Source organism: Lactuca serriola, chromosome 2 (genome assembly GCF_051521515.1).
Source record: "Lactuca serriola cultivar US96UC23 chromosome 2, Lser_US96UC23_V15, whole genome shotgun sequence".
NCBI lineage: Eukaryota > Viridiplantae > Streptophyta > Magnoliopsida > Asterales > Asteraceae > Lactuca > Lactuca serriola.
In genome coordinates this window covers 214120946-214265124 of record NC_136409.1, presented here as the reverse complement: position 1 = coordinate 214265124, position 144179 = coordinate 214120946, and the positions used below count along the sequence as shown (strand labels likewise).

Sequence of the window (144179 nt, the reverse complement as noted above, 5' to 3'; positions counted from 1 at the left end):
AGACTTAAACGAGAGCTGTGCAATAGGGTCAAATCCATCACTCTGAGATTATTCAACCTTTGTCACATGCAACTTAACATGTTCACTTAATAGCTAACTCACATCATTTAAGAGTTCCAAAAAGATCAAAGCAAGAAACATTCGTGCATTTGCACTCCAATCCATAGAATAACCAAAGAGCATTCAAACTCACATACTACAACTCATGCTAGCAATTTCCACTATCTTGGCCGGTTGACTTTTGCAAGAAAATTGTGCATAGTACAAGATCAAATAGACCATCGAATAAAAGTGTAACACCCTGTTTGAAAGTACTCAGTTGGGGTCTTGGAAGCCAAAAGGTAGGGGCGATTTGGTCTTTAATGGGTCCCGGGTTTTATCAGGAAAGTTTTTGGCTTGGAGGTGTCGATAGGAGCGTAGGGCTTCCTGCCACCTTTTCGTGGATATAAAGTTTGTTGGAAACAAACTTAGAATGAAGAAGTTATGATACTTTGAAATTATTGTCAACACTAGCCCTTAATGGAAATTAGTGACAAGAAGATCCCATTCATGCAAGGTTGCCAACACAAGAGTACGCCCATCGTAGATGGAGTAAATGGTCGCGAGTGATTGGATATGTACGCCCAACGTATGAGGAGTACGCCCAACGTACGCTCAGAGTTACTAAACCCTAATTTTTAGGGTGTAACACTATATAAAGAACATTACACCCTCTAGGGCCAGCCTCCTTCTCATCCTTTAACCCCTCTTCGAAACCCTAACCCTGATTATGAGAGTGTGAGCTTGCAAAGCCACCTTGGAGTGCATCTTAGTGTTCTTGAAGATGAGTGATCATCTTGGAGTCTCACTAATCAGGGAAGAGCTTTTGGATCTAGGTTCTCCAGCTCATTTCCAAGTCTCAGAAGGTATAAATTTGCTACCTTGTTAACTTTTAGCTTGAGATCTTGGTTAGGGCTTGTTTGGTGTTTTTTATGAGATTATGGACTATCTCTTGGGAGTTAAACAACTCCAGAGATTATAAAGAGTAGATTTGAGGTCCTTTGGTCCATCTACTTCATAAAAATGCAATCTTGATGAGTATTCTAACCTCATGCATGGTTCAAGACCCTTGGAAAGGTCTTAATGGGTTGTTGGGAGCATATGAAGCATGCAAAGGCATAAAGTTGCCAACTTTATGCCTTAAGATGTCTTAATGGACTTAGATCTGAAGTTTGATGTTGAAATCCCGAGTATTAAGCACTTAATGGAAAAGTATCTTAACAGAGGAGTACGTTGGGCGTACTTGCAGGTACGCGCAACATACACCACCTTCAGTCAGTACGCTTATAGTACATAGAAGTACGCCCCGCATACTCATCAATTTTGGGCTTGTAGTGTTTTGGGCCTTGGGTTGGGCCAAGCAGTGGACTTTGGGTCTTCGGGCCTTAGTGGGCTGTCAGGAGTCAGATGTTCTGGGCCAGGGGTAGAATAGTCATTTTACCCCCATGCATGGATTAAGGATCATGGTATGGGACCCAATTGCTCTGGAGGACTCACTGAGCTTGTGGTTACGGTTTACAGTTTTGGTTTCAGGTATCATTGATTTGGAAACGAAGAGCTCGGATTGATTGCAGTGCACACACCTATGATTTCCGCAATGAATGATTTTGGGATGAACTCTGATAAATGTTTTACTTAATGATGATTTTAAATGTTTAAAAATAAATGGTATCAATGTTTTAGTTACATTAAAGATGAAATTTTTACCGTTGATTTTTGGGTCGTTACAAAAAGACTCTACCCTAGGACCACAACCAAAAGATGAATAGGAAATAAGGCCAAATCAATCATTCTAGGGTTGTATGATCCTAACCATATACAATTTTTAAAGCATACACTTAACAATTACTGATACCAATACATATTCCCAATCTGGCATCGCATCCAATGCTTCCTAGGCTACAAGGCATCATATATCAGGCCAATCTATCATGCAATTCCTGAAAGTATCCCTAGCCTTATCCTAGCATGCGATTATCATAACATATAATCACAAAACACATGTTTGGGTATTATGGGAATCACTTACTTGAGCTCGGCTGATTGCATGCATCACACCCCCATTTGCCTTTATAAAATCCTTTTTGTAATTTATTCCTTTTTCAAAATCTTTTTAGAAACTCATTTTCTTTCAAAAGATAATCAATCCCTCAGTTTGAGTTCAGACATACACAAGAGTGTGCCTAAATCCCTCAAACCAAGGCTCTGATACCAACTTGTAACGTCCTGAAAATTATGAGGTAAAAATTTCATTTTTAATTCAACCAAACATTAATTATGTTTAGGTCAACATTCATTATCCTTTTCTAAATATTCAAAAGTACTTTATAAGAAAACAACTACCAGAGTCCAATCCCAAAATCATCATAATTTGGAAACATAGGTGGATGCACTGCGATCAAGCTGGGCCCTTCCCTTTCGAACCGTAAGTACCTGAAATCATAACCATAAAAACTGTAAGCACAAAGCTAAGTGATTTCCCCCAAAATACCACATACCATACATAATAATCACATATTGTGCCCCCGCTCCTCGTCGGGCCTCGCCCGACATTGGGTCCCTCCCGGCATCGGGCCCCGCCCGACATAAAGATCTGTCAGTTATCAGGCCCTGCCAGGCATCGAACCCCGCCCGATAGACATATAAACATATCAACATATAATTGTATAAACACATGCGATAATCACAAAGACTATTGTTATCAAGCCCCACCCGACATCAAGCCTTGCCCGATAAGCATTCCATCACAAAACACATGCAAGATTCACACAAACCTGTAGAATCATAACATACTAAACCATGGGCTGGAATTGGTTCCTTTGACCCGCTAAACACAATGAGGAAACTCACCTCAATCCGCTGATAATCAAATGACTGCTCAGGTCGCTGAATCGGATAACTTCATGCTAACTAATAATAAATACAAATCTTAATCTATAATTATTCCGAAACCCAAAATATGAGGCCCACACCATAAACAAATTTCCTAAAGGGTAAAAGACCATTTTACCCTCTTCTAACTTGGCTCATAACTAAGGCCCAACCTAATTGCAAAAAGCCCAAAATGGCAACCCAAAGCCCAATATGGCCCAACTTCCTAATTGGGCCTAAAAACTCTCGTGGGACCAATACCAAGAAAGTCCACAACCTAACCATGGCCCAAAATCAAAAGCCCAATGGCCCAACAAGGCCCATAATAGCTGAACTGAGGAGTACACCCTGTGTACTCGAGACGTGCGCACGCGTACTCAGCCTTGAAGCACGATGTATAACTGGTTGATGCATAACTCCAGCATTACGCTGAGTGTACCCCCATGAACGCCCAACATACTCATCAGAAGTCCAAAAACCAACATTAAGCTCTCAATGGGTTAAGCCAAGAATTCGAAAATGTAGATCTGATCCCTAGGCAAGGTCTCAACCAATAAAGTTGCCAACTTTACTCTCCTACATGCCTTAATGGGACTCAACACTTAAAATGGAGCTTAATAAGGGACTTAATTCTTCCATGAACCAAAATCTTCCATAAAGTTTCCATTTTCATGAACAAGGGACTTTATTGTAGCTTAGATCTAACATTCACTACTTCTGGAGTAGATCAAAAGCTCACATGCACATCAAAGGACTCAAAAATTCCAAAAGAACAAAATAAAATAGATCCAGCCTAAATGATCATCAAGGTATAAGCTTTTTACCTTATAAATCTTGCAAATGAGAAGATACTCCCTGATCTACAAGCTCAAGCCATTCCTCCATGTTTTCCTCTTCTTCTTCACCACAAATACCCACAAATCACCTTTCAAGCTTAAACAATCACCAAATGCACTTAGGGTTCGAATCTAGGGTTTAAAAGGGACGGAGACTCAAGATATTAGGGTTTGTTGATGAGATAAGGAGCTTAAATAGGTTCCAAGACCCTAAATTAGGGTTTTCATGAAACTGGAGTACGCCTTGGGTACTCCCATTAGGCTTAGTGTACTCCTCCAAGTGTCGCGATCCTTCTCCTTAGTACACCTCGCGTACTAGGGTTAGCCTTAAACCATACCATCTTCTGAAGGACATAAATCCTTCGATATAAGTCTATTGCCAACGATCCCTATATCCATTGAAATGTGACAAGAAGTTCTATGCTTCTTCTAGCTCATACTTGCCTTAAAACTTCCCAAATTAAAACCCAGTTTCCATAAAATCCTGTACTAACACTTTATTAATATACCCCTTTACTCCAAAACACAACCCGAACTCCCGAATAATCTAAATTACATTGCCCACACCCAAATGGGTCTAAATCTCTCTTTCCCTACAGTCCCTATGCCTAATGATACTCGATCTTTGGGTCACCGCCCCACATTAGGAAAGGATTCAGAACAGGGTGTTACATAAATGATGCTACTAAAGTACCTATGAACTATACAATCAAAATGGGTGGTAAGATCTGTTGGAAATATTAACCAAGGTTATTAACTATTGGTAATATTTCTAATAATAACATGGTCGTTTTGGGTTGCCCTCAAGAACCAAATTGAGTAGAATAAATAAAAGAAAAATTGGTTTACTAATTATTATGGTTAATAATTAATTAGAAACCATTTGGAAATATATTTTGGGAATTAATTAATAAATTAATCAATTAAAGGGTTGAATATTCATTAATTGATAGTTAGTTAAGCAGGAATGTTCCAGAACCCTTATGGAATTAGAGTTGGATGAAAATCACTCCATCCCACATGGGAAAATGAGTGAATTTTGTGGTTAGTCTCCTATCCCACACGGGAAGGATTACAAAACCTAGGAAGGCATCCAATGCTATAAATAGGGCGTTAGGGATTTCATTCTTCTTTGCACCTTGGCTTGAAGTTTTGCCAACTCTTTTTCCTCCTCCCCTAGCGACGATTTCTAACCTTCTCAGGGTTTCTGAAATTGTCCCTTCTCATAGTTATTTTTATTCCACTCTTTGGTGTCATTGGGTGTGATACCATTAGAGGGATTCTGGTTTGGGTCCTTTCATCCAAGCAACTTCGTGGAGGACGAGATCTCAAGCATGGAGATCAAGGGCTACATAAGAGGTAAGTTTTTTCTTCTTTCTATTTTCGTTTTCATAGGGTAAATGTAATTAGTATGAAACCATAGATCCTTGAGTGCATGTACACTTAGATATATTGTAGTTTTGATTTTTTTTTCTACCTAGTTTAGTGTGTATTTAATGCGTAAAAAACCCAACAGTGGTATCACAACCATTGGTTCATAATTACATTCACCACATATCCATATTTTTTGTAAATGCTTGTTTGAAGTTGAATGAAAGCAGAATGATTGAAAATTTTGTAACTGAAAAAACCATTTGTCGCAGCTCACGGCGTGAGGGCTTTATGCTCACGACGTGAACAACCCGAATTAGGGTTTTCCCATTTTTTTCAAACTTGAAGATTTATGATATGGATAATTACCAAATTTAAAATGCTTTTTAAATCTGGAAAATAATAAATATTATTTAATAGAGATATGAATTTGAATATTTATTTATTATTTAATTAGTGAATTTAAATATGTAATATTATTTATAATAGAGATTTATAAATTTAAATGTTAACCCCTCATAATTTATTAATTGTTACATTACGTCCTCACAATTAATTAGAATTAATAATAGACAACTAAATTTAAAGATTTTTAAATTACCCCTTGTGTGTGTGTGTGTGTGTATATATATATATATATATATATATATATATATATATATATTGGAATTGTATGTATTATATATATAAGAAAGTTACAACATGTGTCCTCGCATGACTAGGCTCACCCTTAACGATGTAGGAATTTAAGGAGGTCTCTATGATTCCTAATGAGATCGGTTTTTTAATATGCTTCGCTCTTACCACCCTCACCGCCCTAGTTCATTTTGAGAATGGAGTTATCGAAAGGGTTTAATAATGATAATGGTCAACCTAAAAGTATTCTAAATACAAGTATAAAATAATCCCATTTTATTAATAGAATGTGAGTATCATATTATCCATGAAAATTGCACATTCTCTTTATATTCTGTTGATGGAGCTCGTGTGGTTAACCGACATATCAATCTATAGTATAGTTGAGAATGGTATCGAACTCATGAATCTTAATTGTAACTTTAGTCGGGGATCATGCGATTTTGCATGGTTAATTCAAAATCTATTTAAAGTGAATCTTATGTTATCCATAAAAGTTGCACATTCTGTTTATAACTTCTTGATAGAGCTCGCGTGGTTAACCGACACATCAAATTGAGAGTATAAGTAGAGAATGATGTGGAACTCGCGAATCTCAAGCGTAACTTAAGTCAAGGACCACACAATTTTTTATGGATGATTAATCATTTGTTCATTGACTTGTGGCGACCCCATCATTGAATTTGAGATGAACATAATCCAAGACTAACATGCCATTGATAGTCAATGAGTCTTAAAGATCTAGGAATTTTGTGGTGATCGAAATTGGAAAAGGGCTTTGCCTACCTAAATAACTTTATGGCGTGTTTATGAAATCCATTTACACGTCATGGAGCCAAATATGGATCCTAGCCTTCTAAAATAATTCTATTTAGGGTGATTATTTTCTAAGGATTAATGAAACAATCTATAATGGAAATTGATATTAAATGATGTTTGTAACCTTATCAACTAAAGTCTACTGCTTTAAAACCTTTGAAAGGATTAGATACTAGGATGATCAATCTTTTCCAAATTCATAGTTTGGGAATAGTTCTCATAAATGAAAGGAAAGATCATGCCTTTAAAAAAGCTCTTCCTGAGGTTCATCCAGTCACTGCATTCTAATCTATCAGAAATAGTTATCAAGTGTATGTTGTAAACTGGCATATTGAAGTAAAATGTAATTTCCTTGAGTTAAAACTTGACTAGGGTTAGTCAACTACCTGACATGTAAATATAATCAGTTCATTCTAATTTTTGATATGAAAAACTTGGAATGCCCATGAAGGAGCTGTGTAGCATGTTGAGGTTTCTTTTTGAAACTAACATGGACAATCATTGAAACTCAAACTTCGAAATACTCCCACAAATATGTTATTATGAATAGAAGTGTCAAGAACAAGAAAGCCAGTTGCCCATGGGTTAAAAGGCGATTAGCGTTGGTAAACCTAATCGAGGCCCAAACGCCAATGACAAAAGGAAGGCCTATTCTAAGATATGTTCTAATAACTATTCATTTCCATAACAAGAAAGGACTAAGAAAGCCTTCTTGAACAAAATATATATTTGAGGTGAAAGGACCGAAACATGAATAAGTTAAGTTAAACTTGATCATGGATCATGAGCCCTTGCTACTTTTCATAGGATCATAAGATAACTAGTTCTCCCATGTTTGGTGTTCAATCAAATATATAGATTCATAATACCATTGGAGCATCACTTCCAATACTTGAGTGTTTTACTAAGGATTGTGTACTGAAATTTGCAGGAATGTGTAGTGACTAAAATGAAGTAAGAATACTAAACCATGGAGAAGATAATTTGATTGTGAATATCGAGCCTTGATACTATTCATAGGATCAAAAAACAACTATTTTCCTATATGTTTAGTGTATGGTCTTATTATTGAAATTGTTTATATCATGATTCATGAGATAGTTCTGACTTATTTAAATATAGAACATTATAACATTTTAAAAAAAAGTCATCAAATCTACGAAGAAAGTATAGTAACAATAGTTCAGAATTGATTTAAATATTTGAATAAAATGTATTATTATGTGAATATCTATTGAAATTAGTTTAACTAATGGATCTTTCAAATTGACCATAATAAGTACTTATTCAAATACATCCAAAGGTTTAGAGGAAGTGTAATTGTGGAATCATGATCTTGGATACATAAATAAGAAACACATTACCAAGTATCCAGTTAGATCAGATTTTGGATATCATTTAATCTTAATTCTCATGATACATGCAAATCTTGTTTATCAAGATATATGATGAATACATCACTAGGTGATGTGAATATCTGTCGGAATTAATTTTCACTAATGGACCATTTAGATTAACCATGATACATGGTAAGACCAACTTCATATGAGCATGAATCTGGAACCTTTCAAGTGTTCTGAGCTTTGATAAAGTGAAGTTAAGAGTCAAATGGGCAATAGGATGAGACACTCAGAGTGAGAATCTCAGTCCAAACTTTATCGATCATCTAAGGAAATGTGAAAGAGTCTCACAAGCTATCTTCACCCAAAACACAACCACAAAGAGTGTTAGTTGGATAGAGAAAAAAATCATTCATTGATCTTGTACTTGATAAGTCACACTATGTTTGCTAACAAATCATGGATTGTCCCATGAATAGAGTTACAAGAAGTCCTTTGGTATGGTATCTGCTAGTAAGGTTCATAAAACACTTTATGATATGTGAAGTGGGATTCGGCCCTAACTACCACATATGGAAGTCTACAATTATGAGGCTTACAGTCGTCATGAAGCGCTCAACAATCTAGCACTTAAAATAGAGATGTGTTATCTCGTTGGAGAACCCACCAAGCATTTTGGATATTTGTTTAACAAACCTTCTGAGAACAAAGTGTGTGTTGCTCGAAGGGCGATCTTCCAAGAGATGGAGCTAATTTCCAAAAGGGCTAGTGGGAGCCACATTGATCTTGATAAGATTCGAGAGTAAACCAATGAAGAACCTAAATTTGGACCTAGCATTTAATTCGAGAATGAAAGAGCTATATAGGAAACTAACACATTTCCATCTCTTCCTTATATATATCATAGAGGATGTCATACACTTAGTTATATAATAGTTTTATATTAATGAGGTAAATGAGTCACATGTATGGAGCAATCAGAGTATACCAACAATCGGAAGCTATGGTAGGACCTAAAGTCTACAACATGGAAGGAGGACATGGAAAGCGAGATTCAGTCCATGTATGTTGAAGTGGATCTTCAATAAGAGATAAGAATGGATAGGAACAAACACGTAATCAAAACAAGATAGGTTGTAAAAGATGTGTAAGCTTGATAAGTTCATTTATGGACCGAAATAAGCATCTCGCAAGTTGGATCATTATTTTATTGAGAAAGTTCAAGAAGTTTGAATTTCGAGAAATAAAGATGAGACATACATGTGTTAAAGCTAGTAGAAGTAATTGGAATCTTTGTTTCAGTGAGAAAGGTAGAGGAGTTTGAATTTAGAGAAACATAGATGACCCATATATATATATATATATATATATATATATATATATGTGTGTGTGTGTGTGTGTGTGTGTGTATATATATATATATATATATGTCAGTGGGAGCACTGTAGTCACCATTGTGTTGTAAATTGTCACTGTACGATTTATAGAAAACTATGTTCTAACTTAGCAAGTGTAAAAGCTTAGCTTTGTATGGGAATCGTTTTGCTATGATGTACATAGGAGATACAAAACACGTATATAATATAAGGATCTATGGAGATAGATCAAAGTGATCCATTGGATTAAGCCAAAGTACATGAAATCTTGAGGAAATTCGACATACAGAACTCAGGAAGGACTTCATGCTTAATAAGATATGGCATGAAACTGAGTAATGCTAATGTATTAGTTCTACTATTAAGCTAAAGGAAATGAGTCATGTCCCACATGCTTATGCTATGGGATTGATCATATATTCCATTACACGTACCATATTTGATGACTCATATGACTTGAGCATGACAAGTTGGATCATATCAATTTAGCAAGAATCAAAGAATCAATATAAAGAACATTCTAAAGTATCCTAGGAGGATAAAGGAAATGACAGTATGGAAGAGATCATTGTAAAAGTTACATTGATTCTAAGTTCCACACTAATAAACACGATTTTGTTCGCATTCAGAATTTGTGTTTTTACTGAATGGTGATGTATTAGAATGGAAGAGTACCAAATAATACACCATAGTGGATTTAACAAACCTAGAGTATATTGCAGTTGGTTAAATTACAAAGAAGACAACGTGAATATAAGAGATTCATTAGTGACATCTTTGTTGAAATTAAATCATTGATGGTCCTTTTGGAGGCTCTTGTGACTTTAAGGGTGAGCTTACCTCGAGTATGGATCCTAATTCATACAACCTAACATGATACATACTCAGTAAGTACCATTACATTTGATAGTTGTTTGAATGTAAAGACATCAAATTAATTTTGTCGATCCATTCCATAAGCCAATGTCACTGATCAAGTATGACAGTCAGACAAAGTCGAGAGGCTTTAGATATGCAAATAAATTGGCTTGAAGTTTCTCCAACTCTTATTCCTCCTCCTATAAAGACGATTTCAAACCCTCTTAGGGTTTGTGAAATTGACCCTTCTCCTAATTATTTTTATTCCACTCTTTGGTTTCATTGGGTGTGATACTATTAGAGGGATTCTAGTTTGGGTCCTCTCATCTAAGAAACTTCATGGAGGACAAGATCTCAATCATGGAGATCAAGGGCTAAAAAATAGGTATGTTTTTCTTCTTTGTATTTTTGTTTTCATAGGGTAGATTCAGTTAGTATGAAACCATAGATCCTAGGGTGCATGTACACTTAGGTACATCGTAGTTTCGATTATTCCTCTACCTAGTTTATTGTGTATTTGATGCATACAAAACCTAACAAAATCTTTGTGAGGGTGCTTACTACAGTTTGGATTTCTTGTTTCCTCTTTTAGAATACTTTTTAGCTTGAAATGCCTCAAGAAACAAACATATACCTTGACATAAAGCATTATGTACTCTTTAATATTAAAGAATATGTTCATTATTTGTCGATGGAATGTTTTTTTCCATACAATGAAACACTATATAAAATTGATGAGAAATTGTTTGAAATAGAATGGAATGAGGAATATGACATTATCGTCATGTTTTTGTTAAGAATTTCTTTGAGTTTCGACTCCTTTGTGTGTCTATTATTTATTATTATGTGTAAGTTTTAGAGTTTGAATATAGATGATGAAAATAGAGGTGGGTAAGAACCTAAACACCTAAAGTGTAATTAAACAACAAAATATAAAAATAGTATATATTGCATAAGAGTCATTTCACATGGCCAGAAACACTCAAACATTAGTAGGGGAAAACTAATGTATGAAACACTTGATCTAATTCCTCATTACAATATCATTAAACCTACAAAAATAAATACCAAAATAAGTACTTTCATAACATCAATTTCCTTTAGAACCACCATTGTAAGTTTATCGCATTGGAAACTTAATTCTTCTTCTTTCCACATTCAAATCGAGGAACAGATCCTTTTCAGAAGATGAAATCAGATCAGGGAAGAAACATATATTCGTATTGGTAAGAAACATGTTACATAAAATGAGTTTGTAGGAGCATTTGAAATCGAATTTTGAATTTATTTGTAACAACTGCGACTTTTGGCATCGAACGATATTTACGCAAAGTGACCAACGTCAAATATAAAAGACTTAATGCGTTATCTAAAGTGAAAAAAAGAGTTTCGTAGTACTCCTAGAAATATAAACTTTAGGAAAAAGTTTGTTGAAAATGGGATCCATATGAGTAAGTTATAATTTTTATAAAATCATTAATTCTTACCCCCTTTGGGCTCGAAAATTAAACTCAAAACCAGCCAAAACAACCAAAAGGAAAGTTTTAGTATCCGTTGAGATCGTCACATAGATATTGAGAGGGTAATTAGAGATTGGTTGAGTTTTGACTAAAAGTGCAAAAAGGAGTTTGTAGTACTCCTCAAAATATAAACTTTAGGAAAAAGTTTGTCGAAAATGGGATCCATATAAGTTATAATTTTTATAAAATTATTAATTCTTACCCCTGTTGGGCTCGAAAATGAAAGTCAAAACCAGCTAAAACAATCAAAAGGAAAGTTTTAGTATCCGTTGAGATCATCACATAGATATAGAGAGGTTCTAGATTGGAGCACACACGAGGAAGTTATGATTTTTGAAAAATCATTACTTGCTCGTCAAGTGCGGACCTCCGCGCGCCCCGCACCTGACACTGGATTCGGACAGCTTGTCAGTGACGTGGCTAAGTAGAGAGGTGATACATGGCAACTTCATGTACAACTATGGTGTTTGAGTGCACGTCGCGCATAGGAAATGCACAACGCGTACCCCCAAACTTGACTACATCAACGGTTTCAAACTCTAGAGTGAGTTCACGACCCTTATTTTACTATTTTAAATGTTTTAAGGGGGGGAAACATGTTTATCAAATGGTTTTATAAAAATATTTATGTTATAAATGTCAAATCATTTTATAATAAGCTAGATGCCTTAGGATAGTATAATTGTAGATATTATGCCTAGTTTTAAGCTACGATCTTAGGTCTAAAGGTTATAATGCCCAATGATTAGGAGTAGGTGTTAACTAGATGTTAAAATGTCCAAATCTCTAAGAAATCTTAGTACCTAGGAGTTATGCTAGACAAGATTTATGATACACACAATGCTTAGTAGTTATTCTGCCTAAATATTCTGTTAAAATAATCATAATTAGGGTATATATATATATATATATATATATATATATATATATATATATATATATATGACGATTTAGACATATAAGATAATTATGAGATCATAAATATAATTATCAAATACATACATACATACATACATACATACATACATACATACATATATATATATATACAAAATCATTTGATTATATAGACCCGAGAGAGGTATATACCAAGATAGTGTGAAAAGTGTGTGTGTGTGTGTGTGTGTGTGTATATATATATATAGAGAGAGAGAGAGAGAGAGTGGAGGGTTCAATTGAGAAAAAAAGGTTGAGAATGAAGGAATCATTCTCAGCCACACATTTATTTTGCCACATAACACTTAGGCGTACCTGCGGAAATGGATAACGAATACACATGTATTTTCCAACAAAACATATTTCCTTAAACTATGCTAATCATTAGCTTAATATACCCAAAAACATATTTTTTTTTTGTTTTTTTTAGAAAGCTATTTTTATCGAAAAATTATTTTAAATATATCAAAATTCAAAATTTTTTATTCTCTATAAATAGACATCCATATTGATATAGTTTTAAGATAAAATAAATTTTGTTTTAGAGTTTCAGCTCTCAATATTCATATGTGAATAAAAATCAACATGATTTTTATTACAGTACATTCAATATTCACTTATTAATAAAATGTATGCTTAATTTTTTTTATAGTTTAAGTATCGTTCATATATGAATATAACACGTAATAAAGTTTTGTTATTTAAAATATATATTTTTATATTATCTTTCGTCATATATTATATTTATATATAAATAAAACATATTAGTTGTTGTCATATTTTATATTCATATATGAATAAAAAAAATTATCAGATTTTTGTTACAGTTAATTTGATATTCATATATGAATAAGTAGTATAAAAGATACTTAAACTGTAAAAAAAACAATTAAAGATATTTTTTTATTCATAAGTGAATAACGAATGTAATAAACTAAAAATCTGATGCATTTCTATTCATTTATGAATAACGATAGCTGAAACTATAAAAAAAAATAAAAATTTTAATTTATCTTAAAATTATATCAATATGGATATCTATTTGTAAAGAATAAAAAATTATGAATTTTGATATATTTAAAATCATTTTTCGATAAAAATAGCTCCTTAAAAATTAAAAAAAAAACGAAAAAAAAACTATATTTTTGTATATATATTAAGGTAATGATTATCATAGTTTAAGGAAACATGTTTTGTTGGAAAACACATGTGTATTTCTTTCCCATTTTCGCCGGTACGATTCAAATTTTTTTTATTTTCTCAATTGAACTTACCTCTCTCTCTCTCTCTCTCTCTATATATATATATATATATATATATATATATATATATATATATATATCATTCGATGATATATAGCTAGAAGAGTTACTTGATGTTATTAAACGTATTGTTGTGAATGATTTGATGATTAAATAATGCAAGCATATAAGTCAAAGTTTATCTGTTCTTTTTACCCTTAATGGGAAAAACGATATCTTGGGCCCCTCGATGATTTGGTGTTGACTTATAGTGTTGGGCCCGACCAAGACTAAATTGATGTGTTCGATTAGTAGTTCTTTTTCATTACAAATCGGAAATCAGGAAACAAAGTTTTGTACAATCATAATGATTCTGCTTCATGTCATTTGTCCACACGATATCTTGCAGAACGGAGGATTATATGATCACTTATCTTAGGACACGTAACTAACTAGGTCAGAGTTCAACAACAACTTTGAGAGTTATAATTTGCTAATAAATTATTGAAGGATATACTGGAAACTATAGTTATTAGACTTATCAAAGTGGGAGACTGTTGGATTAGGTTTCTAAGCCCATTAGTATAATTGGTATATACTTGAATTGATAGTAGCACATTCCTTTTGGGTTGCCCTCAAGATTAGCAACTGGAGACGATGATTTTGGAGAAAGAAGGTTAATTTATTTGATTAATAAATTAAAATAAATATATTTTTAATATATTATGAGAATAATAAATTAATTTGAAATAGTAATATTTCATTAGAAATTAATTGGAATTAATTTTGGGATTAAAAGAATTAATTAAAAGTGCAGGGACTAATTGTAGTTGTTCAAAAGTTGAGCAAGAGGCAATCTAGAACCCTCCATAGACTATGGACGGTTTTTCTAGTGCCTTAGGGTTTCTAGAATAGTCTCTAATGGGTAATTAGGAAAGCGGATAGTTACCCAATTTAAGATCATCTTGGATTTGGGCTTATCTAGGGTTTCTTGACTGCACTATAAATAGGGATGATACCCTATGATTTTCGGCCACTTGTTCTTGAAGAGTACCAACCGAAATTTGTAACCTTCCTCCTTCTTATCCTTAATCGTTCTTCATAAGCTAGTATTAGATGTGAGCCATTAGAGGTGTGACAATTGTGACGCTTGCCTTTAAGCTTCTATAAGGCTTGGATTAAGATTGTTATTACTACATAACAATCAAAGGTATGTTTTATAACCCTAATTGTGTATTTTTGATTGTGTACTATAGATCTAGGGTTCATACATTATTGTTCATATTGTATGTTAAATTAGAGAAAACGTAGATCAAATATTAGGGTTGCATGCACACATAGGATTGTTTGTTATGCTCAAAACCCATCATAAGCTTCGTAAAAATCTAACTTCGATTGGAGGAGATTCCATCAACTCACCAATTATATAGCAGCTCTCTCCACTCTCTGGTCGAAGCCACACCATCCCAAGGCAATCTCCAAAGTCCCAAGCCCCGAATCTATTCTACATCAAAGTATCAAGCTTCTAGGGTGAGTTTCATGGCCCCGTTTTTACTGTTTTCAAATGTTTTATTGGGGGGGGGGGGGGAATGCATGATATATGACTATTTTAATGATTTAGATTATTACTTGTAATGTATCAATAGTTTTGAAACAGCATACAAACTTTATTATAATATTATGTCCGGTAGTTACCCTGCCTAAGCTTTAAGAATCATAATATACATAGTCGTTATAATGCCTAAGATTATACTAAAAGATAATATCTTGTTGTTATATTGGCCTATTTCCTAGAATAATCTAGTTTCTAGACAAGACGTTGGAAATTTTTTAGGATAAGCATTGTACTTACTTGTTACTCTACCCTAACATCGTAAGAATATCAAGAACCAAATAATTATTTTATAGATATGGTATGATATATATACGTATCAGAATAATTATGGAATAAACTATATCAAAAAGAAATGTAAGGATAGCCAATGTAGTTGACTACACCATAACCTATCAAAGACATGAAAACAAAGATAGATATATATATATATATATATATATATATATATATATATATATATATATATATAGGGTTAAGTAAGGAGAAGTATATTAAAGGAAAAATTAATGAAAGAAGAACATAGAAAGATAATCATACTTAAAAGGTTAAACAAAGTAAGTGTTGTATGAGATGTATTATTCATCCACGATTGATTGATATTCAGCTACCCTGGACCTAGAATCGTTAATATTAGGTGATCGTTAAAGGTATGTGTAGATCTATACAGGATTGACGCTACCACATGTTGTTGCTAGCTACAACCCCATACCTATAATCGTAGTTGACAATCTAAATGCTTGAAGATTTATGGATCCGTAGACTAGTTCGATTAGTTGAGAATCTTGGATTGAAGGAATAGGCTAAGACCTACTGCTCGAGGATTCCACATCTAGTTTGAGTTTCCCTTTCGAGGCTGGATGGATTGATGGTCTAGAGTTATGTATTCGACATACCTATATGGAGAGAGTCAAAGTGACCCGATACTATCTATTATATACTATAATCAAATATTATATTTATTCCTATGCTTCCTTTCATAAACATCTAACCCATTTAATGTCTTATGCAGGTTTGCGTAAGATAGATGGCCAAGATGGGTATATGGATGGTACTTCCCTTAACGGAAGAAGATCTGGTATTACATTGCACACTAGATCCAACTGACCATTATGATCCATAGATGCCAATTCCACCTTCATCTATATTTCCAAAGGAGTCATTTGAGGTGGAGGAGCCCGAGGAGGAGGAGCCATTCGATGAGGAGGAACCCCTTTGAAGAGGAGGAGTCACCCGAGGGAGTGAATGATGAGGGGGCAACTGATAGTTCCCAATATCCAAATTCATCATCCAGTGATGAAACTGCAGATCATGTTGAGATGAAGGTTTAGGTTGAGGATGCACCACCATATAGAGTGACTCATAGACCTTACAACCAGTAGAGGTTCTATCATCCCCACCATCACCTTCTCACCAGCCAGTCAAACTTCGTATCATTCATTCGCGCCAAAGGAATACCCCTAGGAGATCCACTACCATATCCTCCCAGGAGAGAGCAGCTTCACCTCCATTATCACCTAAAGCCTAAAAAAGGCCATGCCCCACCCATAGATGGACTCCCCCGATGGATGAGTGCATTGAGGAGAATAGCATCGAAACCTGTGAGGTAGGTGAATCATCTTAGGCACCCTTATGAGATCCTATTCCAGAGTCCCTACCGATACAGCTATAGCAATATTAGTTCCACGAGTAGCCTGTCACATAGAAAGGATACATCGTACGCAGGAGGATCTTTGGTTATTAAGGAAGGATGTTATATTGATGACAGATAGAGTTCGTGAGCTTGAGAGAGAGAGAGAGAGAGAGAGAGAGATTGATGAGGTGATAGTTCTCCATACCAACGATCATATTGAGGAGGCTCATGATCAGATTTTGTTGCAGCAACTTGAGATAGGGGTGTCAAAGCAGCATGTGGAGGAGTTGGAGCAGAAAACGATAGTATCTTAGATCAGGATGGTTACCTCGAAGGTGATGATCGATTAATAACCAAACTAATAACTGAACGAACAAGGGATTCTAATATTTAAAAACTATCTAAACGTTAATATAGAATCATGCCTCGTACAAGAAGAGCTAACCGAAACCAACTAGGTTCCCAGAACAAGCCCGAACCTATACCCATGGATCTAGAATCTATTGAGGCGCTAATATCCCAAAGAATCGTTGTTGTTGTTGCTAATTTTAAAGACAAATGGAATATGGGATCATGAGCTGGAACTGGAGGAGAGAGATCCCAAGGAGACAATTGAGGTCCACCTAGGGCCTCTTTTTATAAAGATTTTATGAATTGCAAGTCGAAATCCTTCTACAAAAATAAATGTGTAGTAGGTTTAACCCATTGGATAGAGAAGATGGAGTCTGTTTTTCATATTAGCTTTTGAGATGAGAACTGCAAGGTGAAGTTTTCTATATGCACCTTGGTAGATGCAGTGTAACACTTGTTTTCCAAGATGAAATGATTTAGGGTTTTCAAGATTCAAAATCCTAATTTTTTTTTGGAGAAAATCGAGTGTCACGACGTGAGATATAAGGTCTCATGACCTGAAAAGTGAAATACGTGAAACACATCTAGGACCAATCACATGATGTGGAAACATAAGGTCTCACGATGTGAGAGTTACTTCTGCCCAAGCCCATAATCTTTTAGGGTTTCCTTCGTATTTAAGCCTCTCTAAATCATTTTTAGGGTTCATCACCAGCCTTCAACACCCTTTTACCTTATAAAAACCCTAGCCCTAATTCCTTGGTTGATTCTTTTCCTTTTGGAGCATTTCTTAGCTTGAAGAAGAAGACAAGAAGGAGAAGAAGGTGTTCTTTTAGTGGAGCTTTCAAGGAAACATCACCATCATCATCATGTTATTTTGTTTCTGTAACTTTATAAATGGAAAAGACTTAAACTTTATTGCGTAAGGTAGTTAGATCTAAGTTGTTGTCCTATTTCTTTCATGTCCAAGAAAATTTTGAGTGGAAGGAATACATAAAGTTGGAAACTTTATGCGTTCCAAGGGTTCTTGGAGTATAAATATTGTCCAGATCTAGAAGTTGTTTGATTATTGAACCCATGCTTGAGGATTTTGTCTTAATCTCTTAATTTTGATCTAGAAAGGATGGAGGACATGCATGAGGCATGTATGTCCACCAAGTAATCATTTTTATAGACCTTTAGAGTCTCCTTTGGGTTTTGATAAAGTTAGAGTGAAAGCCTTAATGGATTAAGGACTCAACTCCTTGGATTTTGGCTTTGGACTATAGTGACGACGTGAGACATAAGGTCTCACAACGTGAGAATGAATGATCTCGTTTTCTGTTGAGCCTTTTGGTGCACACGACATGAAGGAGTGATACTCATGATGTAAGGTTAGCTCAGTGTGTTATCCATGATTGAGTTGACTATGTTAGGTCAAGACGAGTTGGAATCAGACCTAGTGGGCTCTCACGACATGACCAAGGGTTAGTCAGGACATGAGGCTTGATGATTGACATTTTGGGATGTTGACTTTGACTTTGACCATTGACATTTGGAATGGTTTGACGTTTGGTAAAACTTCTAGTTTTAGAAGGAGGACTTAGTGTTTACCTTGTGTAGATTGTTAGGAGGTGTTTAACATCCGTCATTTGGCGGTAGGAGTTGTTAATTGTGGTCAGGTGAGTCTCCTCACTATACTTGTGGGTCGAAGCCACCAATGTCGGCCTACTGGATTATGTTGTGTGGGAAGACTAGGTGGTGGCCCCTAGCAATTATATGAAAGACTTGGATATGGATCCTGGAAAATCTTATGCAAAACTAGGGTCTGGACCTTAGCAGTTATATGTAGAATGCTAGTTGTATTTGTGATACTTGTATGGAAGACTAGGAGGTAGCTCATGGCTCTTGTTTGTAAGACTTAGTTTTTGGCCCCTAACATGGCAAGGAAAGCCATGGTACATCTCATGGCATGATAGTAACTGTGGGACTACCAATGACACATAACATTCTCTATTCTATGTATAGTATGTGGTATTTTGGAGAACTCATTAAGCTTTGTGCTTACGGTTTTATGTTTATGGTTCAGGTACTTCTGCTTCCAAAAGGAAGGGCTCGATGTGACTATACATCATCCCCCTGGATTTTCCGAATTGGCTATTTATGTTTTCCTCTTATGTTTAAATGATATAAACACTTTGACTTGTTTTAGAACAACTCATTTGTATAGTTTATTGTTTTAAAAATGAAAATTTTATTACGAATTTTTGGAACGTTACAAGTTGGTATTAGAGCCTTGGTTTAAGTAATTCAGGTACACTCTCATGTGTGTTTGAACTCAAAGTGAGGAATTGGTAATATTTTCGAAAGAAATCGAATTTCCTAAAAAGATTTTATAAAGAAAAGGGGGTGCGATGCATGCAATCAAACGAGCTCAAGTAAGTGATTCCCAAAATACCCACACATAGTGATATATTATATGTTATGAGAATTGCATGCAAGAGTAGGGCTAAGGATCTACTCCGGATAGCATGTTAGAACGTTAGGAGGAATGCCTTATATGCTTGTTGGTTGAGATTTTATAACTGCATGTTAGTATGGATATCAGATATCGGATAGAATGGCCTGATTAGGGATGTGTTAGTTTAGATTTCTCTATGCCTAAATTCTTCTTGCTTTTGTGCTTTGTGGGACTCATATTGATGTGAGTTAATTGTTTCATGAACATGTTAAGTTACATGCTGCAAAGGTTAAATAATCTCAAAGTGATTGATTTGGCCCTATTGCATAACTCTTGTCTGAGTCTAACCATTGTAGGGTTGAGTCTTTTAGTTGAAGGATTATCTAAGCTTTGTTGCATGCATTTGTATTCATGAAATAGTTGGCTGGAATTAGTAGGGGTTCTTCAACAGCTGATGGAAAGATGGGGTGAGGAACCTAGGAGAGCCGCGGAAGTGTCCTAGTGGGTTTGGATGCGCTATTTAGCGGGTAATTGGAGTACGAGTTTGAGAAGGTGACTTAGAGGATTCGGGATAAGTCTTGAAGAAAGTATAGATAGGTGTGGAAGGTAGTAATGGGCCCGTACTACTGAAAGCATATGACCCATACTCGAATCAAGGAGAGTCACGAGGATACTAAGAAGCCCGTAGGATGAGGAATTCTTTAGATATGTTTTGATCATTTGTATGGTTACTTTTTAGTATGGTGATGAGCACACATGGAGGTGGTTCTAGTTCTGGTTCAGGCTCAGGTGCTGGTGTTGAGCCGATTGATGAGCCTAAGGAGGGGATCATGGAGATTTTGGATGAGCGTTGAGCATATTCCACACTGAGATTATGGCTATTTTGGGATCTCGCAATCTTTCTTTCCATGAGTTCTATACTTGTGGGGTTCTCGAGTTCTTTGGGGAGAAGGACCCCATTTCCAGTAAGAGATGGTTAACGGACATGGTGAATGCTTTCCGAACGAGCTTCTGCCTCAAGGGGTCGGACATTCGATTTGCATCCTGTCTTCTAAAAGACAGAGCTCATGACTGGTAGGAGGAGGTAGAGAGCGTTTCAGGACCTGCGCCAAACGACTAAGATTGTGGCGGAGATCACCGCCAAGTTTAAGGAGAGAAATTTATTAGTTCCACAGTATGCCGCATACGAGGAGATGAAGAAAACTCAGTACCATGACATTTTGAGAACATATATCAAGGAGTTTGTTAGCTTTTCAGCTTCTCGAACATTGGAGGACATGATATCCAGAGCCCCAGATCCGTGCTTAAAGGATATTCAGGTGAGCTAGTTTTAGGACTTCGATAGGGGAGTCATTGAATAATGACTGAAAGAGCCTTAACTGGAGGAAGACTAAGTGTTTTCTCTTGGAAGACCAGCATCTAGTTTCATTTTTGGTGGTTTCAGCAAGTAGTCCAAGGAAGATGAAACGTGAGCGTGTCGACTTTAAATATAGGATTCGTAAGGATCTTTTGTATTTGCGAGACAATGTATGATTGGTCTAATCTCAGGTATAAGATTAGTAGTTATCAAATTCATAACTTCAAGGTGATTAATTGCATAATTCTCATGGGCATTGCTCCAAGGCAAGTAGGTCGTTGGATTGGCTATCTACCCATTTCGATAGTGGAGTTATTTGTTCTTCATTATCCGTTAAAGTCACCTGAGGACTTTGAAGTGGAATCAATGGAAGGTTGATGTGCATAATTATACCTATCAACTTTTAAATTTATAAACCAAACTAACTTAACTGATTTATACACCTATAGGTAGTATACCTAGTTGGATTATAGAATAGCTTAGGTAAATCGGGTATCGAACACAAGGAATATAATTTAATTAATAAGAAAATTACTAAAAGTTAACTATGAAATGAACTTTAAAGGGGGGGGGGGGGTGTGGGGTTATTGATTTAGCAAGATGAGAAGAACTTAAATCAAACAACTACTTGGTATCACTATTAAGCTAAGCAAAGCAAGCAAATTGAATTCAATATTAAAGAGTACTTTCGTTAGATCTGAATCCCCCTTTTTCCATATGGTTGATTTCTTATTAAATTACTATTACTGGTTACCAAATTTTTAAGCAACTAGTTATTATGATCAAATCCTAGTTATTATCAGTTTATGACTTACTATGTTATGATTCCAAGTCAAGCAACCAAACATAAATTATGGATCAATCATGCTCTCTAACACACCTAAAGTTACTAGCTTTAATTATTTAATTTAATTGTAACATCCCAAAATCGAGACCCAAAATTTTATGTTTAATTACATTACTTATGAAAATAGTTTACGGAAAACATCGTTGCTATCATTTCAAAACATCAAGTCACAAATCACAAGTCTCGAAAACCATAACATCAAATAGTAAAATGTCAGAGTACAATCCCAGGGTTCTCAAAGCGGAAATCATATGTGTGTGTTGCGCTGCTACCCTGCCGACTCCTTCCCCTTAGCTGAAGAGGTACCTGAAACCAAAACTAAAAACGGTAAGCATGAAGCTTAATGAGTTCCCCCATCATATCGCATACCATACAACCATACATACTGCCAGATAGTTCTTGGGTGCCCGACCTACCCGTGTCAAGCCATTTTGGGGTGCTGACCTACGCATGTCAAGCCATTTTGGGGTGCTGACCTACCCGTGTCAGGCCATTCTGGGGTGCCTGCCTACCCTACGGTGTATCTCACCCGGTCACGGGGACTATTTCACCCCCTACTACTATCACATAATAATATATATCATAATCATGCTATCAGACATATCTGGGGTGTCCGACCTACCCTTCGGTCCTAACGACCAAATCGGGGACTATTCCCCTTCCTACTACCACTAAAACATAGAACATATCATACTGGCCCATTGAACACATCGAATAATAGTAAATAGACAATTATCACATAGACAATCATCTCTACTGTAATCAACTACTAGTGGGTTCGCCTTGGTGCCTTAGACCCACTTCTACTAGAAGGTAACTCACCTCAATGTCATGTAGTGTCTACACTGTCCTTGGTACGGAAATCAAATCTTATCGATTCCTTGATCCCTATACATCATCCTTTCTAAGTTACCATTTCTTACTCATAACCCCTACCAGAGTCAACTCAAGTCCAAGACAAAGTCAAGGTCAAAACCCTGGTCAAAGTCAACATCTAGTCAAAGTCAACACCTAGTTGACCAGACTTTCCGAGTTGGTCCACCAACTCGTCGAGTCCCCATATCCACAAAATTCCATAATCCCGTCCATACTCGTCGAGTCTAGCAAGAGCTTGAAGAGTTCGCCTTCAACAACACATCAGACTATCTTCAACAGACTCGCCGAGTTCGTCGTTGAATCCGCCGAGTTCATCTCCATCCATATAAAGGTGTTCAGTCTATGACTCGTGGAGTTCATCCTTAAAGCCTTGAACTCACCGAGTTCCTCCTTGAACTCGTCGAGTCCTTTGGTCTTCAAGTCCATATCAAACCCCTAACAGGATGAGTGTTCCTTCCACTCAACCAAAGACCATTTCCAGAAGACATTTAGGAGGAAATGCGACCTGACTCGCCGAGTCCCTCTTTGTCCAAAACTATTCAGTCGATTATAATGCGTCTTAATGCATCAAAACCATAGATCTGGCCTCCTAAGGTCCATTTTATACGTAAAGTTCCAATCTTGACGTCCATGCATGGGGTTTTTGGCTCAAAAAGCCATAAAAAGAGGTATATAAGAAGCATGGGTCTCCCATGACCATAAAGTTGGCACCTTTATGCCATAGGAACCCTCAATGGTTCCATATCTGAAGTGCAACTCCAAATATACACACAAATCTGAGTATAGCCTCTCTAAAGCTTAGAAAAGGTAGAAAATTTCCCCAAATGAGATCTAAGTAATGAATAGCCAAGTTATCAACTTTATACCTCAAATGAGCAGGAAATGTGACAAGACTTCTGGATCTACTTGCTCTCTCTTGATCTCCCAAACTTCCTTCTCCTCTTTTAACTTCAAATACACACAAAAAGGAACCAAAAATCTCAAGAACACTCAAATAAGGCTTAGGGTTTCGAGTTAGGGTTTCTCTAGGTTGGGAGGAACAATGGAGGCTGTGTTGAGGCATTATAAGTTGTTTAAATAGGGTGCAAACCCTAAATATTAGGGTTTCATCCAGACAGTCCTACTCGTCGCGTCGGTCTCCCGACTCGTCGAGTAGGTCACTTATCTCGCCGATCCAAAGTCAAGTCTACTCGACGAGTTGGGCCTCCAACTCGCTGAGTCCTAGAGCAAAACATGAGTTTACTTTAATTAAAATACGTACCAAGAACTAGATGTTACAAATTTCCCCCACTTATTTTAGACTTCGTCCTCGAAGTCTGCTGCTGAATCCAGAAAAAGCTCGGGGTAGTGTTCCCTTATCTCGTCCTCCGGCTCCCAAGTCCATTCCGAGCCCTTGCGGTGCTGCCATTGCACCTTCTCCAGCTCCACCCTCTTGTTCCTTAGATCCTTCGACTTCCTGTCGAGGATCGCCACTGGCTGTTCGATGTAGTTCAGGATGTTATCCACCTGAATATCCTCCAAAGGCACCACTACCGAGTCGTCCACCAGACACTTCCGCAACTGGGAGACGTGAAAAGTACTGTGAATCTGACTAAGTTCGGCTGGCAGGTCCAACCTATATACCACCTTGCCCACCCGGGCTAAAACCCTGAAAGGTCTAATGTACCTAGGGCCCAATTTTCCCTTCTTCCTAAACCAAATCATACATTTCCAAGGTGACACCTTCAGAAGCACCATATCCCTAACCAGGAACTCCAGGTCCGAACGACGCCTGTCGGCATAACTTTTCTGCCGACTCTGAGCAGTCTGAAGCTTGCTCCGCACTAGCTAGATCCTCTCTGTAGTCTTGAGTACCATTTCGGTACTCCCCATGACCCTCTGGCCAACCTCACCCCAACATATCGGGGTCTTGCACTTCTTCCCGTACAATATCTCGAAGGGGGGACGGTCGATACTCGCGTGATAGCTGTTATTATTGGAAAACTCTACCAAAGGAAGGTAAGTATCCCACCTACCTCCAAAGTCTAGAACACACACCCGCAACATATCCTCCTGAGTCTGGATGGTTTGCTCACTCTGACCATCCATCTGCGGGTGAAGAGCAGCGCTAAAGTGCAGACAAGTACCCAGCTCATCGTGAAACTTCTTCTAGAATTTGGAAGTGAACCCCCACATCTCTGTCTGAAATCACCGAAACTGGCACCCCATTTCGAGCCACTACATCTCTGATATAGATGTCGGCCAACTTCTCGGCCGAAATGCTCTCCTAAATCGGAATGAAATGGGCACTCCTGTTCAGCCGATCCACGATGACCCAAATCGAATCCACTCCCCGCGCATCGTGATGAAATCCATAGTGATATCTTCCCATTTCCACAACGGAATATCCAATGGTTGGGTCTTACTGTGAGGCCTTTGGTGCTCGGCCTTGACCGTCCTGTAGGTCAGGCATCTCTTAACAAACCAAGCTACATTCGTCTTCATGCATGGCCACCAATAATCAAGATGAAGATCCTTGTACATCTTCGTCACCCCGGGATGGATAGAAAACCTAGATTTGTGCGCCTCCTCCATCAATACCTGGTGCACACCTCCATGATATGGGACCCACACTCTATGGTCTAAAGTCAACAATCCACGGCTGTCATAATCGAAGGAGGAAACCTGACCCATAATACACTCACTCTTGCGATGCTCCTCCTTCATAGCCTCCTGTTGGGCCTCTTGAATTCGCTCCAACAGCGGGGTCAGCACCATCATCCTCACACAAATATCTATGATCGGTTCTGCCTTGCGGCTAAGCGCATTGGCCACGGCATTGGCCTTCCATGGGTGGTAGAGGATCTCACAATCGTAATATTTCACCACATCTAGCCATCGACGCTATCTCATGTTCAGATTCGACTGATCCATATGGTACTTCAAAATCTTATGGTCCGTGTAAATAGTACAATGGACCCCATATAGTTAATGATGCCAAATCTTGAGGGAAAAAACAACTGCCCCCAACTCCAAGTCATGCGTCGGATAGTTCGCCTCATGAGGCTTCAGCTGCCTCGAAGCGTAGGTGATAACATGCCCCCTCTGCATCAATACCGCACCCAAACCCGAGATGAACGCACCGCAATACACCACAAAATCATCCATGCCCTCCGGTAGGGCTAAGATTGGGGCCTCGCACAATCTCTGTTTCAGCGTCTCGAATGCGGCCTGCTGCTCTGGCCCCCAACGAAAGACAACGACTTTCCTTTTCAACCGAGTCAAAGGCACGACTATCTTGGAGAAGTCATGAATGAATCTCCGATAGTAACCTGCCAATCCCAAGAAGCTCTGAATCTCAGATGGAGACCTCGGAACCTCCCACCTTATCACTGCCTCCACTTTGTTCAGGTCGACTGAAATCTCGTTCTGGTTGACAAGGTGCCCAAGAAAATGCATCTCGCGCAACCAGAACTCATACTTGGAGAACTTGGCATACAAGCTCTCCCTCCTAAGAGTATCCAATACCTTACGCAAGTGCTCCTCGTGTTGTTCTCGTGTCTTGGAATAGACCAAGATTTCATCAAAGAAAACTATCATAGACCGATCTAACATCGGTCTGCACACGCGGTTCATGAGATCCATGAATGCGGCAGGAGCATTAGTGAGCCCGAAAGGCATCACCACGTACTAATAGTGACCATATCGCGTCCGAAAGGCAGTCTTCTGCACATCGTCCTCTCTGACCCCCATCTGATGATAACCTGAATGTAGATCGATCTTGGAGAACCAAGATGCTCGTTGAAGCTGGTCAAAGAGATCATCAATCCTCAGGAGTGGGTAACGGTTCTTCACTGTTACCTTCTTCAGCTCCCGGTAATCTATACACATCCAATGAGACCCGTCCTTTTTTTTCACAAATAGAATCGGGGCTCCCCAGGGTGAACTACTCGATCTAATGAATCCCTTGTCTAACAGCTCCTGTAGCTGTGTAGAAAACTCCTGCATCTCAGGAGGAGCCAGCTGATACGGTGCCTTGGCTATCTGAGCCACACCAGGGACTAGGTCGATCCTGAACTCTACCTGCCTCTCCGGAGGTATTCCAGGCAGCTCCTCTGGAAAAACATCTGCGTACTCTCGTACCATCGGCACGCCACTCACCGTCGCCTCGCTCGTCTCCCGAGTATCCAAGATATAGGCGACATACCTTGCGCACCTTTACTAGAGGTAGCGTCTAGCCCTCGCTGCTGAACATAAAGTTGGTCCATGCTGTGGCCTCTCGTCCTGAATCACTAGCTCTCCCTCACTTGGGCTCCTGACCCGGACCAACCGATGGGCGCAATTGATCACTTCCCCATTGGGGCTCAACCAATCCATGCCTATAATAACCTTGTTCCCCTGCAATGGAATGGGAATCAAGTCGACCAAGTAGCGCTCCTCGAACAGCCTCAAAACACAATCTCTGAAAACCTCTGATGCTCGCACTGATCGGTCATCCACAGTCTCAACCTCTAGAGGGAAATCTAACATGCCCGAAGACTCAGGGAACCTCTTGCTAAAAGCAAGAGAGATAAATGATCGGGTAGCACCCGAATAAAACAACACCTGAACTGGGATACCGTTCACATGGAACAATCCCAAACAAAACATATAACATAATACATCCATATCACAAGCGACATATAATAAAAGTTAAAGAGAAGAAACCATACATGTCACCACATTGGGTGCGGCGCGTGCCTCCTCGACTATTAACTGGAGATCTCGGCTCCTCACCACTGGAGCCTCTGACTTGACCTTCAGGCCATCAGTAACCCGTGTAGTCGCTGGAGTGGGGGCCACCACTGGCGCTGCTGCTGCTGCTGTCAACCTGGGGTAGTTGGCCTTTTTATGGACCCTCTTATAGCAATGAAAGTAAGTCAGGTCTGACATCTTAATAGTGGGGGCAAGAGCAGTACAATCCCTGCCAAAGTTTCCCGTCTTGCGTCACTTGTAGCATCCTGATGATCCCGCTCTACAAGCTCCCTTATGCGGCCTGCCACATTTCCTGCAGCGGCTCTGGCCCGACTGGCCCTTCAAGCTAGTGTCAGATCCCTCAGGTTTCTTCCCCGAAACACCAGTAACCTGCTCTGCCTCTGCCTTCCTCTTCCTGAGGTGCTCCAAATAAATCTCCCTCTCCCTTTGGTTTTGTTCTACTTGTAGTTACGGATCTCGACGGTTAGGTATACTTGTATACTTTTGAAAATACTTATATTTTGAAGTATACTTTTAGTTCAGAGCACTTAGGCCCCTTAGTGTTTATAGTCTTATACCATGTAAGGTTTGGTATACTTAGTTCACTATAAACATGGGCTCTAATACCAATCTGTCACACCCCGAAACCCAGGGCGGAAACGTTCCGAGGCGGAGGTGACTTCATGTTGAATATCATAACCAATGTACATAGTAAGCAAAGTAAACAACCATTACATTACATATAAAAGTTTACATTTTGTTTGAAAGTAAAGTTGTACAAGTGTGATACATAGTATATATGAACAAAAGTAAGACGTGTCTTCAACGCACTCCGTCTTCGTCAAAAGGATTGTCGGGTACCTGTCTAATGCGGACCTGAGAATACAAGCAGTTTGAAAATCAGCATAAAGCTGGTGAGTTCATAAGCGGTTTTGTTTTCTGAAAATGTACAAGTTCCTTTCTGTTTTTCTGGAAAAGTTACGCACCAAGAAAATCCCATATTTTCTTAAAAGTTGGTTATCGAATCCAAAATCTAATGTAAAAGATGTACACTAAAAACATGGTTGCCCTTGTGAATTGTAGAGTTTAGTTATCTGATTTGTTACACGATTATGGTTACGTATAAATGTTATCCCTAGAAAATCCCATATTTTCCTAAAAGTTGTTTACCAATCCGAATTGTAATGTAAAAGATGTATACCGAAAACTTGGTTATCCTTGTGAAATGTATTAGTTTTAACACGTATATAAAACTAATATGTACAAAGTAAATTAGTTACTTTATTCATTATTACTATCAAGTAAATCTCTGTTATCCAAATTGCAAGTTCCATAACCATACGATAGACTAGATATGGCAATAAGTAGTCCAAATCACTTTATGACTTTCGTCACCCTTAAACCTTTCGGTTCAGCTGTAGCTAGCAGCCGGGTGCGGAATAGTCAGCCCCATATAGATCTATACACTCAAGTCACGCTCCCTATCTAAGAGATTCTGGTTACGGGTGCAGTCCTCCACTCACGTATCTCTGTGGAGTGTTCACCGAGGACGTGTCTCCAATTTATAGGAATAACAAATTTACTAGTAATAATACAGAAAGATCCTGTTACAACAATAATCCTCCACTCGTGTATCTCTGTGGAGTGTTACCGAGGACAAAACAGTGTACTAAGTTTCATGTTTAAAAGTTTAAATGTTATGCTTTTAACTGATGTAATGTGGAAAACCATTTGTGAAATATAATACATAACAGTTTATAACGTATTTCACAAATAATATGAATATGTGTTCTGCAAGTTCAAACGGTAATCTGTTATGTTTGTCAACGTTAAAAGCATATGAAATATGAAACACAACACATGTAAAACAAGTTTTTATGTACAAGTATTCCTTGTACTTTGCTTGTATTCCCCCTGAAAACAGTCAAAAACATTGAAAAATGGTAGGGGTATGAACTCACCAGACGAGAAAAGACGACGGTTTAGATGCTAAGTGTCGGTTCGGGGCTTGATAACGCGCGAGGTTCCTATGTAATATGAAATGGTATACAAATCTATCTAATTAGACTTTAAATCACTAATTAAAAATGATTATACACTCCAAGACACGAAAACACTTCAAATCAAGTGTTTGGAGTGACCCGGGTGACATCTACGGACGTATAGGGCTCGGATAATGGGTTTGCTCTTTAAGAGTAAACTCCTCATGGAGTTTTCGGACCTAAGACCAACTCCACATGAGTTCACGGCCGTGAACTCATGTGGAGTTGGTCTTAGGTCCGAAAACTCCATGAGGAGTTTTCAACTCCACATGAGTTCACGGCCGTGAACTCATGGATGAGGGATTCTATGATGCTAAATGGTCAAATAACTCTTGGGGAAGGTTGATATGATTTAATCTAAAGCATAGGAATGTGTTTAACCACCAAAGGTATTACCAAATGGAATTTACGGCTGTAAACTAGGAGTTTACGGCCGTAAGCTCCTATGTGATCATTCCTTTCATGATTTTGTGGCCCTAGCTCTATCACATGTGATTCAAACCAATTTTACAAGCCTTAGAATGAATTTAGGGCATCATTTGACTTGTGTTTGTGAGTTTACGGCCCAGGAACCCATTCTTGGGGGTTTGTGGCAGTGAACTCCAAAAGGGAACGTTTTCATCATGTTTATGGCCCCTAAATCGATTGTGGTTGGTTCTAGAATTTAATCCAAGGCTATTGGTGTGTTTAAGTGGCATTTAAACACTTGAATTTGAGTTTACTCCCCATGAATATGATTTTACGGCCCAAGCATGTTCTTGGGCAGTAAACTCAAGTTTACTCCCCAAAAGTTGGACTCAAGGTGTTCTAAGTCCGTTTCATTAAGTCATTAAGTCATATCTAAGCCCCAAAGGTGATTTGAAAGGGTTTTAAGGCTCAAAAACCCCTTTTATGTGTGTTTACGGACCAAGCATGTTCCAGGGCCTTAAACACATGAAAATGGTCCTTTTTCAAAGATTAAGCATGAATTTGAAGGCTAAGGATGCTAATCTATGAGTTAGGGAAGTTACCTTGATGAATTTGAGCCTTAATTTGATGTTTTTGGACCTTAAGATTGGATTGAGGAGAGAGGTTAGAGAGAGAGTAGTGAGAGAGAGAAAAAGCTTCAAAATGAAGTCTTTTAGGCTTTAAAAATGTTCTAATTTCGGGACACGGTGGAATTCTACCCGATACCGACGTTAGACGTGGGTTTTGGGCGCACCCGATCAAGTTGCCGTAACCCGATATGGTCGATTCTAAAAATTTTCCGATTACTAAAATAGGGTGTTATTATGAGTTCTAATCGCGTTGGAACACCCATTAAGTCATAATAATAATCCAAAATTAATGACTTAATTTAATAGCGTAAATGGAAACGAAATTGAAAACGACGAATATATTAATGGAAAGAGTTACAAATGATGGAACGAACTTCGGGTTGTCACATTATCCCCCCCGTTAGAGGGAATTTTGTCCTGAAATTCAGAATTAAGATACAAATCATGGATCTGGGAAGAGATGTGGATACTTCTATTTCATCGAGTCTTCACGCTCCCAAGTGAATTCCGGTCCCCGCTTGGCATTCCAGCGAACCTTCACTATCGGGATGTGGCTTTGTTTCGTACGTTTGATCTCTCGATCCATGATTTAGATCGGTTCCTCCACGAAGTTCAAGTTTTCATTGACCTCGATATCGTCTAAGGGAATCATGAGGGTTTCATTGGATAAGCACTTCTTGAGATTAGAGACATGGAAGACGGGATGGATATTGCTAAGCACATGAGGTAATCGGAGTTTATAGGCTACATGACCGATCCTAGCGAGGATCTCGAAGGGTCCAATGTATCTCGGATTAAGTTTCCCACGCTTTCCGAAGCGTACCATGCCTTTCCAGGGCGAGACCTTCAACAGGACACGGTCTCTAACCTGGAACTCTAGAGGTTTCCGTCGGTTATCAGCGTAACTCTTTTGGCGATCTCGTGAAGCTTTCAATCGCTCCCGAATTTGGATGATCTTCTCGGTGGTTTCGCGAATGATTTCAGGACCAGTGAGAGCACTGTCAGGGACTTGACTTTTAGCTAGCTGCGTGTCCCCTACCTCGGCCCAACACAGAGGGGATCTGCACTTGCGACCGTAGAGGGCTTCAAATGGAGCAGCCTTGATGTTGGCGTGGTAACTGTTGTTGTACGAGAACTTGATCAAAGGCAAATGTGTGTCCCACGACTTTCCGAAATCAATAACACATGCTCTAAGCATGTTCTCCAGGGTTTGGATAGTTCTCTCACTCTGTCCATCGGTCTGAGGATGATAAGCCGTACTCATGTCTAGTTTGGTTCCAAGAGCCTTCTGGAGAGACTACCAAAATCTGGAGGTAAACCTGCTATCTCGATCAGAGATAATGGACGCAGGTACACCGTGCAGTCAGACTACTTCCTGGATGTAGACTCGCGTGAGTCTTTCCATCTTGAATGATTCTTTGATTGGAATGAAGTGAGCGGATTTTGTCAAACGATCGACAATTACCCAAATGGTGTCGTACCCACTCGGACACTTGGGTAACTTGGTGATGAAATCCATGGTAATCATCTCCCATTTCCATTCGGGTATCTCGGGCTGCTGGAGCAGACCTGAGGGTTTTTGGTACTCGACTTTCACCTTGGCGCAAGTCAGGCACTTGCCCACGAATGTAGCGATCTCAGCTTTCATGTTTGGCCACCAGTATTGTTTCTTGAGATCCAGGTACATCTTATCCGAACCTGGGTGAACAGAGTATCTGGTCTTGTGTGCTTCCTCCATGACACTCTCCCTGAATCCTCCAAACTTTGGAATCCAGATTCGGTCCATGAAACAGTAGACTCCGTCACCTCTGATCTCAAGTTTCTTATCCATTCCCCTCAAGGCTTCGATCGACAAGTTCTCGGGTTTGAGGGCTTTTAACTGGGCTTCTCGGATTTGCATGGATAAATGGGAATGGATTGTCATCATCAGGGTCTTCACTTTTCGGCTTGAACTATCCTTTCGGCTAAGGCCATCTGCCACCATATTGGCCTTGCCGGGATGGTAGTGGATCTCGCACTCATAGTCACTGAGTAGTTCTACCCATCGCCGTTACCTCATGTTTAAGTCTTTCTGATCAAAAATGTGCTGCAGACTCTTATGGTCAGTGAAGATCATACACTTGGTCCCGTAGAGATAATGTCTCCAAATCTTCAGTGCAAAGACTACGGCACCTAACTCCTGGTCGTGCGTGGTATAGTTGACCTAGTGTGCCTTCAGTTGTCTCGAGGCATAAGCGATAACTTTTCCTCTTTGCATAAGCACACAGCCTAAGCCTTGATTAGACGCATCACAATAGACAACGAAGTCCTTTGTCCCTTCGAGTAGGGACAGAACAGGCGCGCTACACAAGGCTTGATTTAATGTCTGGAACGCAGCTTCTTGCTTTTCACTCCAACAAAAGGGTACACTTTTCTGTGTTAGAGTGGTTAGAGGTTTGGCGATTCTGGAAAATTTTTAGATGAATCTTCGATAATAGCCGGCGAGACCCAAGAATTGACGGATATCTGTGGGTGTCTTCGGTGCCGACCAATTCTCTATCGCTTTGATCTTGGATGGATCCATGTGAATACCCTCCTCGCTTACTAGATGACCGAGGAAACTTACCTTCCGAATCCAGAATTCACACTTGGAAAATTTCACGTACAGCTTCTCGGATCTAAGGGTTTCCAACACTAACCTCAAGTGTTGTTTGCGATCTTCTTCATTTCTGGAGTAGACAAGTATGTCATCAATGAACACAATGACGAACTTGTCCAGAAAAGGGCGACACACCCGGTTCATCAGGTCCATGAACACTGCCGGTGCGTTGGTTAGACCGAAGGGCATTACTACAAACTCGTAGTGTCCATACCGAGTCCTGAAAGCTGTTTTGGAAACATCATTCTCATGAACTCGTAGCTGATGGTACCCTGACCGAAGGTCTATCTTTGAGAAGTAGCTGGCTCCCTGGAGTTTATCGAAGAGGTCATTTATTCGCGGAAGAGGATATCGGTTTTTGACGGTCAACTTGTTCAGCTCACGGTAGTCGATACACATTCGGAAGGATCCATCTTTCTTCTTAACAACAATACCGGAGCTCCCTAGGGTGAGGAACTCGGTTTGATGAATCCTTTACTGAGCAACTCATTGAGCTGACTGGATAACTCCTGCATTTCTGCAGGAGCTAAGCGATACGGGGATTTGGCTACGAGGGTAGCTCCAGGAATTAGGTCAATGCGAAATTCGACCTGACGTTCGGAGGAATTCCTGGGAGCTCTTCAGGAAAGACATCAGGAAAGTTACAGACTTAGGGGATGCTCGCGAGGTCTTTAACTTCCTGTTTCTCGTTGATTACATGGGCTAGGAATGCTTGGCATTCCTTTCGCAAGAGTTTATGAGCTTTGATGCAGGAAATGATGCGAAGATTGGAGCTGAGTTTATCGCTATAGATCATGAGAGTCTAACCCGCAGGAAGGTTGAGACGGATGGCTTTTTTGAAACAAAGGATATTAGCATGATTGGGACTCAACCAATCCATGCCAACGATGACATCAAAGCTCTTTATGGAAACCGGCATAAGATTGATGGGAAATGAATGATCGTTCAGGGTAAGGGTACAACCTATGAACACATTGCTAGCGCTTTCTTTCTCAGCGTTAGCCATCTCGACGGTAAACATTTCGGTTAATGGTTGGGGATTAGGTTTAAGATTATGTTTAAATGTATAACTAACAAAGCTTCTTTCAGCACCCGAATCGAAAAGGATACTAGCATAAGAGTTGTCGAGAAGGAACGTACTCGGGATAACAGTGGGATCGGCGACTGCCTCCTCCCGTCCCATGGCTAGGACTCTCCCGGTATTATCAGTTGTCGCCTTCTTGGGGCAGTTTCTTTTGAAATGTCCAACTTCTCCACAATTGTAGCAGGCTTGACCAACACCTACTCCAGAAGATTGATTTGCGGATTGGGCTGGTGCTTTGTAGAATCGGACTGTATGCCCCTTTTTACCACAGTTGGTGCATGACAGATCACGACAGGGGCCGGGGTTGTGGTGGTATTTACACTTTTCACACTGGCGAAGGTTACCAGCATACATGCTAGTAGGTGTTTTGAGCTGTGGATCCCACAACAGAAGCAGCAACAACAGGGGTAGTAGCAGCATGGACTGCTACAGTCTGCTGTTTCTTTGAAGACCCTTGAGAAGATTGACCCTTCTTCTTCTTCCAAAATTTCCTTTTCTCACCACTCCTCTTAGTCGGTTCAGTAGTAGTGGTTGCTTCCTCGTGGTCATCACTGTGGTCAATCAGAGTCTGGGCTAAGCTTTTGGCACTTTCATATGTATCCGGCCTCGCAAATAAAACATTTCCTTTGGTTGGCTGGGTCAGCCCCCAGATGAGCCTCTCTATCTTCTTACTCTCTGGGGTAACCAATCCTGGACAGAGTAATGTTAGATCATCGAATCTAGAAGTGTATGCGGCAATATCGAAACCCTTCATCTTCAGGTTCCATAGCTCGTGCTCTAACTTCTGTATTTCGCCCCGAGGGTAGTACTCAACTAGAAGAAGTTCTTTCATGGCTTCCCAACCCATGGCATTGGCTACAGGTAGGGTTAGGGATTTGACTCGGCCGTTCCACCAAGTCAGGGCTTTATCAATAAAGGTACAGGCTGCGAATTTCACTTTATCGGATTCCGAACAGGCACAGATTTCAAAGATAGATTCGATTTTCTCGAACCATCGGGAAAGGGAAATGACACCTCCAGTGCCATCAAAGGACGTAGGTTTTGCGTTCATGAAATCTTTATAGGAACCCTCCTTTCGTTGTCCCTGACTGCCTTCTTGATGTTGGGTTTGGGTACCACCTCCCGAACCACCGGAACCACCGGTGCTCATTTGAGACATAGCAGCTGCCACCGCGGCAATAACAGCTGCCTGGAAAACCATGAGGTCAACTTCAGGAGGAGGTGGTGGTGGAGGGTTGTTGGTCTTTGAGTTGGGTCTCTTTCTTGGAGGCATCTTGATCTAATAAGATCAGGAAAGAGAGGATGGTAAGTCCTCTGAATTGAATCAAGATATATCACAGATATATTCCGAATAAGCGATAACACATGAAAGAGTTATCAAAGCAGATAAATTATTGCTAAAGGAATGATCAAGGAACAATGCTTTAATGAGGATTTCTATAAAGGATTGGCTCGAGAAATACTCCCATAGTATTTCATGATTCACTACGACACTGTCTCGATGTTTGTGGTATTTGGGTAAGTTTTAGGCATGCCGCATACCACAGTCACTCCCAAGCACATGTTGGCCGTGTCTTGAATGAATATAGTTGGCCATGCTATATTGATCCTTGACACGACTACATAACTGCCCAGGTTTAACTTCAGCGTACAACACCCATTTACTTATGTTTTGTTCTACTTGTAGTTACGGATCTCGACGGTTAGGTATACTTGTATACTTTTGAAAATACTTATATTTTGAAGTATACTTTTAGTTCAGAGCACTTAGGCCCCTTAGTGTTTATAGTCTTATACCATGTAAGGTTTGGTATACTTAGTTCACTATAAACATGGGCTCTAATACCAATCTGTCACACCCCGAAACCCAGGGCGGAAACGTTCCGGGGCGGAGGTGACTTCATGTTGAATATCATAACCAATGTACATAGTAAGCAAAGTAAACAACCATTACATTACATATAAAAGTTTACATTTGTTTGAAAGTAAAGTTGTACAAGTGTGATACATAGTATATATGAACAAAAGTAAGACGTGTCTTCAACGCACTCCGTCTTCGTCAAAAGGATTGTCGGGTACCTGTCTAATGCGGACCTGAGAATACAAGCAGTTTGAAAATCAGCATAAAGCTGGTGAGTTCATAAGCGGTTTTGTGTTCTGAAAATGTACAAGTTCCTTTCTGTTTTTCTGGAAAAGTTACGCACCAAGAAAATCCCATATTTTCTTAAAAGTTGGTTATCGAATCCAAAATCTAATGTAAAAGATGTACACTGAAAACATGGTTGCCCTTGTGAATTGTAGAGTTTAGTTATCCGATTTGTTACACGATTCTGGTTACGTACAAATGTTATCCCAGGAAAATCCCATATTTTCCTAAAAGTTGTTTACCAATCCGAATTGTAATGTAAAAGATGTATACCGAAAACCTGGTTATCCTTGTGAAATGTATTAGTTTTAACACGTATATAAAACTAATATGTACAAAGTAAATTAGTTAGTTTATTCATTATTACTATCAAGTAAATCTCCGTTATCCAAATTACGAGTTCCATAACCATACGATAGACTAGATATGGCAATAAGTAGTCCAAATCACTTTATGACTTTCGTCACCCTTGAACCTTTCGGTCCGGCTGTAGCTAGCAGCCGGGTGCGGGGTAGTCAGCCCCGTATAGATCTATACACTCAAGTCATGCTCCCTATCTAAGAGATTCTGGTTACGGGTGCAGTCCTCCACTCGCGTATCTCTGTGGAGTGTTCACCGAGGACGTGTCTCCAATTTATAGGAATAACAAATTTACTAGTAATAATACAGAAAGATCATGTTACAACAATAATCCTCCACTCGTGTATCTCTATGGAGTGTTACCTAGGACAAAACAGTGTACTAAGTTTCATGTTTAAAAGTTCAAATGTTATGCTTTTAACTGATGTAATGTGGAAAACCATTTGTGAAATATAAAACATAACAGTTTATAATGTATTTCACAAATAATATGAATATGTGTTCTGCAAGTTCAAACGGTTATCTGTTATGTTTGTCAATGTTAAAAGCATATGAAATATGAAACACAACACATGTAAAACAAGTTTTTATGTACAAGTATTCCTTGTACTTTTCTTGTATTCCCCCCTGAAAACAGTGAAAAACATTGAAAAATGGTAGGGGTATGAACTCACCAGACGAGAAAACGCGATGGTTTAGATGCTAAGTGTTGGTTCGGGGTTTGATAACGTGCGAGGTTCCTATGTAATATGAAATGGTATACAAATGTATCTAATTATACATTAAATCACTAATTAGATATGATTATACACTCCAAGACACAAAAACACTTCAAATCAAGTGTTTGGAGTGACCCTGGTGACATCTACGGACGTATAGGGCTCGGATAATGGGTTTGGTATTCAAGAGTAAACTCCTCATGGAGTTTTCGGCCCTAATACCAACTCCACATGAGTTCACGGCCGTGAACTCATGGTTGAGGGATTTTATGATGCTAAATGGTCAAATAACTCTTGGGGAAGGTTGCTATGATTTAATCTAAGGCATAGGAATGAGTTTAACCACCAAAGGTATTACCAAATGGAGTTTACGGATGTAAACTAGGAGTTTACGGCCATAAGCTCCTATGTGATCATTCCTTTCATGATTTTGTGGCCCTAGCTCAATCACATGTGATTCAAACCAATTTTACAAGCCTTAAAATGAATTTAGGGCATCATTTGACTTGTTTTTGTGAGTTTACGGCCTAGGAACCCATTCTTGGGGGGTTTGCGGCCGTGAACTCCAAAAGGGAAGGTTTTCATCATGTTTATGGCCCCTAAATCGATTGTGGTTGGTTCTAGAATTTAATCCAAGGCTATTGGTGTGTTTAAGTGGCATTTAAACACTTGAATTTGAGTTTAGTCCCCATGAATATGAGTTTACGGCCCAAGCATGTTCTTGGGCAGTAAACTTAAGTTTACTCCCCAAAAGTTGGATTCAAGGTGTTCTAAGTCCGTTCCATTAAGTCGTTAAGCCATATCTAAGCCCCAAAGGTGATTTGGAAGGGTTTTAAGGCTCAAAAACCCCCTTTTATGTGTGTTTACGGCCCAAGCATGTTCCAGGGCCTTAAACACATGAACATGGTCCTTTTTCAAAGATTAAGCACGAATTTGAAGGCTAAGGATGCTAATCTGTGAGTTAGGGAAGTTACCTTGATGAATTTGAGCCTTAATTTGATGTTTTTGGACCTTAAGTTTAGATTGAGGAGAGAGGTTAGAGAGAGAGTAGTGAGAGAGAGCAAAAGCTTCAAAATGAAGTCTTTTAGGCTTTAAATATGTTCTAAGTTCGGGACACGGTGGAATTCTACCCGATACCGACGTTAGACATGGGTTTTGGTCGCACCCGATCAAGTTGTTGTAACCCGATATGGTCGATTCTAAAAATTTTCCGATTACTAAAATAGGGTGTTATTATGAGTTCTAATCGCGTTGGAACACCCATTAAGTCATAATAACAATCTCAAATTAATGACTTAATTTAATAGCGTAAACGGAAACAAAATTGAAAACGAAGAATGTATTAACGGAAAGAGTTACAAATGATGGAACGAACTTCGGGTTGTCACAGTACTTTCCTCAAGGATTGCTTTGAATTCACTAAGTCCCTTCTACTAATACTGCTTTCCAAGCTAATCTCATCCTAGGCTTGTCCTAGGGCACTCTCCGACCTACTCTCCACCATCAGCTGCACAAGGAGTCCCTACCGTCTTTCCCTAACTAGCTTGTGAATACTATTACATATTCGCTTAATAGTTAGTTAAAGCTAGCTGGAACCCCTATCAGCTCAAAGCAAGTAGCATTCGTGCATTGAGTAACCATTACCAAGCATAACCTAATCAGGCTACCATATTGCTGACAAACCAGCCCTAGCATATAGCTCAATAAACTCATACAATAGGCATGTAAGGCATCCTTCCTAAATCCTTAGCCCTAATCTAGCATGCAGTTCTCATAATCACATAACATACATACAAGGCATCCTCCTTAGATCCTTAGCCCTAGTCTAGCATGCAGTTCTCATTATCATATCATATAACATAACATTTATGAAAATTTTGTGGTAAAAATAACATTTTAAACCCATTTTTATCAAAAATATCATTTTTGGCTTGATTTTTGTGAAAATACACATTTTTCTGGTTTTTGGCTTTTCTGACCTAGTTGTTGGAAAATTTGTAGAAAAATCATCGTAAGTCAAAATTTGGATCCGTAAATTCTAGAGGTTTGAAAATTTTGTCTACTTTGTTCAAAAATTTTCTTATAATTTTTATTGGCCTCTAACAGGTGTGAAATTGCTCACCTTCACAGATCGGTCCGAAATTATTTCAAATCTGATACGCAGTTTTGTAAAATTCGCCAAAAATTGTAGAAAAATCGTATGAAAATGTGAGAGTAGTCATTTTAAAGGTTTAAACCTGAGACTTTTCCATGTAAAGTAGTTTTGAAAAATCTTATCATTAAGGTGGTCAAAACAGTTCTAGATTGGACCAAAACTTTTCTATCAAGGGCTGAATTTTGAGTTTAGTTTATAGATCTTTGAACACAACACTCATTTTTGCTATTTTAAGTTTATAAATCCCAGATCTAGTAGTTTACATGTATTATTTGTGATAACACATACTTTTCCCAAGGTTTTCATGTAGATCCAAGTGATAAACTTAATATTCTTAACATATTTTTAGATTTATGAAGTAAATTGCACATAATCAACAAATAAGTCATGAAAAACACACATATTCATGCATATACACATAGATCTACATAAAGCAACTTGTATTCTCCCCCAAAACCAAGTAAAAATAAAAAATAAGGGGTATGAACTCACCTTGCTTTGTTTGTTCTCGGTTTGAAGAATAAATGGAAGAGGTTCCTGCTCTAGCAAGCCTTTCTTGAATAGATCTTGAGCTCTAAGATGTTCTAAGAACATTATTTACGAAAGCAAGAGTGTAATGGGAGTAAAGGTGTTTAAAGATGAAGTAATACACTTGGGTTTGTAAGATCTTACCAAAATAAATGAGTTCTTGATGAAGAATTTCCCTTGAAACCCCCTAAAGTCTCGAAAATTTAGAGAGTAGTGAAGGAGTTCTTGAGAGGTTTTGGAAGGAGTTGTAACTTGAAAATGAGTGGAGTGAGAGGAAGGGCTTGGCCGAGAGTGAGAATAAAAGAGGGAGAAGGACTAGACTTTGTTGTTTGTCAGATAATCTCCTCCTAGAAACATGAGATTTATCTTTGATACATGAGGGTTAAACATGAGTTGTCAAGCATGTGTTTAATCCTTATCCATCTCTTTTTTTGTTTTTTTTGTTTTTTTGTTTTTTTTGTTAAATGATGTTGGGCCAAGAGTTTGGGCCAAGAGAATAGGAATGGGATAGTTTGAGCCCATTAAACATTAGTTAGGATTTTTGGGGACCTAATCATAAATTTTTCGGCCCATTGGGCCCTTGGAAGTACTTACGGCCCAACATAAGATAAGGGATGAGTTTTTGGGTCCATTAAGGTGAATAAAATTAGTTATGGCCCAACATGGCCCATTAGGGATAACATGAATTATTTTAGGTCCACATGGCCTAATATGTTAAGTTTTATGAATATGGGTCCATTTAGAGCCCAATTAGGGTTTCTAGGCCCAAGATGGTGAAGTTGGAGATTTATTGGTCCATTAGACCCAATAAGAGAATCCTAGTCTATAATGAACTTGAGTCGAGATTTCTAGGGTTTCCAACCCTTATTTGAACATATGAGATGCATTTAAACGAGAATAGAGTATAGTATTCACTTAGAGTAAAGGCTTTTACAGTGGATGATATTTACATGGGAATAGAATTTACTAGCAAAATGTCAACTGTGACACCGAACTTGTATAATTCTTTACGAGTTCGAGCCGAGCTTGGTAAAAGAAAGGTAGAATCGAGCCGAGCTCGAGCTCGAGCACGAGCCGAGTTTGATTAGGCTCGGGCTTGGCTCAACTCGTTTACAACCCTACTAAGGAGTAAATAAAGTATGAAAAGATAAGAAAAATGAAATATAACTGTATAAAAGAGAAAGCTATATGGTAAATACTAAAAGAGTAGTTTATCCTATGAAAAATAAAATATAAAGAATAAAAACCCTTTTTAAAGAGTTATGAAACTATTCTAAAAAGTATAAAACTATAAATAAATAAATAAACTATTAACAAAACCCATGAATTCTCAGGAAATGAATAGCAAGGGAAGTAGAGTGTTGAAGGACGTCGTCACCTGGTCGAAGAAAGTTTTATTTTGTTTGTTTGTTGTTTAGTTTATGTTTAGGGGGTGTTGGAAATCGAAAAATATAACTCTTTTCAATGATAAATAAAAAGAAGTATTTATGTTATATTTTCATGTGCTATTTAATATACTTGTCTTCAGATCCAACATCCCAAAATGTCGCACAACCCGGTGTATCCGCCGCCAGCCAGGGGTGTGACAAGCCAAATCGTCTGGTATAATCTATCTTTAGAAAGCCTACAAGAAACTCACAAATACGAGTGCACCATAATGTTAAAGAAAATAGTATCCTTCATTTGTTTAGTGTCAACATTGTGAACGTCATTTATGAAATCTTCTTAACATCCTAAAATATACAAAATAAATGTATAAACTGGAAAAAAAAATCAAATTATATGTTAGTTATACATATTTGTTTTGAAACGTATGATCTTAATAACCTATATTGAGAGAGAGAGAGAGAGAGAGAGAGAGAGAGAGAGAGAGAGAGAGAGAGAGAGAGAGAGAGAGAGAGAGAGAGAGAGAGAGAGAGAGAGAGAGAGAGAGAGAGAGAGAGAGAGAGAGAGAGAGAGAGAGAGAGAGAGAGAGAGATATGTCACTAAAAATCCAATACTTTATAGGAAAACGATATATTTCATGTCAAATAAATTGAAAAGATTAAATTATTAAATGAATGGAGGGTGTATCATGGTAGTAGCTTATGCAGTGAAGTAAGATTTTACCAAGAAATTTGCAAATCCACTCATTTCGAAGGCCCCTACACACAAAAAGAGTGGTCCTTTACACAAGAATATTCGAACTGTTATTATCGATTGGGGATATTTTTAGTAAACATGATAACATGTTTCGATGTTCTTTTGGCAACAATAACCCCGAAAATGCCATATGAATTGACAAATGGTATACCCAAGACCACAAGACTATATTCTTTGTCCAGACAATATCTCAATAGCATTCTACAACGATTAGACAGGTGTGGAAGATATCCCACGAAGAATCTTAATACATAATCCTCCGATTTTATACTTTTTGGTAGACCAAATCTTTCTATTCCATATAATTTAGTGATAACCTTAAAAGGGAGTGACGGTAGCCATTGTTTTGAAAGCTAGACCGGACCGGCCGATTCAACTGGAACCGATGGGGTTGCTAGTCTTTTAAAGTCAAAACATGTTCATTTCTGAACCAATCAAAACCAGTCAGTTTTCATAAAACCACAATTCGACAAGACCAGCTCACCAATCTAAACACCGTTTTCGGAATAAAAATTGAAGTTATTTAAATCCGATAGCAAGCCTTATAAGAATTTACGCCCCTACAATATTACCTCGTTAGGCATTGTAGCCCAAAGCTCATAAAATTTTCTACAAGTTTTTTAGAGTCTTAAAAAAGCTTCACTTATCACTTCACCATCAACCATCTAATCACGAATTTAATATAAGTTAGATATAAATTATTTTTATTTGTAAATCAATTATCTTATATTATCTAAAATCATATTATTTTTCTTTTTATCTTATTTAAAAATCTTGCAACTTTTTTAATACTCCTATATTTTAATGTTATTTTTTATTTACTTTTCGCTAACATTTTATTCATTTTGTTTTTTCTAAAAACGTTTTTAACATTTTGTTTATTATATTTTGACATTTTTTTGTTTATATTAAACCAACATTTAAAATACCGGATCATCCGAATCGCTAACCTTCTTTTGCAATTTAGAAATGTTTTTTAATAAAACATTTTTTATAACTTACACATGTTAATATTTTTTTGATGTTTTGTTTGTTTATTTGAATCCAAATCCTGAACTATTTTTTAAAAACTAGAAATATTTTTTTCCGACTAAGCAATATTTTATGTAGGCTAATCTGACGAAGTGTTAAGAAACTAAATTATCAGATTTCGTAAATGAAAAAAAAAAATTTGGTTCGTATTTAATCGAACTCCAACAGCCTAAAACCCGATTTTATATTTACGTATATAAACTTATGATAAAGAAGGATAAAAACATAATAAAATAAATTCATTTTTTGTTAAATCTAAAATATACAATAAAATGGTTATATTGATTTTTTTTATTAAAATAAACACTAAATGAACATATTATCTAATACGAGTTTTGTTTGGATACGTTATTCGATGCTATTTTTTGACCTTTTTTTCACATTCTAGTTATAAACAAGCTAATCAAAATTCGTAAACCATATGTCGTAAACACATATTCAGATTTAATCAAAATCCAATAGTTTAAAAATCGACTTTTATATATATATATATATATATATATATATATATATATATATATATATATATATATATATATATATTTTGTTTTCACCATCTATTGTGTGCATGTATAATTGATTATGGACCAATCATTTTAGTTATTTTAAAAAACTAATTAATGCATATTACATTTTGAGATAGAATGTATATTAATTACATCTTGAGAATTTAATATGCATTAATTACTTTTTTAAAATAACTAAAATAATTGGTCCAGAATCAATTATACATGCACACAATAGATAGTGAAAAAATTTGAATCTAACTATATATATATATATATATATATATATATATATATATATATATATATGGTGAGGTTCAATAGAGAACCATAATTAACCAAGGAACCAATCTTTTTTTCAACTTTTAAAACTTATTTTTTATCAAAAAAAAAAACTAAAAATACAGAAATTCATAACTTTTTATCATTTTTCCAATAATATAAAATTTGATTTTTTTTACGTCAAATTCACAATGTGTATTTTTGAAAATTCACAACGTGAATCCGGATTCATACGGTGAATCCAAAATTTATTTTTCACATTCACAATGTTAATATATGAATTTAGATATTTTTAGATTTTTTTTTCGATAAAAAATAAGCTTTAAAAATTGAAAAAAAAAAGATTTGCTTTCTTGAAGAACAAATAATTATGGTTCTCTATTGAACTTTTCTCTCTCTCTCTCTCTCTCTCTCTCTCTCTCTCTCTCTATATATATATATATATATATATATATATATATATATATATATATATATATATATATATATAAAAGGCTAAAAACGATTCTCAACAAAACCTTTTTTCTAATTTAAAAATAGAAATAAAAATCATTATACATTATCTATTAAGTTGAAAAAAATTGAAAACCAAGAAAAAAGTTTATAAAAAATTTAAAAAGCTTAACGTTTTTTAATACGATATTTAAAATTTAAAAACTTTGACGATTGTTGAAATTTTATTTTCAAAAAACATATAAAAAGATTTATATGAATGTAAAAAAAAATATTATTTATAAATGATATAAAAATTTTAAAAATAAAATAGATATTTGATTTAAAATATATTTGATTTTTTATCGAAAACCCAAATTTATGTGACTACTTGATTAGATTTAAATATTTACAGAAAACTAGGTAATTAAAACCCCCTTGAGTGTTTCTAATAAGGCTGAATGGAGTGGAGGTATTAGGATCGGTCGCTAGGCTCGCTAAGGACTGAGAAACACCGCCCTCTAGCGCTCGCTAGGGGGCTCGCTACCAAGTTGTCGCTAGGATTTTGGTGAAATGAGAGAGAAAGGGTTGGTGGAACCTCATTGGTGGAACTCATTTGACTGGTGGAATCCCAATTTTGATTTAACAAGTTTGAAGTTTGGAGGTTTCTTGAATCAACGTTTTCTTCTTCTTAATCCTTCTTTCTGGGGGTTATATGGGTTATATTCAAATCCACGAAGTGGGCTTTGGTTTGATTGTGTGAAGATGCGATATTTATGGGTGATTTGATGATCTTCATGTCTGGAAACCATGTAAGGGTTTTCTTTCTTCTTTGTTTTTTTTTAATCTGAAATTATTATAATATAATGTAATTTATTATAAGAATTCGTTGTGTAGATCTGAAATTATTATACTATAATGTAATTTATTTGAAGATTTCGTTGTGTTTGCAAGTGATTCTTTAGATCTGTAATGGGAATGAGCCTTTGATTTCCCAAAGATCTTTCCACCCCAATTCATGGTTTTAATTTCCTTAGACAACACGACATGGGTACAAACGAGAAGTAACGCCGGTGACGTGGCATGCCTCAACGGCGTCGTAACGTGGGGAACACCGCCCCCCAACTTGTTGAATCTCGTTATGGTGGATCTTGTGGTAACGAGGACGAGATAAAACAAGAATGATGATTGGCTATCTCCTCCATCAACCAATCAAATAATTTTCTTTATTTTCTCTCTCTACCTTTTAACAAGATATAACATCTGGAACACCATTTCCCCCTTGGTGTTATGGTGATGTTATGGATGAGGTGACACCAATTTGGTGTTACATTCCGTTGCCCACACCCAATGTTCTTATTCTTGAAACTTTTTTTAGTTTTTAATATTAATTGTCTGTATTTAAAAAAAAATATAACTTAATTAAATTTGACAAAGAAAAAAAATGGAATGTTAGGAGTGTTACCACACCCTATAAAATGCAAGATTTAGGTGTTAAGACAAAAAAGATGACGTGGCAGGCAAAAAACTGATGTGATATTGTGTTAGGAGTGTTGCCATTCCTTCTAGCCTAAGCGTTACACCTTGCCTTTTAAAAGCCTAACTTTTGCTGTTGTTTCATGTCGATGTGGGATAAAATAAAGTTATAAACCAAAATATACTCTATATACGGGTTTTCTTAATAAGTTTTTATATTTTTGAAATGTATCAATTCTGAAAAACAACTTTGGACTCATGATACGAAAGTATATATATATATATATATATATATATATATATATATATATATATATATATATATATATATATATATATATATATATATATATATATATATATATATATATATATATATATATAAAAGTTAATATGTGGTTGTTATGTATCTAAACTTAGATATAGAACCTTTTAAACGACGTAGTTTTAAACAAAACGGATCCATTTTCATTCTCTTGGTTCTGTTTTAATAGAATACTATTGAATTAAGTTCAATTATGGTAAGAAAAAGATCAATTATATATATTTTTATTGCAAATAATTATTGAAGTTTATAGAGAAAAAAAACTAATACTTTTTAATGAATATAACTCAAGCGTTTTGTCTTTCAATTGAAAAACTATATCCAATGATTTTATGAAAAGTTTGATTGAGTTATGACATGTTCTTCTTTTATCTTTTATTCTATTAGTTTTCATTTAGAATTTAGTAGGGTTGATTAAATGGTGACGACTTTTAATGTTTTAAATTCTTAGACACAATGAAGAAAAAAAACATAAATTTGATGGATTTAGTACGTCACATGATTAAGGAAGAATAGTAAAAGAGATATCATGATTAGTTTGAATATAAATGGATCAAAACTACATTTTTTGGAGGGTTCTATATATAAGTTTAGGTACATGACAGTCAAATATTCTCTAAGCTCATATATATATATATATATATATATATATATATATATACACTTTGGTTTTTGGGTCGGTCTAACCAGTCGAACCAGTTGAACCATCGAACCGGTATAGTGATTTGCTCCAGTTTTCAAAACCTAGATGCTAGCAACTCCATGTGACTTTGTGTGTGCTGGAAATTACAGGAGGAATACAAACTTTGAAAACATGCATGGTATACGACAAATCAAAACAACTCTTTGTTTCTATTCCATGGAAAAAAAAACCACTTAATACAAAAAGAAGTTATATATATATTCAACAATCTAGTTTATTGATACTGAGATGATCATTCTATAAATCAACAAAGATTAAATGCAGTTAGGGAAAAACGGGTGTTCTATGCTTTGGAACTTCTTTTATTGTAGAAGCGAACAAAGAACAAATTACTTGTAATGGTAATGCATCTGAAAAAAAAACTTATAAACCTGGCATGAAATATGATGTGCCACATGATGTAGTTGTTATTTACTTGTGGTGTTATGATATGTTTAATTATTAATAGGCTAATATGAGACTAGCATTGGAAACTTTGCTTCTTACATTGGAGATCTTGAGTTCTAATATGGACATTAGCAAATCCTACTAATTTTGTGATTCTAACTTCTCATTAAATCCACAGACTCACAAAAGTATGAAGGTATAGTTTAGTTTTAAAAAAAACGTCTCAAAAGAGTAAATATCATTTAATTTGTCTTCTTATATAAAATTTTCACCATCTATGTTAATTTTCTTTTAAAATAACTAATTCATACACACTCGTCTAACTATACTTATAAATCTATTATTTTTGTCTACCATGAAATTTGAACCTAAACATACTCCTAAACATTTATATTAATTAGAAAATTTAAGGAGAAATGTCAATCTAACCCTACAAGCTTTTTGTGTTTGTTTTAAAAGGTCTCCTATATATATTTTTTTGTAGTGTAGGCGTTTAAACTCAATTTTTGTGGGTCAACATCATCCTTATTGTAAAAGTGAAGGGGTAACTCAGATACCCCTTGAATAGAACACAAGAAAACCCATAAATTTATTGTACTTTCTGTTTTCACACTCAATCCACATTGGCTAAAGATTCACAGCCCCTCCTTTTCTCACAATCGATCGAACACCTACCAAAACTCGCAACTTCTCTTATTCTTTTCTCAAAATCGATCACACCCCACCAATAATCGCATGTATATCTTTTTCTTTTTCCCTCTCTCTTTCGGTTAGATCCCCTTCTTCTACCTTCTTATTATTTATTTTTTGGATTTGCAAGAATGAAGTTGTTGAAGTCATTGATGGTTTGTAAATGGGTTGGCGATGAACATGGGAAGGAGACAGGCGGTGGAATGGTGGTGTATGATGGTATTGGATAGTGTCTGAAGGTGTTTTTAGGCTAAGAGAAATTTAAGGGTCGATGGTCTTTTTTCTAGGTGAAAATGACAGTGAAATATTATCTAGTTGGTGGGATTAGGGATTAATTGAAGGTAGTCTAGCTATGGTGGCCTTTACGGTGGTTGTTAAGGGTGTTTGGTGGTGGTGGAATGGAGGTATAAGGATGTTGGTTTAAGGTGAAGATAGTAAGGGGTGAATGAAGGTTAATCAAGTTGTGATGAAGATAGTAAGGGGTGAATGAAGGTAGTCTAGCTATGGTGGCCTTTACGGTGGTTGTTAAGAGTGTTATTTCTGTTTTTTTTTTCATAAAATATGAAAAACCCAAAAAATATTGTGTGCTAAAGTTTCCTTTTAGTTTTGTTTTGTCTTGAAAAATGAATTCAGATGTAGATGAGACTCATGGAGTCTGTATCGAGATTTCTGAGCCGAAGCTTCATCCATGAGCATCGAAATTTTTTTATTCGAAGGAGCAAGAAATGAAGATTATTCTTTAAACATTCAATCTTTCAACCTCAGAAGCAAGGTCAAGTTGTACTTGAAGATTATGTGACAGATTGCATTGAAGCCTCCTCAATCAATTTGTTGCTATTCTTGAACCTGCTGAAGTGATCCAGAAGATTCGTTCTCTTTGTTCTCTTTGAAGATTCTCAAGCTGAAAGCGCCATCTTTCATGAATCTCTACAAGAAGCCTCCTTACCCAATGTGCGTTCAATGTAAAATTCTGCATAATCCCAATTGCTCAAGATGAAGTCATTTATTGAAGATTCATATGTTCATCTTGATGCTGTGAAAAAATTTGAAGATTAATATTGAAGCCAAGCTCCCAATGAAGATTAACAAGAAAAGCCATCTACTTTTTAGGGCAAAGGCGTGATCGTACAGCTCCTCACTTTTTATGACTTTGTGTACTAGGATACTCAGGTGTAGAACCATTTTGATAACAAATTTGTAATAACTATTGGTTTCTACATGTTTTAAAAAGTTTAAAATTGGCATGATTTTATGGATGTTACAAGTTGGTATCAGAGCCTTGGTTTGAGTGAATTGGAGGAAAACTTGTGTGAATCCAATCTCAAACTAAGGAAAAGATATTCAAAATGATTTTTGAAAAGGTTTTTCAAAATAATTAAAGGAGGATGCAGAGTGTACGATCAGTCGGAGCCAGTAAGTAAACCCCAAAACACCATGCGGTTATTTGATATTGAGATATGTTAGAACGACATGCTAGTACTAGGCTAAGGATCTTCAGGAATTGCATGATAGAATTTCCTGATTATATGATGCCTGGTAACTTAGGGTTTTCCTTATACGAAATTGACATCATTACTATAGTTGATTAGTGCATCACGGTTGTACATAATTAAGATTTTATAGCCCGAGAATGTTTGGTTTGGACTTATTTCCTATTCTTGTTTAATGAAGGGCTTAGGGTGGGATCAAGTATTCGAAAGTCTATATGGTCTAGCGTTATGTATGGCTAGCATACACTAGTGTTGCAGGGTTGGTGGAAGTTTCATGGATGGTTGAGTTGTGCGGGGTCAGTAGGCTAGTTCTGAGATAGTTAGCTTTCCTCTAGGAGTGAGGATCGAGCAATCACCATGCATGTGTATATTTTTAGGGTGTTGTGATGATACTTGAGACAAATATGGGTAGGTGCGGAAGGTAGTATGGGCCCGTACTATTGAAATCACAGGATCCATACGCGTAGCAAGGAAGTCACAACCCCTGGGGTTTAGTTGGGAGTTGGTTCCCTGTTATTTATGTGAATTATCTGATGTATTCCTGGTGTAATTTCAGAATGGTGGTTACGAGGCATTTCGTGACTGGAACTGGACCGGGATCGGGACAAGGCGATCACGGTGCCCCGACAGCACCCGAGATCATCGACCAGGATAGGCCAACATTGACAGAGGATCGTGTCAGGGAGATCATCCGCGAGGAGGTGGTCGAGATTGTCCGGGGTCAAATTCCGGAGATGTTTGGGTCTATTAAGACCGCCATGATGGAGTATTTTGATGACCGATATGCACCCCTAGCTGAGACGGCTGTCGTAGCAGCTACATCAGTTGTAATAACGGTAGGGGGAGGAGCTGGCCGAGCTTTTCAGTACCGGGACTTCGATAACACGAAGCCCCTGACATTTGATGGTACTCAGGATTCGATTAGAGCCATGAGGTGGTTGTCTGACGTGGAGGGATATTTCTTCATGTACTCATGTCCTACTGACCAGAAGGTCAGATGTGCCCTGAACCTGCTGAGGTCCGGGGCAAAGGATTGGTGGAGACTGATGATTGGGTGTTATTCGGATGACCAGAGATTTGTGGTTACTTGGGAGCAGTTTAGGGATATGTTTCGCGCTCGCTATATTCCACGGGTCAAGCGGGAGTGGTGTCACATCCCCATTTTCACGGCCAGAAAAGACCGATTTTGTTTATGCTTTATAAAAATCAGAGTACTTCTTTTAATAAAAATGTTGCGGAATTTGTTCCCATAAAAACACGATAAATACGTTATTAGAACATTTTCGAAGAAACGTATTTTATTCATTTTAAAACGTTTGGGATGTCATCGTTAATACAGAAACATTAGCATAAACAGAACTTACATTTATTTACACTAGAGATCTACATCTCTTTAAATCTCCAGTGTAATGTGCCTTCATATCAACACCTGTGATATCAATAAACTGAGTGAGTCAGGTTGGGAAACCTGGTGAGTACATAGGGTTTTCAACCTACAATAATATAATTATTATGTTCAAACAATCAAACAATCAACCCAATTACCCATCCCCATTATCTTCTTTACTCTTAAGGATCTACCCTAAGAATCAACCAATCCTCGTTCATACATTCCTAAGGATTATCCTAAGGAATCGGCACGAAGTCCATCGTTACCAAAGCTTATAGATTACAACTGGTGAACACGTAGTCCAAAACATCTGGTAAACACTTAGTTCAAAAGTAACTAGTGAACACACTTAGTTCAAAATACCTAGTGAACACACTCAGTTCAAAGATACGTAGTGAACACACTCAGTTCAAAGATACTAATGAGCACCTAGTTCAAAAACACCTATAGGTTACGAGCCTACTAGCGTTCAACCGGACTGTTTAGTATCGTCCATGGTCATCATCTATACTCCACTAGATGACCGGATCACTGACAACATTGATGTCTTCCATCATGTTATCACAAAACAGCTATTTCATCTACCCATGTTTTACCCAACACATTTTGTAGATATACAATACATATACAGTTTAAATCATTTAAAACATGTATAAAAATATTTCACCCAACATAGACAGCAAGTATTCAGACAATATGCACACGTAACACGTAATTTATATTAAAATACTTCATATCTATGTGTAAGATGAAAGGGACTATGCACTCACCTGAAAGGTGCTGACTCAGCACTCGGACAATGCTTCGATACTCTCAAAACAATTTCCTTCGATAAAACCTAGTATCAATAACACTAGGGTTTAGTCTAACGATAACCGCGACAAATTAATAGTCTAGCTATTATTATTATAATATAAGCGTTAAATAACACTCAACATAACTCATAATAATAGCCCAAATACTCATTATATGTTCCTAATAATGTTACTATATTAAAACATAAGCTATACTAAAGATAGGGTAGGCATAGCTCACTTACAGCGGGTTTTCTCGAAAATCGGGCTTCGCTGGAACAGCATTCCCGAGCCGAAAGGCTCTTTTCTCGGGACTGCGGGATCCTCGGGGGTTCCTTCGGGTTCTAGGGGGTTTACCTAGGCTTTTAGGGGGGTTAGGGAGGCTAGAGAGAGAGAGAGAGTATAGAGAGAGAAAGAAGAGGGTTGAGGGGTGAGGAAATGAGGGAACCCGGCACCTCTATTTATAGGGGTGCTGACTGACCTACTCGCCAAGTTGGTGCATGTGGCAACCTTCTGGTGGTGCCACGTGTCCAATTCTGGTGGTGCCACGTCACCCCCTATCGCGTATCAGCCTTCAAACTTAGAAAAATCATAACTATCGCATACGAGCTCTGTTCTCGACGTTCTTTATATCCACGCATAGGTAAAATCAAGATCTACAACTTTCTTTTAGACTCTGTCGGCTAATTCTCGACCGGTCTCAAATTTAACAGTAGGAGGCGTTTAGACTGTTAAATGACCGCAAAGAATTTGTAACTCCTTCATACGAACTCCGTTTTCGTCCATCTTTTTACCGTTGAGTTCCTATTAATGAGATCTTCAACTCTCATTTAGGTCGCGTAAGCCAAAAACAGCTCAAACTAAAATTCGAGTTTCGGGCTGTACACTGCTAAGCCGAATCTTAGAAAAATCATAACTTCTTCATACGAAGTCAGATTTGGGCGTTCTTTTTATGGATTTTCTCGGTTTAACATATTCTACGACCTTTGTTTAGATCACTTAGGCTAAAAAGTCCTCCATCATAAATTCACTATTTGCGTCTCCCGGTGCCGTGCCGGTTTTGCCGTAAAACTTCGGCGGGTCATAACTTCTTCGTTATAACTCGGATTTCGGCGTTCTTTATATGTATGGAAACCTTGTAAAATATACTACAACTTGGTTAAGATTATTTATTCTAAATAATCATTTGTTTAAAAGTCGTTTTCGACACTTATTGTCTTTAAATTGACTAGCCCAGATCTGCGGGCGTTACAAGTGGCTAGCTCAGGAGTTCTTGGAGTTGAGACGGGATTGTGAGACCGTGACTGAGATCACTTGTATGTTCATGTAGAGGGCGATGTTTTGCCCGAAGTTTGATTCTGAGCAGGCTTAGATGACACGTTATTTGAGCATGCTCAAGACTGACATCCGTCAGTTTGTTGTTACCCAACGATGTGACACTCTATTGGAGTTACAGGAGGCCGTCAGGCGGCGTGAGCTGGAGATTGAGTTACAGTTACGGGAGAAGAGGTGGGCCCCAGCACAGTCATAGCCGGCGCCGAAGCGGTCCAAGACCGCTGATACTAGGACCGGAGGTCAGCGTGGTCGCACTTGTGGAAAGTGCGGAAAGGGTCATTCTGGAGTTTTCCGATCAGGTAGCGGGTGCCACAAGTGTGGAAAGGAGGGGCATTATCTGAAGGATTGTCGCTAGCCTGCCCCAGTTCCAAGTGTAAGATCATGTTACCACTGTGAGCAGATTGGCCATGTGAAGGCCAACTACCCATTGTTCATCGCTAAGCCGGCGCAGGCTCCCGCACCAGCCACATTGAGGATTACAGACAGGAGACAGGGTAGAGCAGAGCCCCCAAGGGCTCAGGGAAGCGCTTTCCAGCTTACAGCAGAGGAGGCCAGGGCAGCACCAGATGTGGTCGCTGGTATGTTTCTATCCTTTATCTTACTAATTATATATGTTTTATGCTTATCTATTTGTACATGTGATTAGGTACGTTTTTAGTGAACTTCTTGCCTGCCTTGGTATTATTTGACTCGTGGGCGAGTCGGTCGTTCATATCTCAGACATTTAGTAGGGAGTTCAGTGTGCCAATAGGAGAGCTAGAGTGTCTGTTGCGAGTCTTTATCGCCAACGAACACGGGGTTTCCATTTGTTCAGTCCGCCGAGGATGTGAGTTGAAGATCTTCGGGGTGTCTTTCTCGATAGACTTGATTCTGATTCCCATGGGGGATGTGTGTGTGTGTGTGATCGTGGGTATGGTACTGGCTTAGTCGCTTTGGAGCTATGATCGACTGCCGAGGGTCGGCGAGTGGTGGTTCGAACCCCAAGTGGGGTAGACCTGATTGTCTATGGCGAGGGTACCAGATTGGGATCAAGGTTTTGTTCAGCTTCCAGGGCTCGGTAATACATTCAACATGAGTGTACAGGTTATCTAGCGTATGTGGTGGATACGCAGGTCAGAGATCAGATTTCAGTTTCAGAGGTTCCGGTGGTCAGGGAGTTTGTTGACGTGTTCCCGGAGGAGTTACCAGGAGTGCCTCCAGAGAGGCAGGTCGAGTTTAGGATCGACCTAGTGTCGGGCGCGGCCCCTATCACCAAGGCGTCGTACCGGTTGGCACCACCAGAGATGCAGGAGTTGTCATTACAGCTACAGGAACTGTTGGGCAAGCAGTTCATTCGGCCGAGTAGTTCTCCATAGGTAGCACCTATTGTGGTCCACTTAAACACGAAGGATATTGACAAACTTTTCTAAATAAACCATTTAGCTGACGACGACCACGGGTGTGAGAAGTGGCAAATATTTGAAGGATTTCTTGACGACATGGAATTTTGGGCATATGATGATGAAACTGCTACTGCTGCCATCAAGTTCAAGAATAGTGAAGAAGTACAAAGGCTTATCAGTGCAAAAGATCTTCTCAGATTCATAGAAAGAGACATTCGTATATTGGCTCGTCACCAAATCATTTGCAGAAAAGAATTCATGGAGGTTGCTGCCAAGGAATTCACTGGAATGGTCGCCACAATCATCAATGGAAAATTATGGATGGGATCCATGGGAAAATCCGACCTGAAGTTGTTCGAAAATCCTGGAGAATGAAGACCAAGTCTATGCTAGCCACAAACCAAGGGGGAGATTGATAGGCTATTCTTTTTTGGTTTGGGCTAGGCATTCTAATGTATAGGTCTTGGTAGGATGCTAGAGTGTGTTGTGGTGGTCATAGCTTGTCCGTGGGTGTGTGCGGCTGCACACTAGTGTGCTGCTTCATGTGATATAAATAGGTTGTGTCAATGTGTCAATAATAGTGATGTATGTATGCGTGTTTTTCAAAGTGTACCTGACATTTATACATTATAGATGTGTGCATGCTTGACTTTATTCTCCTTCTACTCCTTCTACAGTTCTGTTTGATTGCTTGCAATTCATTGATTACTGATTTGGATCTATAGATTGGGACTTACAAGTCTTTAACAAACTGACTATACGACTCAAGAAGTAACTGAAGAACCAAGTCAACAGTCAACTTCCTCGACACAACGACTCCGAACATTCCCAGCCTACCAATGTGTGACTTCATCTCCAAGACATGTGCACACACAGACCTTCCATCCTGGTGTTTTCTTGCCAATAAGGTTTGAGTGACCTTGAGCTTTTCAAGTCTTCGAACATGTGGGTTAAGGAGAACAATTGGAGGAGGTGGACGAAGTGAAGTATGATTTCTGGGAACATCATCTTCATAAGGAAAGCTTTTTCCAAAAGATTTGGGAAGAACATAGTTGTTTGAACTAGACATCTATGACGGAGAAATTCAAGTTAAGTAGATTTAAGTCCTTAATATAACACCCAAATGAAATATTAAGGCTAGGACCCAACACAATAATTTATAATTCGGAAGAGGGATGTCGTAATCCAATTGCAAACTATTTGTCGGTAGGTAAATGAAGATTACCAATTCCACCATGAAAACAAAATTTTAAACAAATTTAGTTTTAAAATAAACTCCTAGATCTTTTGAGATTCATTGAACTTTTCAATGGCATGTTTAATCTCGATTATGCCCATCAAGCTTGTGACTGGGATACCGAGGATCGCAAACAAGGTAACCATGCAGATTAGCTCGGTACTCTCGAAGTCATTTATCACCTAATCAATGTGTCAGTTAACCACACACACTCCATTGATCTATGACAAATTACGAGCTACCCTTTGCCACCGTTACTAGTCCAAGTTAGTGTGTCGATTAACCACACACGCTCCACTAACGACTTGGCAATGTGCAAAGTTCAATTTCATATATTAGCACAAAATTTACACTTTTCCTAAAGTAACTAAGATTGGGAATTTTAAAAAACATTTAGTTACTTTATAATTATCATTATACTTTTAATGAGAATTAATGTCATATCCTACCCGTTCGGCTAATGACCCTCCACCAGTCAAGGAAGCGGTGGGTGAGAGTGGACACCCATTAAACCATCATTTTATAGGCAGTATCCTTATACCCCCTTATATATATATATATATATATATATATATATATATATAATTATTAAACTTATAATATATATGTAATTATTAAACTTATAATTTTATATAGTATAAGGGTGTATTTTACACTTTTAAAATACTTTGTGGTTTATTCTATTATTTAAACTATACTATTAATTAAATTAAACTTGAACCATGTGATTATGGGTTTATTAATCTCTTTTAATTAAGCACTTTAATTAGTTAAATGAAATCCATAAAGGTGTAATTTGAACTAGTCAAAGCATCAAGGCTCTAAATATAAAAATTCAAAATTCAAAAACTATTTAATTAATTTTCAAGTTATGAACCAAAGAGTTGCATCTTTTGAAACCCTTCAATTACAAGAGTTAATGTTTCCATGAATGAGACTTCTCATATTCCATAACTTGAGGGAAAGTTATGAAACTCATGAAAACTTTTGGATTCCATAACTTATGGACTTAATTTTGTAACTCCTTAAAACATTTTGAGTTCCAAAACTTGATGACAAGTTTTGTAACCTCTTTAAACATTTAGATCAAATTTAAAACTAATAGAAATAATCATATATTCTTTATCTTTTATCAATTTGACCTAATGCAACTCTTTAAAGCAAGATAGTTTCAAACTAACAATTATCTTTAAAAAATTTGACAACTATCTTTTAATTGGATGGGGATGGCCTTTACCATATCAGAAAAAATAGATTTTATGATACGAAACAGTTTAAGGTAATGATCCAAATCCAATTCTGGCCAAAAACCCTGAAAAACTGTAAACAAGCTGTCCACTTCGCCGAGTCAGATAGTGGACTCGTCGAGTTCACAATGAACTCGCCGAGTTCATGAGTGGACTCGTCGAGTCCCCCTTGCAGAGTGTAGTTTTTCGACTTTTCTAGCTTTAAACAATTAAGAAAGCATCAAATATAACAGAAAACAACCTATGGCTCTGATACCATATTTAGGTTTTTGTACTACAACATCCTATGGTGCACATACAACCCTAAATGCTTTGGATCTAAGTTTTCTCTAGTTATACATGCAATAAAATTTTCCAAAGCATGAAACCTACAACTAGCATACAATTTGGCATATGAATCATAAAAGTAAGTTAGAAGATTACCTCTTGTTGTAGCTTGTTGAATTTTGGCCTTTAAGAACTTAGCACCCCAAGTGTGATGCGTCAAACGGTTCACAACACACCATGAACAAATGGAGAACTTGAGAGAGAGGTTACTAGGCACAAAATCGGCTATATGAACTCCAAGAACACTAGTGTCCGATTTTAGGCTATGGGATAATATATATATATATATATATATATATATATATATATATATATATTTGTTTGATTTTTGAATTTTTTTTAATTATCCCCCTAAATTTGTGCATAGAGGAAAACTATTAACAAATTTAACAAAAACAAAAATATTTGGGATCAAAGTTGTGACATCCCCATTTTCACAGCCAGAAAAGACCGATTTGTTTATGCTTTGTTTTTAAAATCAGAGTAATCTTTTAAAGAAAACAGTTGCAGGATTTGTTCCCAAAACAAGATATGATAATAACTTATCAAAACATTTCTCAATGGGAATGTATTTTCATTTAATAATAAAACCTCGGGATGTCATGTTCGGATATAGACATATAAGCATAAACAGAACTTACATTCAATTACACTAATGATTTATAAATCTCTCTGTGAAATATGTCTTCGTATCGATACCTGTGATACAAAGAAAACTAAGTGGGTCAGGCTTGGGAGCCTGGTTAGCATATAGGGTTTTCATCCCACAATGTTATATCATATATTTATAAATATAGAACATTCAAACTTGTAGAATTTCACCATATAAAGGCAACTCTTATCCCACCCCATCGATCCTCACAACGACACGATCTAAACTCTTGTATCTAAAATTTTCCTCTTTACCTGATCCCTACTCATGGATCTAAAACTATCCTCTTCACCCAATCCATACTCACGGATCTAAAACTAACCTTTTCACCTGATCCATACTCACGGATCTAAAACTAACCTTTTCCCCTTATCCATACTCACGAATCTAAAACTACCTGATCCATACTCACGGATCTAAAACTAACCTCCTGATCTGATCCATACTACCAGATCAATAATTGTACCCAATCCATACTCCCGGAATAGGGACAATTAACTATACCTTAATCCTGATTTGATCCATACTCCCGGATCAATAACTGTGCCCAATCCATACTCCCGGACTAGTGACAATTAACTTAGTCTTAATCCATACTCCCGGACTAATAACAAGTTTTATCTCTTTACCTGATCCATACTCCCGGATCTAAAACTAACCTCTTGGTCTAATCCATACTCACGGATCTAAAACTAACCTATTGATCTGATCCATACTCGCGGATCTAAAACTAACCTCTTGATCTGATCCATACTCACGGATCTAAAACTAAATCTGATCCATACTCACGGATCTCATCTACCCATGTCCTACCCAACATATTTGTAGATTTAAAATACATATACAGTTTAACTCATTAAAACGTATATAGTTCATCCATTCCACCAATATCTCAAATAAACAACAATATATAAACACATAGCACGTATTTCGTAGCAAATACTTCATACTTATGTGTTAGAAGAAAATAACCACACACTCACCCAAACATATACTTAATACATTCAAACAATACTTGTATTATACTCGTGTTTATGAAAAGGACTATACACCCACACATATAAACAACTTTATATTATACACATAACACGTATTTCATAGCAAATACTTAATATTTATGTGTTAGAAGAAAGTGACCACACACTCACTTGATCAGAAGATGATTGGACATCACTACAGCTTGTAGAAGTAGTATTCTTCGGTAGATCTGGAAGATCTTCACAAAAACCGGGCTTCTCATGGGCAGAGCTTCGGCTCAGGAATCTCACTTCTCGGGATCTTCGGGCTTCGGGACTTGATTCGGGTCTCGGGATGAAACCGGGGCTTCGGGGGTACTTCGGGATGGCTATAGAGGGTATCGAGAGTGAGAGAAAGGAGCTGGAGTAACCCAAACTCGGATGGCCCTTCAAATCTATTTATAGGGCAAAATTTTCCCTTGCCACATCGTGGTACGGTTTACCACGTCGTGGTGGCTGGGTCGTCACTGCATGCGTCATTGCAAGTGGGTCTGACAGACTCCAGAGCTCCTGCCACGTCGTGGTGGCTGACAGTTTTGGGGTTTCGCGCCCCGCACTTTAGAAATTCATAACTTTCGCATACGAACTCCGTTTACGACGTTCTTTATATTGACGCGTAGGTGAGAATATGCTCTACAACTCTCGTTTAGACTTCGTTGGCTAATTTTGACTTTATTTTTAATATATAATAAATGTATTACTTTTATATTATTTTTAGTAGGCCGAGACAGGAAAACTCCGTTATAAATTCACAACTTGTTCATCTGACGTCCGTTTCCGCCTATCTTTTTATCGTTTCACTACTATCGATGAGATCTTCGATTGTTATTTAGATTGTTTCGGCTAAAAATCACTCGATCTCAAATCGAGGATTCGGACTGCATACTACTAAGTCGAAACTTCGGAAAAATTATAACTTCCTCATACGAAGTCAGATTTGGGCGTTCTTTTTATGCACGCTTTCGGTTTAACGTATTTTACGACTTTTGTTTAGATCGCTAAGGCTAAATATTGCTCTAACGTAAATTCACTTTTTACGTCATTCAGCGTCGTGTCGGTTCTGTCGCGAAACTTCGACGGGTCATAACTTCTTCGTTATAACTCGGATTTCGGCATTCTTTATATGCACGGAATCCTTGTAACATATACTACAACTTCGTTAAGATTACTCCTTCTAAATAGTCTTCCATCAAAAAGTCATTTTTGACGCTTATCATTTCTAAATTGACTAGCCCGTATATACGGGAGTTACAAAAGTTGTGAGACCACCTTAACTTGTTTATCAGTACCTTCACCTTTATCGAATTTCAAAATTGAATTTAGGTGTATTCTTTTCTCGCGTTTGACTAAAAAAGACTCAAGTTTTTTAGTAGGCAAAAGTTTACAATTGAGGTATTTTATTAGTTGTAAATAAAATATATAGTGTAGGATTCCAAGGGTCATGGGTAAACCCTAATCCATACACATAGGCTTATGATCCATAACTCATGTGGACTAACTCTTTATGGATTCTTACATAAACTTAGTCCATTATGGATCAATAGCCCAATCCATATGTTTGAATAATTCACACAATTAGCCCCATTAATTTAATTAATCTCTTTTGATCTCGAAATTCATTCCAAATTAATTCTTGATCAATACAACTTAACTTATATGATTTCTCAATTAATATATTATACTTATAATATATTAGTAAATCATAAATAACCTCTTACTCAAATATCCATCCTATCAAATTATCCTGGTGATAGGCAACCCGAAATGGACCATGCTACTCTCGGGTCAAGTACATACCAATTATAGTTATGGGCTTAGACACCCAATCTAACAGCAATGGACCCAAAGGAAAAACCAGTTCTGATGCTCCCCCTACCTCTGATCCTAAAGAGGCTACTTGCTTTTACTGCCACGAGAAAGGGCATTAGAAACGAAGCTACCTTAAATACTTGCAAGACATAAAGGATGGAAAGGTGAAGCCAACCTCGGCAGGTATTTTACACTATCTTATCTAAAAACTCATCATATTCTCATTCTTGGATCCTTGATACAGGATGTGATTTTCACATTTGTTCTGATTTGCAAGGGATAAGAACTAGTGAGGATGTGGAGCATGGGAGAATGAACTTGATCATGGGCAATAGGGGATCGTCACCTGTTACTAAGATTGGAGTTTATAATTTAGTGTTTAGTAGTGGGTTGTGTTTAGATTTTAATAATTGTTGTTACTCGTAAGAGATGACACGAAACATCATTTCATTTCATGCTTTATATAAACAAGGTTTTAGATATTATTTTGATAATGATAATGGATCTATTTCTGCTTTTAAAAATGGTGTATTTTATTTTAAAGTTTTACCTTGTGATGGCGTGTATGAAACTATGATGGTTGTAGACAATTTAGGAAATAGTGTTTTACAAATTGATTCGTCTAATGGTTTAGACAAAGCATGCCTATAACATTGTCATCTTGGACATGTCAACAAGAAACGCATCGCCCAACTCCAAAAGGATGGAGCGTTGGAATCATTTGACTTAAGGTCAGATGATACGTTCGAATCTTGTTTACTTGGAAAGATGACAAAATCACCTTTCACTGGTTCTTGTGAAAGAGGTGAATGATTGTTGGATCTCATACACACAGTTGTGTGAGGACCCTTCAGATCCACCACAAGGGATGCAAATCGATTCTATGTGACTTTTACTGATAATTATAACAGATATGGCTATATCTACTTAATCAAGCATAAGTCAGAAACCTTTGAAAAGTTCAAAGAGTTCAAAAAAGAATTCGAGAATCAATTGTGCAGGAAGATCAAGATGCTCAGATCCGATAGAGGTGGTGAGTATCTTAGTATTGAATTCCACAACTACCACAAGGAATGTGGAATAGTTTCACAATTGACACCACAACTTAATGGTGTGGTTGAGAGGCGTAATCGAACCTTGTTAGACATGGTTCGTTCCATAATGAGTCGAGCTTCACTTCCAATTTCGTTCTGGGGGTATGCCTTAGAGACTATCACCCACATTCTTAATCTTGTCCCAACTAAAAAGGTTGTCAAAACACCTCACGAAATGTGGACATGATATTTTCATCGTTAGCACATATTAAGGTTTGGGGTTGTGAAGCTTTCGTTAGACGAGAGACTCACGACAAGCTTGAACCTCGGAGTGAGAGATGTATTTTCATTGGCTATCCACAGAAGTCCTTTGGATATTTGTTCTGCAGAACTAGTAAGAACATGGTCTTTGTAGCGCGAAGGGGAGTCTTTTGCGAGAGAGGGCTCATATGCAAAGAGAACAATGGGAGTACTATTGATCTTGAAGAAATTCAAGAGTCAAACGATGAAGGAACCTCTGAAAATGCTAGGGCTCAACCTGAGGAAGAAATTCCAGTTGAACCAATTGACAAGTCATTACCTATTTGGCGTTCCAATAGAGTTAGAATGTCACCTGAGTTTTATGGTTCTCATATCACTACAGATGGTGATACGTTTATCAGTGATAGTAGGCTGGTAAATTTAGATGAGCCTTCTAACTACAAGGAAGCAATGGTGAGCCTTGAGTTTGCCAACTGGAAAGAGGCAATGGACAGTGAGATCAAGTCCATGTATGACAACCAAGTATGGAACTTGGTTGACAATGTACCGGGCCGTAAGACGGTTGGGTGTAAATGGATCTTTAAGAAGAATACCGACATGGATGGAAAGGTACACACCTTCAAGACTCAACTGGTTGCGAAGGGCTTTACTCAGACCCTAGTAGGTTGACTATGATGAGACTTTCTCACCAGTAACTAGGATTAAATCTATTAGGGTAATGCTAGTTATAACTACATTTCATGACTATGAAATCTGGCAGATGGATGTCAAAACCGCTTTCCTTAATGGGAAGTTAGCTGAGGAGTTTTATATGAGTCAGCCAGAGGGTTTTGTAGATGCTAAGTACCCCAATAGAGTGTGTAAGCTTGAGAAATCAATCTATGGATTGAAACAAGTTTCTCGTAGATGGAATCTTCGTTTTGACAAGAAAGTTAAAAGAGTTTGGCTTCTCTAGAAGCTAAGATGAATCTTGTGTATATGTCAAAGCTAGTGGGAGTATAATAAGCTTCCTTGTATTGTATGCTAATGACATACTCCTTATAGGAAACGACATTCCAGTTTTGCAAGAAGTTAAGTCTTGTCTTGGAAAGTGTTTCGCTATGAAGGATTTGGGAGAGGTTGCCTATATTCTAAGGATAAGGATTTTGAGAAATATGAGCAACAGACTAATTGGACTTAGTCAAAGTATATATTTAGATAAATTGTTAAAACCTTTTAACATGGAGAATTCCAAGAAAGAAGAGTTGCTTATCCGGAATAATATCAAACTGAGTAAGACTCGGAGTCCGAGTACAAATGTAGAGATATTAGAAATGAGTCGGGTTCCATATGCTTCCGCAGTTGAATCGGTATTTTACCGATTTTTAAGATATTTTTATAAAAAAATAATAATAATAATTTATGATTATTTCATAAATTTGTCTAAAATATTAAAAAACTTCTGAAAATAAAAATTATATTTAACTCATTGTTGTATTGTGTTATACTAATAATGATACCCATATATTATTTTATGTAATAAAACTCCTTTTAATGAGGCTGCACGTGGAAAATATACACCATATATAATAGTTTAATATTAGAGTTTGCTTGTAGTCTTGGTTTATTCTTAGTTCAAGAATAAATTTTCAGGTCAATATTTGATTCGTAGTGTTTGGATAATTTCTTTTTTCAAAACGTTAATAATGATATTAGATTATCTGTAATCTATTTTTTTTTGCATTATGTGAGTTTAGATTTACATTAAGTATGACTTTTATCAGAATAAAGTTTGGTAATATACTAGCATATTCCATGTTTGAAAATTCAAAAAAAAAATGAAAAAAAAAGCGGATTTGTCAAATTTTATGAAAAGAAGTACACTGTAATCATAATTATCGATTTTAAAACACTCCAAACAACCTCTTAGTGGCATTATAATTTGCTTATTTTGTATATTATATGTGTCTTGTGTACTAAGATTTCTTTAATTCTTTGAAAAATAATATTTATTGTAGATGATTAACTTGAGTAATCGATCCGATCGAATATTTTAAAGTTTATAATAATAAAATATTAAGTAGAATCTGGAATTGAAAGCGTGGGGGTCAACTGTTTAGGTGGCGGCCATGCGTTATCCGAATCGAGCAACTTGCGGAGGCAGGCAGGGGGAGTAATAGTATGCGAGTGCGACAACGACATTTTATCTCCCAAACTCCAATTTGTGGGGCCCACCCACACGTGATCCGCACTGGTTGGATTGGATGCCCAAATTTCCTTCCATTGGCTGCTCCACCTCAGTGCTCACTTCAGTTATTTCCCTTATTTATGAAAACAACATTTTATTGCTATTTATAGGGTATACCAATAATTTGATCATTTTAATGTTATTTTTGTGAATGTTTTAAAAACCGGTTTAAACTGGCTGGTCGAATCGGTTGGACCGAGAACCGGGGAGATGGCGGTTCAACTATCATCAGTTTTACATTAATTTTTGAACCGGATTGAATTAACCGGTTTTTAGAAAAACCCGGTTGAACCGGTCAAAATAAACCGGTTAAACCGAATAAAAAGACATGAAAAAAAAATCATTTACATAATAAACTTTGGTAATTTTTTTTTTCAAAATCTATTTAGTTTACTCTAATTAAAAAAAATATGATAAATGTTATAAAAATTTTTGATGTGTTCGTATTCATCTAAAACTATATTTCTTTTCGGTATTATATTTTTTTTTACGTATATGAATTGATGTAAAACACTAATACTTATGGCTATATGTTATTTTAATGTATTTGGATTCAACTACAACTTATTTTATGTGTATTTTTAATATTTGAACTTGTAAGCATCAAATTCATAATTTATATATGTACATATGTATAGGAAAATAAAAAAAAAACATGAAAAATATAGAAACCGGTTCACCCGACGATCGAACCGGTTAAACCGGTTGAATCGGAAACCGGTCACCAAACCGGTTCAACTAAAAAACCGGTTTTTAAAACATTGATTTTTGTGGTGACTTTTTTTTTTTATAATAAATAAAGATTTTTTTTTGTCACATGTTATATTCTTATTCATTTTGTCACATGTCATTTTGTGGTTATTTTAAATTAATTTTTATTTCACATGTCATTTTATCGATTTTTCATTTTATTAAATTCTACATAGTATTTAATGTAATAATAAATGCACACTAATTTCATTAATGAACTTTCACTTAATATCAAAATTACTAAATTAAAGCCTCATTAGTTTTATTTGTTTATTTATTTAAATTTAAAAGAGAAAAAAAAACACTTTAATTTTAATAATTCAATATTTTTCTTATAAATCCAAAGTTTTCAAATGTTTAGAATTTTATATTTAATTTTTGTTTTAAATAAATTCATATAATACATGGGTCTTACATTTAGTTTATACTAAATTAAATTTCATATTATATCCAAAAAATAATTTTTCGAAAGTTGTTTGTATTTCAAAATGTGTTAAGAGTTTTGGAACAGTTTTTGTTAACAAAATTATTGCAAAACTTTTTTTTTCTAACAAAAATATAAGGAATGTACTATAATTCCGAAACATAATTTTATGAATTTAAAAAAAAAAATGTTTATTAAATGTTTTAAAATATACAATAGTGATGAAATGAGTTATTGTGTTTGAGCCTATCTATTGTGTTGTATATATATACTTTTATATTGCAATTTACTTAAACACTTTAAGAATGGTCTTAACAGAAGGTTTCTCTGTAAGGCCATGTATCAATATTTTGATCATATCATGCAAGTTATGTTATGAAACTTGCCAAGTTTTGAAATATGTGAACTTGGATGCATAAAATGTGCAATGACCCTTTAATTACATGTTGTTCTTGTCTAAGCTGTGTATCCACCTAAGAAGAAGATCATGCAAAGGCCGAAATAGGTGGTATGAAGTAATAACTAAATCTTTAGATGATTCGTCCTTTAACAATCATGGTCATTCATTGTGTTTCTTTGATTAATTTCAATCTTTGGATCATTTTGATGATGTCATTTTAAAATAAAATAAAATTAAATTAATATTAACTAAATTTGAAAGCTCTGTCTAACTGATTTAATTTTAACTTCACTTATAAAAAAGAATGTATTCAACTCATTTAAATATTATCATAATTTTTGAAAGTAATTTTGTGCCTTCCTGATTAAAATCTCATTCTTAACTGACATCTTTCGTATATTTTTTCAATTCACATTTATTATATGAAATGTATGTACAAGATTATGAGATATTGTCGCTCAATTTCAAAGAATCAAAGAATTCGAAATTTGATATCCTTTCCTTAATCATTGTTGAAAGTTATATATAAATCATGTGTTGTTCATACATTATGTTTTATTCAGACCCTTTGCAGCATCAAGTTCGTCATCCAGTTTCCTTTTTTAATATGATGTTCTTAATTTTTATTAATTGTATTCGATTTTTTGATTGTCATTAGTGTTGTATTTGATTGTGATATTTGGATTCATGAATAGTCTTGATTATAAATGTTAGTATTAGTTTTCCAATCTTTTACTTTTGTCTTTTTAACCTTGCATTTGACGTTGCACTCTACATGTTTGATAAAATGTCTATGAGAAAAGCATAGTGACTTTTGATTAACTGTATGTATGTATGTATGTATGTATGTATGTATGTATGTGTGTGTGTCTTACCTAATTAATTTTTTTTAGATTATTTGGATTGAACGGTAGTTGATGATTTAAAACTACCATTTACACTTCAGTTTTTTTAATTATCTACATTATACTGCTATTAATTTGACATATTTGCCTTAATATGTCCCTGTCTTTGAAATGTTATATATCGGTCATGGGAAACCCTTTTTGGTCGAAATCAATGAGCAAAATTTCGTATTTAAGACAGTCAATCTTGAAAATAGCATAGTTATGAAAAATTATAAAGTAAGATAAAAAAAATTATAGGGTATTAAGAGATTTGTAAAAATTACAATTAGTAAAAGCGTTACGGTTATTAGGAAAAAATAAGACCGTTAGCATTAGTAAAAATACAATATATAAACTAAATTATCACAATAGAATGAAATGTCATTATTTGATATTTCATATAATTGAAAGATATATACCAAATTACATTGATGATATACCAAAATTATTCAAAGTTACGTCAAGTCTAATGCAAAATTCTTGGGAACGCCAAATAAATAAAAACAAACATAAAAGCTAGCACTTATATTCATAATTAATTTAAAATAAACCAATCATTATTTAGAAAAGAATTTTAATTGATGATATACTAAAATTAAATCCATATAACATTTAACATTCTATAAATTATACTCTATGACTTTATTTTAATAAATGAAATAGTTGTCAATATTTAATATAGTGAAAAAATGGTATATTTGTTGTCAATATATGTTTAAATTAAGTAACTTTATTATGGAATGAACGTCTAATTAGAATGTTTATGTTTATATAACAATATAATTAAGTAACATTTTTAAATAATTGGCAATATATTTTTAAATTAAGCATTTATTTCTTAGATAATGTTGTTCCTTTCTAATTATTACTTTTCTCTTATAAAATAATAAAACTTACCAATATGCCTATATATTTATATTTAACTTTTATAAACAACATTAACACTAAAACAAAGCAATGGATTCAAGTGATGATTCATCTTCTTCAAGAAAAAAAGTTAAAAGTCTTGTCCTTAATGTTTACCCATCAATCTGTCGTCAAATTACACTAATGTAATTATTTATGATTTTGAAGGTACTTATATGTGACGGGGAATGTCGTTCAACTAATAAAAACAAAAAATTTTGTCTATAAAAAAGTCTTTCAACGATTATAGATATTTATCGATTTCAATGTATTTTCTATAAATTTCAATAATACCAATAAACATAATTTTTTTTAATAATTATTATACAATATATAGATATCTGTATGTTTTTTATGCGTTCACCCGCGTTAAACGCGAGTTATAATCTAGTTATCTCATTAAATTTCATGTTAAATAATAAAATTAATAAAATTATATATATATATATATATATATATATATATATATATCGGTTATTATATAAGATTCATATGAGATTATAGCTATTCTATTTTACCACCTCTAATTTATATCAAGATATACATGACATATTTGAATATCATTATTTAGGGAATCACACAATATTTTATCTATTTAACTAATATTTCAATATTTGATTACCACTATTCTATTTTAGTACCTCTAATTTCTACAACATATGCATGGCATATTTGAATATCATTATTTTAGTGAATAGCTCCCTATTTTACCTATTTAACTAATATTTGACGATTATTACATTAACATTTTATATTTTTATACTATACTTATAGGGTCAAAAGACTTTGAACCTAGACTCGGAAGATACGGGTTGGGGTCAGCGAGGGGGAGATGTTTTGCATATGGGTCAAGTGTCGTCTTCAATAGTGCATGTTGTGGCCCCTATAAATAACCCATCCCCCTTTCATTTTCTCCATCAAACCAACCATTCCTTGACGTGTTCTTTCCCCATATCACCCTGCACCCTCTACTGCTACTGCTCTGCTTCGATCTTCTCACCACTAATTTACTTGACTTTCTTCATCATTCATTCAATCAAGGTTTCCCTTTTGTGGTCAAGGATCGAACAAAGAGTTTGGATTCCGCTTTGTTGCATCGAAGTCACTTAATCGATAGATAAAATGGATCAAAGGAAGCCGCAATCCAGAGGTTCTTCTTCGTCTTCTTCTTCATTTACTGAGAATCTCTTCGGCCCTAAGGATCCATCCGCCGCCACCTCCTCTGGCCTTTTCAGCTCTGTTTTTGGCCCCTCTTCCACGGTATCCTCCTCCCTCTTTTTGACTCTGGTTTCATCGATTACTTTATAAACCACACTTTATTTTTATATTTTGGTGGATCCATGTTGAATAAAGTATCAGAGCTTTTCTTCCAATCTTCAGTGTTCTATTATTCCATGGATTTGTTGTATGTGTGATTATGAATCCTAAACAATTGGACACAGGGAGATTGTTTCGTCCAACTAAGGAAAGAAAGTAATATGAATCAATGAATTCGCTAGCCTTAAATTTTATAATTTATATTTCAGGGTCTAGGCAAGGACTCTTCTCATTCTAAGAACACAGGAGCATCCAACAAGCAGGAGTTTGGAGGTCCATATGGAAGTGGCAAACATTCAACACCAGGTTGGTATAAAGTTGTCTATGGAGAATTTAATCTGATGTAAGTCAGAATAATTTATAATTACCTCATCATCTTTTTCCCATTTTTGGCAATATATAGATCACAAGACACAAAGATGCATTGGTGAAAAGGATGGGAATCCCATTTACCAAAATGAAACAGCAGAACCAAGCTATCTGAGTTCATCCATATATTATGGTGGCCAAGAAGTTTATTCTCCAAATAGCCAACCCTGTCGCCCTCACCATTCTGTGAGCATCTGCATCTTCACTTAACCTTTTTTTCACATAGCAACACTAAAAATGTTAAAACTAACAATATTTTCATCCCCATTTTGGTTGATTAATTAGTTCAAGAAAGATGGAGGTGATGAGGATCCAAACAATAACTCCGCTTCAAGGGGAAATTGGTGGCAAGGTAACAAGTTTTTGGCAATTCAAGTGCTCAAGAATCGCTAAAATATTGCCAACATTTCAGCCCAATTAAATATATTGTTTCTTGTTTCTACAGGTTCTCTCTACTATTAAGTCCCTTTCTGTTCTCTGCATGACGAAAGAGGGGGGCGATAATGGCAATATGGTAAATAATCCTAAAGTATGGCCAGAGCTTATGGTTTTTAGTTTTTTTCTCTGTGGGGGGTGTAGATTTTCTTTGAAGTTGTACATGAGCTGATGTTATAGCGCTCAGTTAATGTCTGTTTATCTATAGGCTTTTTCTTGATATGTTAGTGTGGTAAGTGGTAACATGTCTTCTCCAAGTGATCTTATCTATGGATTATATATGCGACTTGTAACCTTGGTTCTCCTCCTAATTTAGTTGTTTTCTGACTTGTAATAAGCCTTTCTTGATGTGCCAGTTAATAATGCGGTAGGATTCCTATATATTCTCACAAAGATGATATGCATTTGCCATTTGGTTAGGTGCATTTCACTAATTTAGCATAAAATATGCCTCTTTTTATGATGAAATATGCTCATATCATCAAGAAGTCTTTTCTCTCTTTATGTGTCAAATCGGTTCCTAGTCTACTTGCATCATTCTCTTTGATAATATGTATTGGGAATTTAACAAACCAAGTTGACCAACTTTATACAAACGATAGTAAAACACTTGGAATAAAAATTTTGAAAAACTTTATAATCCAAAGACAGTATTTATCGTGCTTCGATTAAAATGAACTATGTCCACAGGCGAAAAAGAAAAAGTGATGATTTTATTAACTTCCAAAAACAGTTACAATCATTCACAAACGATGCACCTTACTTGAGCTCTCAAAACAAAAGAATATTTCATGTTTACAACCGTTCCAAATGATATACTATCAACCTCACAATGATTGTTTTTTGAATGTGCTCACATAAAACTAGCCATGAATAGTGATAGGGGTGTATGTCTATTTATAGACAAGTATTGGAAATCCTAATTCTAATGGATGGAGCTCATCCGTAATTAAACTCTAAATGGAATCAACCAATCACATGACGCCATGCAAATGCTTCTAGAATCTTCAACCTTGGATGATGTTCATGGCCACCTACCATGCAAATAGGAGCACGTTATCAAGACCAACAACATATTCTTCCGCTATTGGAGTGCATTCACATGCATAGGAGCGCATCCTAATGCTGGAGCGACTTCTAGCGCATGTTGGAGCGTATTCTGACACATGTTGGAACATATTATGATGTCTCCAACACATTCTCCAAATTCTCCAACAGATTCGGGACTTAACATATTTCCATCATGCACCTTCTCTGACTAAGAACATTTTCGCTCACCAAGAGCATCTTTGCTCTTCAAGAGCACATTTGATCAAGACTTCACAATCCTTAACACTATACACTTTGTTAGGTATATTTTCTTAAGTGTTAGATGATCTTAGTTTCTTATTTCTTTCTTTTAGGCCACAAAAGGTTTAATTGCACATTCTAAATTTCTAGTCCCTTAAACAACAATTTTTTGAAAATATATTACTTTTATCATATTTGCATTTCAAATTATTTTTCATAGCATTGATATCTATATCATAATTGTATTATTTATTGATATATCATTTATTTTATTTTTAACATTTATGTTATTGATATTTTTTCTATGGACCGTCGTTCTTAAACCCTAAAGAGTTTTTCATGGGCAGCTTATACACTTCAGAGTTATTGAATTCTATTTATGTATTTCACCCTTCGAGAGTTTCGTGAAGTCGGTTTATCTTACTCGTTTATAGATTTCAACTACAACCACACATTTGATTTATCATGCTCATTTGAAGATCACAACTACAACAGATTTGATCGTTTATTTTTTAATTCCCTAAAACCCAATACATATTCTTTTGCTTTTGAGCCCAATAATAAAACTCACAATTTTTTTCTTATCTATGTTTCCCGTTTTATACACAACCCGACAGCAGAACAAAAGGTTGATCCCAATCTGGTACCCTCTCCATAAATAACCAATTCTCCTCCACTTGGGGTTCGAACTATTACCTTCTGACCCTCGCAATTGATATAGCCCCGAATGTACTCAGCCAATTCATCCCTACAATCACACACACATCTCTCATGGGAATAGAGATCAGATCAATCAGGTAAGGCACCCAAAAAATCTCCAAGATACAACCTTAAAAAACACTCGATGCAGAAATTATGTGTTGGTTGGCGATAGAAACCCGCAACGGACACTCTAGCTCCCCAAGACTCATATCAATACCCCAACTAAAAGACTGGGATACAAAGGACCGACTCACACCCAAGTCGAATAGCACAAGTACAATCAAGGAATTCATTGAGAATGTACCTACCAGAGTTATAAACATAAGCATATCATAAAATAACTGACATAATGAGAAATCGAAACGTACCAGTAAAGCACGACCTCGATCCCTCGGGGGTGCCACCCTACCCTGGTGCCCATCTGTAATCCTCAAGGTAGCTGGTGCTAGAGCATGCGTCGGCCTCACAGTGAGCAAGAGACAGTTGGCCTTAATATGGATAACTTGCTCACAGTGGTAACAAATCTTAGTGATCGGTAGTGGGGCCTGCTGACGACAATCCTTGGCATAAGGCCCCTCCTTGACACATTTATGGCATCCAGCTGAAGATCGACAAGCACCATCATCAACCTTGCAGCACTTGCCACAAGTGCGGCCCCTCTGTCCCCGAGGTCTCGAATCAGTGGGATTGAACCGCTTTTCTGCAGGTTTTGACTGTACAAGAGCTTGCCTCAACTCCCTCGCCTGGAGCTCTATCTCAATCTACCGCATCCTCACAACCTTCTATAGCTCAACGAGAGTACCATAACGATGGTGACCACAAAATGGTGAATATCCATCTTGAGCATGCTCAAGTACCAGGTCATTTGACCTTTCTCAGAAGCAGCAAACTCAGGACAGAAAATGGACCTCTCAGTAAACATCTTGGTGATCTCCGTGATCGTTTTAGTACCCTACCTCATATCCAAATACTCCTGATCTGGCCTCTCCCTCTCCATAAATGGAACATACATCATGTGAAACATCTCAGAGTACTGCCCCCAAGTCACAGTAGCCCTCTTCTTAGGAGTGTACAAGCTAGTTACCAATCTACACCAATCCTTTACCCCTAATCGGAGAAGGTCCAGGGTGCACTTGACCTTCTAGTCAGCAGGACAAGAGCATGTGAAGAAACACCCCTCCACATCATACAACCTAATCATCGCCATGATCTGGTCTTGAACTCCATCGAACACCTAGGGCTTCGTATTATTGAAGTCCCATTACTGGAAAACCCTCTCCCGACGAATCCCCTCGGCAGCAAAAGTCATGGTAGCTGCCGCAACAACAGCCTCAAAAAGTGCAGCATATCGATTGTCGAAAATTTCAATCATGGCAGTCTTGATAGATCCAAACAACTCCAAAAGCGATCCCCAGACAGCAGTAGCCACCTCAGCAGCAATCATCTCACGAATCTGATCCTCGGTCAATCCTGGCCTATCCTGGCTACCCGCTCTGGCTCATGAACCTGATCCCCTCGTGAGCACCATACTTAAAATAAACTAGAATATATCAGAAATGTTGCATTTCATACTATAAAATCTATTCTAAATAAATGAAACACTTTAGGTTGCGACTTCCTTGCTATGCGTACAAGTCCTGTGCTTCTAATAGTACAGGCCCATACTACCTTCCACACTTACCCGTATTTCTCTTAGAGGATCATCACAAACTGACCTAACAATACAACATCTAGGATATGCATGCATCCTATCCTCACTCTCTCGAGAATGGCGAAACACTCCTCAACGGGTCGGTTGCTCACACATACATCCATAAAACTTCCACCAACCCTGCAACACTCGTGAATGCGAATCATACATAACACTGGATCCTATAGACAGTTGAATACTTTATTCTACCCTAAGCCCACAACTAGACAAGGAATAGGTGATAAGGCTAAACCAAATATTCTTAGGCTATAAAATCTTAGTTAATATGATGCATTCACTTACAAACTACAGTAATTATGTAAATTTCATATAATAAGTAACCCTGGTCTATCAAGTATCATATATTAGGCAATTCTATCATGCAATTCCTAAAGATTCCTAATCTATCACTAGCATACTACTCTATCATAAACATCATATCAAATAACAATGTGGTAATTTGGGGTATACATTCTTGCTCCAACTGATCGTACACATCGCATCATTCCTTGGTTACTTTCGAAAACAATTTGAAAACCGTTTTAAAACTTTTGCAGTTCCTTAGTTTGAGTCTGGATTCACACGAATGCTCATCCAATTCTCTCAAACCAAGACTTTGATACCAACTTGTAACAACCCATATATCATAGAATTTTAAAATTTTCAAAAACAACCATTATCCATAATTGTTTACAAGAAAAACCATTGTTTCAAAAGTAATATCATATTAGAGTGTTACAAAAGTCAATATCATGAAAAATAGGAAGATGTGCACAATCAAGTCTTCGCCTTTCCACGATCCTCTGAAGTACCATAAATAATGAACTGAAACTGTAAGCCAAAGCTTAATGATTTCCCCTAAAGTACCATCACAAAACATAACAACAAAAGCATGCAAATATTAGCCTTTAGCCTGAATGGATCGTCTCGCAGGGCCTACAGCCTATATGGACCGCTCTACGGGCCTTCGGCATGGTTAAACCACCTTGCAGGGCCTACAACAATCTGAACCACCCTGGGTGTCTTGGCCTTCATCATAAAGCAGGATCGCCTCAATCTAACCACAATATGTCAACATATGTAGCAAATAAACATAACACAGATCCAACAATCATAGATAATCATACATATCTACTAATCAACCATATACTAGCATAACACTATCCCATAACCAGGATACATATTATAGCGGGCCAGGCTTGGTGCCTTCAACCCACAAGTACAGTGAGGAAAACTCACCTCTCAATCTGACGAGTAGTAGAAAAGTACACAACACAGAGTACAACTCCAACACTAACTCTACCGATCACCTAAATAAAACTAGTGTCCTAAGCTTAGTTAACAATCCCAAGAGACCTAAAATACCCCAAATACTCTTAGGTCAACCTTCGTCAAAAGATCAATTCAACAAACCAGTCGAGTCAACCCAATCGAGTACGTTGGGCATTCCAGCTGAACATGGGGCGTACTCCTCTTAGCCAAGAAGTCGAGGGTTTGACCACGTAGACATAGCGTACCATTTGGTACACCCAACGTATGCACTTGGTCACCTCAACTTCTTAATAAGAGCTTAATACATCAAGTCCTATGTCCAAATCCAGATTTAAGCCTAAATATCATTATAAGTCATAAAGTTTCCAACTTTATGACTTTGCATGGCTAGAAGTACTTAATACCAATAAACCCTAACTTCTTAATCCATTAGGAAATCATAGCACATGCATGGGGAAGAACTAAGAACCAAGATCATATTTTTATGCTTGTAGACATCTCAAAATATTTGAAGGACGACTTATATGGGTTGGAGCATGCTATACTCATAAATGTCAAGACTTGAGACCAAAATGTTTCATGAATCAAGAACTAACAATATCTAAAGAAATATAAGCCAAGTTTAGAACATTATACCTCTTGGAGGTTGCTAGATAGAGGAGGATTCTAGATACAAAGCTTCTTCAATTTCTCAAGGTGATTCTACTTCCTTCATTCTCCTTCAAGGTCACCAAAATGTACACCAAAGATCAAGAATGCTCAAACAAGAGACAAGGGTTTGCTAAGATCGAATGAGCTGATGGAGGCTGTTGAGAGAAGAGACTTGGAGGCCATACTGGTATTTAAATACGGTCCAAACCCTAAAAATTAGGGTTTAGGGTCTTACCACATACGTCTAGCGTACGTTCCCACACCCAATTATTTACAAAAATGCCACTTTGAGCCATTTTCCAACATTTCTCATACACAAGGGCTAAAGTGAAATAATATTCATACTTAATTGTGACATGTTATTTTGGATCCTAGCCTTAATCATTTATTATGGGATAAAGTATTAAGGATTATTGTCATCCAACTAAAACTATCCTTTTCTATATAGATGTCTACTCCTGGTGATGTTTCTGCTCCATCGTCGTCTACTCACCTCTCGGGTTTCTCCCTACTATCTATCGTGTCCAAGGTGACCTTTGATGGCACCAACTACAATGATTAGATGTGTAACATTAAGATGAGTCTTCGATTCGAGGGCAAAGAATATGTCCTTGATGAAAAATTGTTAAAATCCATGAAGCCACTATTACTCTAGAACAACTAGCCTCCTACAAGAAACATTATGATGATGCAACAAAAGTTGCTTGCATCATCACATCATGGTCACTACAATGACTCCCGAGTTGCATATGTTCTATGAGGACTACTGGCCATATGAGATGAACAATGACCTTGTGGAAAAGTACCACAAGAGAGCTCGTCAAGTCCCTCATGGATTGCAAGATGAAAGAGGGAGAGTCTATGTGCAACCACATGCAAAAAATGCAAATATACGTGGAACGCCTTGTTAGGGTCAATGTGTATTTTAACAAGGATTTGGCCATTAACATGGCCTTGAACTCCTTGCCAAGTTATTATGATCAGTTCATTTTGGCTTATCATTTGAATAACACAGAAACCACATTGGCCCAACTCTACAACCTGCTACAGATTGTTGAGTCAGGAATGATGGCAAAAATTTTGGCCCCTTCCACTAATACTCCCGTTCTCGCCATTGGACAAGGCAAAGGGAAGAAGAGGAAGGCTGCTTCTAAAGCTAATCGGAAGAACAAGGCCCAAGTTGGGTCATCTAGCAATGGCCCAAAGGCAAAGCCCAGTTCAAACATTCCAGTTGTTAGTGACCCCAAATAGGTCAGTTGTTACTATTGCAATGACAAGGGCCATTGAAAGGGGAGTTGCCGCAAGTATTTGTTGGACATCAAGGATGGCAAGGTGAAGCCATCGTCAGCGGGTATATATACTATTCAAACTAATCAATCACCATCTACTAGTTCTTGGGTCCTTGATATAGGATGTGGTTTTCATATTTTTTATGAATTTTAGGGGCTAAAAGAAAGTGAAGACGTGGAGCATGGAAGGATAAATCTGATCAAGGGGAATAGGCAATCTTCTCCTGTTACCAAGATTGGTATTTATCATCTTTTGCTTAGTATTGACGTTAGTTTAGATTTGATTAATTATTGCTATTCGTCAGAAATGAAATGAAACATTATTTCATTTCATGCATTGTTCAGACAAGGTTTTCTTTACTCGTTAAATAATTTGACTGGTTCAATTTTGGTATATAAAAATGGTATTTTTATATTTGAAGCTTTATCTTGTAATGGTGTGTATGAAACAGCGACGTGTGTTGATAGCTTAGGAAATATTGTATTTCACATTGATCTGTCTAATGGTTTAGACAAGGCATGCTTGTGGCATTGTCGTCTTGGGCACATTAACAAGTAACGCATCACCCAGCTCCAAAAGGATAGAGTGCTGGAATCATTTGACCTAAGGTCAAATGATGAATGTGAATCTTGTCTTTTTTTGTGCAAGATGAAAAAATCACCTTTCACTGGATCTTGTGAAAGAGGTGAAGGTTTGTTGGACCTTATACACATAGATGTATGTGGACCCTTCAGATCCACAACAAGAGATGCCAATCGGTTTTATGTAACGTTTACGAATGATTATAGCAGGTATGGTTATATATACTTGATCAAATATAAATCAAAAACCTTTGAAAAGTTCAAAGAGTTTAAACATGAAGTCGAGAATCAATCAGGAAAGAATATAAAGATGCTCCGATCTGATAGAGGATGATAATATCTTAGCATCGAGTTCCACAAACCTCAAGTAATGTGGAATAGTTTCACAACTGACTCCTCTAAGGACGCCACAACTTAATGGTGTGGCTGAGAGGCATAATCGGACCATGTAAAACATGGTTCGTTCCATGTGATTCGAGCCACTCTTCCCATCTCCATTTGAGGGTATGCCTTAGAGATAGCCGTCCATATCCTTAATCTTTTCCTAACTAAAAAGGTTGCCAAAACACCTCACGAGATGTGGACAGGGAGAAAGTTCCCTTGTTAGCACATATCAAAGTATGGGGTTGTGAAGCTTTCGTTAGATGAGAGACTCATGAAAAGCTAGAAGCTAGAAATGAGAAGTGTATTTTCATTAGCTACCCACAAACGTCTTTTGGATACTTGTTCTACGAACCTAGTTAAAACGTGGTCTTTGTAGCTCGAAGATGAGTCCTTCGTGAGAGAGAGCTCATATGTAAAGAGGACAGTGGGAGCACAATTGACCTTGAAAAGATTCAAGAGTCAACAAATGAAGGAACCTTATAAGACATTAACACTCAACTAGAGGAAGAAATTCCAGTTAAGCCAATTGACAATAAATTACCTCTTCGTCGTTCCAAAAGAGTTAGCATGCCACCAATGTTCTATGTTTCGATATAATGTCAGATGGTGATACGTTTATCAGTGTTCAAACACTAGTAAATTTGGATGAGCATGCTAACTACAAGGAAACGATGGCAGGCCCTGAGGCTTCAAGGTGGAAAAAAATGGACAGCGAGATCAAATCCATGTATGACAACCAAGTTTGGAATTTGGTTGATCAAGAACCTAGTCGAAAGACAGTTGGTTGCAAATGGATCTTCAAGAAAAAGACTGACATGGATGGAAATGTGCACACTTTCAAGACATGACTGGTTGCGAAGGGCTTTTCTCAAACCCGAGGGATTGACTATGATGAGACCTTCTCACCAGTGGCCAAGATAAAAATCTATTAGGTTAATGCTTGCCATAGCTGCCTTTCATGATTATGAGATTTTACGGATGGATGTCAAAACCGCCTTCCTTAATGGGAAGTTGGATGAAAATGTTTACATGAGTAGGCCATAGGGTTTTGTTGATGCAAAGTTTCCTAATAAAGTGTGTAAGCTTGAGAAATCCATCTATGGATTGAAACAAGCATCTCGCAACTGGAATATTTGTTTCCATGAAAAGTCAAAGAGTTTGGTTTTCTATAAGTGAGGATGAGTCATGTGTGTATGTCAAAGCTAGTGCGGGTATAGTAACTTTTCTAGTATTGTATGTTGATGACATACTACTCATGGGAAACGATGTTCCAACCTTGAAAGAAGTAAAATCTTGGTTTGGAAATTGTTTCTCTATGAAGGATCTAGGAGAGGCTTCTTATATTCTTGGGATAAGAATTTTGATAAATAGAAAGAACAGACTAATTGGACTTAGTCAAAGTACATACTTAGACCATGTAATAAAACGGTTTAGTATGGAAAATGCCAGGAAATGAGAGCTACCTATTCAGATAAATGCTAAATTGAGTAAGACTCAAAGCCTCAGTATAGATGAATAGATAGTTGATATGAGTCGAGTCCCCTATGCTTCGATTGTAGGATCGGTCATGTATGATATGACATGTAGTCTCCCTAATGTGTCCTTTGCTTTAAGCATGGTCATTCGCTATCATGGAAATTCTAGTAAAGCTCATTGGACAGTTTTTAAGAACATTCTCAAGCGTTTTCAAAGGACAAAGGACATGATTCTAGTCCTTTGTGGCAGTGATACGTTGAGAGTGACTGGTTATAGTAACGTTGTAACGTCCCAAAAATACAGTCTAAAAATTTCGTTTTTAAACCATTTATAAAACCATAAATATCTTCATCCTATAAAATCATAAGTCATGTTTCACAGTCACACGTCAAAATATATCAGAGTATGAACATCCCAGGTTAAACAAATGGTGTGTGCACTGCAATCTTCCCGAGCTCCTCTTTTGAAAACCGAGTACCTGAAACCAAAACTGAAAACTATAAGCACGAAGCTTAGTGAGTCTCCCCAATCTACCATATACCATACACATATCACATGCAATTAGGAGATACGGGCCCCGCCCACACTCCGCTAACTAGGAGATTCGGGCCCCGCCCAAACTCCGTTGTCTAGGAGATTCAGGCCCCACCCACACTCCGCTCTCTAGGAGATTCGGGCCCCACCCACACTCCGCTCTCTAGAAGATTCGGGCCCCGCCCACACTCCGTTGTCTACGAGATTCGGGCCCTGACCACACTCCGTTGTCTAGGAGATTCGGGCCACACCCACACTCCGCTACTAACAAGCATACAAGCATCACAAACAACATGTATATCTACTCATATCAAGCAGTCATATATCTATACTCAAATAATACTACGAGATTTGGGCCCCGCCCACACTCGGCTACTATGAGATTCGGGCCCCGCCCACACTCACATGTATAAACAAACACATACAAGTATGACACAAACAACAAGTATATCAATCCAACATGCTGACTGGTATCTATACTCTGATAATAATGAGATTCGTGCCCCACCCACACTCAACTACTAACATATCACAAATACGGGCCGGCCTTGGTGCCTTAGACCCGTTCTTACTGGAAGAGGACTCACCTCGTGCTGCTGAAGTCCCGCGAATAAATCCTGGGCTGCTGGCTGATAGAGTATCAAGCTGTCAACATCCAAATAAACCAAATTACTAACTGGATCCCAAATACATATCCATAAGTCCTTGCTTGAGTAAAAGACTATTTTACCCCTAACTTAGCTTGATTCAAAGCCAAGACCCAATCCAAAGGCCCACTAGTATGATAATCAACTAAAGCCCACCCAAATCCTTCACATGGTCTTACTTAAAAAAACCCAACCATTTATTTGGTCCAAACACTTGGCCATCCAATAGTCCAATATCTCATAATCTTCAAGGCCCAATAATGGACCATCTATGGCCCAATTTTCCAAATTAGGCCCAAGCTTGTCTAATGGGCCTTATCATGTAGCCTAGTCCAATACTCTAGTCTTTATACCTATTCCTGGATGGTCCATCAATAGTCCAAAACATCTAGGCCCGACAGGAGGCCCAAGTCCAAACCCAACAATATTAGGGTTTTCACATGAAATGACGATTAGGGTTAAGTGCTCTCACTTAACCCATTAAAGACTTAACCCATTAAGTCCATTATTCCTCTAGGTAAATGATATGGGGTAATTTGGGCTTAAAACACAATCCAATCCCAATGGCCCAAAAGTGGGTCCCAATAAGCCCAATCTAATAAACTCACAATTAGGGTTTCTAACCCAAAAATGGCCAAATAGGCCCAAAACTAATCTTTAAGCCCATTGGGGTTTTGCTAGTGGGGAACCATCCACTACCACCTCGGGTAATGGTGGTCAATGGTGGCTTGCGGCGGCGACAACCACCATTTCCAATGGTGGTGGCTTGGAATCTTGACTCAAAAATCACATATTCAAATTCATATCCATAAAATACCCACTCCCACACATAATAAAACACACAGCCACCCCTCTTGGTGGTTGGTGGCGACAAAAACAATGATAGTGGCGGCAGCCACCACCTTGAGGTGGTGGTGGTGGGTTTTCCGGCCAATAACTCGCATATAGTACCTCCCAAGTAGTGAACAGCCTAACTACTCGACCGCTCATGTATTCAGCCACCTCACAGGTGGCTGCCATCACCGGAGTAAGCAGAAAAGGTGGCCAAAAAGGTCATCGGCGGCAGCGGTGACGCGTCCGACGTCGAACACGCACAGAAAGGGACATAGGAGGGGAGAGAGAGATGACGGAGGGTCTTACCAGGGGCTTCTGACTATTTGCAAAACTAGAACTCGTTGTACATGGCTTCTTTTGTGAGTCTCGGTGATTCCTCCGGCTGCCACGACGTCTCCAGCAGCACGTTTCGGTGGTGATGCTACAATGGCGAGGCAGCAGGCGGTGGACGAGCTTGGCGACGAAAGCGGCGACTGAGGAAGCTCTTGACGATGGCGGCTGAAATCCTTGCTAGTTTTAGGGTTTAGATGAACCAACGGCAGGAAAAAGGATGGCACCGATTAATCCCGTGCCCATCCAATCTTCATGCAGTTTTGACACTTCTAGTCCCTCCCCTTCAAAATCTTTTCAACTTAAGTCTAGAAGTTACCCTTTAGCCCCTGCCCCCAATAATTTAATCAATATAAGTCCGAATGATACAAAACACCCCCTGGCTTCTAAAATTCTTTTCAAAATAAATCCCAAAATTACACTTTAACCCCCGAAACTCCAAATCATGACATTTGACTCCCCAAAATCAACACTTCGATAAATATCATGGATTTTTGGGCTACTAATAATTTATTAATATTTATTTATTTATTAATAAACGAAATGTTACAGATACCGAATTTCAAACAGATATAGACAACTTTCGTTCTCAATCTGGTTGGGTGTTCACATTAACTGGTGGAGCAGTTACTTGGAAAAGTTCCAATAAAGACACAGTGGCTGATTCTACTTGTAAATCAGAGTACATAACGGAAAGTGAAGCATCAAAGGAAGCGGCCTGACTGAAGAACTTTATTGGCGATCTCGGAGTAATTCTGACCATTCAGGAGCCAATGGAACTTTTCTACAATAATGAAGGTGTGATTGCTTTAACTAAAGAACCGAAAGACCATGAAGTCAAGACACATCGACAGAAAGTATCATTATATCAGACATAGAGTAGAAGAAGGTCATCTCATAATGAAGAGATTTGCGTTAGACGATAATCATGCAGATCCTCTCACAAAGGCTCTGAGTAGGATTAAGCATAGTCATCATGTTAGGATTATTGGTTTGAGAGATGACATTAGTTTTAGTAGTTAGATGATTAGTTTGAAACTTGTAACAAAATAAATGTAATTGATTTTTGGTGATTAACACTTCTAGAGATTATTTATCAGTTTGTTTACTGCCTTTGTCGATTATTTATTCTTGTGTTTCATTTTGCATGTTTTACTTCCAAATAATTTAATTATTCAAATTCCACAGTCACTCATACTTTGGAAAGTAAGTAGTGAATTAAGATTGTCATGAATTGGATTATATATTGTCTAAGGGAGTTAGACATAGTAATTGTATTGCTACAACATTCATGAGTACTTAGAAGTGGAGATTTAAGTATTGGATAAACTCACACTTAGAGAATTACTTCATGGATTATATCACAAGTAATTCTGAGACAATAATATCTTATATTCTTGAAACAGAGATATATGAGTTGTACTTTACAAGTCAGTTATGCATTGGTATTGCGAAAACGCGTCAGTAATATGATGATATAAAATGCAGTATCATGTATGAATTGGTGTGTGATAACCGTCAAATTCAAGTCAAAGTCAACAAGTCAAAGTCAACAAGTCAAAGTCAAGTCAACAAGTCAAATCGGTCAATCTTGTATAATACTTGTATGATTAAAAGTTATTCTATGAAAACGTACATTTGTATGTCAAGAATTCGAGTGTCTCGGTAAATCTATGTGTTTATCAATGTGAAACCTTAAGAAGGGAGTTAAACGCATCAAAACACGGCTATGAACCCTTTTTGGGACTTAAAATAATCATAAACGAAGTATAACAGGGTCCATGGACCTTGCATTGCAAGATTATTCGATGAAAATGGCTAAAAGTGTATCTCTCCCAAATCTCTCTCAAACTTTTTATAGTCAACCGGGTCATCCCGACCCTTAAATTGACCAAAAACCGCTCGAATCGGTGAGTTATATCGAAAAACAACTAATTAGGACTGAAACTCCTCTTAGGAGCCGAAACTCCTCTTAGGAGCAGAACCTCCTGTCAGAACCGAACCTGTCAGAAGCCTCTCGGACCGAGCCTCGCAGTCAGAAGCCGAGACCGAGCTTCGGTCCCTCCTCCCCCCTCACACCTTCGGTCCTTCTTCTTCCCTTCTCTTGGTTCTTAGCTTCTTAGAGCCGAACCTCGCAGGTTTGGTCCCTAAAGCTGATTTTTGACTACTTTCGCCTATTAAACCCATTTTTGACATTTTTGACGGGATTTTTTTCACCAAATTCATATTTTTACCACTTTTAACCCCCAAAACTCATATTTTATTTATTTCTCAAGGATTTATTAATTAAAAATCATTATTTTATATTAAGAGGATATTTACCCTACAAGTGGGTCAAGTGTGCCCACTTGCCTTCCATGTGTCACCTTCTCACTTGCCACCTTATCCACATCACATAAACCAATGCACACATCACTTCAAACTCACAAGTTGCTCCAGCAACCTTCTATATAAATAGATCCCTGGAGGATTTCTTGATTTACTTGCTCATTTCAAACATACACACTTCTCATATCACCTCAAGAAAGCTTCTTTCTCTCTACTTTCCACCACCTTGTGCAAGTGTTCTTGAGTGGCTACTGCACTTTTTGGTAAGTATTCCATCTAAACTCAATTTTCATTCCATAATTTCATAACACTCTTGGATCATTGACTCATATCTTAACACCAAAAATCGTTCTTAGGATCATCCAAACTCTCACGTATTCATCAAGTGTTCTTGACTTCATACTCCTCGTCTTCGACCTTCCACTCTTCCAAGAATCACTCAAGGTGAGTTCATACCCTTATGTTTTCTAGTTTTATTTAGTTTTCATGGGGGGGTAATACAAGTTAAACACCAAAACAAATTTGAAACTTAACTTGACAGCTTACAACAGAAAAGTTGTGACCTGTTCACAAACTGTTTTACCCAACTTAAACTTAATATTTTTCAAAAATGCTTAATATGAAAATGGTTCAAGTTTATACCTTTAAAATGACTACTTTATCATCTCCATACAATTTTTCTACAATTTATGGTGATTTTTACAAAACTACCTATCACTGCAGCAACGAAATCGGACCAGGTTGTGAAAATGAACATTTTCACATTGGTTTGAGATCACCAAAAATTATAAGAAATTTGTGAACATAGTAGACTCTTTTTCCAAACTCTCCAAGTTTACGGATTTAGTTTTTGACTTACGATGATTTTTCTATAAATAATCTAAAACAGTGACAGTTAAGAGTTAAATTGTTAAAACAAGTTTAAGAATTATTCACACCTTGTAACATGCTGAGCAAGGTCTGTAAGATTTTATACTTAGTATTCTCAATGTCATTTTATTGAAATACATGGTCATGCATAACAAGGTTTCATTTACAACATAAAACATTTTGATAAAACTATAATAAGTATAGTTTGGACACCTCAAATAGTAATACTATCGATTTACAAAGTGAGTATTTTATTACAAACTACGTGAACATGTTAATGAATAAATTTGTGAGACATTCATCTTCGGAGTACTATTTAGTAGAACAGAAAAGTCACGTAGTTATAGCTATAATCTCTTGTAGGGAGAGCGTGATAGTTGTATATAGATCTATATTGGGTTTGACAACCTGCACCTAAGCTGCTTGCAACAGCTAGACCGGCAGGTCTGGGGTGACAAGTGTCATAATATTCCGACATGTGAAGAACGTCGAGTACGAGGTCCTCGAGTCATAGTATGTTTATAACAACTCACATGGGAAATTAACAAACACACCGTTCACGGGAATTTAAGGATTTCACGAAAAGGAGTTTTATTTAAATATAAAACCACATATAAGTATGATGATTTACTTACATATACTAAGTCTTGGTTCAGTTAAGACTACACTAAACCTTTTATAAAATAATGGATTCTCTGGAAACAAACTTTAAGGAACAACATACATTTTTCATTCATAAATTCCTTATGAACTCACCAGCTTTAATGATGACACTCTTTCAAAAACAACTTGTATTCTCAGGTAATCAGTATTACGGGTAACCACAAGACTTTTTGAAGGCAAGACGCTAAGGCGTAGATTTCTTTTGAACTATTTTGACATCATATGTAATTTATTTGGAAACATGTATTTTGCAACGATGTAACCTTTTAAATTATATGTATGATGGTTGTGTTTACTTTCTTCACTATGGTTATGACACTGAACATGACGTCCTCCGCCCCCGAACGTTTCCGTCGTTCCGGTTTGGGGGTGTGACATGGTGAGTAAAGGATACAAGCATATAAGTCAAATTTTATTCGTTCCTTTTTCCCTAATAGGAAAAGAGATATATTTAGGCCTCTCGATGATTTGGTGTTGACTTATAGTGTTGGGTCCAACCAGGACTCAATTGATGTGTTCAATTTGAAATCTTATGTCGTCATCACAAATCATAAATGAATAAACAAAAATTGGACAATAAGATTGATTCTAATCCATGTCTCATGTATGTATGATATCTAGTAGAATAGAGGAATATTGGGTCCCTTATCTAAGGACCAATGTTTGTTTAGTTCGGAGTTCGGTAGTTGCTTTGGAAAGCACACTCTGTTTTTTAATTTGGAAGTTGTAATTTAGTTATAGACTTATCCAAGTGGGAGACTATTGGATTAGGTGTCTAATCCATTAACTAAATTATTATTAGCAAAGTCCTTTTGGGTTGCCCTCAAACCTAGTAAGAGACTGGAATGTTATTTGGAGAGAGAGAGAGAGAGACTAATTTATTAACTTATTATATGATTAATAAATCAATTAGAAATCAAAATAAATAATTTATTAATATGTTTTGAGAAAAATATATTAATTCGAAATTATATTATTTAATTAAGAATTAATCAGAAATTAATTGGAATTAATTGGATTAATTAAAAGTAGAAGGACTAAAAGTGACAATGTCCAAAATTTGAATATTGATTGATTCTAAAACCTCTCTAGGAGAGGGGACTGTTCTATAGGGGATTAAGGAGTTTTCTTGGAGTTATAAGATGCTTAGGGTTGCTTGGGGGGAAAACAAAAGGGTTAGAGTTATCCAAAAGGAAACATGTCTTTTATGCACCTCCTTAAGCCATATAAATACCCCAAGGCATAGGTTTTTGGTTTTCACTCTTCCAAGGAGCCTCTTAGAGCCAAAAATTATTTCTTCTACTCCTTTATCTTCAATAGCCTCCAACTGCTAGGGTTTGGATGTGAGCCATCAGAGGCACGAGATTTCTAGTGTTGGCTTTCTGAAGCTCTGCAAAGAAGGGTTACTAGCTTATTTACAATAATAAACTAAAAAGTATATTTTCTATTATCCCTTCTCCTAAATCGAAAATATCAATGAATTTTAGGGTTCTTAAATTCAAACTTTTATTTACATATCACAATGAGAACATAGATCCTTTAGGGTGTATACGAACTTAGGGTTTTAGGTTTTCTGCCAAAAATATGATTTTTGGTAACTATAAAACCTATCATCCTTTTCAACCAAAACTTCTTCATATTCTTCTTCAGCTTCTTTTTCTGGTTTAGATACGCGTGGGCCTTCATATCTTTTCCTACTTCTCAAGGAAATAACACTCACATTGTGCTTTAGATTGTTTTGAGTGTGCCCCAGTAACTTTCCTTGAGATTCCAGACGACCCACACAAGTAGCAAGTTGAGACACATGTTGTTCCAGATTCTTGATACTAGCTCTAGTTTCGTTCTGGAATGTTTGTGTGCTCGTGGCAAGACTTTTTACAATATCTTCTAAGGCCACATTGGAACTACTGGGTTGCTGATTTGAAGACTGATTCTGAAAATTTTGATAATTTTGCTACTGATTATTCTGAAAGTTCTACTGATAATTCGGTTGTTGCTGAAAACCCAAAGGATGTTGAATTTGTTGTCTTTGCTAATAATTGTTCTGAGAAAAATTTGGAGTCTGATTAAAGTTTTTTTTTGTTGCTGATATCCTCCGACAACTTTTACTGGAGCCACATCCTCTTGCAATAGTGGAAACATATTTGTTTGGTGTTCAGTCTTCAAGCAGATTCCACATTATTTCTTTGCAGCTGCTTTTTCATTTGTAATAATAAAATAGCTTTCGTTAGATCAGAAATTTGAGACTCCAGATGAGCATTGCTGCCTTTTTTTACTCCCCTTGGCTGATCTGTGTACCACTCGTCTTCAGTTGTTGCATACCACTTGGATCGTGTGAACACTTTCGGAACTGATATTTCTACCCTATACCTGGGTTGCAAGAAAATTCAGCCTAGGATAATCCAAGAGGACACTTACGATTCTAGGCTCAAAAATCGTAAGCCAAATTGCTAGAAGGATTTTATGTTTGTTTGAAGAAAAAAAGAGCTAATAATTTTCGTGTCCCTCTTCTCAAAAAGAAGATTTGTTTATATAATAGACGAGATTAGGGTTTGCCTCTTAGGATTGGCCGTCATGGGTTGCTTTTGAAGCAAGTCAGGGTAATCCGGATTTTAATGAGGATTTAGGGTTTCCAAACCTAACGAATTTCAAAATGAGAGGGGAGTCAATAAAACACCAAACTTAATTTCGTAAAATTGTGCAAGTCAATAGAACACCATGAAGATCCACCAGGGACAAAGATGTTCTCTAAGCCTCATGAGCCAATACAAAAAACGCAACTATGAGCACAAAAGATCCCCCGACTTGTCGTCAAACCGACTTCTAATTCGATCTTATACATATGTGCACTCCGCACAACCCCGTACATATATTAGAGTACAAATTATGAAGTCTCTTAGCTCATATGTTACTTCCGATTACATAAAATGACATGGAGACACTAAAATCACTAATAGTTAGTTCCTAAGGATTTTCACATCAGTTAAACTTTTATCATTGTTGAACTTTCAATGATTAATTCTTAAAAAGATTTCGTTTTATGAATGTTTTCGTTCAGGAAAATTAAGAAAAAAATCTTTTTATATTAATGGCGATCAAGACTTGTCGGCCACAGCGATAAATCACCAATCAGATTATATGATGACGGATCAATATGATTAAATGGTTATAAATTACAAAATAATTCAAAAAAGAAGTGTTAAATTTGGTATTTGTTAACTATTTATAAAAGCAAATGATGATCAAGCCAAAAAGAGGGAAACAATACTTATATGGTGGTTCAGAAATTAACCTATAAGCCGAGTAAACTAAAGGGTTGTTTGATATGTTTTCTATTGTGTCTGATAAGAGAACTCGGTCAAATAATCTCTAATATATTTCTTATTAGGTGTTATACGAGTTAGATCTCCTTCAGTCAACACCTATCAAACGGTCCTTAAGTCATATGCTTAATAAAGGCATCTAGGATGTATCCAACTTTATCAAGTTTAATGGATTGACATATCAATGATTTTCTTTTTATACAACTTCACTATATAATTATAAATTTCATTGAACTCTACAAAATTTAATAAAACATATTTAAAAAAAAGGTAAATAAATAAGATTGTGTTTTCCTATCGGACGGTTCAAGTTCAATGGCTACCGATCCAAATCCATTAAGGCCAACTTAGCAACCATGCTAAGTCAAGAGTGGATTAAAAGCCAAATTATGCATTGGTCATTGGTGGAATGGTGGCCATAAAGACTAAAAGGATTGCACTGAATTATCATAACTAGACATATATACTTAAAAATATCTTAGTCAATGGCATCTTCAAGTGAAACAAAGTCAAACCTTGCTTCAGTAAATTTTAAACTTGATTAATGGAATCTACATGATCATGTATGATTTTTATATGAATCCAATTTCATTTTCATGCTACAATAATCAATAGACCCCACCAACACCAGTCTTTGTTGGGCTTGAATATATAACAACATTGGCATGCATGATCATGATGTGCCATAAGATGAACTATCTAGCATGGTATCTTCTTCTTTTTTTTGGAACAGAGCATGGTATCTTCTTTTAACTCGAACTAGTCAACTTAAATAGCTGTCAAGAACCAGATTCCACAATCTTATAGTATCAAAACATGCCTAATCAAAATACCAAATTGCATTGCCTTTTTAAGTTACACAACTGTTGACCAAATAAAAGGTCAACACAAGAAAAAGAAAAACAAGAACATGGAAGTTATTCAAATCACAATCAAACTACCAGTAATTTATTTACTAAACACATGAGCAGAAACCCTTAGCTACAAAGGACTAGCCAAGACACACACTTCAAACTCACTGGTACATCTTTCATTTCAAACATCACATTAACTTCCATGAAAACCAGTAGCTTCATTCTTCAAGCTTTCAAGGCAACGTATAAGCTGCATAGCACAACGTACAACTATGTCAGAGTAATGAACGATCAAATAGGTTAGTCAATTAGTAAAACCAGTAAAAATGAATGAAATTAAGCAACCTCCACATTGATAACCAACAGGACGATCAGCAATATTGCATCGTTTTGGAATGGTCATGGCAATTTCAGGTTTGATTCCTGAACTTTTGGCAGTATTAGACAGCATAACTGCGCAGAGGCATTTAGGGTTTTGCCCTAGCTTCTTCACCTGAGCACAGCAACTGGAAGAAACAGACGCGTTCTCATCTTGTGCAGCTGATGCACATGGTGCGAGCTTGAAAGCTTCCATATCAGGGTTTGCTCTCCCACACTCACCTGCTCCGTTTACTTCACCAAAACCAGCAATCACAAGAGCCACAACAAAACCCAACAGGCAGATGTTTTTCATTGAAGCTTCCATTTTCTGTTTTTAAGTTTTTTGTATCTCTATTCTCTAGCAGAATGCAGGAATCACTTGTGGATTCATAGGATTTTATACTGGTTTTAAAAGTTGCTTACACGTAGTTTACACTATCTTTAATTAATGGAGGAAACACCATCAAGAACTCATCATTTTTTTGTTGCACCACTACACTAACATCAATTAAAATTGAACTAAATATTAGAGTCCATTATGTTAGAACAATCATTCAGCAAGAAGAACGGTATTGTTAACTAAACAGGTGTCATTCTAAAAAAGAGAGTCGACATGTTATTTCGAAAAAACCCCAATTCACCAAACCCATATCACTAAGAACTTGTATGATTAATTTATCACCGAAAGCAAACTGAATGCAGATGTCGTAATAGTGACAAAGCATGATCTCAGTTGGGTCTCCAAGATTGCAACAAAAACATCTAATATTAAAAATTAAAATTCAAACATAATTATAAGTTATAACCATTCAGATATCAAATTATATGATTTAACGAGTGAAAGCAAACAAGACAAAGAAAACATATGTCAAAAGCCCCAAAGGAACAAAAGTCAGAAGAGGAATTACAGCAGCATAAGTATGCGAACTCCCACACCCTAAAGTCCCAAGCTTGATCTGAGCCACATTGACAAGAGCCATCATCAAGAATCCACACCCACAAACCGAACCCACTGCAGAAATTAAATACCCGACCCGGAGAGCGTTCTTGTTAATATGACACATGTCAAAACTGAAGATCATTAGGTGGCGAGTCTCGCACGAGGTTTTGGCGATCCGGATGGCTTGTTTGAGGCTCAAAGCAACAAGGCTGGAGAAGAGGAAGGAGCTGAAGGAGTAGACATGGAAGCAGATGAGGTCCTCGGCTATCTTTGGGCCAGCCACGCATTTTGGGTCAACGACGAGACTATTGCTTGGATCGGTGGGCTGCCAAGCTAACCCGATGAAAACCGCCAGAGTGAATAATGAGTTCACATTGACGATCCCGTCGAGGGCTGTTATGTGGATCGTAGTGCCGAATCTGCTGGCTCTTCCCTCTTCGACGTTCATTGCTGATTTCCCGGAGTGAATCTAGAGAAGAAGGGGAAGAATGTAGATTACCGGCTCCGATTTAGGGGAACAAAGTGACTGTGGTGTGTTTCGTCAAGGAAGTGCTTTTCTCGACGTCTGAAAGGCCGATGTCGGTGGAGTAATCAGTCTAGCAGATTGAGTCCATCGTCGGCAGCCCAAGTAACTGCTCCAATTTCAGCTCAAACGGGTCGAATAGAATAAAGACGAAACTTGATAAATGGTCCCTTTACTTCTCTCTAATATCAAGTTTAAATTGTTTTTTTTTTCGGTATTGTAGAAGTTCTTTGTTGTTCGAACCTTTTAACATTTTTTTTAATGAAGAAATGAGAGGCTAAAAAGTTTTGGGTGTTTCCAACAAAAATGATGAAACGATGTAAAAGAAAAAAACACTTGAAAATACTTATATGGATACTAATGTTGAATAAATTGAAAGATGAAAACTTGTTCAAAATAAAAGTACTAAAACAATACTAACATTGGTATTCCACAAAGCCTACAAAGAAGAATCCAAAGTGATAGAAATGAAAGCTAGTGGAAGCATTGTAGGTTATCCCAAATTAATATGAGATATAGATCATACAAATCTTTTTTTATCTCAAAGGTGTATATTATTGAGATTTAGAACCAGAAAATCAGACCGAAACCGGAACCGTTAAAGGGTTCAAAAATTGGCTTTATCCGGGTTTCGGGTAATCCGGGTTCGGGTCCATCGGGTCCGGGTAAACCGGGTCTAAAAACCGGAACCAGTTTTTGGAACCGGAACCGGTTTATTGTGAAACGTTTAAAAGATGCATATATCATTCATTTCAACTCCGATTGACATACGGTTTTTTCCAACATGTGGTTTAGAGTTTGTATATGATTTTAGTCTATAAATTTGTCATTTTTAGTTTTATATTCATTGACTTACAGTCCCCCAAAGTCGATATATCAAAGCTGAAAGTTTTTAATTTTTCAGTTTTTTTGTATTCGGTGAAAGTTTTAAAACATACATATCTAATTCATTTCAAGTTGGATTGACATGTGGTTTCTTCCAACTTGTAGTTTACAGTTTATACATGATTTTAGACTATAATTTTATCATTATTGGTTTAACATTCAATAATTTATAGTCCTCCAAAGTCGGGATATCAAAACTGAAAAATTTCAACTTTTCAGCTATTTGTTTATGTACTTTGTATTATGTGAAAATGTTAACACATGCATATCACATTCGTTTAAAGTCGGATTGACATAAGGTTTTTTCCAAAGTGTATTTTAGAGTTTGTACATGATTTTTTATTATAATTTTGTTAATTTTGGTTTCATATTCAATGAGTTACAATCCCCCAAAGCCGGGATATCAATATGAAAATTTTCAAAGTTCAACCCACTAAGTATTAAGTAATTACCAAAAAATTCCGGTTTTTCCGGTTCTAAACCCACTTTATCCGGTTCCAACCTACCCACTTTGATGTTTCCGGGTTTTCCGGTTCTAGACCCACTTTACCCGGAACCGGTTCCTATATATCGGTCCGGTTTCCGGTTCTACAAAATCCCATTAACCGGTTCCAGAATTTCCAGGTCCGGGTCTATCCGATCCGGGTTTGAACCCATTTTCATCCCTATTATCAACACATTCTTCCCAAAATACATTATTTTAACTAGATTATGCAGGCACCTAAGTGCTAGAATTAAGGTTTATGGTTGATAAACATTGATATAGGCATTTGTCTAAACAACGTTCAATCATTAGATCCAAAAATATTTCAAGATGTGTGACCTCGTTTGGACGGTCACACAAATGTAACATGTAATTAATACCATATTGGATAATGTAAGTAGATAAGTCTACCATAAATGATATGTTATGCGCTTAGTTTGAGAACGTGATTATTTGGAGAGCTCCAAATTTCATATAGAACTAAGAATAACATAGAGACTTGAATGTCAAGATCAATAGTAAGTTGTAGTTTAACAAGACCTCAATGATTATATATAACCATGTTCTTATAAGAATGAGACAAATTAAAGCACTGTTAAGAACAATAATATGGCATGTCCAACACTCCAATGAGAGATGTCTACATATATCTAACATATCACACTTATGGAAACACGTGAAAATTAGAGTTCAGTTGTCTCTTAAAAGCCAAGAGTTGCATGAACAATTTAAATTATGTACACAAGCTTACATGTATGCATGCAAGGAACAATTTCCAATAAAAACAAACACTTTTGTTTATGTGTTATTTTGATTTAAATAGGGATATATAAAGGTAGTGGTTCCTAAAAGGTCCACTAACGTTATATCATTAATCAACATTTGAAAATATGTCTAACATATATGAGGTTAAAAAGGGATGCACAATGAAAAATTGAAAATTACAAATGACATTTTATTAATCTGGATGTCATAATAAAGAAAATTAATTTGTTAATTTGATTGTTTAGGTAATCTTTTTATTCAAAAACGTAAATTGTAAATCGGGCTCATAAATTTCAAAACTTCAAAGAAAAAATAATTTAAAAGTTGGTGTAACTCGGCGTATTTTTAAATTTTTGATATTTTAAAGAAAAAATAAAGATAATATGTTATAGATTTACCAATAATAACAAAAAATGAAAACAATAAGGTATAATGACTTAAAATGGTAATATATTTTCTGATTTGTACACATTTAGTCACTGACTTTTTTTTTCGTCCACATTTACCCCTTCAACTTGTTAACCTCTACACATTTAGTCCTTATGATCGGCTACTCCAGGTTAGCCGGTAAAAAGGACTTAATAGGGTAATATATTTCTCACTTTGTACACATTTAGTCCTTAATATTTTTGTACACATTTAGTCCTTAATTTTTTTTTTTGTTGCAAAATAAGTAATTTTTGTTTTTATACTCATTCAACATTTATAAATGATTTCTTTAGGCTTTTCTCACATCTTAAGTGGGATAGCCATTTGGTGGCGAGATAGGTTGAGGTGGACCTGCTATATATTGTAGGCCAAAATACCTGGTGCAGATCAGCTGTAAGTTGTAGACACGGAGGCTCGAGAAGAGCGGTTGGGTTAAGACGGCATGCCGACAAACCCTGAGTATTCCAGTCCGATGACCGATTGGACATGTTGTGTGTTGGCATTCCAGTCGGATGACTGATTGGGCCAAGATATTCCAATCTGATGAATGTGGGTCTGTTATGCATGATAATACGTTTGTTATATCATCTATTTTGTGCTTAACTTTGTTATGCATGATAATACGTTTGGGGGAAACTCACTTAACTTTGTGCTTGCATAGTTGTTGATGTTTTCAGGTTTTATGGTTGATCGTGGGAAGGCGAAGACATGACTATACACACTCATCAACAGTATTAAGGATTCCACGTTTCTTATATTACTCTGATTTCGATAAATTTTGGAACAAACATTTTTTCTTAATAATGGATTTATAATTAGGGAGTTTTGCGTTATTTAAAAATGAAATTTTTTGGTTGTGAAAATGAGACGTTACACATAAACATCAACAGCCGCACACACTTCATCAATGATTGTCCCACGTAAGATGTCGTGAGAGAAACCTAAAGAAATTATTCATAAGTATTGAATGAGTACAAAAACACAAATGACTTATTTTGAAACAAAAAAATATTAAGGACTAAATGTGTACAAAAATATTAAGGAAATGTGTACAAAATGAAAAATATATTACCCTATTAAGTCATTTTCCCGGCTAACCTGGAGTAACCGGTCATAAGGACTGAACGTGAACAGTTTAACAAGTTAAAGGGGTAAATGTAGACGAAAAAAATCAATGCCTAATGTGTACAAATCAAAAAATATATTACTTTTTTAAGTCATTATCTCAAACAATAATATGCTTATACTTTTTTATTGATAATGAAAATTTATAGCTTGAAACTTATAATATATACTTACAATTATTATCAACAAACTTATTACAAATTAGAGTTGTTTAGATAGTTATGTATTATTATTTTTATTAACCATTACAAATTAGAGTTGTTTAGATAGTTATGTATTATTATATTTGTGAGTATTTCGATGAGAAAGGGGAGCAAAAGACTACCACTAATTGGAATCTGATTGGATCGCAAAGCGGTGAAGAAATACAGAAAAACACGTGCCAACCAATGTTATAGAAAATGACATAAAATACCCATCTGTAAAGATCAACCACAAAAGAGACAAAATCAAACAAACAAAGGGACCATCACGATGGAGACGAAGGGTTTATAGAAAGAGATAGCGAGGAAGATCTTGAAGCGGGATCACCAATAGCTGAAGACGTCAACTACTTTTTATGAAACAATGGAGAAGGCAAGCAGTAGTCGGTAACGATGAGAATGAGGGAGTAGAAAAGATGGTCGTCGAGATATTTGAGGCGGTGTAGCGGTTAACCCAATGAACAGTGACCGGTTACACGATGAACAGTACCTGGAGTCAGGTACTGTAGCCGTAGCCTGTATTTCCTAAAAAGAAATGGGTGAATTATGACAAAATGGTAAGGAACATTACTGCAACAAAAGGTATAGTTAAAGGATCATTTTTGTCATTCCCTCAGTACAAATCCCAAACTGCAACAAAATGAATACTTAAAGGACCATTTTTGTCATCCCTTAGCCACTTTACTGTAGCTAAGAATGGAGAATTTTAATATCTATACTAATCTATCCGAATAAATAAAGATAATTTTGCCAAATGTCAACTTCTTATTGAATTTGACACATGTCATTTTCTTAGAATTTTAAAATTATATTTTTTCCACTTGTCATTTTTGTATTTTCTTTTTCATTAATATTAAATTTCCACATATTAAATGACATCTCATAGTAATTAATGTGAATTAATGTACATAGTAAACCTTCCATTTGTGAATTATTATTTCTATTAATATATTAATGAATTCTATTTATGAATTTATATTAATTAGTTTTATTAGTATAGATTAATTTAGACAAATTACATAAATGGTCCTTGTGGTTTACTTTAAAAAATACTTAACTTTTTATACATTCATATTCAGCATGATTATTTAAAACATGATAATATTTTTTTATTAATATAAATTGAATTACTTATTGATCATTTCATTTATATTTATTTCAAAATTTTATTTTAGAAAATACTTAATGTCTACACCTTATATTTAACTTTTTTAATCAACCCGTGTAATACACGGGTTTCACACCTAGTAAATAAAACACATTTTCTGCCACATGTCATACTCTTATTGATTTGGCCATGACATTTTGTGGTTATTTTCAATTAAATTTTTTCCACATGACATTTTGTGGTTTTTTTTATTTTATCAAATTCTACATAATAATTAAATGTAATAATTATAATAAATGCATATCAATTTCATTAATTGACTTTCCTTTTAATTTTAAATTTATAAATTAAACTTAATTAGTTTCCTTTGTTTATTTATGTAAATTATTTGTTTAAATTTAAAAAAAAAAAACACATTAATTTTAATAATTAAATATTTTCTAATTTTCTTATAAATTCAAACTTTTAAATGTTTAGAACTTTATATATAATTTTTCTTTTAAATAAACTCATATAATACATGAATTTTGTAGCTAATATAGTATAATAGTAATCAATTTGAAAAAAAAAAATCGTTGAATGTTTGATGACTTGATCCATGTGCAGAAAAGCCCAATAACCCAATCAAGCAAATTATACACCGGATATAAAAACGCTTTAAACAACGTTCAAAAACCCTAATTCATCAAGAAACGAAGAAACGTTGTTTCCAAATCATCTTCGCGGCGGCTTCCTCCTCCTTGTCCGAAGATGAAGGTACCATGTCTTCAAACCTGATTTCATCACATCCATAATTATATATGCGTAGTTTTGTGACTGTACTTGTGATGATTTTTTTAGTTCAACATTGCAAATCCAACTACTGGATGCCAGAAGAAACTCGAAATTGACGATGACCAAAAGCTGTAAGCTCTTTTCTTATTTGTTACTTGTTTTTTAGACTCGTACAACTTCACAAATTGATATTTGATAGAGAATTGCTGGCATTGACTCCAGTAGTTCTGTTTTATTCGTAGCAATTCTGTTGAATGTTAACCTAGTTGTCTTACTCTTGCTGTAGATAGTTGTACTCGTTAATCTCTGGCTCTAGCTGTAGAAATGACAGATTCCTGGTTTAGCGTGCAAATAGATTTCGAGAACATGTCTAGTGATCCTTCTAAAAAATGAAATCCCTTCTCTACATCGAACAATATCTCATTTTTTGATGATTTACCCTGATCATGTTAAACACATGTTCTCTTTATCCAAAAGAAATAGGAATTGCAGTTGGCTATCTTTTGTATGCATTGATATTTCATTTTTTACAGTTCTTATTGATGTCTGGTTTCGAGCATTGATTTGGAATCCTAGCTGTTATTTCTGTTTTGTTTCCACTACATGTATTTGATAAAGCTGGACGTTTTTATGCTTTTTGTTCTTTCAAAAAAAAACTTGATTACAGTGTTAAGTTCCTTGCATTCATTCTTTTTATACTTTGAAAGTTATGGTCTTTTGATCATTGAGATGACTGACAGTTATTGCTTTAACAAAAATTATACAGTCGTGCTTTTTATGACAAGAGGATCTCCCAGGAAGTCAATGGAGATGCACTTGGAGAGGTATATCCATCTATACTTTGTATTACTAAAATCTGATTAAACCAATAACTAGATATTCAACTTCTATACTTTTTTGATGAACAGGAGTTTAAGGGATACGTTTTCAAGATCATGGGAGGATGTGACAAACAAGGTTTCCCAATGAAGCAAGGAGTGCTGACTCCAGGGCGTGTTCGTCTTTTACTTGTCCGAGGTTGGTTTGTGTTAAAGTCTTTTAACTTTATATACTTTGATCAATTTGCTTTGATATTAAGTAAATGACTTTTTTGCCCCTATCTAGGTACTCCTTGCTTCAGGGGGTATGGAAGGCGTAATGGTGAACGCAGGAGGAAGTCTGTGCGAGGGTGCATTGTGAGCCAAGATCTGTCTGTCTTGAATTTGGTGATTGTGAAGAAGGGTGACAATGACCTGCCCGGACTGACCGATGTTGAGAAGCCAAGGATGAGGGGACCCAAAAGAGCATCAAAGATCCGCAAGCTTTTCAATCTCTCAAAAGAAGATGATGTCAGGAAGTATGTCAACACCTATCGCAGAACCTTCACAAACAAAGCTGGTAAGCCTTTGATTTTTATGTCTCTTGCAAAAGGGTATATAGTAGAATGAATCATTGATTGGAGGGTGTAATGGTAATTTTTGATACATACAGGTAAGGAGGTGAGCAAGGCTCCTAAGATACAGAGGTTGGTGACACCACTTACACTTCAAAGGAAGAGGGCGAGAATTGCTGACAAGAAGAAGAGGATTGCAAAGGCCAAATCAGAGGCTGCAGATTACCAGAAGCTTCTTGCAAGCAGGCTCAAGGAGCAAAGGGAAAAGCGAAGTGAGAGTCTTGCTAAAAAGAGGTCCAGGCTTTCATCTGCTTCTAAGCCTTCCATTGTTGCTTAGGGTTTTTTGAACTTATGTTTATGGGTGTTGAATCTTGATTGGTTTTTGTGATAGTGGTTCAGACATTAGTTTTGTTGTCTTTTTGATCTTATTCAACTCTTTATGATTTTAAGATATGGTTGTTTACATTACATTTTAATGTTATAATATCCTTTTGTACCAATTGTTTTTTTTTTTTGTCATGATGACTGATACAATACTTAACAAAGCAACTCTTAATGATTCCATGGCTGTTAATCCAGAAATACCTTTTGTTTCAAGTTTAATTAGTAGTCAAAGAGACACTTCATTGCTTTAGCAAGGTTAGGTACCCACTACCCTCCTCCCTCCTATTGCATTTCTGTATTTCTCTTCTTTTTGTTAGATGCTGACATGTCCAGACATAAACTGGTTAACATTCGGGAACTCATAAGCCACTGTGTGCAAAAAACTCAGCTCTTCTGCTGAAATACTATCGTGTCATGATTGGCATAAAGATGTTGAAAATGATTGGAAAGGAAAAGTAAATCTCTATATTTTAATCAATAATCTCATCAGGTTTAATTTGTTATTATAGTTTAGTTAAGGCTGAATGGTTTTCACATGGGGCAGAAGACTGTTCATGTTTACTTGGAAATGTGAGTCCACTTCACAAACACTTGATGAACTTGCATGTTGTATTTTGCCTATGGTGAGTATAGCACTAGTAATCTACAAAATTATATATTAAAAATTGATCAATATTTTCTTCTAAGATTACAAAAGTTGTTTATTTGGTGTTAGGTATCTTTTACAGTTGAGGAAACAAGCCATGGTTTTACAACTCTATGCTCCTCAACATTTTCTGTTTGGCATAAAATCGCTATTTCCAGATAAATGGTTATTTTGCATCTTGTATTATATTCTGTAAAGATGGTAGTGTGATATGAATTTATCAATTTTTGGTTTGGAAATAGTAAAACCAAATGAACGGTAACCTTGTAAGACTACTCTCATTGGTGACTAAAACACTGGTTGGTTGGCCACAAAAACTCACCCAGTTTGGTCCACCGAACATGTAGTTGGCACTTCTCTCTCTACCACTTGTCTATTTCTCAGTTTTTCTTTTAATTTAGTTTTTTAATATATTTACTTTATCAATAATTAAATGATATATTTGTAAAATAAATAAATAAAATATACTAAAATATGTAGAAAACAATTATCTACAAAATGATATCACCATTGATATATTTTTTTGATAATTTTTTATATCTTTTTTATATCAAATGTTAGATTGGGTTTGGTTGGATAAAGTTGTTAATGGTTGTAAAAATTTAAGGTTAGCTGATTGTATAGATGGAAGAAAAGGAAATTAATATTTTAATAGATAGTTGAGTTGGATTTGGTTGTGAATGGAGATCGTCTAAGGGGCGATCAACATTGCAAATTAATATGTAAATAATACTAGTTACTAACAGAAATTTGTTTTATTTGCAGCATGAATAAAACTTTGTTATACTTGAGAAGCCAGTAATAATTCATCCTTTTTTTTTATCAAAAAAAGAAAATCATAAGTAACAAGTTACGATGATTATCAATGCAACTTTTTATTACATTAGATTAAAGAAGTTGTTCATATAAATAAATTAATAGCTACCCCTCACCAAATGACGTGCAACTAATTATGCATAAACTTTATCAATCCGTAAATGTAGTTGTATCATTGTTAATCATTTGCAGGACTCGTGAAAAGGTACTAACATGAAATAACATGACATGATATGAAAGAACATGTTGTATTGTGTTTGACATTCATTGAAGCTAGAACCGAGACTGATATCAATAAGACGAAAATTACAATTTTGTGTTTCACCCTAAAAAGTCATTCAACGCTTCGCGTGTGCAAAATGCATAAATTTCATTATCATCTTAGAAAACTTGTCTAAGTCCCCTTTTGATGTAAAAAAATTTAATGTATGTTGATGTTCTCAAAATAGTGGATCAAACTTTGTTGATTCGTTCGTAAAAGATATGTGTAACGCCCTAAGCGGCTGTTTCTTTTTGACTTGATGAGTTTAATCTAGATAGACATACATGACTATTTCATAAAACATGGTTTAATTGTGTGTATTAAGGAGCTAACCCTTTTAGCTATTTGCTTTTGTTCCTTTTTCCTCCCAACTCCTCTCACTTAAAGTTGATGAGATGAATATTATGAAATTTGCTATATTAAATGCAAAGATAAAATGTTCTTTAGTTATTAATCTTGAATTAAATTGATATTTGAGGAGGCTTGTGTAGTTTTTGAGTTCTTAGAAACCCACTTTTGAGGGCCATAATCAAGTTATTTTTCAACTTGTAAGGCAATTTTTCACTTTTAGTTTTTACTAAACCAATTAATTGGTTTGAATTAAACTAGAAGTTTTAATGTGGATTTTTTAGTTTAAGTGACAAGAACAATACAAACGTTATGTTCGGAAGCAAAGCTATAGTTTTTTTCTTTATTATAATGTTTGACGGAGTGGCACATGACATGTTAAGTCGCCACATAAACTTTTTGACATCTATCTCACTGGTCATGTCATCTTTTCAACACAACATGAATGACATGTCATTTTCAGGAAGCGGGTCAAGATTTTATTTATTTATGTTTTTTTTTTTTAATTTAATACATTTGAAAAAAAAACAATCATTTTATTAAGACAAAACTGCCAAATTGGTCCTTGTGGTTTACAAAAAACTTTGGATGGGGTCCAAAAAGTTTTCAACTTACATGGAAGGTCCAAAATCAAGAATTTTCTTTGGTTTTGGTCCTTGCAAATTTGAAAGGACTATTTTGCCCTTATTATTTAATTTTCACATTTTTTTTATTTGTTTTAATTGTTTTATAATTAACAAAAAAAGCAAAAGAAAAGAAAAATAGAAGGACGGGTCCACCCACCTCCCATCTCTCTCTCTCTCTCTCTCCTAACCTAACCCAGATTCATTCATATTCATCGTTAAGAATCTTCCACAACTCCATCGGCATACCCCTCACTTTGTTCAGCCTCCTGCTGATTGAACCCCACCATCGGTCCCATAAACATACAATGAAACCCCCTTTCCCCTTTAACAACACACTACTCTATTATCTTACCCAAGTCAAAATCCAAAAACTGTTTGTCAGAAGAATCTTAGGGTTCCAATCAAAGAACCTGTAACTTCTTTAAATTGGAGAAATCGATCATGGATAAGCCTCCAGTAACCAAATTCCCTTTAATGTCAATCACTTCAAGACTCTTTAACCCCCAAATTTTATTAGGTAAGTCACCGGTGAGGGTTAATTCTATACTTCTGATTTCTACCCATCATATATGGGTTATATTGCAGGTTAGAAAACCCATATGAGATTGCAGCGATAGTGGCCGCTGTTGGTTGCAGCGGTGGTGATTGCTGGTGGTTGTAACGGAGGAGTACGAGAATTAGATGGCGGTGACGTCGATTTTGCTAACCCCCAAAGTAAAAAAGTACAGTCAATATGAATATGGAGATTAACCTTTAAGATGAAAACCACAACACAAAAACGGGGCTTAAAACTTGGATTTTTCAGTGTACCTAAGGACGAAGATCTTGGTAGCAGTTAGACCACTGATCTATTTTTTTCGGCACTCTGATCTCGTGGATGGTGGAGCTCGACAAAGGTGTTTGGGTTATTTTTTTTTGACAATGATGGTTGTTGTGTTGATTGATGGGTTTCCTTTTCTTCCATCTAATATGTGAGCATAGTGCTCGACTAGATGATGGAGAGGACCGACGCGTAAGAAAGGAAGAAGGGTGGAGTTGGGTTGTGAAGAAGATGATAGTGACGGATTGTGTTCTGGGAATTAAAACGAGAGAGAGAGAGAGAGAGAGAGAGAGAGAGAGAGAGAGAGAGAGAGAGAGAGAGAGAGAGAGAGATAGAGAGAGAGAGAGAGAGGTTGTTGGGGATAATTGCTTTCTTTTCTTTTTTATTTTTAAATTAAATTAGTATTTGAAAATTTATAAAAAATACAAAAAATAAAGTAAAATGGCATAACCGTCTTTTCAAGTTTTTTTGGACCAAAAATACGGAAAAATCTTGATTTTGGACCTTCTATGCAAGTCATAAAGTTTTTGGACCCCATCCAAAGTTTTTTGAATACCATAAGGACCAATCTCGCAGTTTTGTCTTTTATTAAAATAAAAAAGAAAGCTACAACATTTGGAAAAAAAATGGTTTGGAGCTTATCAACTTGGCATGCCATCATCGATGGTGTATGTCACATACGCCAAGCGGTGCCTTCACTACGTTTGGTCTAATCATGGACATTTACTTAGATATTTTGCTTATATCTATGTTTAGATATTGAAGGGTTTTAAACAAACAAGTATCACTGGTAAAATTCATGCAACCAATAGATCTTTGGAACGTTTGTTATTTCATGTTATTATTGGTAAGGCTATTCTTCATTCTTCATCAAGTGGATGCAAATTCTGTTTTTTTATTATCATTATAATGATATAATAGTTGAATGGCTAAAACAATAGAATCATATTTTGATAGACAACTTGAAACATAAGAACTTGACAGGAGAGGTAGTGAGCTCTCAAACATATGTAGATGATGATAGTGCGGATGAGGATCAAGTAATGAGAGATGTGGATGATAGCGACGGAGAAGCAGAATGAATGAAATTAATAAAAGCGAAGGAAGGATTCACACTTCATAGATTTTAAAGAATGTGTTTGTTGGGAAATTTAGGGCTTGTGATGGAGATCTGGATACCAACTTGGATCGTGATATCACTTTCCGAACTGATATTTCTACCATATGTCTGGGTTACAAGAAATTCAGTCTAGAATAATCTAAGTGGACACTTACGTTTCTAGGCACAAAAAACGTAAGCCAATATGCTAAAGGGTTCTGTGAATGTGTGATGAAAAACAAGAGCTAAAGAATGTCCCCCTCTTCTGTATAAAAAGAGTCGTTTATATATTAAACAAGATTAGGGTTTCATTAGGTTTGGGCCGTCATTGGTTGCTTTGGAAACAAGTAATATTAATCCGGATTAGAGTTACCATAATCACCCTCAAGAAATTAAGTTTCCCATTATGTTCCCACATGCAAAATTCGGTGAGGTTTATGGTATATAAAGCCAACAATTATAATATGCAACTTTTTGATTATTTATGAAATGAAGTTGGTAAAAGACTAAAAGAGCATAAACTTGTATTCCTAATAGCGAAACTGGACCAATAAAGAGTTTAAAAAGAAATCTAGATATTTTGTCTGGGTGGAAATAAAATAAACCAATATTTCTAATACTATTGACATTGTGTGTGATTTACTAACCGTCGGGATTTCTCCAATAATTTTAAAATCTATTTTTTCCTTTAGTGGTAAAATAATATATCTCTAGAGAACAACCCCCTCTTCGATCAAAGGAATTACATATTTGTTTGAAGGATTAATCGGATAACATGAAGCGATATATCATCATTTCACTTGAAGCAGAATCTGTCACCTCCACTCATTAAGCAAGACGAAAACGACAACGATCTAAAAATCAAGGACTTCACCTCTATCTACTGAGTAAGATAAAGACTACCATGACCTAATAAAGTCCAAATCTAAACAAATAAAACAAAGACGTAAAAACTTAGTTTATTTCTATATTTTCGCCTTTTGTATTTGATGATGTATTTTTCTTTCTATTTTACTTATAATAAATAGCGTGTTCGGTATAAAGCGTTTGAGAGATTCTAGCTTTTAGAGTTTGATAAAATGTTCCGTTTTGAACAGAAAATATTATTTGACACTACAAACTTTTATAGTTTACTTAAAAAAAACGCTCCAAATCCAAAAGCTACTCATGTAGCGTTTAACCTAACGATAAAAACTACAAACTAACCACCCAGTTCGTCGAACACATTCAAAATATAATAAAGTTAAATAGTAAATCATATTGAAAAAAAAAATCTAGAGATTACTCGTATCTCAGTAACTCAGTTTGAATGTTTGATGACTTGATCCATGTGCAGAAAAGCCCAATAACCCAATCAAGCAAATTATACACCGGATATAAAAACGCTTTAAACAACGTTCAAAAACCCTAATTCATCAAGAAACGAAGAAACGTTGTTTCCAAATCATCTTCGCGGCGGCCTCCTCCTCCTTGTCCGAAGATGAAGGTACCATCTCTTCAAACCTGATTTCATCACATCCATAATTATATATGCGTAGTTTTGTGACTGTACTTGTGATGATTTTTTTAGTTCAATATTGCAAATCCAACTACTGGATGCCAGAAGAAACTCGAAATTGACGATGACCAAAAGCTGTAAGCTCTTTTCTTATTTGTTATTTGTTTTTTAGACTCACTACAACTTCACAAATTGATATTTGAACTTATTTCTAGAGAATTGCTGGCATTGACTCCAGTAGTTCTGTTTTATTCGTAGCAATCCTGTTGAATGTTAACCCAGTTGTCTTATTCTTGCTGTAGATAGTTGTACTCGTTAATCTCTGCTTCTAGCTGTAGAAATGACAGATTCCTTGTTTAGCGTGCAAATAGATTTTGAGAACATGTCTAGTGATCCTTCAATCTAAAAAATGAAATCCCTTCTCTACATCGAACAATATCTCATTTTTTGATGATTTACCCTGATCATGTTAAACACATGCTCTCTTTATCCAAAAGAAATAGGAATTGCAGTTGGCTATCTTTTGTGTGCATTGATATTTCATTTTTTACAGTTCTTATTGATGTCTGGTTTTGAGCATTGATTTGGAATCCTAGCTGTTATTTCTGTTTTGTTTCCACTACATGTATTTGATAAAGCTGGACGTTTTTATGCCTTTTGTTCTTTCAAAAAAAAACTTGATTAGAGTGTTAAGTTTCTTGCATTCATTCTTTTTATACTTTGAAAGTTATTGTCTTTTGATCATTGAGATGATTAACACTTATTGCTTTAACAAAATTTTTACAGTCGTGCTTTTTATGACAAGAGGATCTCCCAGGAAGTCAATGGAGATGCACTTGGAGAGGTATATCCATCTATACTTTGTATTACTAAAATCTGATTAAACCAATAACTAGATATTCAACTTCTATACTCTTTTGATGAACAGGAGTTTAAGGGATACGTTTTCAAGATCATGGGAGGATGTGACAAACAAGGTTTCCCAATGAAGCAAGGAGTGCTGACTCCAGGGCGTGTTCGTCTTTTACTTGTCCGAGGTTGGTTTGTGTTAAAGTCTTTAACTTTATATACTTTAATCAATTTGCTTTGATATTAAGTAAATGACTTTTTTGCCCCTATCTAGGTACTCCTTGCTTCAGGGGGTATGGAAGGCGTAATGGTGAACGCAGGAGGAAGTCTGTGCGAGGGTGCATTGTGAGCCAAGATCTGTCTGTCTTGAATTTGGTGATTGTGAAGAAGGGTGACAATGACCTGCCCGGACTGACCGATGTTGAGAAGCCAAGGATGAGGGGACCCAAAAGAGCATCAAAGATCCGCAAGCTTTTCAATCTCTCAAAAGAAGATGATGTCAGGAAGTATGTCAACACCTATCGCAGAACCTTCACAAACAAAGCTGGTAAGCCTTTGATTTTTATGTCTCTTGCAAAAGGGTATATAGTAGAATGAATCATTGATTGGAGGGTGTAATGGTAATTTTTGATACATACAGGTAAGGAGGTGAGCAAGGCTCCTAAGATACAGAGGTTGGTGACACCACTTACACTTCAAAGGAAGAGGGCGAGAATTGCTGACAAGAAGAAGAGGATTGCAAAGGCCAAATCAGAGGCTGCAGATTACCAGAAGCTTCTTGCAAGCAGGCTCAAGGAGCAAAGGGAAAAGCGAAGTGAGAGTCTTGCTAAAAAGAGGTCCAGGCTTTCATCTGCTTCTAAGCCTTCCATTGCTGCATAAAGCATCTAGGTTTGGATTCTGTTTATGAGTGTTAGATCTTAATGGTTTTGCTGATAATGGATGAGATGTGTTAAGTTTTGGTACCATTTTATCATGTGGCCAAGTTTTCAGCTCAAGTTTTTAAGGCTAAGTTATTTTCTTTTATGTTATATTACATTAATGTACCATTTTTTTTATTATATGAAAATGACTGATAGGTTACTTGTTTTGACTTCTTTGTTCATATTGTCTCAATCATAGTTAGCTCAGATATGATACATGACTCCTTGGTGATGTTTTTCTTAGAGCTTGGCATCATAAACTTCTTTTGATAGATGAGATGTGAGATTGTTGTAACAATTCGAGTACATCTCTTTATGCATAGTCTAGATTCATTTGTACTTGTTTATGTGAGTTCATTTATAGACATCAGAGATTGTGCAAATTATTTGAGGTGTGTCTCATACTACTCTCTAAATTCAAACAAGCTTTCCAATTTATATGTAATAATACCAATTGCCCCCTCTTTATGTTTTTATTTAACACATTCATGAAAGTTAAAGCAATCATTTTATCCATTTCCAACAATCTTTTGATGAACCATAAACTCAAAATACAAGGTTTATTACTAATATTTGCTTTAATGAATATCTGTACCTGATTCTTTCATCATTTGATGAAGTAATTCGAGAATCTAAACCCCTCTCTTTCTCTATCCCCCAAGTTTATTTTTCTTTCTCTTTGACCTCTCAATCGAACACTCTGTAGTTTCTTTTATTCTTCACCATCGTAACATACATGCGCAAATGTTTTGATAAGTATGTAAGTATATTGTATGGAAAATCAGACTCATTGTTTGCCTTCCACACTATTTCTAAGTTCTAGAGAAGACAACACTTAGAAACTTGCTTACATGATGTAAGAAAATGTATGATTTGGTGGTGATGTTTTTTTAATTTTATTTATTATTATTATTATTTGACCGTTGTAATATCCTGGTTAGGTTACGTTTAAACCCGTCACACATTGTTGGACTATGCTACTCATAGGGTGTTACACTACTTAATTATGCAAAAAAAAAAAAAAAAAAAAAAATCAAATATAAGGTTAATGTTATGATATATATTGTACAACAAACTTGGTATCTTGCATTCAATTATGTGATTGAAGTGATAGAAGATGAGATGAACTAGTAATTCATTAAACTTTTAGCATCGATCATATCCCTCAAACATCCACAGCAAATCCCTTCAACTCGTACCTCTCTGTGCCCTAGCTGGAGTCCGGTTTTCCTTTTGGGTTGGTGGCTCTGCATTTCTTGTAGAAAGAGAAGCAGCTGGACCTTCTATCAACTGACAACTATTCCTCACCCTTGATTCCCCACCAGCAAGATAGCTCGTTAAAGCTCGTCTGACCCCACAACCACGGCTAGGAGGCTTGTTGCCATTGTTGGTCAAGAAAGGCGTTCTGTCTCCTCTTGCAGGGCTCACTAGCGGTGGTCCAGGTGAGAATTTCGGTGTCCCAAAACTAGGTCTATATGGTGACCCAGTGCTGCTCACGCTCACTGAAACCCTCTTGTGACTACTTGTGCTCACTCTAGATGATGCTCGATTATTCGACTGTTTAGACAAATCATCTACGTATAACAGATCGTCTATACGCGCCACTATGTTGTATGCTAAGCTCTCCAAAACCCTAGAATAGCTCTCCAGAATCGATTTTCCTACATCCTGAAATTAACCATGAAATCACAGAATCCCAATTTAAACATTTCTGAAATGGAAACAACAATCTTGAAGTAAATAAGTACCTTGTTACATTGAATCTTGGTGGTGTCTAGTGAGGTTTGAGTTAGACCAGGAAACCGGTGTTTCAAGGAAATCAAGAGGCTTTCTGCTCTTTCGGCGAGTAAATCCCGCTGTTTATTTCCATCGACCATTAAATCCTTCACCATATCCCATGATGTTTTAGCAGGTAAGGGTTTTTTACGCCATATGTACATTGCTGCTTCCACACGGTTTGCAATTTCTAGAACACCATGTTCAGATGAAAGATCAAGGCAATCTAACAAGCATTCTGATGAGAATTGCTCCGATGTTATATACTGATACATCACATCTCCTAGACAAGCTCTTCCATTCTAGAAACAACAACGTGTGTGTTAGAATTTTTGATAATAATGGATCTTAATTTTGTTTTGTATACCTTTGGAAGGGATTCCAGGTATGATTCGGGAACTTCCATTTCAGATAAAGAAACACTGTTGATTGACATGGCAGCTTTTAGAATCTGATTAGCGGATTCACGTTTGTAGTTTAATCGTTTTCGTGTAGCTTCTTGAAGACCATTAGCAGGGACACGTGGCACTGGTAGCCACCACTTGTCTTCTTGCCGCTTGCTAAAAGAGGGTTCTGGTGTCGTGATCCCCTTATCAACGTACCAGAACTCCGTGCTAGTGAAACTATCAAGTATTTCCTGTCATATATGAACATAAACAGTTAAAAATCAAACAATTTAATTAAATAATCAACACTAATGACTTCTTCTCGATCATTAAATAATCAAACACTAACCAAAAGCATGTTGTCTAGTTTGCGAAGAGCTGGGAGGTTGACAAAAATATCTGATCTTGGTCTGCAACTCATGATCTAATAATGTAGCATGATATGTTACTAATCTTGATGGATTTCGATTTTCAGACACAAGATTTGACTCGAGAAAGTCAAATCGATGATTGTTAATGGCGAATGAAAAATTACCTCGTGCCTACTTCCATCTGCTAATGTTTGCCAAGAGGGTTTAAATTCAACAATGTGATCACTAACACAAAGAAGACATTCCATCTCTCTTCGCCACATTTGTTTCTTATCAGAAGGCAAAGGTTCCAATCTCCATAACTGACCAAATGCAGTGGCTACATATAAACACAACACAAACCCATTTTTAATGAATTTGACATAAAATTTAATTAAAAAAGAAAAAAGCGACTATAATTACCACAAAGATTTGTTATGGCATTTGAGATGGCCAAAGCTGTGCAAACCCCTTTGCCACTTCCAGACATGTCTTCGCCAAGTAATAGTTTGCCAAATCTCTCTTTCATCATTTCCATTTCTATTGAATTTTACGAGATAAAACAGGATGTTGATAGATTAAAGAAGGGATATGAAAAGAAAATCGAATTGAATGGAATCAATAAAGTGATAAAGCTCGAAACTTTTTTCATAACATTTAAATTTTGAAGTTATTCCTAATTAATCCGCCCATTAAAATTCAAATAATGAAAAGAAAGACAAATTCGTAAATTTGAACCACGGAAGAGTCCTTTTCACCTGCTGAAGTTGAATTCTACATATTCCTTAAATTCTCATTTCTGGTTTTCTTGCAATGGCCAGAAAGAATTAATTCGAAGAAACCAGAAAGTACGACGTACCTGAAACTGTTGTGCTCATTTTCTTGGTTTTGGATTCACCTTCAAAATGGGTTTTTGTTTTCAATTTGTCTTTAAAAACATCGCATTTGCTAATCACTTGAGCCTGTCTAATAGGCCAACCAAGAGGAGCAGGGGAAGAACAAGATTCTTTAGAAGACGTGACTGAATTGCTCGAACTCGAACTTGTTGCTATGCTATTGAACGAATCAAATTCGTCCTTTTTTACACTGCTATCAACTGTTTCCATCTCAAGCTTCTCGAAACCCCAAATTGTCAGATCTTTTTTTTTTACCTTTTCCACCTTGAAGATAATAACCCAGACGACACTTTTAGTACTCTGCTTCTTTATTCATGCCATGGCAAATATCCGATAATCCGAATGCGAGATAAATAACCTATGTGGATGGATTACTGTGGGCTTCGATTTAACTTCCAAAATTATAAAGGAAAAGGCTAAATGTTTATTTGAAAAAGACAGGATTCAGGAAAAGAGATGTGATGAAATTTGATTTAAAGAAAGAAGAAAAAGCAGGCAAAAGCGTGATGCGAAGGGCGCTCTGCGGTTGATTCAAAATAATGATAACGTGAAGGACAAAGGATATAGCCGTAGGGAAGAGGAGTAGGTTGAAAAATTCAACACTAGAGACTGTTACCTTTGGTGGTTTGAATAAAGGACAATTTACTTTTCTTCTGTCCTATTTTTCTACCTCTTTTATGTCTAAAATTTAAAATTGAGTTCTTTCTTTAATGACATTGGATGAGATCAATATAATGACAATGGATGAGTTTAGGTCTTATTCGTTTTTATAATAAGAAGTTTTAAATAACATGCAATTTAGTTTTGCAACATTTTAAATAGCGTTATCTCTTGTGTATTTTATCATAATAATAAAGTCGACTTTATTTTTTTTATAGACCTGTACCTAAGTTGCAAAGACATTGGTACTCTAATATAGATCCGTGATATAAATATTGGGATTCGAGAACTTTAAAATACTTAAAAAAACATTTTGTTTTTAAATTTATCAATTCTTCTATATTTCAAATTTTACGTTTATATTTTTGTTTTATATATATATATATATATATATATATATATATATATATATATATATATATATATATATATATATATAACATCATCCAAAGGGGTTTCCTTTCAAGTTTTCATAAGAAAAGTGATTCATAAGGTAATGAATTTTTTATTTTGTTCAGTTTTTTTACATAATATATCATTTAACTAGTTGAAGTTATTCAATTACCATTGTAAACGGCTAATATAGGTTACAAAGGTAAAACAATTTCAATAAGTTGGATAATATATTATATAAAAAAATAACCAAATAGAAACAAAATCAAGAGTTCATTATTCTCATAAATGGGCATTGTGGTTTTCTAGATTCTAGATTTAGTCTCTAACTTTTTTGATTCGGTGGAATATACATGTGGTTTCATTTTCTATCGTGGTTGGTTACTAACATATATCATCGAGGGATTTTTAGACTCAGAGAGAGAGAGAGAGAGAGAGAGAGAGAGAGAGAGAGAGAGAGAGAGAGAGAGAGAGAGAGAGAGAGAGAGAGAGAGAGAGAGAGAGAGAGAGAGACAAGCTGTAACGTCCCAAAAATACTAGTAAAATTTTTATTTTTAAACCACCCAAATACCGTATATTTATTTGTTCAAAAGCCAGCCACTGTATAATGTATTCTCAAACATCAGAATAAATAAAAAATAGATAATACGAAAATAAACTCTAGTGGATGCAATGTGATCAAGCCAATCCATTCCCTTTGGAACTAAAGTACATGAAACATTTAAACACAAAATCGTAAACACAATGTTTAATGAGTTTCCCAAAATACCACATACCATACATAACCATAAGCATTCAACATGTCTTGTTTCAGCCATTAGGTCTATTTCATCCTAAGCGAAATGCTATGGGCCAACTTATAGACTTACAATCACTCCTACAATGACCTATTTAAGCCAATGAGCCTATTTCATCCCAAGTTAAAGCTACATGGAAAATTCGTAGTCTCACAACACTCTTGCAACTGTCATGGCCTTCCCCATAGACTTTCATGCAAACATAACAACAAGAGTCACAAAGACAACAAGCACATCCGACAGTTAGTATCCTACATGGTATAGTGAGAAGATTCACGTCACAAATGTAGTCAACAACTAATAAGCTCACACAGTCGAAGAGCGGGTGCTACACACGTCCTAATGAATCATACAAGGTAAACCCTTAGTCTACTTTCTAAAACTAGCAATATTACTAAAAGTCAACCAATTTAAAAAGTCAACGATCAAAGTCAACCCTAGTTAACCTCCACGTTGTAGCCACCCATTAGCTACGTCATGGCAGCTTCACGACAAAACAGTCGCGACCAGACCAGCTACCACGTCGTGGCAAGCAAGCCACCACGCCATGGCAACTACATAAAGACAACTTAATGGATTAAGCTCTAAATCTGTTAATCCTTTAGTTCCAACTTTCCAAGATGCTTCTTGGGACCTTAATGGTCCATAAAAACCCAAACTTTATGGACACGCATGATCCATGCATGTCCTTCACTTAACTAGGTCAAAATATGAAAAAAAATGACTTAAACCACATGCATGACTCTAAAAACTCAACCAACTTCTAGATCTAGAAAGTATTAAGCTCAAGGGACCTTTATGAGTCATAAAGTTTCAAACTTTATCTCATTGAACCACTCAAATCACAACTATAAACCCAAATATACATAGAATCCAAGATCAACTAAGAAAGAACCAAAAAGATCAAGTCTTGAAGTCTTACAAATGGTCCGTAGAGTGATCCCAAATATAGAGATGAGTTGCTTGTTTGATCCTAACACTATAATCTTGTTCTTCTTCCTTGAAAGTGCATCGAAAACACCAAAATAAGCTCAAAGCTTGCAAAGAGGGTAAGGTTGATCAATAATACTTTTGAAGGTGATGGAGGCTGAGGGTGGAGGAAACCATAGCCATCACATCCTTTAAAATAGGGCATTGATCCTGAAAATTAAGGTTTTACACATCCAACGTCACCACGTCACGACCATTGTATGAGCACGATGTGGTGTCTGAATGAAACACACGTTTCATGAAGAAATGCCACGTCGTGGTTAACCAGTTTTATCAAAATTAACAGTTGAAACTCATATCTAAAACTGGCGTTACACAAGCATTTTATTGTTTATCGCTACTGGCAGAGAAAAAAATGATCATGGTGAGTGAAAAGCTAATGGTGGTGTGTAACATCCCAAAAACCATAGAAATTTTAAATTTTCAAAAACAACCCATTTCATCCATAAAGTGTTTACAAATCCAATGTTTCAAAAGTATTATCCGAAATCAAAGTTTTTCCTAAACCCAAAATCATAAAAACAGGAAGATGTGCACGATCACACCTTCGCCTTGCCATTGTCATCTGAAGTATGTGAAACAATAAACTGAAATTGTAAGACAAAGCTCAGTGAGTTCCCTTAAAGTAACAACTCACACAAACATATTACAACATATACTCGGTCCACAACTAACATACTGGATTACCCTCTGAGTCCACAGTATGCGTCTGGCTTGCCTTTCAGGCCCCTAAATCATATCTGGCTTCCTCCTGAGCCCACGACATGACTCTGGCTTGCCCTTCAGGCCCCCATATCATGTCTGGCTTGCTCCCGAGCCCACATCATAAGTCTGACTTGCCCTTGAGGCCCACAACTATTGTATGGCTTTCTCCCGGGTTTGTTGGCTACCGCGTAAAGCAGTACTACCTCAACCTAACCATACTACGTCGACATATACATAACATATAACATATATCCAATAAACAGATAAACATATAACCAGTCAACAGACAAACAGGCATATCTATAGCTCACTAACTTATAGAAACTTCCTATATACCGGATACAGATCTAACAGATCACTACAGTATAGCAACATACTAATTACCAACAATCCAAGGAATGTACGACCTTATATAGTCATAGGTGAGATAGACACCCATACAGGTAATCCTACTCTAGAGCCACAACCAAACAAGGAACATGAAAGAAAGACTAGATCAAGAGTCCTCCATCTATCCTACATGATTACATACAATCCCTAAGACATCCCTATACTAACAGGTAACCAAAACTAGTGGGCCGACATTGGTGCTTTCGACCCACAGGTACAATGAGGTCAAACTCACCATAATCGAAAAACCTTGAAAGATTGTGATATGCTCCCTTCTGTACGGCTTGCTCTAGCGAATCCACTAACACCAGAACTAGATAAAAGATTAATCAATAGCCCAAAATCCTCAAGTTTGACCCAAGGTCAAACTTTGTCAAAAAGGCAACGGTCAACAGAAGTCAACAAAGGCAGTTGAGTACGCCCATTATACGCATCCTAATCCCACTCCTTCATCAAGCACTTAATCCCTTAAGGACTTTTCACCTAAACTCATATCTAGCCTCAAAACATTGTCTTAAGATATAAAGTTTCCACCTTTATGACTTTCCATGGCTAAGGAAGGTCTAAAAGCTAAAACCCTAACTTATTAATCCATTAAGACATCACAACTATCGCATGCAAGGGATAGAAGAACAAATATCACATTTTTATGGTTCTTAATAGCTCCATAATGGATAAAGTTTCCAACTTAATCCATTAGATTGGTCCCAACAAACAAGATCTAGTCTTTAAGTATCAAAGGAACCAAAAATGCATCTTTTTCAACTTAATTCATTCAGTCCAAGCCTCCAACCTTCATATTTGAATCAATATGATGTTTAAATGGATAAAGTTTCCAACTTTATCCATAACAAGGTTACAAACTTTCAAGATCTAAACTTTATGCACTTAAAGTGACCAAAAGCTCATGTGACATCCCCAATTTCACGGCCAGAAAAGACCGATTTGTTTATGCTTTGTTTTAAAAATTAGAGTAATATTTCAAAGAAACGGTTGCAGAATTTGTTCCCAAAACAAAATATGATAAGAATTTATCAAATCATTTCTTACAGAAATGTATTTTCATTATATAACAAAATCTTGGGATGTCATGTTCCGATACAGACACATAAGCATAAACAGAACATACATTCATTTACACTAGTGATTTACATCTCCTTTAATCTCTCAGTGAAATATGTCTTCATATTGATACCTGTGATACAAAGAAAACTGAGTGGGTCAGGCTTGGGAGCCTAGTGAGCATATAGGGTTTTCGACCCACAATAATATAATTATTATATTCAACCATCGAACAATCAACCCAATTACCCATCCTCATTATCTTCTTTATTTCTTAGGATTTACCCTAAGAATTCAACTACCCGTCATTCATTCATTCCTAAGGATTGACCTAAGGAAGTTGGCACAAAATTTATTGCTACATAAGGCCCATCTACCAACATCATCCTTTAAGCGCCTCTGCCAAGATTACGCCATACACTATGAGGCGCGACTGCCAGGTTTATGACATTCTCTTTTAGGCGCATCTGCCGACATTATCCTATAAGCGCATCTGCGAAGATTATCCTATAAGCGCATCTCCTGGTATTATGACATTCTCTATTTGGTGCATCTACCAATATTATTCTTAAGCGCATCTGCTAGTATTATGACATTCTCTAATTGGTGCATCTACCAATATTATTTTTAAGCTCATCTACTAGTATTATGACATTCTGTAATTGGTCCATCTGTCAATATCATTCTTAATCATCTTACATACCTCATCATTCCCTCATCATTTTATCACATACCAACTATCTCATCTACCCATGTTCTACCCAACATATTAGTAGATATAAAATGCATATACAGTTTAACTCATTTAAAAACCATATAAAACATCCATTCCACACTTATCTCAAATAAACAACAATATATAAACACATAGCATGTATTTCATAGCAAATACTTCATATTTATGTATTAAAAGAGAGTGACTACACTCTCACCCAAAACATATACTTAATACATTCAGACAATACTTGTATTAAAGTTTTGTTTATGAAAGGGACTATACACTCACTCCAAATAAACAACGATATATATACACATAACACGTATTTCAAAGAAAATACTTCATATTTATGTGTTAGAAGAAAGTAACCAAACACTCACTTGATCAGAAGATGATCGGACAGCACTACGGCTTGTAGAAGTAGTATTCTTGGGTAGATTTGGAAGATCTTCACAAAAATTGGCTTCTCGCGGGCAGAGCTTCGGCTCGGGAATCGCACTTCTCGGGATCTTCGGTGCTTCGGGAGTTGATTCGGGTCTTGGGAATGATACCGGGGCTTCAAGATATTTCTTGCACGAAAATCGAGGTGAAACAGGAGAGAGAGGAGAAAATTTGAGCAAGGAACTCGACTGCCCTCGTACCCTTTATATAGGGGCTGATTCTTTGAATTACGTTGGGCGTAATGTGGATAAGGCCGGTGACTCCCCCCCCCCCCCAATCAACCCAATTACCCATCCTCATTATCTTCTTTATTTCTTAGGATTTACCCTAAGAATTCAACTACCCGTCATTCATTCATTCCTAAGGATTGACCTAAGGAAGTTGGCACAAAATTTATTGCTACATAAGGCCCATCTACCAACATCATCCTTTAAGCGCCTCTGCCAAGATTACGCCATACACTATGAGGCGCGACTGCCAGGTTTATGACATTCTCTTTTAGGCGCATCTACCGACATTATCCTATAAGCGCATCTGCGAAGATTATCCTATAAGCGCATCTGCTGGTATTATGACATTCTCTATTTGGTGCATCTACCAATATTATTCTTAAGCGCATCTGCTAGTATTATGACATTCTCTAATTGGTGCATCTACCAATATTATTTTTAAGCTCATCTGCTAGTATTATGACATTCTGTAATTGGTCCATCTGTCAATATCATTCTTAATCATCTTACATACCTCATCATTCCCTCATCATTTTATCACATACCAACTATCTCATCTACCCATGTTCTACCCAACATATTAGTAGATATAAAATGCATATACAGTTTAACTCATTTAAAAACCATATAAAACATCCATTCCACACTTATCTCAAATAAACAACAGTATATAAACACATAGCATGTATTTCATAGCAAATACTTCATATTTATGTATTAAAAGAGAGTGACTACACTCTCACCCAAAACATATACTTAATACATTCAGACAATACTTGTATTAAAGTTTTGTTTATGAAAGGGATTATACACTCACTCCAAAGAAACAACGATATATATACACATAACACGTATTTCAAAGCAAATACTTCATATTTATGTGTTAGAAGAAAGTAACCAAACACTCACTTGATCAGAAGATGATCGGACAGCACTACGGCTTGTAGAAGTAGTATTCTTGGGTAGATTTAGAAGATCTTCACAAAAATTGGCTTCTCGCGGGCAAAGCTTCGGCTCGGGAATCGCACTTCTCGGGATCTTCGGTGCTTCGGGAGTTGATTCGGGTCTTGGGAATGATATCGGGGCTTCAAGATATTTCTCGCACGAAAATCGAGGTGAAACGGGAGAGAGAGGAGAAAATTTGAGCAAGGAACTCGGCTGCCCTCGTACCCTTTATATAGGGGCTAATTCTTTGAATTACGTTGGGCGTAATGTGGATAAGGCCGGTGACTCCCCCCCCCCCCCCCCTTTGGATAATATCCGAATTTATATTTAAATTAAATACTTTAATTATTTAATAAACTTCAAAAATTCATATATTCCTCATACAAGCTCCGTTTTCGACGTTCTTTATATCCCCGGGTAGGTGAGACTACGGTCTACAGCTTTCGTTTAGACTCCGTTGACTAATTTTGAATTTATTTTTATTATATTATTTTAGTAGGCCGGGACAGGAAAACTCCGTTATAAATTCATAACTTCTTCATCCGACGTCCGTTTTCGTCTGTCTTTGTACCGTTGAACTACTATCAACAAGATCTTCGATTCTCGTTTAGATTGTTTCGACTAAAACCGCTCGATCTCAAATCGAGTATTCGAGCTGCATACCGCTGAGTCGAAACTTAGAAAAATCATAACTTCCTCATACGAAGTCAGATTTGGACGTTCTTTTTATGCACGCTCATGGTTTAACAAACTCTACGAATTTTTTTAGATCGCTAAGTCTAACTATCACTCTAATGTAAATTCACTTTTTACATCATTCAACGTCGTACCAGTTCTGTCGCGAAACTTCGACAGGTCATAACTTCTTCGTTATAACTCGGATTTCGACATTCTTTATATGTACGGAATCCTTGTAACATATACTAATACTTAGTCAAGATTATTCCTTCAAAATAATCTTCCATTAAAAAGTCATTTTTGACGCCTATTGTCCTTAAATTGACTAGCCCTAATCTACGGGCGTTACAACTCATAACACCCAAAACTAGCTAGATCTAACAATTTCATCAAGATTCAAATTTTATACCTCCAGAAGAAAGATCAAGGTGAACAAGGTTTGGATCTACAAGCTTCAATGCAACAAATGTTTCATCAATGAGTTCCTTCTTCTCCAAGGTGCACCATGAACACTCCCAAATAACTTAAAACACCTTATTTTTGCTCACAAGGCTCAAACTAGGGTTAGGGTTTCAAGAGAGGGTGTTGGAGAGGAGACAGTAGTACCTGTTCCTGGTACGTAAAATTTATCAAAGTACTTTACAGTTTTAGCCTTGGACTCGGCGAGTTGTAGGCCCGACTCGCCGAGTAGAGACAGGTTTGGGGGGGGGGGCACGTTTAAGTTGGCGACTCGACGAGTCCCCGCTGTCTGATGAAACCCTAAATTTCAAGGGTTTGCACCCTATTTAAACCTTCTTATCCGCCCCCAAGCTCGCCCCCTTCACCCTCAGAGCTTTCTTTTACGTTGAAGCCTTGTTCCTTGTGAGTTTGAAGCATTTTGGTGTGGTTTCTTGAAGATTTGGAGAGGGAAGAAGAGTAGATCAAGAAGAGAAGAAGAAGGCCAGGCATCCTTGTGTTATCTCAGTGATTTTCTTGAGGTATAACCCGACTTCCCTCTGTTTTCATGCTTATAGTCCCTTAAAACTCCATGAAAGACCTTCTTGAGCTTTTCCCCAAGCTTGATTGTGCATTATGGTCTGTAATAAGTTGTTTAGCCTCGAGATCTAGGCATGATTGAGCTCCAGGAGCTTGGATCTACTGCCTTTATGCAGCCATATTGCATGAAAGCCCTAGATCTACTTTACACGTAAAACCTTCATTGGTGTTTATTTACACGTAAAGTTGGAAACTTTACGTGTTAACCAGGCCCTAGAAACCTAGATCTATGTATGGTATGAGCTGGATTCAAGCAGAATCGCGTATATGGTATTTGCATGTGACAGACTCGGCGAGTCGTTCATCTGACTCGGCGAGTCGAGTCGCGAGTCCCCATGTTTTCCCCCTTTTTCGTGTTGCGGGTTGGAGTAGTGAGTCATGGGGTGTGACTCAGTGGGTCGAAAGCCAGACTCACTCATGAAGTAACTCGGCGAGTCAATGCCATGACTCGGCGAGTTCAAGGCAATCTTCTTACCTCAAGAACAACTCGGCGATTTGTTCATACAACTCGGCGAGTCACAGCATAGAGTGTTCTTCGGATGAAGATGAACTCGGCGAGTTGTTCATACAACTCGGCGAGTAGGATGAAGGACTTTTGGCCTTGGGTTTAGAAGGAAAACTCGTCGAGTCAACGCCTAACTCGACGAGTAGAGACGGGTTTATGGTCAGACAAAGGGACGGGACTCGGCGAGTTGGCAATCCAACTCGGCGAGTCAGGTCAACTGGCAGTTGACTTTGACTTTGACTCTTGGTTGGTTAGGGGTAAATGGTCATTTTACCCTGAGGTCGGTTAGCAGTATTTGACTAAGTGTTTTGTGGGAATTATTAGCCGGAGGATTTCCGGAGCAGCAGCAGCAGCAGAAGACAGTTAGTTCTCACACCGATTAGCAGTTACTTTGAGGTGAGTTACCTTCCAGTAGCGGTGGGTCTACGGCCACAATGCCGACCCACCAGTAGGAGTTGTATGATAGATGATTGTCTCTGTGATATTCATCTAAGGTTGCTACTACATGTGATATGTTTATGTGCTAGTATGATATGATGCTATGTGCTAGTGACAGTAGGGGGAGATAGTCCCCAAAGTACCGGTCGATAGGGCCGAAGGGGCGGTCGTGCCCAGCCATGCTAGATAGATTATGTGATATGTGTTATGTGGTAGTAGTAGGGGTGAAATAGTCCCCAGTACCCGGTCGAGAGGACCGAAGGGGAGGCAAGCTCCCAGACATATTGATCAGTATCCGATCGAGAGGACCGAAGGGGAGACCAGCACCCAGATATGCTAGTCAACGTCCGGTCGAGAGGACCGAAGGGGAGGCAAGCTCCCAGATATACTGGTCAGTATCCGGTCGAGAGGACCGAAGGGGTAGGTTGGGCACCCAGATATGCTTGACAATATTTGTATGTTATGCGATTGTATGGTATGTGGTATGTTGGGGGAAACTCACTAAGCTTCATGCTTACAGTTTTCAGTTTTGATTTCAGGTACCTCTTCTTTGAAGGGGAAGGAGCTGGCGCGGTAGCGGCCCATCACACACACGCCTTGTATTCCGCACTATGAGATCCTCTTGGGAATTTGTACTCTGACTTTTTATTATGTTTTTTTATGAAATGTTTTTTCAAGACATACGATAACTTTATTAAATGATATGATCAGTGAACAATTTATTCTTAAGGTTCGCTAAGGATATGTTTTAAAAATGAAATTTTTGGCTCGTATTTTTGGGATGTTACAAGTTGGTATCAGAGCCCTGGTTTGAGGGATTCAGACACGCCTTCGGGGGTGTCTGGACTCAAATCGAGGGATTAAAAGGTTTTAAAGAAGAAAATGTTTTCTAAAAGTTTAAGTAAAGAGTTTTAAGAAGGAACGAAGTGTGTGATGTGCGCGACCGGCCGAGCTCAAGTAAGCATTCCCTAAAGTACCCATATAATCTTATGTTATGTTTATCAGTTTCAGTAGAACAACATGCTAGAATAAGACTAAGGATCTAGGAGTGATGCCTTATGTGCCTGCTTTATGTGCTTCAGTGTATGAGAACTACATGCTAGAATTGAGTGGACAGCAGTAGGATAGCCTGTTAGGTTATGCCTGATAGTATGAGCTTAGCATTGTATGCTAGTTCAGTTTCTCTCTACGAGAACGGATTTGCTTGAGATTGTTCCCTTTTTGTCTGAATGTTGCTTGCTTTGTGCTTTGTGGGTTTCTGAGTGATGGAAGTTAGCCATTGGGTGGATACGTCACGTCACATGTGATCAGGGTTGAATAATCTTAGAGTGTTGGATTTGGACCTATTGCGCAACTCTCGTTTGAGTCTAACCGTTATAGGGACGAGTCTGTTACTCGAAGTATTATCTGAGCCTCATCGCATGTGATGGTGTTCAGGTAATGGCTAACTGGCATTACAAGGAGGCCTTCAACAGCTGAGGACCGGATAGGGTGGAGTTAGAGGTTTCCCTAGGGCAAGCCTAGGATGAGTATAGCAGTGGTTAGCGGCAAGGAAAGGGACCAGGTGGAGTCAAGGCAGTCCTTGGAGAAGGTACGGATAGATGTGGAAGGTAGTATGGGCCCGTACTACTGAAAGTAGAGGATCCATACCCGAACCGAGGAAGGCCAAGATAAGACCAGGAAACTTGTAGTAGGTGTAATCCCTTCAGAGGTGTCAGTATCGCTAACGGTTATTATTTATGTATTTCAGAATGGTGGTACTGCGCTCGAGGCCAGCAGTCGGTAGTACAGGAGAGGGATCAGGTTCCGAGCCAGTAGATGAGGGGCTACATGGCATCTGGCCACTCGGGATCTCGCACACTGTCCTTCAAGGACTTCCGGGGCAGTGGTGCGCCGGATTTTCACGGGGCGAAGGACCCCATAGCTGCCAGACGATGGATTGCAAACATTGAGTCTACACAGTTAACTAGCGTCTACCTTGAGGGGTCGAAGGTGAGATATGCAGCAGGATGTTTGAGAGATCGAGCTAGAGATTGGTGGGAGTCTGTTGGTGACTCGTTGGGAGCCTCGGCTGTCGAGGCCATGACCTGGTCGGACTTCGTGACCAGGTTTAGGGCAAAGTTTGCGCCGGCTGTCGAGCTTCAGCAGCTGGCCAGGGAGTTCCTAGATATGAGACAGACGACGGAGACTGTGGTAGAGATCACCGCCAAGTTCTGGGAAAGGGCGTTGTTGGTGCCCCAGTACGCGGGTGACGAGGATATGAGGAGAACCCGCTATCATGACATGCTACAAGCTGATATTTGGGAGCATGTCAGTTTTTCGGCTTGCCCTACCCTGGACTCTATGATTGCCAGGGCAAGGGAGAGGGAGATAGATCTGGAGCACATTCGGAAAAGGAAGGTGGAGGAGGGGCATGTTATGGGGGCTTCGGGGAAGAAGCCCAAGGGATCAGATGCGGGGCTGAAAGGCCAACAGGGGCGGGGTCGCTGTAGGAAATGCGGCAAGGCGCACGAGGGAGCGTGCAAGTTGGGATCGTCAGGCTGCTACAAGTGCGGAAAGTTAGGGCACTTCAGCAGGGATTGTACCGCCCCTGCACATGTGATTCAGACATCAGAGTTGCTGTGTTTCACTGCAACCAGAGGGGCCACAAGAAGGCCAATTGCCCCCAGTTGACAGCATCAGCGTCGGTTAAGGCGCCAGCTCCAGCTACCCTGCGGATTACAGATGGCCGGCAGGGCAAGGCTGAGGCTCCAATGTTGAGGAGCCGGGCGTTTCAGCTGACTACCGAGGAGGCACGCGCTGCACCCAATGTGGTGACGGGTATGATTCTTTCCCTATATTCCATTTTTATGATGTTATGATATTGATATGTGCTCTGTGTATATGCGTTAGGATCGTTCCATGTGAACGGTATCCCTGTTCAGGTGTTGTTTGACCCGGGTGCCACCCGATCATTTGTTTCCCTTGCGCTTAGCAAGAGGTTTACCGAGTCTTTAGGCATGTTGGATTGTCCTTTAGAGGTAGAGATTGCCGATGATCGATCGGTGCGGGAATCATCAGTGTTCAGAGATTGTGTCCTGAGGTTATTTGAGGAGCGCTACTTGGTGGATTTGGTTCCCATTCCGTTGCGTGGGAACAAAGTGATTATATGCATGGATTGGTTGAGCCCTAATGGGGCGGTGAGAGACCACAGCGTGGACCCACAGTGTGTTCTGCAGCTAGGGCTAGGCGCTACCTTCAGCAGGGTTGCGCAGGATATGTCGCGTACGTTGTGGATACCCGGGAGGCGAGAAAGGCGACGGTGAGTGAGGTTCCAGTGGTGAGAGACTACGCTGATGTGTTCCCGAAGGAGCTTCCTGGAATACCTCCGGAGCGTCAGGTAGAGTTCAGGATCGACCTAGTTCCTGGTGCGGCTCCGATAGCCAAGGCACCTTATCGGTTGGCTCCTATCGAGATGCAGGATTTGTCTACGTAGTTGCAGGAGCTGCTAGACATGGGATTTATTCGACCGAGCAGTTCACCCTGGGGAGCCCCGATCCTGTTTGTGAAGAAGAAGGACGGGTCGCACCGGATGTGTATAGATTACCGGGAGCTGAATAAGGTAACGGTGAAGAACCATTACCCACTCCCAAGGATTGATGACCTCTTTGATTAGTTACAGGGAGCATCTTGGTTCTCCAAGATCGATTTGCGTTCAGGTTATCATCAGATGAGGGTCAGAGAGGAGGATATACAGAAGACTGCGTTTCGGACGCGCTATGGCCATTATGAGTTCGTGGTGATGCCGTTTGGGCTCACCAATGCTCCTGCCGCGTTCATGGACCTCATGAACCGCATGTGTAGACCGATGCTGGATCGGTCTGTGATAGTTTTTATTGATGACATCTTGGTTTATTCCAAGACGCAGGAGGAGCACGAGGAGCACCTGAGAGAGGTTTTGAAGACCTTGAGGAGGGAGAGCTTGTACGCAAAGTTCTCCACATGTGAGTTTTGGTTGCGCGAGGTGCAGTTTCTTGGGCACCTCGTCAACCAGAACGGGATTTCGGTAGACCCTGCCAAGGTGGAGGCCGTGATGAGATGGGAGGTTCCGAAGTCTCCATCCGAGATTCGGAGTTTCCTAGGATTAACAGGCTACTATCGGAGGTTCATTTAGGATTTCTCCAAGATAGCCTTACCTCTGACACGGTTGACTAGGAAAGTCGTGGTCTTTCGATGGGGGCCTGAGCAGCAGGTAGCGTTCGAGATTCTGAGGCAGAGATTGTGCGAGGCGCCAATATTAGCCCTGCCCGAGGGCGTAGAGGATTTTGTGGAATACTGTGATGCATCTATCTTGGGCTTAGGCGCAATATTGATGCAGAGGAGAGATGTCATTGCTTACGCCTCGAGGCAGCTGAAGCCTCACAAGGAGAACTACCCGACGCATGATTTAGAGTTGGGGGCGGTGGTTTTCGCCCTCAAGATTTGGCGGCATTACCTCTACGGGGTTCGATGTACCATTTACACGGACCACAAGAGTTTGAGGTACCTCATGGATCAGCCGAATCTGAACATGAGACAGCGTCGGTGGTTGGACGTGGTGAAGGATTATGATTGCGAGATCCTTTATCACCCGGGGAAGGCCAATGTGGTGACCGATGCGCTTAGCCACAAAGCGGCGCCGATCAGGGATGTGTGTATAAGGATGACTGTGGTGACTCCCCTGTTGGAGCAGATTCGGGAAGCTCAGCAGGAGGCTATGAAGGAGGAACATCGGAAGAGTGAGCGAATAGTGGGCCAAGTCACCTCCTTCGATTATGATAGCCGAGGGTTATTGACACTACACCGTAGGGTGTGGGTGCCGTATCACGGAGGCGTGCGCCAGATCTTGATGGAGGAGGCGCACAAATCCCGATTCTCTATTCACCCAGGGGCGACGAAGATGTATCAGGATCTTCGCCTAGACTATTGGTGGCCCTGCATGAAGCGGGATGTGGCGTGGTACATCGAGCGGTGTTTGACCTGCAGGAAGGTCAAGGCCGAGCATCAGAGACCGCACGGTAAAATGCAGCCATTGGACATCCCGTTGTGGAAATGGGAAGATATTACGATGGATTTTATCATGAAACTTCCCAGGACTGCGCGAGGAGTAGATTCGATTTGGGTCATCGTGGATCGATTGACCAAGAGCGCCTATTTTATTCCGATCCAGGAGAGTATCTCGGCCGAAAAGTTGGCCGATGTCTATATCCGGGAGATAGTGGCGCGGCACGGGGTGCCAGTGTCAGTGATATCAGACCGAGATGTGCGGTTCACTTCCAGGTTTTGGAAGAAGTTTCATGATGAGTTGGGCACTTGTCTGCATTTTAGCACCACCTGTCACCCACAGACGGATGGTCAGAGTGAGCGAACCATCCAGACTTTGGAGGATATGTTGCGGGCATGCGTGCTAGACTTCGATGGTAGCTGGGATACCTATCTTCCCTTGGTTGAGTTCTCGTACAACAACAGCTATATGCGAGTATTGACCGTCCTCCATTCGAGATGTTGTACGGTCGGAGGTGTAGGACCCCGATATATTGGGGTGAAGTTGGCCAGAGGGTCATGGGGAGCACCGAGGTGGTGCTCAAGACGACCGAGAAGATCCAGCAAGTTCGAAGCAGGCTTCAGACTGCGCAGAGTCGGCATAAAAGTTACGCCGACAAGCGTCGATCGGAACTGGAGTTCCAGGTCGGGGATATGGTTCTCCTGAAGGTGTCGCCTTGGAAAGGCATCATTCAATTCAGGAAGCGGGGCAAGTTGGGCCTGAGATACATTGGTCCGTTCAGGGTTGTAGCCCGGGTGGGCAAGGTGGCATACAGGTTGGATCTGCCAGCGGAGCTCAGTCAGATCCACAGCACCTTCCATGTCTCCCAGCTGCGGAAGTGCCTAGTGGATGATTCAGCAGTGGTGCCGCTAGAGGATATACAGGTTGATGACAGCCTAAACTACATTGAGCGCCCAGTCGCAATCCTCGACCGGAAGTCAAAGGATTTGAGGAACAAGAGGGTGGAATTAGTAAAGGTGCAATGGCAGCACCGAAAGGGTTCGGAATGGATGTGGGAACTGGTGGAAGAAATGATGGAGCATTACCCCGAGCTGTTTCAGGATCGAGCAGCAGACTTCAAGGACGAAGTCTAAAATAAGTGGGGGAGATTTGTAGCACCTGGTTCCTGGTACGTAAAATTTATCAAAGTACTTTACATTTTTAGCCTTGGACTCGGCGAGTTGTAGGCCCGACTCGCCAAGTAGAGACGGGTTTGGGGGGGCACGTTTAAGTTGGCGACTTGGCGAGTCCACATTCTGTACTCGGCGAGTCCCCGCTGTCTGATGAAACCCTAAATTTCAAGGGTTTTCACCCTATTTAAACCTTCTTATCCGCCCCCAAGCTCGCCCCCTTCACCCTCAGAGCTCTCTTCTACGTTCAAGCCTTGTTCCTTGTGAGTTTGAAGCATTTTGGTGTGTTTTCTTGAAGATTTGGAGAGGGAAGAAGAGTAGATCAAGAAGAGAAGAAGAAGGTCAGGCATCCTTGTGTTATCTCAGTGATTTTCTTGAGGTATAACCCGACTTCCCTCTGTTTTCATGCTTATAGTCCCTTAAAACTCCATGAAAGACCTTCTTGAGCTTTTCCCCAAGCTTGATTGTGCATTATGATCTGTAATAAGTTGTTTAGCCTCGAGATATAGGCATGATTGAGCTCCAGGAGCTTGGATCTACTGCCTTTATGCAGCCATATTGCATGAAAGCCCTAGATCTACTTTACACGTAAAACCTTCATTGGTGTTTATTTACACGTAAAGTTGGAAACTTTACGTGTTAACCAGGCCCTAGAAACCTAGATCTATGTATGGTATGAGCTGGATTCAAGCAGAATCGCGTATATGGTATTTGCATGTGACAGACTCGGCGAGTCGTTCATCTGACTTGGCGAGTCGAATCGCGAGTCCCCATGTTTTCCCCCTTTTTCGTGTTGCGGGTTGGAGTAGTGAGTCATGGGGTGTGACTCAGTGGGTCGAAAGCCAGACTCACTCATGAAGTAACTCGGCGAGTCAATGCCATGACTCGGCGAGTTCAAGGCAATCTTCTTACCTCAAGAACAACTCGGCGATTTGTTCATACAACTCGGCGAGTCACAGCATAGAGTGTTCTTCGGATGAAGATGAACTCGGCGAGTTGTTCATACAACTCGACGAGTAGGATGAAGGACTTTTGGCCTTGGGTTTAGAAGGAAAACTCGTTGAGTCAACGCCTAACTCGACGAGTAGGGACGGGTTTATGGTCAGACAAAGGGACGGGACTCGGCGAGTTGGCAAGCCAACTCGGCGAGTCAGGTCAACTGGCAGTTGACTTTGACTTTGACTCTTGGTTGGTTAGGGGTAAATGGTCATTTTACCCTGAGGTCGGTTAGCAGTATTTGACTAAGTGTTTTGTGGGAATTATTAGCCGGAGGATTTCCGGAGCAGCAGCAGCAGAAGACAGTTACTTCTCACACCGATCAGCAGTTACTTTGAGGTGAGTTACCTTCCAGTAGCGGTGGGTCTATGGCCACAATGTCGGCCCACCAGTAGGATTTGTATGATAGATGATTGTCTCTGTGATATTCATCTAAGGTTGCTACTACCTGTGATATGTTTATGTGCTAGTATGATATGATGCTATGTGCTAGTGACAGTAGGGGGAGATAGTCCCCAGAGTACCAGTCGATAGGGCTGAAGGGGCGGTCGTGCCCATCCATGCTAGATAGATTATGTGATATGTGTTATGTGGTAGTAGTAGGGGTGAAATAGTCCCCAGTACTCGGTCGAGAGGACTGAAGGGGAGGCAAGCTCCCAGGCATATTGATCAGTATCCGGTCGAGAGGACCGAAGGGGAGACCAGCACCCAGATATGCTAGTCAGCGTCCGGTCAAGAGGACCGAAGGGGAGGCAAGCTCCCAGATATACTGGTCAGTATCCGGTCGAGAGGACCGAAGGGGTAGGTCGGGCACTCAGATATGCCTGACAATATTTGTATGTTATGTGATTGTATGGTATGTGGTATGTTGGGGGAAACTCACTAAGCTTCATGCTTACAGTTTTCAGTTTTGATTTCAGGTACCTCTTCTTTGAAGGGGAAGGAGCTGGCGCGGTAGCGGCCCATCACACACACGCCTTGTATTCCGCACTATGAGATCCTCTTAGGAATTTGTACTCTGACTTTTTATTATGTTTTTTTTATGAATTGTTTTTCAAGACATACGATAACTTTATGAAATGATATGATCAGTGAACATTTTATTCTTAAGGCTCGCTAAGGATATGTTTTAAAAATGAAATTTTTGGCTCGTATTTTTGGGATGTTACAGTGACCTTTTCTACAGACCTTTATAATAGAAAAGGTGGACCAAATGTTTGTAGTTTGAGAAGACTGTTTATTTTTTTAACATCTGAAGACTGGTAGAATAAACTAAAATCTAATTAAGTTGATTTCAAAAAAAAAACTTAAAAAGAGTTTTTCAAGAATTTTATGATTTTATTATAGATAACTAACAAATGTAGATAAAATTTTATATATTATTGTATAAAAAGTGAAAACAAACTTTGATTAAAGACAATAAACTTTGGTGGCAAAGTTATACCTAAACAATGTAATTAGGGATAAAAGAATTTAACACATAAAATGGATAAAAATAAACTTTGATTTTAAATGAAAATTTTTATTTTACTTTTTCAATTAAATTAATTAAAAAGTAGACATAAATATTTTTTCCCAAAAAAATCAATGATATTGCATTAAATAATGTTTTATAAAATTTGGAACAAAAAATATAATACAACATTAGGAATTTTTTTTCATATATATATAACGACCATTATTGTAATTAAATCTTTATTTATAAATTTGTTACAAATTTTATAATTGTGTCGTCAAACCTTTTTCTGTAAGTATTGTAATTTTTTTTTTCAAATTGTTTATTATAGATAAAGTTGGAATACATCTAGGTTTAAAAAACAAAGATATATGTGTTTGTTTAAGCTAGAAGATGCCCGAAGAGGTTTGAATACTCTTGTCCATATGTACGCCAAGAAGATGACGCACATACCTTTTTAGGTGTGTAGTTTTGAGAAAAACAAATAGTCTGTGAAGCATAATGTTCACACGTGGTCTGCACGACACAGATAGAAGACGCCAAGAAGATCTACAGACAAAAAACAAACAACACATACCATTATTTATTTGTTTATACTGATTTTACACCAATATCAAACAAATTTTAATGTTTGAATACCATCATACTGATAATTAATTTTAACGTTTGAATACCATCATACCAATAATTGATAAATCATTTATTGGCATAAATAAATATTTATTATAGTAAAAGAATATTTTTTTTCCACGTATCACTCATTTAGACCTATTAATTAATAATATGTCACTTGTCAATCTTTTATTTCTCCTAATTAATATTTTGCCAAGTGTCATTATACTCCTCAAATTTACATATATAACCACTAACTAGGTGTGTGACCCGTGTATTACACGGGTTTATTAAAAGGTCCAAAAATAAAAGGTGTGAGCAAAAAAAAAAAAAGACCATTCATGTAAGTTTTGGTAACCACAAGAACCATGTTCATAATAAAATAAGTAACAACTGAGTTCGTGACTTTTGGTAAATCACATGGACCATTTATGTAATTTAATCTTAATTAATCTATACTAATAAAATTAATTAATATGAATTCACAAATGGAAGGTATTATCGACATTAATATAATTATACATTAATTAATATATTAATAGAAATAGAAATTCACAAATAGAAAGTTATTATATACATTAATTAATGTATTAATAAAATTCATTAATATGAGATGATATTTAATAGGTGAAATTTGACTAAAAATGAAAATTCTATAAAAATGACAAGTGGATATTAAAGAATTCAAAAAATCTAGAAAATGACAAGTGTCAAAATAAATAAGAAGATGACATGTGTCAAAATCATTCTTATTTATTATGGTAGATTACACATATAACACTAAATTTATGGATATTAAAATCTTGGATTCCGTTTTTTTTAAGTATACCTAATTACATAAAAACAATTCATGCACCTTTATCTTCAAAATAAATTTCAAATATTTATTTAAATCAACAATTTTATATATATATATATATATATATATATATATATATATATATATATATATATATATATATATAAGTTATTCAAAATAATTTATTAGCAATTATTAGTTTTTTTCTATTTATAAAAGCTTAATTTATTTTGTTACCTAATTCCCATAAGTTATAACCTAATTTTATATAAATTAATTACTTCTGATTTAAATAGAAAACCTAATTATTTATTACCTTTATCTTAACATGGTTTTTTCATTTTCTTAGAACATTCATGTTGTTTCATGGTTGGCTTTACATCATCGTTGGGTTTTCTTTTTTACTTGAACACCACTTAATTAAATTTCACTCATTTCAATAGTTATGAAATTCTTTGCAACATCACATTATTATTTTCTCATATAACGTGGTTTATTCGTAAATTATGGTAAAATAATGAGACTTTAATAAAACTGGGTAAGTAATAAAACCGGTAAACCGAAAAAAATGGTCAAATCGTCATTTTTACCGGTAATTTATGTTTTTTCGTAAAGAAGCTTTAGTTTAGAATATTGTTCGTAAATTATGATAAAATATTATGACTTTTTCTGGAGATTTATTTAAAAAAAAAAAACAAATCCATATAAGACGTTTTTTTAATCATTTTTATACGTATAATACAAATTTTGTCAAAGACTAGAAAACAACTTATCAAAGTATTACGTTTGATATTGGATAAGCTAACCAAAACATTTTTTTTAAAATATTATTTTGACATCGGATAAATTAATATAATTATTTCAAATAAGCAAAATCCCAAACACCCCATTATACTCAAAATGCAAATTTCACTAAAATATATACATAAACATTTTCTATAATTTAGTCTAAGAACATTTAAAAAGAATGCAGTTTAATATGAAAACGTATTAGAAAGACAATCGTGTTCTCGACTTTTACGTCCTCTGCCCTTTGTTTGAGGTCAAACGCAAAGCCGTAAATCTCTTACGAATAGCCCAATAACGAAAAATTGGTTTGAACTTCGGAGGGATGGCCCTTTGAGCTATTTGGCCCTATTAGACCGCCTACCAACAATCTGATATGACCCGACAATATGCCCATCGGCCATCGAAGATCCGGTGGCCGATAAACCGACAGCCGTCGACGTTACGCATAATAATATAATAATTAATTAATAGAGATACAAATTCGACGATGTATTTTTCACAACAGACGCCAAAATTTAGGAGAAGAAAGAGAGGGGTCTCAGCCTACATACGGAGAAATTGGTGGAAGAAAAGGTGAATCAAAGAAGAACGTCAAAGCTTTTTCAGATCCTGATCGGATTCGACCTCAAAGGTAATTGACCATCTCCTTATCTCTTCGCTTCCATTTCCGTTTCATATTTAATCCTTAATCCTTATACTTCATAGAAGTTTATCGGGCTAGCCTTTTGAATGCTAATTCGGCAATTAAGTTCCTCATCCTTTGTTATCTGTAAGTTCGAAGCGTTCTCTAGAACGTTGAACTTCGTTGGTGTGAATTCGACCTTATAGTTTAAAGGCTGTTCATCTTGTTTGGGCAATTTTAGGTTTCTTTTAGTTTCAAATATTTGATTTGTTCCTTTTGTGTCTGTCTGTTTAAATCATAAACATGCGATTACTTGAGATTGAATCAGAATCAGATAATTAAGCATCTGCAACTGTCATGCTCTACATATTTGTCACCTTATTACCGAAACAATCTCTTGTGTTAGGTATAAATGTGGCCTCTACATATCCTTTTAAACAAGCTACTAAAAGTCGAAGGACATGATGATCATGAAGAAGTACACAATATGAGTTTTGCTGAACGATACGATTCAAAACCATCATTGAAAAATAGGAACGTCAACAAAACAGCATTGGGCCACTCGCACTTTGTTGAAGTAAGTCCATTTATCAATTGAAAACCTGTCTTCCTGAATTCAAGATATCAAGATGCATTATCATCTCTCTAAAAGGAACTTTATATTTCTGGATGTTGTTTAGGTCCCACATATAAAACAATTACGATCATGGGATTGTGGTCTTGCATGTGTTCTGATGGTTTTGAGAACACTTGGTCTCAACCATTTTGATATTCAAGATTTAGAGGATCTGTGTTGTACAACCAGGTATCTTCTTCTTCATAACATATAAATATCCAAAATATAATCAATCTTTGAATAAATTTATCATTGTTTGTACTTTTGTAGTATTTGGACAGTGGATCTGGCATATTTATTGCAAAAGCTTTCCATTAGATTCTCATATTTCACAGTAACTTTAGGTGCCAATCCAGATTTTTCAGTGGAGACGTTTTACAAGGTAATTGATATTTGAAGTTTGAATCCTCATTGAGCCACAACTTATTCGATATTTTAGTTACACTTTTAGATGCTAAAATTCCCCTTTTTTTTGTAGGAGCAATTGGCTACTGATATCAAGCGAGTAGATATGTTATTTCAGAGATCTGTAGAAGAGGGAATAAAGATAGAGGTACAAGAACATATGAACATCTTGATGCTTTGTTCATGAACCTTAAAGTTTCTCCTTTTTAACAGTTCAGGTCAATTAAGGGAGAAGAAATCATCTTTTTAATCCTATCAGGAAAATATGTTGTGATTGCCTTAGTTGACCAGTGCATTTTGAGGTACACTACTTAAAATATATTTATAAATTAACAATGTATCGTTAAATCAAGAAGCTTAATTCTAATTTTGTAGTAAGTCTTGGAAGGAGGATGTTCATACGCCACAGTTTTATAATGGCACTGCAGCATATACAGGTGAGAATTGACCTTTCTACCCTCACTATTTATAGATGAAAACTGGAAAAAATCATTAACAGGTATGATGATTTTTATAGGTCATTATGTTGTGATATGTGGCTATGATGCTCATAATGATGAATTTGAGATCCGAGATCCAGCCAGTTCTAGGTATGAATATCATTTATCTTTGAACACATACATAATGGCCTTTTGATTTTATTAAGTTTTTTTATTGCAAATTTTTGTCTTTTCATAACATATTGATGAATTGTTAAATATGTAAAAAGGAAAAGTGATAGGATCTCATCCAACTGCTTGGAAAAAGCTCGTAAATCATATGGCACAGATGAAGATATCCTTCTGGTAATGAACTATGTATAAACACAAATAACGCCACACTTTAAACATCAAATCAAAAAGAGAAGAAAAAACAATTTTAAATTTGGATCTTGATTTATTCTAATGTGTAGGTATCGCTGGTAGATACAGACACAATTAAAACATGAATTTGATGAATATTTTTTCGTGGATAATTGGTCTGATCATGTTTGTCATGTAGAGAGTACAATTGTTGTTTGGTATTCGGTTTCTTGAATATTGTTGATGTATGCAATTGATCATGTAGAGAGAACTTCATTTGCACATTATAAAATAAGTATGATGAGAGTTTGAGATTATGATTCTTGTAGGAAGATTTGGTATTATGATGTATGAATACAACAAAACTGTATCATGTAATATGGTTGATATAGTGTAGATAAATCCCTTAAATTTGTTGTAAATAATAGGCTGTTTGTCTTCATTGCCTTGTTAATGTATTTATGGTGCCATTGAGGTTAACAAAAGGTCTCAAATAGGTCAATTTGGTATTAGTTATGTTCAACTTGACAAAGTGGCTTTCGAGATTCTTTTTCATAAATTTTGGCTGTATATCATGGTAAAGTTTGCAATGTTATGTTTTAATTGTGAAACACATTTTTAGTGAAGGTATTTCGTTAACTAAAACGAATTGGATATAAAAAATACTATTAAATTAAAGTTGGATCATTCTTTTAGAGGTGATCTTTTGATGACCAAATATGGGAAATGATATTTAACAAAATTAACCATTATGAACAAGATACTTGACAGAAATTATCAATATTTTCTCACATTTGCAAAATGACTCGGAACACCACATTCTAGGCTGTTAATGTTTTACTATTAATGTTAGTTCTGAGTGACATTATAGTTGGTTAGATTTGATGAAAAATCATTACATAATATGACATGGTAGGAATACGATAAATTCCGGATTGATTTCGTTCATTCTGGATACATTGGGCACACATTTTGAACTCTTATATTGAAGTCTACATGTGCAGGTCCATATGTCTTGGTTAAGAATTAGATATCTATACCACCATGAATACAAATTTAAGTTGAAAATGAGTTTGTCCAAAAGGATGTATGAATTTAGCTTGATGTTTATGTTATTGAATTTGATGTTTACCTTATCGTACTTCAAACACAATACAATCATTTTAAGAATACATATAAAAACACATATAACAAAAAAAGTCATACACATAACCAAATACATTACAATTTGCAACATTAAAATTGTAAGGATATACAGTACATTTCGAAACATTCCCCAAGCCTTTTACTTAAACCGTAACTAAATGTAATATCCTGTGTAAGTATATTTGGGATAGATGTATCTTGTTACTTGCAACCAAAATATCGGATACCTTAGGCTTTTTGCAAAGGATGCTTAGACTGCTTAGTCTTTATATTTGATAGGCATCAGGTCACCCTAAAGTAAATCTAAAATAAGGGTATTGTATTTAGTTGCTTTCAACACCAAAGTGGCTAACCTAAGCTTTTTTCTTAGACGCATTTGGGGCCTTTGTAACATATGTGGAGTAAAAAAACAAGTTCTGACATGATGAACTTCTTAGATTCTTTCCCGTTAATCGGAAAGTTTTTTAGATTCCTACTTTGACTATTCCTTTCATATTTCAACTCAAGATATATAGACATATATTACTATGTTAATTAGGAGTACAATAATTGGAAATTTTGTCTTTTGGACTCGCACATTAAAACAAAACATATATTTAGGTTTAGAATCCGACGATTTTGTTCCAAAATACGGTTCAAACTTAATGTCGGGAAACCATATGGAGTAAAGGTGTTACAAAGTATGAATTGGGGACCAATAGTGAAAGAAATGAATCTTGTTGACTAAATGTGTTATGTTTATCAAACCGGAGGGAGCAAACATGTAAGTTACTCTAAAATTTATAAATAAAAGAGTTAAAACTTCCAAAAGATACTCTGAAGACAGCCCAAGTACAAAGGTTAATGTTTATTTAGTTAGGGATTGTCTGGTGGTGGTAATATTTAATAGAGTATTATATTGAGGGAGAAGAAATGGGAATGGGGGAGTGAAACATGGGACGACACAAAGGAAGAAACATTGTCGTCAAAGTGGTGGTGTGGCCGTGTGGACAAGAGATTCCGGATGTATCCGACAGGTTTTATGCCACTAGTCTCTCCATTCTCATTGGTTTTATCTTCTATTCCATTATTTATTCTTTTAAGATATAAAAAAAAAATGTATCGGTTTCAATGATTGAAAGACTTATTCATAATAATTTTTGATATTAACAAATTCAATTCTTAAATGCGTATTTCTTAAAGTTTATCTTTCTTATTATATATTTTTGGTCCTAATGAAAAACAAAACAACTCATAAACTTCTTCTTTACATATAAATTAAAATTTAAAGATAAAAAAATAAGGTGGTGCATTTAAAGATGTATTGATCATATTACAACTATGAAGCCATAATTAATTTGTTGTCCCATGATTCATGTTATAGAAAACGAATATAAATAATAGATGGCAAGTACAGGGATATTATGGGTAGATGAGAGTTGAATGCATGTGCATCCATTGTTGTTATACTTATACCTCACAACCCATTCAAAGATAATAATGATTTCTGTCCATTTTAACATTATTATTCCATCTTTGTATGCATGTTGAATTAGTATCCAATCTTGCATGTTTTTTTTATTTCTTTGTTTTTCGATAATAAGTAGACGTTACTTGACAAAATTGAGAGTAGAAGATAAAAGATGATTGTTAGGATATGATTGTTTGGAATTTTGTATTATCATTTGTTATGGATTATACAACAACACACCACATGTATCCCATTAGAATAGGATAGAAGAATTAGATGTCGACAATCGTGTTTCCGTGTGGAGTAAAACGATTGGATTATGTTAAATTTAGAAGTTTCATAATTCTGTAAATATCTAGGATGTGTTGCCCCTCTTTTTAATAATAAATATGTTCTTGCTTGCTTACACGAGATTAAAGGGTATGCAAAGTTTGGACCAAAGGTATTCAACATCAATATTTAATACATAACAATTTTTTAAAACAAAAATAACCCTTCTTGAAGGAAACTAATGGTAAGCATTTGCATAATGCTACATATCCGGCCTTCATAATTTTTAAACAAAGTTAATCCTTTTTTGAAGGAAATTAAGGGTAAGCATTTACATGTTGTTTTTTTTTTTTTTTTTGAATGGCGAGCAAATTGCATTAGCACAAAAACAAATGACTTAAACAGAAAGCTCGAGTCAAGAAACAAAAGAGTTTAGAGTTGGGGATATACACCAAACAAACTAATCTAAATTAAGGAACTTACATCTTGATCAAGTTAAAAGAACTAATGCGAATATCATCCACCATCGACATAACAACTCGCCTTTCACTTAGATGCTATATATCCGCCCTTCACATATATGTCTCATATTAGGAGATGCATCTAGCATCTAAGGGTAAAAATAATAACACATTTTAGATAATGTGGCAAAAGCCTGATGGGGATCCCTAAGTAGATCGTAAAGGACTTTACATCATACAAGGATATTATTGGACGAGTACTTTAAAAACAAAAGTACATTTGACCCTTGACCATGGCCCAAAACCTGTTATTGAGTTAATTTATGGTTTACATTTCCATAAAACCATCAAGAACAATAATGTCACAAAATAGTACAAGGTATCCGATGTTGGATAAAAGACAAATCCATCTGGTTTTGCACTACCTTTTTAACAATTTAGAATTAATTGAAAAACATAATAATAGTTTTATTGTTTTCGAATTATTTATTTGGCCATTTTTACTATAAATTATGTAAAATAGAAGGCTAGACGAGTTTTATAATTGAAGGATAGGTGATGGTTTATTTAAAAGCATAAAGATTTATTAAAACTTATCCATGTATAAAATGCCAAATAATTGGTGGCTTTACGATTGGCTTTAGGTTGAAAAATGAAATTTCATATAGTACTACTATTCTGCAATCGACCTATATGGATTTTATGAAGGATTTAGTAATTGTTTTGAAAAACAAACAATGTCAAAGTTTTTACACAATAATAAGCTGGGCCAATGGTTGGTTGCATGTTTCGTGTAAATTGAGATGTAACCACCGAACCACCAAAAGGTGGTTTACATATGATATGATGATGGTCATTACTATCACTGACATGCATGAGGGGTTCACCCATCATACTCAACTACATTCTTATACAAATGATTTCTTATTAAATGCTGTGTGTAATGGTATTCGTAACGGTCAATCGCAGTATAAATGAACACATATAATTGTCACCAGCAAGTATTAACATGTAGGTACAGTGTTGAAAATTAACGAGTTTTATTGAACCTAACTCTTTTCTATACTTATTCGTTTGAGAATTTGACTTATCTTGGTAATTATATTTTAGTTTTCTTCATATTTAAGTAATTTTTTTTACACATCTCTTTACCGATTTTGTTGGAACCGTTAACATATAACTATTATTACCGAGTATAATAAGTTACAACCGGTTATAATGGTGATATGTTAATACTTCCAACAAATTCTAAAAAAATTACATAAATATAAATAAAACAAAAAAGGTAATTATCTTGATAATTCAATTTCCCTTTCTTTTTATTTCACATTCTAAGTTTGATTTGGTTTAAAATTTAACATAAATGGTAATATTTTTAGAATTATACCATTTTGATAAATCTCTTTTTAAATTAATTTATTTTAGTAAAAATTTCAGATTTGACAGAAAAACAGTCATTTTATAAAATTTTATTATATAAGAAATTAAAGATAAAAATTAAAATGTATCAAAAAAATAAAAATACTAAAGATGGAGACCAATAATTAAAAAAAAAAAAAACCATCTCAATGAAGTTTGTTTCATATATTAAAATCTATTTTGTCTCATGTAGAGCTATTTCCATAAACCAAGAAAAACATTATTATATATAATTAATAACTTTTTTATAAATATTTTTTTACTATTATTCATTTTAATACATATATAAGACTTATATATAAGACTTAAGAAGACATTTTGTTAAAACTTGACGTAAAATACAAACTTTGAAACTATTAGAATATTAATTTTACAAGATATCACCGGTAGTTCTCATTACTTAACCATCATTTCAAAAATATTGTGAAATAACCATCAATCTTGCTACAATACATTTCAAAAATTCACTAAAATTTGGGATATTACTTTTCTAATTAAAATTTGCCGACTTATTTTTCTAAGTGCACAAAAATACAGTAAGTTTACATAAAAATTTTAATTATACAGTGTGTTTTTTTTCTTAAATTTGACACTATATTTTCTAATTTTTTACAATTATAACCACTTGACCAATCAATTCGGTTACTTACTGATGTGGCATGATGATGTGTCAAAAATGAATTTTTTTCCCACAAAAGAAACTAAAATTTTATTTTTTTCGATTTTGACACTAAGTTTAATTTTTTATTCTAATTTTGACATTTTGTTTTTTTTGTTCCAAATTGAATATTATTTTTTCTAATTTTGTTCAATGTTAGACCATTTTCCATTTGAAACCGTATAAATATTTTTTTAATACATTTAAATTGTATAAATATATATTTTTTCATTTAAAAACCATATTTTTGTATAAATACAATGTCTTTTTACATTCAAACCATATTTTTATGTATAAATGTTTATTAATTATATAAAAACCGTATTTTATATTGAATACGCAAATCATTTTCCGAGACATACATTAATTTTTATAGTATATAAAACATACATCAATTATAGTTTTAAATTTATAAATTATAAATTATCTCAACTAAATGTCACTGTCAGATAATAGACAGTGTATCTAATCGTAAAATAAGATAGTTGTGGTAAGAAAATATGCCAAATACAAGGAAATGAGTATGATTAGATCATATAATTCAAATGATAATTAAACCAATAGCAATAAAGTAAAAATGGGGTTTTGTTTAAATTCACTTGGACTAAGTAATCAATTAAATGTTCGAATTACGAGACTTGATCTAGTGATTTAGTTTCAATGGTCATGAAAATCAATCGAAGTATAACATGACAATCTAATTCACTTTTACACATTTAAGTTCACGATCATATCACTTAAACCGTAGGATGGTCCATCTCTAGCCATAAGAGTTTATAGTTATAAACTAATTATATCATATCACCTTAAACCCTCGGATGGTCCATCTCTAATCATAACAATTTATTGTCATAAACTAATTAAGATACAAGGTAATATAATCAGATTGGTCATCTAGACTATATATAACTCATTTGTAGGCAATAAAAATAGAAACGTTAACACATAAGGTGACGCGATCAAACAAACATAATAAATAATCAAACTTTATAAATCCTACTAACAAATCAAGCCAAAGTATTAAGGTTTCATCTGCATTTAAACATAAGCAAATGGTATTACCCCATAATTACTAAATAAAAACATCAAAACTGTAACGTCTCAAAAATACCAATAAAATTTTCATTTTTAAACCATCAAATCCATACAAAATTTATCCCAAGACCAATCATAGTAAAATATATCTCTCAAACATCAGAGTAAAATAATAATAGTCAGTGCATAAAAAGTCATCAGGGGATGTTATGCAGTCAAGCCAGACCCTTCTCATTGGAACAGAGTACCTGGAAATACTAAAACCACAAAATTATAAGCACAAAGCTTAGTGAGTTCCAAAAAATAATACATACCATACATAAGATAGTGCATGTTATGGGTCAAGTCATAGTATTATAGTCACTTCCTGCCATGGAAAAGATCATGGTCTTTCCTTGCAATGTCGATGGCCAAATCTGGGTCTTACATACAAGTGACAGGGGCCACCACTTTGTCTTCAATGCAAGTATCACAAAGACAACTAGCATCCTACATACAAATGCCAAGGGCCAAACCCTGGTCTTACTTACAATTGTCAGGGCCAGATTCTAGTCTTTCATATAATTACCAGGAGCCAAATCTTGCTCTTTCATACATATGTTAAGGATCACACCCTGGTGTTCCATGCAATTATCACAAAGACAAGTAGCATCCTACATATTATAGTGAGAAGACTCACCTTGCAAATGTAGCCAACAACTAACAACTCTCACAACCAATGAACGAGTAATATGCACCTCCTTCTAAACCACACAAGGTAAGCCATTAGTCCACCTTCTAAAACTATCCAATTAACCAAAAGTTATAGGTCAGAGTCAAAGTTAACAACTAACCTTCATGTCGTGGCCAGACCATGGTCACGCCGTGGCTAACAACTCAGTCCCAATCCAAGACACCAATTACAAACAATTAAGTCACGATTAAAACTGATGTCACGTCGTGATGACCATGTTACCATGTCGTGACAGTGTCTGTCCAAAACAGTCGATAGGCCTCATCTTCACGTCATGACCTCCAGTTGGTCACGTCGTGAATGCTACATTTGGGAAAAATTAATGCATTAAGCCCCTGATCATATAATCCATTCATTCCAACTTTCCATAGGGCCTTCTTACTCCAAAAACATTCTAAAAATCGATGCTTTGTAGACATGCATGTACAATGCATGTCTTGATCTCATGATAGGTCAAAAATAATGAAAATGGAACCAAAATCTCATGCATATGATCAAGACTCAACCAAACATCAGATCCATAACATATAACCCTCATGGGACCCATAAAGTTGCCAACTTTATGGAATCCTTCCAACCAGACTTCCCCTAACTTGGAGAAAATACATAAAAAGCCTAAATCTAGAATAAAGGACATAAATCTTGGAACTTGAACACTCACAATGGTCCAGAAGTTGCTCAATTGATATCTCTAAGCTTTCCAAGTGGTTCTCTACACCACAAGGATCTTCTTCTTCCTTCCAAAAGTAAGCTTAAATATGGGGGAAAGGGTATTAGGGTATGAATCAAGGTTCTTGGGGGTGATGGAGGCTAGAAATGATGCCTTAATTTTGAGGTTAGAGGTTTAAATACGGAGGAAATCCCAAAATTATGGGCTTGGGTCGAAGCAGTCGCCACGTCGTGATCCCCCATACATCACATCGTGGCATATGGTTTTCCACAAAAACCATGCCTTTGACTCCTTTATTTCATACACTAATCTAGAAGAACCGTTGTGGGAGTGTTATAAGACTACGGTGTGGCCCTTTGCATTCACTAGGTCGTCAGAGACCTCTCAACCACCATCGACTACCCCTGTTTTGCTCAACGGTTCTTCTAGATTCGATAGACAACACCTGTCTCACCCATGGCTTCAATCAAAAACTCATTTTCGCCTAAATTTTTGAGCTTGTAAACGATTTCAAATGTAGAGAAATCGCCATGCATTCTTACTATTCGGACCACCTAATGACCGATGTCACTGCTCCCTCGATGCACCAGACAATCACTGCCATGTGTTCTTCCCTAAGCCGCCGAGAAACTACATGTCTATCGTCCCTGAACCGTCGATGCACCATAGGAGCACAACTTTGGTTATTTTCTTGAAATCGTTTCTATTTAACCGAAACCAGTTCAATTTTCATGAAATCAGTTCTATTTTCATAAAATTATTTTAGTTCCTCATGAAATCAATGCTGATTTTGGATGGTGTTTGGCAAAACTTATTAAAATAGCTTTTAACTTTTTAACTTATTACTTATTTGCTTATAGCGGTGTCAAAACAAAGTTTTTAAAAAAGTGTTTGGATTAGTTTATCCGGTGTCGAAACGTTATAAGTTGATAAGTCATTTTTAGTGTTTGACAAAATGACCAAAAAAAGTTTTCTTAGAGATGTTGGAAAACTATAAGTTATAAGAAGGTTTAATAATTTGGGAGTTAGTAACTTATCAGTTATCAAACATGACTTATCTCTGATTTCATACCACTATAAGTTGTTTTTAATAAATAGTATATCCAAACTCATTATAACTTATACCGATGTGGAAATGGTAATAAATTAAAAAAAACAACTCATTTTTTTAAGCTTAGCCAAACACCCTCTTACTCCTTGTGGAATCGAATCTTAAATGTTTTTTTATTGATGCTAAAATCTGAAATGGTTTCTTACATTGGTAATCTTGTTGATTCAAAACCATCTTGAATTGGTAATCTTGTTGATTCATATGTGATTTTCTTATTTGTGTTTGGAGTTGGATTTCAAAATCATCATGTTCATCAATTGTGTGGGTGTACAAAAATGGATTAAGTTTGACTTTTTTTTTTCTTGAAACTGGTGGTGGATAGTAATGGAGGACAACAGAAGAAAATGGTTGATTTGGTTGTCTTAGTTGGTGGCAAATAAGGGTCTGGAATGTGGTGATGTCGGGTGTTCTGTGATGGTGACGTTGGTGGGTATGTGGTGCTCGGACAAGTGGGAGTTTATGATGGAAATGGCCGTGGAAAGTGGTGGTGGTGGTAATGGGTTGGGGGACATCAACCGGAAAATGCAAGGGTAATGGGGTGGGTGGGATAAGTATTTTTATTTCCTTTTTTTTTTTAAATGTAAAAATAATTAAAAGCAAATGTAAAAAAGTTAAAAAAAAATATTATATAGATGAATGACTATTTGTTAAAAGTTTTGAAAAATATGACCATCCACAACGCCTATTGCAAAGCATATTTGTAATGCCACATAACACTCAATTCAATGCCACATAGACTTATCTTGCAAACTGTGAAAAACTTTCGGTCTTTAGTTTTAATAATTATATATATATATATATATATAAATGTTTTAAAAACTGGTTTGAATCGGCCGGTCGAACCGGTTAAAGCGGGAAACGAAGACGAAAGTGGTTTAATAAAAACATATTTTATGTCATTTTTAGATTGGATCGAACCAGACGGTTTCTTAAAAACCTGTTTGATTCGATTTATTATATTTGTATAGTTGAATTTTATTTAGCCTATTAAAAACAAAACACATTTCTAAATAAAATTGAACATTTTCAAAGTGCACATAACTCGAATGCCGACGCACACCACATCAGATATAGGGAATTTTCTTGATTGAATCAGCGGTCGAAGTAGTTGAACCGACAGTCGAACCGATAACAGGTCATCTAACCAGTTCAACTAAATATCAGTTTTTAAAATATTATATATATATATATATATATATATATATATATATATATATATATATATATATATATATATATATATATATAGTTGATGTGGTAGTAGGGACTAATTTTGATAGATGATTGTTATTGCAATGATGTGAGTAGTCATTGCAAAGTTAATGTATCACGATTAAAAGATTTAGTGACATTGCATTGATGTGGATGATCTTATATTTTAGATTTCGAAAAAACACAAGATTCATTGATATTTTGTCTATATATTATTTTGAATTATCAATTTTTTGTGAGGTTTTGTCTATATATTATTTTGAATTATCAATTTTTTGTTATGAAGTATGTCAAAACAAAACACACGTAATTAAAAGGTCATGATAGGCAGGAGCAGGAAGCATGTATAT

At 36.5% G+C, this 144179-nt stretch overlaps 7 protein-coding genes across 7 annotated transcripts; 4 read left to right on the top strand and 3 right to left on the bottom strand.

Annotated features, from left to right (window-relative positions):
- Nucleotides 1-68831: 68831 nt before the first annotated feature.
- LOC145088460 (uncharacterized) lies at nucleotides 68832-70382 on the top strand. The gene is made up of 5 exons (XM_079026819.1): nucleotides 68832-69184; nucleotides 69451-69547; nucleotides 69645-69796; nucleotides 69896-69962; nucleotides 70056-70382. Exons 1-5 carry the CDS (start codon nucleotides 69047-69049, stop codon nucleotides 70070-70072), a joined length of 471 nt encoding a protein of 156 aa, XP_078882945.1. The 5' UTR covers nucleotides 68832-69046; the 3' UTR covers nucleotides 70073-70382.
- A 19349-nt stretch (nucleotides 70383-89731) lies between these two features.
- On the bottom strand, nucleotides 89732-90503 carry LOC145088459 (uncharacterized). The gene is made up of 2 exons (XM_079026818.1): nucleotides 90110-90503; nucleotides 89732-90014 (listed from the first exon to the last, which is right to left on the bottom strand). Exons 1-2 carry the CDS (start codon nucleotides 90447-90449, stop codon nucleotides 89998-90000), a joined length of 357 nt encoding a protein of 118 aa, XP_078882944.1. The 5' UTR covers nucleotides 90450-90503; the 3' UTR covers nucleotides 89732-89997.
- Nucleotides 90504-90871: 368 nt separating this feature from the next.
- Nucleotides 90872-91743, bottom strand: MEE60 (maternal effect embryo arrest 60). Its single transcript, XM_079026817.1, has one exon. It carries the CDS (start codon nucleotides 91510-91512, stop codon nucleotides 90955-90957), a length of 558 nt encoding a protein of 185 aa, XP_078882943.1. The 5' UTR covers nucleotides 91513-91743; the 3' UTR covers nucleotides 90872-90954.
- Nucleotides 91744-97188: 5445 nt separating this feature from the next.
- On the top strand, nucleotides 97189-99232 carry LOC145088456 (small ribosomal subunit protein eS6-like). The gene is made up of 6 exons (XM_079026814.1): nucleotides 97189-97342; nucleotides 97427-97491; nucleotides 98127-98184; nucleotides 98269-98377; nucleotides 98465-98737; nucleotides 98831-99232. The coding sequence occupies exons 1-6, from the start codon at nucleotides 97337-97339 to the stop codon at nucleotides 99067-99069; spliced, it is 750 nt and encodes a 249-aa protein (XP_078882940.1). The 5' UTR covers nucleotides 97189-97336; the 3' UTR covers nucleotides 99070-99232.
- A 5835-nt stretch (nucleotides 99233-105067) lies between these two features.
- LOC145088457 (small ribosomal subunit protein eS6-like) lies at nucleotides 105068-107170 on the top strand. The gene is made up of 6 exons (XM_079026815.1): nucleotides 105068-105219; nucleotides 105304-105368; nucleotides 106018-106075; nucleotides 106160-106268; nucleotides 106355-106627; nucleotides 106721-107170. The coding sequence occupies exons 1-6, from the start codon at nucleotides 105214-105216 to the stop codon at nucleotides 106957-106959; spliced, it is 750 nt and encodes a 249-aa protein (XP_078882941.1). The 5' UTR covers nucleotides 105068-105213; the 3' UTR covers nucleotides 106960-107170.
- An 847-nt stretch (nucleotides 107171-108017) lies between these two features.
- LOC145088455 (rop guanine nucleotide exchange factor 7-like) lies at nucleotides 108018-110960 on the bottom strand. Its single transcript, XM_079026813.1, has 7 exons — nucleotides 110372-110960; nucleotides 109936-110052; nucleotides 109698-109852; nucleotides 109512-109586; nucleotides 109144-109413; nucleotides 108749-109078; nucleotides 108018-108668 (listed from the first exon to the last, which is right to left on the bottom strand). Exons 1-7 carry the CDS (start codon nucleotides 110616-110618, stop codon nucleotides 108189-108191), a joined length of 1674 nt encoding a protein of 557 aa, XP_078882939.1. The 5' UTR covers nucleotides 110619-110960; the 3' UTR covers nucleotides 108018-108188.
- A 20754-nt stretch (nucleotides 110961-131714) lies between these two features.
- Nucleotides 131715-134106, top strand: LOC145088454 (guanylyl cyclase 1-like). The gene is made up of 10 exons (XM_079026812.1): nucleotides 131715-131870; nucleotides 132268-132438; nucleotides 132542-132666; nucleotides 132748-132859; nucleotides 132956-133030; nucleotides 133096-133184; nucleotides 133258-133319; nucleotides 133400-133472; nucleotides 133592-133667; nucleotides 133775-134106. The coding sequence occupies exons 2-10, from the start codon at nucleotides 132274-132276 to the stop codon at nucleotides 133808-133810; spliced, it is 813 nt and encodes a 270-aa protein (XP_078882938.1). The 5' UTR covers nucleotides 131715-131870; nucleotides 132268-132273; the 3' UTR covers nucleotides 133811-134106.
- Nucleotides 134107-144179: the final 10073 nt, after the last annotated feature.

What these genes read in the sequence shown, in the direction of transcription:
- LOC145088460 (XM_079026819.1), top strand. Translation starts at nt 69,047, where the DNA reads ATGGATCAAAGGAAGCCGCAATCCAGAGGTTCTTCTTCGTCTTCTTCT. An exon ending in TTTTTGGCCCCTCTTCCACG is followed by an intron (nt 69,185 to 69,450) that starts GTATCCTCCTCC and finishes TTTATATTTCAG; the next exon opens with GGTCTAGGCAAGGACTCTTC. An exon ending in CCTGTCGCCCTCACCATTCT is followed by an intron (nt 69,797 to 69,895) that starts GTGAGCATCTGC and finishes TTGATTAATTAG; the next exon opens with TTCAAGAAAGATGGAGGTGA.
- LOC145088459 (XM_079026818.1), bottom strand. Translation starts at nt 90,449, where the DNA reads ATGGAAGCTTCAATGAAAAACATCTGCCTGTTGGGTTTTGTTGTGGCT.
- MEE60 (XM_079026817.1), bottom strand. Translation starts at nt 91,512, where the DNA reads ATGAACGTCGAAGAGGGAAGAGCCAGCAGATTCGGCACTACGATCCAC.
- LOC145088456 (XM_079026814.1), top strand. An exon ending in TCGTCTTTTACTTGTCCGAG is followed by an intron (nt 98,378 to 98,464) that starts GTTGGTTTGTGT and finishes GCCCCTATCTAG; the next exon opens with GTACTCCTTGCTTCAGGGGG. An exon ending in AACCTTCACAAACAAAGCTG is followed by an intron (nt 98,738 to 98,830) that starts GTAAGCCTTTGA and finishes TGATACATACAG; the next exon opens with GTAAGGAGGTGAGCAAGGCT.
- LOC145088457 (XM_079026815.1), top strand. An exon ending in ATTGACGATGACCAAAAGCT is followed by an intron (nt 105,369 to 106,017) that starts GTAAGCTCTTTT and finishes AAATTTTTACAG; the next exon opens with TCGTGCTTTTTATGACAAGA. An exon ending in TCGTCTTTTACTTGTCCGAG is followed by an intron (nt 106,269 to 106,354) that starts GTTGGTTTGTGT and finishes GCCCCTATCTAG; the next exon opens with GTACTCCTTGCTTCAGGGGG.
- LOC145088455 (XM_079026813.1), bottom strand. Translation starts at nt 110,618, where the DNA reads ATGGAAACAGTTGATAGCAGTGTAAAAAAGGACGAATTTGATTCGTTC. An exon ending in AATGAGCACAACAGTTTCAG is followed by an intron (nt 110,053 to 110,371) that starts GTACGTCGTACT and finishes AAAATTCAATAG; the next exon opens with AAATGGAAATGATGAAAGAG. An exon ending in AACTAGACAACATGCTTTTG is followed by an intron (nt 109,414 to 109,511) that starts GTTAGTGTTTGA and finishes CATATATGACAG; the next exon opens with GAAATACTTGATAGTTTCAC.
- LOC145088454 (XM_079026812.1), top strand. Translation starts at nt 132,274, where the DNA reads ATGTGGCCTCTACATATCCTTTTAAACAAGCTACTAAAAGTCGAAGGA. An exon ending in CAGTGGAGACGTTTTACAAG is followed by an intron (nt 132,860 to 132,955) that starts GTAATTGATATT and finishes TTTTTTTTGTAG; the next exon opens with GAGCAATTGGCTACTGATAT. An exon ending in TGGCACTGCAGCATATACAG is followed by an intron (nt 133,320 to 133,399) that starts GTGAGAATTGAC and finishes TGATTTTTATAG; the next exon opens with GTCATTATGTTGTGATATGT.